Source organism: Sander lucioperca, chromosome 11, assembly GCF_008315115.2.
Source record: "Sander lucioperca isolate FBNREF2018 chromosome 11, SLUC_FBN_1.2, whole genome shotgun sequence".
NCBI lineage: Eukaryota > Metazoa > Chordata > Actinopteri > Perciformes > Percidae > Sander > Sander lucioperca.
Window position 1 is genome coordinate 35,747,631 of NC_050183.1, and position 143,519 is coordinate 35,891,149.

Here is a 143,519-nt window from a genome sequence, read left to right on the forward strand (position 1 = left end):
ACACGTTGCTCAGCTTTGTTCCAGTAAGTTATGCACCGTAATAACATTTAAAAAAATCAGCTGAAGACTCAGTGATGTAGTACGTACCGCTCGGTGGATAAGAAGATAAAAATACATATGCACCGTAATAAGGTTTAAAAAAAATCAGCGGAAGTGACGTAGTAATTACCGCTCCTCGTCTGTGAAAGAATGTTGCACGTTGTACGTGAGAATTTACACAATAAAAATAACAATAAATAAAAAATAGTGTTTTATGCTAAGCACTTTGATTTGCCTTATATACATTATATTAAAAAGCTACAGTTGAGTGTTTATAAATACAGCCTAATGGCTTGTTTGACTAATTTGCATTTGTTTTGACTTTTACTGTTGTGAAAAACAAAAAATAAACTATTTACAAAGAGAAGCATTTTTTATTTTATTTTCCATGCATCATTATTTAAAAACTCAATTTTCTAATTTTGCGGTTGATGAATAGCAAAGACTAAAGGGAAAAAAACATGGGCATATTTATGTGTGGGACTTAGTTTGATTTAAAATCACACTGCATTATTAGTTGTTTTAAATAAATGACTTTTTTGAAATATCAATTTATGGTAGACCTAACATATTAATTATTATATTCAGAAGATGATCCTCATATCAATCACCGTGGTTACAGCTTGTAGCCATCCTAACCTTTACTGACACTATCTTTTCAAAATTAAGAAGGGAATTAGGAAGCATTTTTCAGGAAATTAAAAGAATAAGCAGATTGTTGCAGAGGTTTTTGTTCACAGAGTAAGATGTATATAGCTTTGTATGGGTATGTGTACATATCCAACATGTGTTTTGGCATTTTTAGCACACTTCTGCCTCAGCCTACTGCACACAGACACAAGTACTTTTGCATTTCTGCTGAAATAGAGACCTGTGTGCTGTGGTGCCATGCCAACAATCTCATTTAATCATTTCACAAACTGAGGAAAGTGTCATGACATGGGTCAGAGGATATCAGAGGTCATAAATGATGAACCAATCAATCGGCTCTGCTCCTATAGGCACCTTGGTGTTCATATGGACAACACCTGGCTGGAAGGCCTGTGTTGAAAGTGTGTTATCATTTAGAGCAGACACTCACAGTGAATCAGAGGGTTTATGTTATACAAGGCTGCATTATAGAGCATGTTCATATGTCAGAAAGCATGGCAATATCTTAAAACATCTCATTTAAAGCTTGCTTGTCAGGTGACTGTCATGATGGTTGTGGAGAGGAATAGAAACCAGTCTCTCCAGGCAAGCACAGAGAATATGGTCTGATCTATCTTTATTCTCCATGCCAAGTATGAGCTCTCCAATGTAAACTAAATATTTCTAAACTATAGGCCTAATTCGGACCTACCTCAATTACAACTTTAAATAATGTTGCTTGAGGCTGCGGGGTTGTACAATAGCTTCATGATATAATGCATAGGCATGTGTGTAGGTTGCTTTTGTCACTGTTTGTGAAAGATGAGCAATAGATTGTGGCTGTGTGATGTGCTTCAGTCTGGCTACATATCACTTTGCTTATGTTAATGTATAATTTATTAATCCCGCAAGGGGGAATTACAATGTTGTTTTTTATTGTAAGTATATGTCAGCTGTATGATAAAACAATATGTCAAGTGTTATGTGTGGAGTATTTGAACTCAAGGCAAATATCCCTCTGGGGACAATAAAGGAGGTTATCGTCCACAAAGTGGTCTCCATGATATGTAAAAATTAAAACGTTGTTGTAGGACTATAGCAAACACATCGTTGGAAAGGTCTCAACCTCAACAGTAACATATGTCAGTCTGAAGAGGAAATATTGATCTCTGAACCTTGAACCCAGTACATGTTTGAAGGCTTGTCATTTAGCAACAGAAGGGGCTACACACATAGGACCAACTGTTGTAGAAAGCTCTGGAGCTCAGCTGTCATGTAGATATGGTCTCCAAAGTTTACCCACTGTAAGCACTGTCAAATATGGTAATAAGCTATTTTCACCTACTTAACGATTCAATTTTTAAAATCTGATGACACCAGTGTGTTCCCCATCCCAAAAAACGCCAGGGAGTATCCTAAATTCTACACTGCCAACTTCTACTTATGAGAAATATACCAATATATTTTAAAACTACAACTCCCACTAGAGACATTCCCCAGAACCTGTTACAAAGGCAGTACACTTGTAGTTCTTCCGGGGTGGGTGGGAGGACATGTTCGGCACCTGTGTTTCTGCTGTCTGCCGTAAATGGGCTTCATTCCATTTCAGATTGCTGCCGCCCGCCAGCCGACCGAGCAATCAGTACATGAGACAAATACATGAAACAGTATTTTATTATTATTGTTATCTTTATTGTTTAAATCCTTAAATACAACATTAGACAAAAATATCAATATTACGAATATTATGTATTTTTATCTTCTTATCCACCGAGCGGTACGTACTACATCACTGAGTCTTCAGCTGATTTTTTTAAACATTATTACGGTGCATAACTTACTGGAACAAAGCTGAGCAACATGTGTTGCTGGTGACAAAACCACTGATTATATATATGTACATTGAAGCGATACTGTCGTTAAAGACTCACTGATCGCTGTCCGATTCTCTGATATGAATGCCCGCAATGCGCGATATGGGCTTCGAATGCGTCCCACTTGGATCATATCGTAATGTTCTGTTTTACAGCATACAGTAATATTTCACCGGTAATAAGACCGAAATAATATTATTAAAATAAAGAAATGAATACCATGATAAAATCTAAATAAATGTTGATAGATGTAGCGTTATAGTTTTAAAAATATCAATAAACAACAAAGCAATCCAGCTTCTGTGGCTATAAGACCGAAATAATAACATTAAAAGAAATACATATAAACCATGATAAGATCTCGTGAATAAATAAGATTAAAACAGCTGTTATAATGCTAAAAATACCAATAATAAAACTGCCACAGATTTTGAGTTGAGTTTTTTCTTTTGTCTATATCCAACGGTGAAGGATTAAAATTAATGTCTATCTGACGGACCCCCGCGTCGAAAAACAACGCAAAAGGTACACTTCTTTCGTTGGAACGTGACGCCAGGAGTCCTTGACCATGCGCCAGACATTTGATGAGTAGGGAGTGAGACTGTGTTGTCCATTGGGTATAGATTTGAAAATTGAGCTGTATTCTTTGAACGTTATCGGGAATGCCTTCTCTCTAAGAAAGGATTCATAGTTATTGGCTATTACAATGTTGGCTCAACCATTATGTGAAGGAAATGTCCAAACTGACTTTTAACTCTTGTGTCGTCTTTAACCCTTGAGAGAGATTATCTATTGATTGATGGAATAGCTGGCAGTATAACGCCTTTGCATCTTGATCAAAGTCACACTTGGCCATTGGTTGCATCCTTTGGTTTTATTCAGAATAGATGCAAGTAACAGCTGCATGTTTTTCACTTCACATTTTAATAGCAATGTTCTTGTTGTTTATTTTCAGGCTGGACACCGAGAAGGGTGCAACTCCCAATACACTTTTGTTTGCAGAGTAGAGTTGAAGCTCAAACGGAACACGTTAGAGGCCGTTTGCCCTGAAGGCAGATCACAAACTAAAACCTAACACTATCTGTAAGTGTAAGAAGCTGGTCTAACAACTTCCCTAAGTGTTGCTCCTCCAAGAGGCCTCAGGCAAAACTGTAACTACAGTCTGCACACACTGTGGACATACAGCACATTGTCCAAATGCTAACACGCTGCTGGCAAAACGTTAGCCACACATTCAAAACAGAATGGATTTCAGTCTGGTGCATATCAAACACTGCTTCTTATTGCAATTTTAGCTAAAAGCCTAAGCAGGTTCCTTGTTTTAGACTTCTTAGTGAACACATACTCAGTCTAGCTTAGAAAGCCTTTTTTGTAGTGCCCATGTAACTCAATCCACCATTTGTTTACTGTTATCTGTAAGTTTAAGAAGCTGGTCTAACAATGTCCCTAAATGTTGCTCCTCCAAGAGGCCTCAGGCAAAACTGTAACTACAGTCTGCACACACTGTGGACATACAGCAAGTTGTCCAAATGCTAACACGCTGCTGGCAAAACGGTTAGCCACACATTCAAAACAGAATGGATTTCAGTCTGGTACATATCAAACACTGTTTCTTATTGCAATTTTAGCTGAAAGCCTAAGCAGGTTCCTTGTTTTAGACTTCTCAGTGAACACATACTCAGTCTAGCTCTGAAAGCCTTTTTTGTTTTAGTAAAAAATGAAAACCCAGAATATGTAAGAATGTTTTTTCGAACAAAACAGCAAAAAGGTAAAAGATCTACGATGCCAATGTGTCCAGGTACGATGTCTGAGATTACATACACAGCTATAAAATAAATGTGAAAACACTGTAAAACTGCACACTTACTGTTTTCAGAAAGTATATATATATATATATATATATATATATATATATATATATATATATATATATATATATGTATATGTAAAATCAACTAAACAGAACTAGCAAACTAAATTATTCCTCTGTCTCGCAGGCCTCTGCCTCAACATTTCTTTTTCCTGAAGTTACAATTTTTAAATGTAAGGGCAGCTTTGTTAATATTTTTTCAAAGGGAGCCTACAGGGCCTCCTCAATTTCATAAACATCTCCCTCCTCAACCAGGAGCTGCAGGAAGCCCGGCTTTCCAAAGTCAGTGGCTCGCAGAGCACTGACTACAGCCGTGGTGACGGTGTCCTGGACGGAGGAAATGAACATTTCTTTTCAAGTTTATGTAATCAAAATGTTTGAAATAAAACATCCATCTTCTGGAGGAGTCCATCAAAGTCAATAAACAATTGTGTGGCCTAAAAATCATAACTGCACTGGTGATTGAAAATATTTTTCTGTTTTTGTTATTTTCTTCTTGAGTTCAATGCCTCAGAATATTAATATTCTTACGTGTACTGAACTCATCTGCTGCAATCTTAAAGAGATTAAGCATTCAATCATCCTCCCTTTACTGAAATAACTATATAAGTCAATCTAAAAGTGATCAGACAAAAAATACTTTTCTTGTTAATAAATGGATACCTACAAACTTGTCTAAATGTCTAAGGCTAGAAATAAAAAATAACAGATTGCCGGTATGACTTTTTTAATTCTTCATACATATGTACTCATTACATATTTTGTGTGTATTTTGCATATTTAAATTAACAATTAAAATATTAATTAAAAAAGAAACTACCTCAAGAACTGTATAGGCCGTAGATTGGAGGCTTAAGCCATGTGGGGTTTTGTTTTCTTTTACATAGGTCAGCCTGGCCTGCTGGCCCAAGTCCATCAGGAACATTGCTGCCTCCCTCCAAAGGTTCACCGAAACCCGATGTTTGTCCTATAAATAAATAAGAAAAATATATTATTTGTATCCCTGTAATATAATATCCCGTAATATTCCCTTTAAATACAAAATTACCACAGCATTTCTAGGTTATATGTTATGTATAAGACATTATAATAATAACAAAAAACATCCTATGTCCAGTCAGTTGAGTAGTCTGTGTAAGTTTTGTATTTCGATTTGATATTATTTCTGTGATTCTCAAGGACCAGGCTGTGACAGGGTATCCCACCCTTAACAGACTGAGTTTAAGAAACACTGTCACAGATATCGGTCATTCCAAACTATGACACATTACACTACAGGACCACCTTTCAAGTATTGGTATTCATTTTCGTCTATTTAGCAAGAGGCAGCCATATAAAGTCTTCATCTCTCTCGCTCTCTCTCTCTCTCTTTCTCTCTCTCTCTCTCTCTCTCTCTCTCTCTCTCTCTGTTTTTCTCTTTCTGGAGCTGTCCATGGTTCTGAAACTGAAGCTTATCTGCCCAAACAGTATCAGTATTAGTTTATAGCTACCTGCTCCAATGTGATGGACTTTAAGGGCATAGTTTCCTTCCCCACCTGGACCCGTTTTATCGCGGAGACCTGAAAAACACGGACAATGTATTAGTGTTAAATAGGCTACACATTTCATAAGCTACTTACAACACAATTTACTCACAACACCACAGTGAACATATTTAACAGCTGGAATAGGAAGAGAGTTATCTGTAATAGGGGGGGGGGGGTTCTTCCTGCTGACTTGACACAAATTTTTGTTTTATCTGTATGTTAAATTCCCCTTAACTTCGTTAAAATTGCATCACTTGTGAGAGCGTCTTTAGACCTTATTGTGCCTGGACAGGTGGCTGTTCTGAAAGATGAACGGAACAGCTTATTGGCTGAGAATGACGCCATAACGGACCGAGCCAATCAGCTGGACACATTCGACGACTCAAGCACCCCGTCAGGAAGGAAACACAACCAGTTGCAGCAACAGTTCGACGCACTGCAGGAGGAGAACTTCAGGTGTGTCACGTTCTGCTTAAATGTACCGCAGCAACCTCCATTATGGTTGTAAAAGTCTGAACGATTGTGTGCATTTGCATCTTTTAGGCTGGAGGCTGCTAAGGATGACTACCGGATCCACTGTGAAGAGTTGGAGAAGCAGCTGATCGAGGTTCAGCACCGTACCGACGAGCTCACCAGCCTGGCAGAAGAGTCTCGAGCCCTCAAAGATGAACTGGATGTTCTGAGGTTTGTGTCTGTGTGGGCAAGTGCGCGGAAACAGGTTGATCAGGTCTGACGAAGTATTTTCTTTAAACAATGTCAGGAACTGCTACCAGTTCTACTGTAATCAACTGTTACCAGTGCCAGTTAGTACTGAACCACTTAGTTCAGCAGAGGCAAATGAAGCTGCTGGAGGAGAATAACATGACTTACATGCACGACACTGTCAGCTTGGAGGAAGAACTGCGCAAGGCCAACGCTGCCCATGCACAGCTTGAGACATACAAGAGACAGGTACAATCTATGCAAAGCATGGTTGGATAGTAAAGGGTTCATAGGTTATTAATCCATATGGTACAGATGTATGCATTTAAGTGCAACATCTTCTTTTATTTGTTTGTATGTGTTTTCTCATCCTGTCAGGTCCAGGAGCTACACAGGAAGTTGTCTGAGGAGTCGCGGCGAGCAGACAACCTGGCCTACGAGATGACCAAATTAGAGGAACAGCACGAAACCTTGATGAAGGAGAAAGAGGTGAGGCAGCTTTTGAAATGTTTCAGGAAGAATCTTCACTAGGATTATTATTTGTCTCTATCGCCGTGGTAACATCCTTTCCTAGCATTTGGACTGTTGTTTTAACATATCTTCCCCTCCATTAGAGGACCATCATCGAGAGAGATTCTCTGAAGGAGATCAATGAGGAGCTGCGATGCACTCAGGCTCAACAGCACCAGCTCTCCCAAGCAGGTATGTCAAATCTGACAGTAGTGTTTATCTGATGTTTTGATTGGCTGGGACAAAAATCTGCATATAAATTGCTCTCCACTGGTCTTAGAGAGTAGGTGATCTTACATAAGTTCAATCAAAAAGCAGCAGAAACAAAATCAACAAAACTCTAAAAAATAAATGATTGAATTGTAACTTCTTTTTATCTGCACTTTGCCACTTGTCACATTGATATTCTAAAGCACACATGCTTTTTTTTCTTCACGTAGGCATTCTTCCTTCTGCCAGCCCTAGCCATGATAACCTGGCAGCTGAGTTAATACCCATTGAGTTCAGGTAATAGACACTGCTTCTGACAGTGTAGAATTAGTTCACTTTCTGCTCCAGTGTGGTGTGTGAACACTGACTTTGTATGTGCGTGATTGGTCAGAGATAGGTTCATCAGGCTGCAGCATGAGAACAAGATGCTGAGAGTGCAGCAGGAGGAGTGTGAGAGGGAGAAGATCGCCACACTGCAGGCCCAGCTGGAGGAAGCACATAAGACACGCAGTGAACTGGACACCGAGAACAGCTAATCTCTTTTCGTAAATCAGCAACAGGTTGATGTGATATTTTTCTCCATAGTCATTGGCTGCTTTGCTGTTTTTAGCTCGGTTATGCTCTGTGTGCTAAAGTGTATTCTGTCTAAATGTGTCCTTTTGTTAAAATTCCTTTCTCGTCACGGTGATCAATCTGCAGATTGAGTCGAGAGCGGATCAGCGAGCTACAGCAGCAGGTGGAGGACCTTCAGAAGGCTCTGCAGAGCCAGGCGGCCAAACCTGATGATCAGAATCACAATCAGAATCAGAAAAGCTTTATTGCCAAGTAAGTTTTTTACAAATAAAAGGAATTTGTTTTGGTGCTGTAGGTGCACGTCACACAATCTCTAAATACAAGATGGCTAAGAGAATCAAGCACCAGAATATAACAATATAAGTATAAACATATATACACAGTATAAAAATAAAGAGGTGGAGGTGGAGTGTGGAGAGAGTCAGGGTGGGTTCCGGGCCTTGTTAATAAGGCTAGTGGCAGATGGGAAAAAACTGTTCTTGTGGCGTGAGGTTTTGGTCCTGATGGACATCAGCCTCCTGCCAGAGGGGAGTGACTCAAAGAGTTTGTGGCCGGGGTGGGAGGGATCAGCCACAATCTTTCCAGCACGCTTCAGCATCCTATTGGCATAAAGGTCCTGGAGCGGCGGCAGATTGCAGCCAATCACCTTCTCTGCAGATCGAATGACACGCTGCAGTCTAGGGCTGCAACTAACGGTTATTTTAATAATCGATTAATCTGTTGATTATTTTTCGATTAATCGGATAAAAAAAAAAAAAAAAAAAAACATTAATTTACATCAACTCAATACATACTTACATACATACTTGTTGTTTTAGTTAATAGTTGAGCAGACACACACACACACACACACACACACACACACACACACACACACACACGTTCACTTGAAGCTTATTCATTAAATTATTACCATCATTGTAGTAAGTGCAAGTTAAGTTCATTTATACACCACATTTAAGCACAGCTTAAGATGACCAAGTGCTATAAAAGAACTTTAAAATGAAATTAAAAAGTACAACACACACAAATATATTTGTCAACAATAACTGATATGGGACAAAACACAGAATATATACATGACAACAGACTGAAAAATGAATGGGCCAAAAAGGCGAGTGAATAAAAACGTGTCTTTAGTCTTGCAAACTATACCACCCCTGCTTTACTACTGTTATTAATGAGCTAACGCTAACTTGTCATGCTAGTCAGCTGGATAACGAGTAAACACCAGCACCAGAAGAGCTACTGGAGGGACGTTGCGTTCCTCACTTCAAAACGGAACAAAAGTAGGATTCTGTAGTGACTTTACGCTGCTGTTGAATTCCCTTCCTCCTCATCAAGGACTCAAACAATTTTACGTTTTAGGTGCTGAATCATCACCGCGGTGCGCCCGTGCCATGCCATGTCGCTTTTGCTTATCTTGCAATTAACACTTTCGATTTATTTAGTGTAAAATGCTCCCACACCTTGGATGACTTAGGTCGTCCTGATTTCTCTGCCTCCGCCATGTGTTTCAGAACAACGTTACAGGTCTCTCCGATCTCTCTCCGTATTTCCCCTACCCCCTCTCTGCTCTTTTTTCTTTTCTTTCGCTCTGCGCTGCGCTGCTCCGCTCTGCGCTCAACTCAATTTATTTTTTATTTCTCCACGACTGAGTGCCGTAATAGTTGCGCGACACAACAAATCTATAATGAAATTCGCTGCCAACTTTTTTAATAATCAAATTTTATTTATTTTTAATTTTATCGATTCGTTGTTGCAGCCCTACTGCATTCTGCCTTGTCCTTGGCAGTGCTAGCAGCGTACCAGATGGTGATGGAGGATGTGAGGATGGACTCAATGATGACTGTGTAGAAGTGCACCATCATTGTCTTTGGCAGGTTGAATTTCTTCAGCTGCCGCAGGAAGTATGTCCTCTGTTGTGCTTTCTTGACGAGGGAGCTGGTGTTCAGCCCCCATTTGAGGTCCTGGGAGATGATAGTTCCCAAGAAGCGGAAAGACTCCACAGTGTCAACTGTGGAGTCACAGAGGGTGATGGGGGCAGGTGGGGCTGAGTTCTTCCTGAAATCCACAACCATCTCCACTGTTTAGGGTGTTGAGCTCTAGATTGTTTTGATTGCACCAGGTCACCAGGTGGTCAGCCTCCGACCTGTAGGCGGACTCGTCACCATCAGAGATGAGTCCGATGAGGGAGGTGTCATCCACGAACTTCAGAAGTTTGACAGACCCAGCTTCACATGCTGCTTCCTGTCAGACAGGAAGTCAGTGATCCACCTGCAGGTGGAGTCAGGCACATCTAGCTGGGAGAGCTTCTCCTGAAGCAGAGCCGGGATGATGGTATTAAAGGCAGAGCTGAAATCCACAAACAGGATCCTGGCGTAGGTTCCTGTGGAGTCCAGGTGCTGGAGGATGTAGTGGAGGGCCAGGTTGACTGCATCGTCTACAGACCTATTGGCTCTGTAGGCAAACGGCAGGTGGTCCAGGAGGGGGTCGGTGATGTCTTTGAGGTGTGAAAGCACAAGGCGCTCAAAGGACTTCATAACCACAGAGGTCAGGGCGACGGGTCTGTAGTCGTTAAGTCCTGTGGTCCTTGGCTTCTTGGGCACGGGGATGATGGTTGAGGACTTGAAGCAGGCTGGCACGTGACATGTCTTCAGTGAGGTGTTGAAAATGTCTGTGAACACTGGAGACAGCTGGTCAGCGCAGTGCCTCAAGCTGGATGGGGAGACAGCATCCGGTCCAGCAGCTTTCCGGGGGTTCTGTCTCCTGAAGAGTTTGTTAACGTCCCTCTCATGGATGGAAAGAGACGTCACTGAGGTGAGTGGGGGGGTAGAGGTGGGCATTTGTGGGGGGGCCCAGGCCCCTGCTGAGGTGGGGGAGGTGGAGGTGATGAGGCACTATAGCTGGGGCTGTTGGGAGGTGCCATGGGGGATGGTTTCAGTACTGTCCTTTTGTTGGGAGGTGTCATGGGGGATGGTTACGGTTACAGGCCTGTCCCTTTGTCTTTCAAAGCGGCCATAGAAATCGTTGAGGTCATTGGCTAGGCGTCGGCCGTTCCTGGAGTGGGGGGCTTTAGGTTTGTAATTGGTGATTAGCTTGAGCCCTTTCCAGACAGACGCAGAGTCGTTGGCTGAGAACTGGTGATGGAGCTTCTCAGAGTACCATCGTTTAGCTTCTTTCACCGCCTTGCTAAACTTGTACTTCGCCTCTTTAATTCTGTCTTTTCCCCCACTCCTGAAGGCCTCTTCCTTATCTAACCTTAACCTTCTGAGTTTGGCTGTGAACCAGGGTTTGTCATTGTTGTAACTCACCCTGGTGCATGATGGAACACAGCAGTCCTCACAGAAGCTGATGTATGACGTCACAGCCTCTGTGTACTCATCCAGACTGTTGGTAGCAGACCTGAACACGTCTGGAGATCCTCCACAGCCTCACTGGTCCACTTCTTTGATGTCCTCACTACAGGTTTGCAGAGCTTTAGTTTCTGCCTGTAGGCGGGGATCAGGTGGACCATGACGTGGTCAGAGTGTCTCAGTGCAGCACGGGGGACGGCGTGATAAGCATCCCTGACTGTGGTAACAGTAACAGTGATCCAGAATGTTCTCCTCTCTGGTCAGGCATTTAATATGCTGTCTGTATTTAGGGAGTTCGTGAGTGAGGTTGCCTTTGTTAAAGTCACCGAGGACAATAACTAGGGAGTCCGGGTTGGTCTGTTCCACACATATCTGGTTGGCAAGCATGCGCTGTGCGACCTGCACATTGGCCTGCGGCGGGATGTAAACACCGACCAGAATGAATGAAGCAAACTCACGGGGTGAAAAAAAAACCTTACAGTTTATGATGAAAGATTCCGGGTCAGGAGAACAGAACTGCTGGGTCACTGTCACGTTGTTGCACCAACCACTGTTGATGTACAAACAGATTCCTCCACCCTTTGTTTTGACGGAGAATTCTGTGTCTCTGTCCGCTCTGTAGAGTTGGAAGCCTGCCAGCTGCAGCGCAGAGTCCGGTATTAATCCACAAAGCCACGTCTCCGTGAAGCACAAAACAGTAGATGAAGAAAAGTCCCTGTTTTTCCCCAACAGCAGTTGTAATTCCTCCAGTTTGTTGGGCAGTGAACGCACGTTAGAGAGAAATATTCCCGGTAACGGTGTGCATAATCCTCGCTGGCGAAGAGGCACAAGCGCACCTGTCCGTTTCCTTCTCCTCCGGTGTTTCACTGCGTGAGCAAAGGTCTGCGCACCTTTGATCAGAATGTCCAAAATTTCCAGTGTAGGGAGAAGAAAAGTAAGAAATAAGTTGGTGTTGTTCCCCTGATGTTCAGGAGCTCTTCTCTGGTGAAAGAGCTCCGTGTTCCATCGCAAAAAAACCCGAGTTAAACGACGAGTTAAAACACAAAACAAAACACAATGCGCACCAACGCACCGAGTCAACCGGCGACATCTTATATAACTTGAATGCCTTCACGAACCAGTGGAACCACCATGGTCTAAGGAAAGAGAGGCACCAGTCCCCCTTGCAAATCTTTCTTAGGGGTTGCCTAGCACAGCAGAGACAGCCAACCACAGCAATCAGGGATCTGTTTGCATCTGAGCCCTCAGAAGACAGACAGGACTGCAGGAGCAATGGATGGTGGCCGTGCTGCTCCAACAAGAGAGGCTGAAGCTGCAGGGACTGGGGATGCGGCTGCTGCAGGAGAGCCCCCTGATATCAACAGGCCTGAACGAGTGCAAGTGCCTCAGACACGCTTTAACCTGGACACTGTGATGACTCAACAAGTTGAAGAGAAGTTTGACCCTCTTGGAGCCCGCAGAGTGAACCTCAGGATTATAATCCTCGGAGATGTCATAATTTACCTGGAGTCCCTAAATATACACTGAGGGTCATTTGTGCATGCAACTGACTGTTTGTGGCAGTGAAGTGACTGAACAAGCAAATTGTTATTTATTTATTTTCATTTTTTCTCTTTCTTAAATTTAGTTTGGTGTATTTTTTTGTTTGTTTTCTGCAACCAGTCTTAGTGTCAATGTGATTTTTGGCCCCCTTTTTTATTGCCTAACCTATTTTCAACCCTAACAAATTTGTCACCGCCTGTTCCAGTTCCTGTTTATAAATGTATGTTTCGATGTTTGTTAAATGTTTTTGAATAAATATTTTCATATTTTGAGTCACTTTTTTATTTCCATTTCTTTTTAGTATCTACTTAGGAAATGAAATTGCTAAAACAAAATACTACACATTAAGTCAGCATTGAGATGTGTGTTATTCAGACATATTTACAACTGCTAGTAATTTCACCACTCTGTTAACCTTTGAACTGACTCATATATGACACAGGAGTCAAGATTGATGGGGTATTTGTAAGTATTTTATTCTGCAATGGGACACAACCATTCAGTTCAGGAAGGTAAATTGATGGCTTGCTTCCACCACATCATGAAAATCATACTTCACTGTAGGTTACTTTGTTGGATTCAAAAACTTAAAATTGCAGACTTTAGTTTGTGCTCATGTTGTAATCTTACAATAAAATAACATTTTAATTGAAATAAAATAGATTAAAATGACTGTGTACTTTTAGAATAATGCCACAACAACAATGTCTAACAGTTAAACAAAAACTAGAATGGATTCTTTAGAATTTAGAAAAAATCAGATAATCCCATGCTTTACATGACCGTAGTTTATTAGAGGGATTCATTTATATATTTTCCTCTGCTGCCACCCTCAGGAATGTTAGAGCAACAGTAGGCAAACTGCTTTAGCTCAGTCAACAAGAACAAATGCTTTTTAAAAGGTCCCATGACATGCTGTATTTTGGAATGCTTTTATATAGGCCTTAGTTGTCCCCTAATACTGTATCTGAAGTCTCTTTCCTGAAATTCAGTTGGTGCAGAATTACAGCCACTAGAGCCAGTCCCACAATGAGCTTTCCTTAGGATGTGCCATTTCTTGTGTGTGTAGCTTTAAATGCTATTGAGGAGGAGAGAGGGGGGGCAAGGTGGAGGGTGGGGGTGTGGCCTTGACCAACTGCCACTTTGCTTGTTTGCAAGCCATGATGTCTCTCTCTTTCTCATGGGCGGGCCAAATTCTCTGGGCGGGCAAAGCAGAGAAAGGGGAGGTAACCTTGCTACTTATGAACTCATACGGAGCAGATTCCAGATCGGCCCATCTGAGCTTTCATTTTCTCAAAGGCAGAGCAGGATACCCAGAGCTTGGTTTACACCTATCACCATTTCTAGCCACTGGGGGACCATAGGCAGGCTGGGAACTCACATTAATGTTAAAAAACCTCATAAATTGAAATGTTCATGCCAGGGGACCTTTAAATGATATAACTATACTCCACATATTTTATTATACAGTAAAGTAAGTTAAATAATAAATAAATAGTAAAATAACACCCAAGTGCATACTGGGGATTTTCTTTTGGCTTCTCAAACAAACAGCAAAGGAGATCAGTGCCTCAGGAATGTTAGAGAAACAGTAGGCAAAGTGGTTTAGCCCAGTCAACAAAAACAAATGAATGCTTTATAAATACTATAACTATGCTCTAGTTCACATATTTGAACATATAATGATATGTAGAAATAATAATAGATAAAAACTAAAATAACACCCAATGTGAACACTATTTTCTACTCAAACAGCAAAGGAGAGATCCGTGCTTGAATAGTGTTGCCTGACCTTCTTTACTGCCCCTAGCTTCTGCCATGGCCTATCGGGTAGTTTGGAAGGCATAGAGGCTCAGTCACATTGGCACGTTCTTCGCCGTGCATTTCAACACCAGCTCTCCTATCTGGCTATTTAGCCCAGGCCACCACACAGATTGCTTGGCTCGTTTTGAAAATGTTCTGGAGCTGAGGCAATACCAAATGGTAAGCGGTTGAAGAAGTAGCGCCCAAATGGGGTGAAAAAAGTGGTGTAATGGGCACAGTCTTTTGACAATGGGATCTGCCAAAACCCCATGTTGGCATCCAGTTTTGTGAATATCTTTGCACCAGACAGCATAGCCTAGGGTCTGTCCACAGTTGGGAGGATAAACTTTTCCCTGCACACCATTTCGTTGAGGGGAGAGAGGTCTACACAGATCCGGATTTCCCCCTTAGATTTCTTTGGTGCGACCACCATGCCAGAGCACCACTCTGTCAGCTGCTTGATCCGGCTGATGACTCCTAGCTGCTCCATGCGCTGGAGTTCCTGCTTTACTTTTCCCTGTCTGTACACCTGCTCTGGTATGACAGTAACGTCAGCCCCTGTATCAATCTTAAACCTCACATTAGTATGCCTTACTTGTAGGCAGGGCCGTGCAGAGACCTTTGAAGGGGCAGGTGCTCAAAGTTAAAAAGGGGCATATGGTACCCAATTTTTAAACACCACGACGTTAGGGCTGTGTATAGGCGATGATACAGATGTTACTGTTTAATATATTATGATGTATCACAAAACTGTCAGCAAGGAGATAAAGGAGAAGCATGTATAGCATCATAGTATAAAGAACACAACACAATGTGCATAAAAAAGAGTTAATGTTTTATTTTTTTAAACAATCATAAAAGCAAGATCTACAATCTGTGGGATTCCTATGTTATGGAGGCGAGAGCGTCAAAGCTTGCTGACACTGCTAAGAAGTGGCTCACTGTGACTGACCTGATGTCATGTTCAGCTTACTGGTTACAGCAAAGGCAGAGGGAGATGCTTCCAGGGACATGGCTGCTGCACACAAAGAGCTGCAACTAAACAGAACAAGGCACCAGATTCAGAAAATAAACTGAAGAGGGGACATTAGTAGGGGGAGGGATAGGGATGAATAGTGATGGCTGTGGTAAGAGTTAGAGAAAAAGATCTATATAGATGAGCACAATATACTTTAACAGTTTTGAGTGTAAAAAATGAAGCACGCTGGACTTTGTGGTTTGCTATACTCACAGAGCTGCTGAGGTGAAGATACTGTCCTTAGTGGCCTGGCTAAAGCCCAACCATAGGAGCAAACTGCTGCCTGGAATCACATGCTACATGGAACTATAGACATGAAAAAGAACATCAGGAGGAAATTAGATTAATAAAGTGTTACATGTTAGACACAAAATTTGATGACACAGCTAGGAAGGACTCAATGTGACTAACCTGATGTAGTGCAGGGCTGATTCAATATATTAATATAGGCTATCCCAATATAGTATACACTGAAATGTATTGACTTTTTGTAATGATAATATGCTTTAACATTAAACATCCTACCTCACTATAAACATAACCGACTACAGGTACATTTGAAACTTGACACTGGCATACAAAAGCATACAGTTGATAAACATTAATGTAACAGTAGGCTAACATTAATCCAGAAATATCGTGATAAACTACTGAAAGGTAACATTTTACTTCACTGTAGCCTAGAACTTAAATACATTTTGCTGATAATAATTCACATGCTGAGAAGGATCCTATAGCCTAATTCTCCAAACACTGACTAATTATTATAAAAAAAAACTTTTAACACATGCTGTCGCCTGTCCCCATGACACGCACGCACGCACGCACGCACGCACACACACACACACACACACACACACACACACACACACACACACACACACACACACACACACACACACACACACACACACACACACACACACACACACACACACACACACACACACACACACTTCTGGCTATTATAAGGCTATCACACGATGACTCTAGTGTGTGCCCTAATATGTAAAACGAGTAATTGTGGCTGCAGCAGCAAGTGCAGTTACCGCAAAATGTCACTACTTCAAAGTTAGCTGCCGCTGCCTGCCACAAAGTTAGCTTGCTTGCTGACTCTTTTCATCATGGAGGAGACTCGTTAACCGCGGCTAGAGGCTACTATAACAAACCAAATGTGCATGCATGCATGCATTCTCATTTACTTCAAAAGCCCACTTACCGGCACTTCAACTTCCAACTTTCTCTCGTTCTTGCTGGCCGCCGACGGACTGTGTCCCGTTCACTTAATACATCCATGCTGTGGCTGTGTCCAAGTGGCGCGCCTGGCAGGAAGAGGACACGCGTCACGCGATAACCCTGGTCTTCATGTGATATGAAGGTTTAGGTCGTTTTATCTAGCTAATTATTATTGTTAAATATTCTTCTTAAACAGACCACTTGTGGGCCATCGTCACAGAGAAAATATGAAAAAAATATGGACAAAAAAACGGCACTTTGGCCTTGAGGGGGCAAAAGGGCAGGTGCTCAAGCACCCGTAGCCCCCCCCCCCCTCTGCACTTGCATGCTTGTAGGTCTACTGTCCATGCATTTTCTCCTGCATCAACGGTTCCCAGGAATATGTCGTCATCTTCCGTGACAGCACTCACACTTTTGGTAGACTTGCACACTTTGCCATAATGCCCTCTCTTACCACAGTTGAGGCAGTCTGCATTCTTTGCTGGGCACTGGAATTTAGCATGCGACTTACCACATTTAGGGCATGACTTATGGTCTGCTCCTGATAGTGCTTCGTGCTTGTCTTTGTACTGTTTGGCTGGCTGTCTTTTATTTTTCCAGGCTTGCTGTTTTCCTAGTGTGCACAGCATCCACTGTAGTTTTAATAGCATGTGTAGCATCTCTTCTCAGATCTGTTTGTTGCCATTTAATAGGGGTGTACGACTCAGAAAATGTCACGATTCGATTCCGATTTTTAGGCTCACGATTTGATTCAATATCGATTTTCAATTCAAAAACGATTATCGATTCAAAAAACGATTCACAGTATGTACATGTAGTTACTTTTCCCATGTGATTGCAGTAGACATACAATTTAAAAGAAAAGAAACACAACAAATTAAATGTAGTTTGATATTACTTTATATGTCTTCATACAAAAATAAAAACTTTTGCAAAAACTGCAAAAGTGCCAAGCTTTGGCCAGTTTTCAAATACATTTAATTCAAGTATAAAACTGCGCTGATAAAAGTTAAAACATTTAGAGACCGACAACCCCGTTAACATTCCCTGATGGGTATCTTTATGAAAGATTTAGATTTTTAAGCGGAGGGAATTACATATAGGCTATTTGTCGGCTTCTTCAGCCGTGTGTTGCCAATACGCACATCGGTTAGAATTATGTTTTGATATTTTTTTATCTTCTCTCACGATCGCTTACCACTGCCAGGGTTTCAACTGAAATAAAAGGCTAAAGCAACGACAGTTCATGGAAAGCAAAAGTGTAATTATGGTCAGATCTTGTGCCTGACTGATGGGGAAGTGACCAGTGTAGTCTAATGTAGGCTATTATAGTGGGTGTACTGTAGCCTACTGTATATTGGCCAGAATCTGCCTTTGGGGGAGGAAGGGGGCATATCATAGTGGCCTGGGGGGCCTGGGTGTCCTCCCCCAGGAAAGTTTTAAGCATCAACGACTTAATTTCCTGCAACAACGACGGTGGCAACACCCAAATGTTTTGAGTGTTGCCACCGTCTCTATGTGAGGAAAGCTGTGAAAGGTGAAGTTTTCGGAGGAATCATAGCCAAATCAGTCTAATACATTGATGCCATCAATACAAAGTTTAGGAGCGCAATACTAATGATTTAGTTTGAAGTTCCTGTGACGTGACTTTGCCAGTCTATGGTTCAGGCTCAAACACACGGAGCTCTGAAGCAGATCTGTGCGTCGCTTAGTGTCCACTCTCACTGTGAAATGCACATGTGGACATGCTGCGGCAGATGTGTTGCATTTGTGCTCCGTGTATTTCTGCAGTAGTTTCGGTTTTCCACCTCCGATGCATAGCAGTGTACAGCCACTTCTAAACTATTTCTCATTCAGAGACCAGAGACCCAAACGGGGTTCTGTGTCTGTCAGACGGTCTGAGATCTACCATATCAGCAGAGCAATCATGTAATGCACAGCAGACTATGGTGCAGATAAAGATTATTTTCTGAAATATAGTGACTTTATTCTTGTAATAGCCTATTACAACTTTATTTTTCTCAAAATATCACGACTCCTCCAAATCACAGAGAACACAGATATACTGTATTTTGAATGTGCACAAAGTTTTGAACATTAGCGGAAATTTTGCTCAAACACATCTGAAATATCACAGTCCAGGGGTTTATTAATACATTAAAATGAATAAATGTATCATTGAGGTGAATAATTGTCATATGCACATTTAAGGAGGTTACCTCCCCAAAAGACGCAAAACAGGAGGGAAGAGTAAATGATGCCTAGGCTATATGTGTGCAGACTCAGATATAATTAGAAAAGTTGATCCAAAGGAGGGGGTCACGTGATGACGCCGAGCAAGATGGCTGCTTAGGCTAGAGGCTGTGGCACCACTAGTTTACATTTTGTGTGACTATATAGACATTCGCAATTTATCACATTGCTTTTTCCTCACAAGTTGCTCATTATAAGCCTCTCCCACTACCGAGATGCCAAATCCCTGGAAAAACGAAAATGCGTCTCAATAACAGCAAAGCGTCAGGGCTACCGCTAGCTCAAAAGCTGCCCAGGCCTCTCCTGTATCGCCGGCACGTGAAGACGTGGATGAGTCCATATCCACTGTTAAAATGCACGAGCTTCTGCAGAAACTATCAGACGAACAAGCCAAACACTTCGCAGACATCCGCAAGGACATCTCAGAAATGAGAAGAGCTGTCGAGGCGATCTCCATCTCCCCCTCTGATAGACATTTAGATGAACATTTCAGGTTTGTAACACTGGAGGCTGGAGATGTGTTTTCCTTTTTATTTTTTTTGCCCAATTTTTGCACTTTGTCTTGCATCACTACCTGTAATCTACCTCATAGCATAGGTCTACCACTCTATCCTCATGACTGTTATTGTCTTTATTGTTGTTTTTATAGGTGCATTCTTTATTACAATTTGTAGACCATGGGTGCATTATTAACAAGTAGGCATTTTTCATTTTTGCCTGGGTTGCAGGTCATGTATGTCTGCCAGTGGTGTGGAAGTATTTCTACATAGTTGTCAAGGCCGATAGTGATGAACCTGTTGGTTATGTTGAAATATGACAGCAAGAGGACTGGGAATTCCGTCCTGCGGTGTCATGTGGATAGAGTTTGTAAGTCACCTGGGCTACTGTAGCCGAGCATCACTGCCTTTGCTAGTACCTCAAGAAAAATCCCTCAGCAGGCCAAACAAAAACTGACTGAAAAATGTGTTGTGTACTGATGTAAAGACATAAGGCCATTCCGTTCCATTGAAGGAGGGGGTTTCATTGAGTTGGCCCAGCAGCTTATTAATGTCGGTGCTACATATGGTTCAGTGGCAGCGCAGGACGTACTGCCTGACCCCACCACTGTGTCAAAATGGTGCCGTGAGCTGGCAACAGAGAAACGCACAAAGCTGGTTGAGCAGCTAAATGACATTCTGATTGAGGTGAATTCAATCGGGATGACAACTGATGTCTGGACGGAGGACTAACACAAATTAAGCTATGTGACCATCACTTGCCATTTCGTGACACGAACATTTAAAATGATAAGCACTGTATTGACAACAGTCACATTCCCACTGGAAGAGGCTAAGATAGGGAAGAATATTAGGAGAGAAATCATCATACTTCGAACAGAGTATGGCCTGGATATGAATCTGCTGAATAAAGTGGTGTGGGTGACAGACCAAGGCTCAAACATCATCATTGCCCTCAGACTATATCAAAGACTTGACTGCCAAGATCACCTTTATAATACGGTGATGCGACACGCATCAGCCCGGTGGGCAGTGGGCTCCGACTGTTGCCGAGACTCTGCAAGCTACCAAGGCACTGGTCAAATATGTCAAAAAGACGGGCATGGCAGCTTTGCTGTCAAAAAACGTCATCCAAATGGCAGACATGAGGTTTAGCACAGTATATCTGACCTTAAATTCTGTCCGCTCGATTTATCAAGAACTACGCGAAAAACTGACTGGCGGATCGATGCCATATCTCCAGATGTCCTTGACTGTCTTGTCGAGTTCCTGCAACCATTTTATGATGCCTAGCGTGAACTTGAAGGGGACCAGCCCCTAACAAGCCATCATCCGTGAGCGGCATCTCAGTTGGATTTTGCATAAAGTGGAGATCCAAGAACTCCAACAAATTGCAACTTTCCTTTGGCCTAAATATAGCCAGCTCCGAATGTTGTCCTCTTCAGAGAGAGACAATCTTCACCTGGAGGTTCAGAGACAGCTCAGTGACCTCCGCACCGAGGAGGCCGCCACTGAAGGACCTGCGCCCTAGAAAGCTGCAGTTGACTTTGAGGTGTGGGAAAATGTACCTGTGGCAGATGCCATGGACGAAGTCGAGATGTACTTGACTCAAAATCATGCAATGCAGGACGACAGAGATGTTTTGGGCTGGTGGCGAGATCAGCAACTCAACTACCTGAAGCTTAGTGTCCTTGCCCATGGCATCCTTGCCATTCCAGATAGAGAGATGGCAGGACCATCGAGCAGAGGAGAAGCCTTGAAGCCATCCACCATTGATTAAATCCTTTTTCTGCATAAGAATATTGATTAGCCTAAACGTTGATGGATGGATTATGTAAATAGATCCCATGTTGCAGTAGCTACATGTAGTTTAGTAGCCTATACAGTTTTCAAGGAAAATGTTAATAGTGATTTTCATTTCAATAAGCTGCTTTTGTGTTAACGTTAATTTTTACTTTGCTGGGGACACTCATGTTGATTTGAATTTCATTAAGACAACTGATCATGATTACGGTATAAAGGACTCTTAACGAACGCAGCTTGATTGTAATTTTAAAGAAAGGTTGTTCATGAAATCAAGGACAAAAGGAAATGTCTTACAAACAGTGTCATTATTACAAGATTTTTTTAAAATATAAAAACAACTTTTATTACACAAAATTATATTACTGGCAGAGAGAATAAACCATAGGCCTTCATGAGACAATCAAACAACAGTGAAAGGTTAATGAAAAATAATTACAGCTTTCTCTCCTATAGCGTTCTGTTACAATAGACCATAAAAATAATGGAAATAGCAGTAGTGACGTTTGGCAATTTGGCCATACCATCTTGTCTTTTTGAAACCGGACGTGACAATTGTTGGATAAGAGGGTGAGAGAGAGTTGATTGCGATATATGATTTCAACGCTAGATGGGAGATATTCTTACACAATGTAGCTTTAATACAGGGGGCAGCCATGTTGGATTTTGAACTTGGGCTACTGAGAGGTTGTCCGAGTTCCGAGCTCGGAAATCCGAGGTCAGTGGGCGTGTCTCCACTTTGACCTCGGAAAATCTGAGTTCCGAGTACACATGGAACGCACTATAAGACGGTGTCGCCTATGGTTGCAATGTTGCTGCAATAAGCTAAACAGAGGGAAAATTGCAGATGTTCAACCCTTCTGAAGCGTTTCGGTAGAATTTTACGGGTGGGTAAATGCGGACCTCCAGGTACTGGCACAGTTCATCTACATGTATAGCTAGTTAAACAAAAAAATGGCAAACGTTCCCTTAAGTTAGAAGCTAATGCTAGCGCTAGCTAGTTAGGCTCAGTTGGCAAGCTGCTACCAAAGAATTTCTAATATGGGAAGAAGTTCCACTCCCTCGTTACTTCCGGCTTCTGAACTGGTTGCAGTTCCACCAGAGTTCCATATAGGGGGTGCTCACAGGCCAGTGCAGAATGAATGGGACTCTATGGAGCTATACCCCTCAAAATCCACTTTTCTCAGGATATAATTTTTTGTCTAGTAATTTGAATGTTGCATTCGAAAGGGGAGGCAAAGAAAATACACACTGCTGGGTGTTAGATTTTTTCAAAGTCGCTTTTTTGTTCTAAAAAGCCTTTTAAAATGTCAATGACGTCATACACATATACAGCCAGAGATACTGCTTTACGGCCAGCTCTGAGTCGCTTCCTTTTTTCTCTCGAGGCATCAACAACACAGCTAACAGGTTAGGCTCTCCCTGTTAATACACGTGCTAGAAAGAGGTTTGCTAATTTTAAAGACCACGCCGAAATATTCACTCTGACTTTCTGGTTCCGCTTCAGATGCCGTCAAGCGGGATCTGCGATTGTAATCAGTCCTTCACTGACCAATCAGCATTCATTAGCAGAATGCTAGCGTGTTATGGGCAACAACGACTCAACCTGTAACAAATCGAAAGGGCATAAGTACTCGTTCATTCAACTTTTGACCTATAATCCATGTTGAACTTGCAAAAACTACAATCAAATCTGAGATTTCTCAACGACAATCAGGCGAAACATAGAAATTTAGCCGTCTAGCTCCATAGGGTCCCATTCATTTTCCACTGGACCGTGATCACCCCCAGTGGAACTCTGGTGGAATTGCAACCAAAGTAGGTACAATGGGGCTGAATAGGGAGTGGAACGGCTTTCCGTAGACGGGCTTTGGTGCTACTGAACACTGAACAAGACATTTTTAGGCGACCAAAATGTTCCAAGAAGTAAAAATACATAGAGAGAAAACAGCACCCAAAAACAAGTTTGCCATGGATACACCTTGCTAAGCCTCTATTATGATTGACAGGTGGCGTTTAGCCACACCCTACACATGACCTTCTTTATCGTCTTTTCTTAAAAATAAATGGGACTAAAATTTACTAAATTAACATCATACTGTATTGAAAAAGACTTCTCTATGCAAGCCGGCTTCTTTTTGCAACCAGTGCTGCCCCCCCCCCCCCTGCTGGAACTTAAATAGAATGCAGGTTTAGGGCAACTCTGCATTAGCTTCACTTTTCAGACTTGGAAGCTCCATCCATTATTTTTACATTCTACAGTATGTTTGTTACATGTTGTGTAGATGAAAAATGATTCAGTGAGATATGGTATAATTCAGCGAGCCTTGGTGTAAACATTGAAGGAGTGTGGTACACGTGTAACTCCAGTAACTCCTTCTGTACTTAACTCTACTCCATCAGGAACGGAGAAAGAGAACTTCTGTAGTAAACCGACCAAAAACAGGAACAGCTCCATTTTGGCGAGGCCTTCTCCGAGACACACGCGTTTCCCTAAAGAGTCCACAAACACACATTTGGTGTAACAGCTGAGAGTAGAACATATATTCTGGTTCAGATTATGCATAAAATTCAGGTTAATGTGGTTTACCTGCAGAGAAAGGCAGGAAAGCATCTCTTTTCACAAACTTTCCCTCAACATCTAGGAAGTGTCCAGGGTTGAAGGTGTCTGGCGTCTCCCATTCAGTCTTGTCAAACAGCACAGAGGTCAAGTTGGGCAACAAGGACGTACCCTAAAAAAACAAAGAGATCCATAGGTTAACACCAATAATTCATAACTCATATTACATAGATAATCCTGTTAAGACTGAAAATGACTGTGTACTAAATGCACCTTGGGTATGATGTAACCACCCAGTGTTGTGTCCTTGGCAGCCATTCTAAGTCCATTGAGAGGAACAATGTTTCCCATCCTCTGGATCTCGTGGATGACAGCGTCGGTGTAGGGCAGGTTAGGTCTGTCTGCCATTCTGGGCAGTCGGGTCTGTCCGATCACTCTGTCTATCTCTGCCTGGACTTTGTCTAGAAAAACAAGAAATTTAAAGGAATAAAGCTTGTAGCAACAGGCTGAGAAAAAAATTAATGTGAATGAATCTTAAGCCAAAATTATAGTTTGTGTTCACTGTTTGTGTTCACTGGCGTGTTAAATTCTGCTGAAGTTGAACTTGAAGGAAATAAAGTGGCCAGACACATTGGCGCAGCCTCTCTGCTACAAATGGTAGTGTAGCATGTACTGCCCATGTGTGGAACACGTCCTCCAAGCGCATAGTACAAACAGAGCTACTACACATCCGTGGTTGCCACAGCTGTCCTTGTACACGTCTGTTCCTTCATATAATTGAGTGCGAAATACTTACATGCTAAACTAAGATGATGATAAGCATGTTGGCATTGTCATTGTGAAATGTTAGCATACTGACATAAACCTGTTAGTTGTGTGTTACTGTAACCCATATAGAATATGCTGTCACTAAAGGGTTAACTAGTCGGGTGTCAAATTACATGATGCCAGTAGAGGGAGAAAACAGTAGAGAGAAAAAACAGTAAGATATCTAGTCAATTCTAATCAGGAGTTATACTTTTGTACTAGTAACCCGAGGACTGCATTGTGGGAGACGCTTTTCTGTTGTTCTTCACCGTGTTTTCCTGCTGAAACCTCCGGTGAGTTTCTGTTGTCTCAACGTGCTCATTAGCTTACCATATTGCTAGCTAACATGAGGTGATGCTATCAGTAAACACTATTAGGTTTTAAGATCTCAGGCTATTATAAAAAAAAAACAATCGGAGTGACATGAGAGTATTGTAAGATGTTTATATTGCACTTAGCTCATAATGTGTGAATTTCGTGTTTTGCTGAACTCAGCATTCAGCTAAGTACTGTGTTCTAAATGTGATTCACTGAGGTAAAATGACTAATGGGGAAATAATGCATTTATTTCATGTTGTTTAATAGTTAAATAGCATACAGTTCATTGTATGTTATGATTTAAAAATGCATTAATCCTGTAAGGAACATCATTTATTTAGGAAAAGAAATGCTATTGTTTAATTTTGTACCATGTTTTGACTTTGCCAATGCAAACTATGGTCTCTAGTCAAACAGACTTGTATGGAGCATAGTCGTAGTGTGATTTGAACAGTTCACTTATAACCATAGCTAATAGGTGTAAATGTGTAACTGGTTTATTGAGAAAATAAAAGTAAATAAGGTACCATATATGGAAAAAGAGATAGAAAGAATTATAACTGTTTTTATCTATTGTGTACTGCTACGTACAGATTGGTTTTTTATCCTGGATTTAGTTTGGTTCCAAACCATACCAACTTCAATGGCGAGCCTGTCCCAGTGAGTGATATTCCACAGAAGGAACGTTTGGACGCAGTGTGGCCAGCTGTGTCGGATTCTCTTCTGCGGTGTGACTGAACTAATTCGTATCCAGATCTCGGATATTGGATTCCATGGATTCCAGATAAGGAAACTTGAATGTGTTTTTGGTTTACTACCCGGGTAGAGTGATTTTCTATTTTTCCAAGGACAATTTATTTTGCTTTCCTCATTTTTGCTAAATGAAAGAGCTCTATTTTATTTTTGGGTATTTTCTAATGTAAGGTACAATAATTCTGTGAATAGCGTGTTACACTGTGATTGTGTAATAAACCTGCCAGCTGTTCTGTTTAAAAAGAGTAAAGTCTCCTTGTGAGTCTTGTCAATTACTGCTCAGAGCCTAGGTAATAGATATATAGCTATCATTCTAATTCCAGTTAGAGGTGCTACATTAGCAAGCTAAAACATGTGGAAACAATACTGCATAGCCTTAGAACTGATCCACATTCCACTATAACACAAGTTGGATACTGTCCAAATGCTTTGGCCTAAATAACAGAAATATAGTTAGCCTTAATTTGGATATTTGACTTGGTAAGGAAATGCGTGTTACACACGTAACGCATAACATTAGCTTATTGTCAGGATTCTGTATTCTTCCCATTTCCGCTGATTCCTCATGTCTGTATCCACTCTTGTTTTCAAAGGCTCAGTTTTTCCGGTCCAAGAACCTAGTTATGGGGTCTTTACCATGTTGGTAGTGCATACTACCACACACAGCTTTTAAGCTTTTAGCTTTTCTCTGTTGTTTGCTTGCTGAACCTTCACGCGATACAAAGTCATTAGAGAGCAAAGAGTTATTTTCCCCTCTAGTGGGGGCGGGACTTGAAATGCGCTCTGTCTCTATGGCAAAACATGTCACCTACTCTGAATATCAGGGTTTTTGATGAGGAAAACCAAAGCCCACAGCAAAGTAGTGAAGGTTGTCTCTGATCCAGCCACGAATAAATCCAGAGTGCACATGGCCAGATTGGTCTCAGTGAACCCCAGACCAGTCTCTTTGTGCTATTCAGAAATGCAGAGAAAATACAGTATTAAGTGTCTGGTAGATTGACAGGAAGTGCTACACAGTGTTGTGCAGTGCAACTGTTAACGTACATTCTCCATTTCAATGAGGAAAGCATCAATGTAGTCCCTGGGATCGCTGTGGTCCAGGTCCTTCTTATGACTCTTTATCTCCTGACTGATCCAATCTAGGATGGCGTAGTTGTAGCTGAATATTTTGTTGTGAGGACCTGGCAAGTGCTTCATCACTCCAGGGAATGACTCATACAGCTGCTCAGAAGAAAACAGTATGTCACATGTCATCACCCTTTACATTTTGTGATGAACTTTGAACACAGACATGGGCCTCGCCAACAATCCCACCAGAATGCTGTGCCTGTGAACATGATTGAACTAAATGGATATTACTGACTTACCGTAGCCCATACAGAGCCCTCCAGCCTAACAGATTCAGACATATACTTCAGCATGGTCTGGAAGTTGTGGTCGTTGTAGTCATACCGTTTCCCAAACACCAGCTGGCAAATGATGTTGGACACAGCATTGTTGAAGAAGCCTGCTGGATTGAAAGGTTCACCTGGAGGAGAGGACGCCACTGTTTAGACAATGCTTTACTGCTGAAGAGATGCTCATTGTGAGCTTATTTTGCAAACCTTTCTCCTTCTCTATCTCCTTCTGCAGATGTCGGATCTCCTCACAGATACTCTGCTCCATGGTACCTTTGCCCAGGCCAAAGCTACGTAAGGTAGACAAGGCAAAGCGTCGCTGTCTCTTCCATGTTTCACCATTGCTTGAGAACAGACCACCTAGACACAAGCATGCAGAAGAACTACAGTTAAGGACTCAAAGGAATTAATTCCTGCATAGCATGACACAAGAGAAAGGGAGATATTTGTACACCTGAGTCTCCTGAATATAACCTGTCAACCATTGCACTGTATGGTCGATCCACAAAATTCTCAGCTTGTGTCACTATGGCTTCCTTCACCATCTTGTACCCAGACACAAACACCATCTTCTCACCGCCAAGGCGGACACTGAACACATTCCCATAGATGTCAGCTAGCTGTGGACAACACATTTGGAAACAAACACTAATGAATCACAACACACCACTGTCTGCATCATGTACATTTTTAAATTGTTCAAAAACAAAATCTACAAATGCACAATGAGGAACAATGGGCAACCAGGTGTACCAAAATCAGAATTTACATTTATATTAACAATTTAACCACCAGACGTCAGTATCTGCCATGAATTCCTATATAAAAATAAGTAGTTTAAACACAACTGCACATTTCCTGAAGAGTGTAAACAATGTAAAGTACATTTACTATGTGAACTATTAAAAATAATTGAAATAGCTTAATTTTTTTTTTTAGTACATTGGCAAAGTATTGTTATTGTTATATTAAATTATTTAACATTTACATAATACATATAATAGATTGAATTTATTAGAATGTGTCAAAACTAAATCACACAAAATATGATTTTATTATACCTTACCTTAGTAAAATAAATTTGTGGATGTTTCCTGTCTACACTGAAGACATTTCCCACAAGGGGAAGAGCCAGAGGTCCTGGAGGATAATTTGGAGGATTCCTGAATTTGAGGAAGTCTGCCATTAGGATAGAAATAAAAATAAACAGGAAAAGCCCTTTCAGGTCAAAACCCAGCAAAAAATGATAAAGCCACATTGTTAAAGGGAGTTAAATCTGCAGCAAGAGTAAGGTCTGATCTTTTCAAGACCTTACACTGCACTACACACTACTAACATTACAGACAACTTAAAAACAAAAGATTCACAAAGATTCTGCACATTGATTGCGACATTACTTACATAACCAGATAAAGACACGCCTACCTTTACCTTGGCGAACAAGATCTGTGTACTTATGATTAAGCAACAACAATCTCAGCTTAGTAATATGATAACACACACAAAGTGCAAAACCTGTCTTTCAGTAACCTTGGACTTTGGAAATTGATCGTGTCAAGAGAGTCAAGCCAACAAAGTGCTGTAGGAATAAAAGGCAACTAACAGATCTATTGTGCAGTGGCATGCAATAAAGTCACCCTACCAGCCAGGACGAATCCAGACAACATAGAACCAGATTGTCATAGTTCATTAGTACTGTTGTACTGTCAGGCTAGGCAGCCAAGCATACGCCAAGTTAGTTTTTACTTCTCATACATATTGATTGGCTTAGTCAACATTGTAAACACCATTCTTTTATTCTCTATCAGGAAGGTGTCTATGAAATCTCAAGGTTTGCTGAGGTCCAGAACCAACATGGCCCCTCAGTCTCTGCCCTGATAGATGCCTCCAAACATTTGGAGTTGCTAAAGAAGCCATTGGGAGGCCCCGGCAGGGATATGTTGCAGGCATCCTTTTGTCTGGCACAGTGGAAATGTTGGATTTTAGATAGATAGATAGATACTTTATTCATCCCAAGGGAAATTTTAGGCATCCAGTAGCTTAGACAACCATAACACAACAAACACATATACACATATATCTCACATACATAAAAATCACTCACAGAAAATTAAAGAGTTATAAAAATCACTCACAGAAATTTAAAGAGTTAAAGGTGCTAAGGTAGACTGTGTGCAATGGTGGTAGTGCAAAAGAGAACAGTGTAGGGATTGATCAGTGCAATAGCTTATCATTAAATATTAACTATGACTATGAAAAGACATGAATGTAAACCTGATAGAATAAAAATTGCGTGACAGAAAAAAAAAAAAAATCGTTAAGAACAATATATAACAGAGTCCAGATTGTGTAGGAGGGCTAATATAGCCTATAAGACAGTCAGGTGTACAGCAGACAGAGATACAATGGTGGTAGGGGCTGAGAGAGACAGGCTCATGCTCATTGTCCATGATCGCCAGCATCCTACTCATGGTCCGTTTCTCTGCAATTGTTCAGTCACCCAGCGTCTCTCTTCTTAATGCTGCCTCCCCAGCACACCACAGCATAAAACAGGACACTGGCAATGACTGACTGGTAAAACATCTAGAGGAGCTTACTGCAGACATTGAATGACCTCAGCCTCCTCAGGAAGTAAAGCCTACTCTGCCCTTTCCGATACAGCGCATCCGTGTTGGTTGACCAGTCCAGTTTGTTGTCCATGTGTACCCCCAGATACTTATATGTGCCGACCACCTCCACATTGACCCTTTCAATGGAGACTAGTGGCATACGTGGCTTAAATCTCCTGAAATCCACCACCAACTCCTTGGTCTTTGTTGCATTCAGCTGCAGATGGTTGAGCCTGCACCATTGCACAAAGTCATCCACCGGGTTCCTGTACTCGTCCTCCTGTCCATCCCTGATACACCCAACAATTGCAGTGTCATCCGAAAACTTCTGCATGTGGCATGACTCAGAGTTGTAGCTGAAGTCAGAAGTGTACAGGGTCAACAGGAACGGTGAAAGCACAGTCCCCTGCAGGGGCGGATTGGCCATCTGGCAAATCTGGCAAATGCCAGAGGGGCCGGACCAATTTTTTTAATGTGGGCCGGTCAGATTTATTTTTTTTAAATATACAAATGAATTGTCTTTACAGACCGACAGCGCATAGGCCATTTTTTATCGCTTGCACGATTTCACTATGGTTTTAATCATAATAATAATATTAATAAAAATTATTATTATTATTATTATTATTAAGCATTTGGCCAGTCGGCAACGGCCGGCCTGGTCTCGAGATGGGCCGACCGACCCAATCAGAAGTTACTCAAATTGCGACGTTCAGTCAAAATCAAGCACTTCACCTTCAAACGGGATCTCCGTTTGCAGGTTTCAGGCTGTACTGGACTCTCCCAGTGATCATGATGTTCTGGGGGACCGGCTGCGCAGTGAGAAGCCGCTGCTGACGGGCGCAGAGCTTCGCCGGAGCTCTGACTGCTGTCGGTCCGCGCGGCCGTCTGATGGCATCAGTATTAAATTGACAGTTTCATTACCGGTTAAAAACGTCGCGTTAAATAGTAGTCTAATTCAGTGTTTTGGTACAGTTGGTTTTAACACCTGATGCGAAGAGGAGTAGCCTACACATGACAACCCTGAAGAAGCAGCGTCGTTCTGCGCTGTCTTTCTGCTGCGCCCCATTCACGTAGTGCCACATTTTACACTTTGTAGGTTTAACTCTGCAATTAATCCGCGGTTCACATGTATGCATGAACTGTGGTGGTCCGTTAAGGTCCTGACACACCAACCAGACGGGCCGACCGTCGGCAGAAAAGCCAGTCAGACTGATCAGTCGGGTCCCCGAGGTCCAAAAAATGCCTCAGAACACACTGAGGCGACGCCGACTTGAGCGTACGCTCTGCGCGTGCATGAAACGTAATGCGTCTCCATGTATTGTTTCCATTAACAGTCTGATTATTTACCAGAAAATGAAAACCGGCAGCTGATTGGACGAACGCGTCACATGGTTCTTTTTTCTCCGGAAATTCACAGCCAGACTGTCATGGCAGCTTGTTCAGAATACGATCTCATATTGTACTAAAATAGAAAACATTTTAAGCGAGAAATAGGCTGTGCAGTTTCTGAATCTGTCTTCATTTCAGATTGACAAAGGTTAGTTTAAAAGATTTTCGTCAGATTTTGAGCGGCTCATCCGCTCCCCATTTCCGGGCGAGTCCCGACTGCCCTGTCTCCGACTGAACATGTCGGGTCGGCCCAAATGTCGGGTCGGCTCCTCGGACGGCCAACGGCACGGGACACACTGAACAGAGTCGAGTCACCGACCTCGCCAGACGGCCCGACGCCCGATTATTGGGCCGGTGTGTCAGCTCCCTTACACTGTAGTCTCAAAATCCATGCACCATCACTGATCATTTTTGATCAATAGAATGTAGAAAACACACTTCATAACGTTTTGTATCCATAACATGATTGTGTTATTCTACAATTTAGCAGTAAAAGCAGTAGCCTCTGAAAGTCAATCCTACATTTTTCAACTTGGGAGCACAACATGCTCTTTGGGGGAAAAAAGTTACAATAAAGCCCATAAAACAACTGGACTTTGTTTGTCCGGCCCATGTCCGAAAGCCCCCTTACTGGACTATTGAATATTATAATATTCCATTATATTTTGTATTTTAAATTGTTACCTGCCACCAGAATTTTGTGATTTCCTTGCCATAAATATAGACATTTTTACCATAAATTGGTGCCCAAAATGTATCAGAATGCAGGAATTGAAGTCTTTTACCCTCAAAATTTCCGGGGGGAGAACCCCCAGACCCCCCTGCTTTATGTGTTAAAACAGATGAAAAGATGGAGAACCAGATGGACAATATGTACAGTGTCAAAAGAGAGAAACACGGACAATCGAACAGACAGACAGTGACAACAAAGAACAACATACTGTAGAGAATGACAGTAACAGCATACAAACGGCATAAACAGATTTGTCATAAAGCCGTGGGTGGGGCTGCATGGTAATGTGGGCTGGTGTGACTACGGTGCCAGGGCTGAATTTTTGTCCCAGTCCGCCCCTGGTCCCCTGTGGCGCTCTCGTGCTGCAGTTTGCAGTCTCTGAGAAACAGTCCTTCAGCCTAACGAACCGTGGTCTCTCCGTCAGGTAGTCTGTTATCCAGGATACCAGGTAAGCGTCAACCCCCATCTGCACAAGCTTGATGTCAAGCCCTATAGCAGAATAAGTTGGATGGGCTGGGGAGGACATCATAGATCAACTAAATAAGGAATTTGATCCAGAGTGGCTCAGCCTTCCAGAGCTCTGACAATGAGATCTTCAGGTCTACGCCCCCTGCTGTTGAATCCTGGCAGACGTCCTCCACCTTAGCTTTTACATCCTTCTGAACAAGCTGGCATCATTCTATCCCTTGAGCCCTCTCATAGCGAGGTCTTGTCGTGCTATGCCCTCCCCGTGCACATGCCACTTCTCCCACCAGCTTTCTTTGCCGAAGCCCTTCACTTCCTCCCAGTCCTCACTTTGATGCCCGCCAAGGAGACTTTGATATTGTGAATTGAGGATTTCTAGATTTAACTGCTAAGAATTGTAGTGAATTGAATTTCTATTGTTACAGTGGGTCATCAAGAAAACATAGTTCTTAATCTCGTGAGCATGACACACTTTACGGCCCCAATAACATGTTGTTACCATAACAACTAACAAATGCTATTTTCTCACAAACTAATCAAATGGCCGCCGCAAACGTTTAATGTCTGTTCTACTCTCATTTTATTGACCAGAACACTGTACTGCATCATATGACATTTTTAAATTGTTCAAAAACAACAAATGGACAGCCATTTGTGCCAAGTGTGCTTAAAGTCAAAATTTCCATTCATATTTACAATTTCACCACCAGATATCAGTATCTGCCAGTTGTTTCACATTTCATAAAGTGTGTGAACAATTTAAACTTACATTTTTGAAGTTGGTTAAGAAAAAATATTGTAATGGCTTTTAATTATTCATTTATCTATTTATTTGTTTTTAGAATTCAATTTACAAATGAAAAGGGAACTCCCTGCTGAGTTCAATGACACCTCACACAAGACTGTACGTCATACAGTTCATTAGCTGTGAAAGGGGGCGTGGCCAAAGCATAGGGGGCGGGCCAAACCATCGGCAATGAAAAAGGAACTCTGCTGAGTTCAATGATACCTCACACAAGGGTCTACCTTAAACGGTTCAAATGTTATGAAAGGTGGCGTGGCTTAAGCATAGGGGGCGGCTCAGTATTATATGTAGACCACAAATTATAAGTTTCATGTAAATCGGATGATGTTTGTCATATAAGGCGGATTTCCTGTTGCCAGTGGGGGGCGCTATGACCAAAAGTCAATATTGGCCTGTAGATGTCCTCAGGCCTGGACCCTTGTCAAACGTGAGAAATTTCGGGCAGATACGACAACTACACTCAAGTTACAACAACTTCTTTGTTCATCGCTATGTTGTAACTTTAGTGTAGGCCTACATTGTCATATCTGCCCGAAATTTTCGAAAAATGCGCCTTATATGACAAACATCATCCGATTTACATGAAACTTATGTGTGGTCTACATGTGATACTGAGCCACCCCCTATACTTTAACCACGTCCACTTACTCAAGCCACGCCCCTTTCATAACATTTGAACCGTTTAAGGTACAGTCTTGTGTGAGGTGTCATTGAACTCAGCAGAGAGTTCCTTCTTCATTGGTGATGGTTTGGCCCGCCCCCTATGCTTAAGCCACGCCACCTTTCATAACATTTGAACCGTTTAAGGTAGACCCTTGTGTGAGGTATCATTGAACTCAGCAGAGTTCCTTCTTCATTGCCAATCGTTTGGCCCGCCCCCTATGCTGTAGCCACGCCCCCTTTCATAACTGGTGACCCGTTTAAGGTAGAGTCTTATGTGAGGTAGCAGTGAACTCAGCAGAGACTTCCTTTTTTATTGGTAAAGGGTTGCCCCGACCCCTATACTTTGGCCACGCCCCCTGTCACAGCTAATGAACTGTATGACGTAGAGTCTTGTGTGAGGTATCATTGAACTCAGCAGAGAGTTACCTTTTCATTGGTGATGATTTGCAGTGTCTGAGTGCCGCGCAAATGCACGGTCGCAAGGAGCGGCGACCGGCAGTAACCCTGACGTATGCAGAGGCGCGAGGGCCTGTCCATCGCTGCTTGCAGCTTTAATTCTGTTTGTTTTTCTGTTGTTGACTGATGTTTTGAAGAACAGGGTGCCGCCAAACTTTCCACGAGGACCATGGTCTCTTCCATTAATTGGTGACCTTCATATTGATTCCACCAGATTCCACCTGCAGATCAGAGAGGTATGTATCAGTATAAGTATAACGTACACTTATCGCGCTTCAGCACTCCTCTGCCAGTAAAACCCAAGGGGGTGACAGGCAGTGACTACGTGATTACTTAGTAACGCGTTACTCTAATCTGACCACTTTTTTCAGTAACGAGTAATCTAACGCGTTACTATTTCCAGACCAGTAATCAGATTAAAGTTACTTATCCAAGTCACTGTGCGTTACTATTTTTGTCATTTTCCTTAGTAAAAATATATATTTTTGCTTTCTTCTTGCGTCTCGGGGAGTGAAGTCACGTATGCGACAAGTCACGTTTTCAGCATGAGGACAGGTCACGTTTTCTAGCTGGAAATACAGTCACTATTTTGAGTTTGTGTCAGCTAAAGACGGCAATATTAAGGTTCGTTGTACACTCTGTGCTGGTGGCAACAAAGTGCTATCTAGCTACAAAAACACTACGTCAAATTTGAAGAAACATTTGGAGTCGCAGCACTGCAGTCAAACTTACAGAGCAAGTCCCACCAGGTGGTGCGAAGCAGAGAGCAGGAGGTCCCCCACCACCCAAACAACAAAAGCTGGACTTTGGTGCAAAACCAGTAAGTGGGGGAGAGTTGAAGAAGTTGATCGGACAGTATGTTGTAGCGGAAATGCTGCCCTTAACACGGTTGACTCGCTCTCTTTCGTGCCATAATAAACAAGATCCCTACTACTGGCAATGCCGAGCTGCCTCACAGTAAACCGGTTGTCATTTTTATGTTGAGGCTGTGGGGGTGTTGTTGGCAGTTGTTGAATGTAACTAATAAAGTAACTTTTAATCTAACTTCGTTACTTTTAAAATCAAGTAATCTGTAAAGTAACTAAGTTACTTTTTCAAAGTAACTGTGGCAACACTGGTGATAGGGTGCAATATTGGTCAGTCAGGACAGATGACAAACAACTTCTCTCGTTTAAGGTGTTTTATTAAAGCTGGAATAATAATTAAAACTCCTATACAAGGACTCTTTCTGGTTTGAAAATCCACAGTCATCCGGCCGCTGTTACTCTTGGTCTTTTTCCAAAAAGAATGCAGTTTCAACATTCACAGTCAATATATGAAAAATGTGCAAGCTATCATGATTAGTTAATATGGAATACTAAGGCGGGGAGGCAACCATGGTTTAGACCTTAGTGCCTCCTGGTTGGTCCACAGACTGGACCCAGTCTTCTTCACACACGATCCGTCCAATGGTAGGAAACTACACCCTGCAAAGAAATGTTCTGTCTCCCCTTCCCCCTGATATTGTTTGTCTAGCAGAGGGTGTCAGTTTACTTCAAGAGGAATTCAAGACATTTCTACCCAGTCTGACTACCCCCTCCCCTTCTAACAGCAGTGGTCTGTGTGGAAGCTTGCATCACTATATGTGTGTGTGTATCACTATGTGTATGCCAGGAACAGCCATTCTTACTGTTCTATACAGTATTGGTAAATATTCCTTGATCCTGACTAGATTTGCTTCATTCATCTATTGAGAGGCTAATAAAATGTAAACATTCACTGGCCATTTGCCTGGTGGACAAAAAAGTTAATTTTGCACTGACTCCATTGACTCCATAGTAGTAAATGTCATTCTTATATGAGGCTCCTTTTTCAACTACAAGGTCAATATTGTTTTTCACTAACGACAAAAAACGAATTATCCGTTCATTTCTATGGAACTAAGTTTTAGGAGCTTTCCATCTTTACTCTCCTCCCTGTTACGTTACATTCGGAGATCAACACTTTTTGACTGGTTAGATGGCAGCGACCGGAAACACCAACAGCTGAAGTAAGTCGTTCAAAACCTTTTTTAGTAAACTCTGTGTAGACAAACAATGTTCTCAATGCTCAAGTTCATGTGTAGAGCCCCTGGTGATACTTCAAGCAAAGTTTCATGTTGTGTCGAGCCTTCTTAGTGTTTTTAAATATAGCGATTTTGATGCTATCAGTGCCCCTAGTACTCCCATTCAAAAGGCCATTTGACTGAAAAACGAAAATACGGTAAATCTTAAAAGTGGCGCTTCTGTCCTATTTATGCTTTTAAACAAAAGTTTGACTCGGGTACACCCTAGGTTGCATTTTGGTGAGAGTTACGCTTTAAGGAATTTCTACAGACTAAAAGGAAGGGATGTAGATCATTTGGTTAAATGATTATGCAGTTTGTTTATTATGAGCCACCGTACTCTGTGGTCCTAGCCAATCAGAATGCCCGGTGGCCTAGTTCACTTTATCTCTGGTCTGTATCGGCAAATATGAATGTTTGGATTAAATGCAGTCATTTACATGCGGTATGATCATTGACTCATACCAACCCATACAAACTTTCTACATGTAGAATTATAGTTTGCTCTTCTTATGTAAAATATGCGGCTCTGGTAAATGTTTGCAATTGGTCAAAACAAGCTTGTCATAAACAGGCTGATCTACAAGAAGGAGGAACAACAGTGATAATTACAAAACAAATACTAAATTACTAGTAAAACCAAAGCATAAGATCACCATCCTCCTTTAAGGAAAAGAGAAGTAAAACCTACCAACTACACATGCTTCATCCAGCACAGTCAGCTTCCAGTCGGCACAACAATGGAGAACAACACTGGGTCTATTGACACTGTACTTAGCCAGAAACTCTGAGTTGTCACAAACTACCTCTTCAATGCAATTGCATTAATAGTTAATTATAAATTAATAATAAAGCTTAGACATTTAGCGTCATGGTGGCTGGGCAGATAAAGCTCCCTGTGATGAAGGCTTGTTTTTCAAAATTACTCCAATGGAATATGTTTGCCAAAAAAAATCCCAAAAATAACAAATATTAAGAAACACTACAAAATGTTCCATATTTTGCAAACTGCTTAATTGTGTTAGATTTTTAAAGCTCACTGCCATTACCTTTTAACTGTGTTTGCCTTTCAAACTAAACCCTGAATATCTATGTGAATGGACAACTCTGTAACAAAACCAAAATCATTTATTGATTTAAGAACAGAATAAAACATTCTCATTGCACGTCTTGATTGAACATGTAACTGACTGGTCAATCACTACATTCTGCAGTCTGCTATTTTAGCAAATCTCGCAAAATGTGCTCGCTCTACATTATCCCTTTAGAACCCCAGGGTCATGCAGGACACCGACACAAAGCTGAGGAGTCCTGAATCAGCCTGAAGGTTAATACAGATTTTAAAATTACTTAACTCTTGCTTTTTATTTTGTTAAAAATCTACAAAAATGACCAAGGCATGCCTTAAGATGAAGATACATGGTTATGTACTATATATGCAACAGAATACATTTTTGATTTACTAGTAACAAAATCAAAGAGGCTAACATGAAAAACACTCTTAACTAACGTGGAGCTTTTACATGACATCATGTTCTAATGGATACATGAGTATATATTATGATGTCCTGTTGCTCCATACTAATAAATGATCTACTCAGAAAAACGTTATGCAACACTTAATGGATCAACAGTTTATGAATGTAAAGGCCATGAACGTCCACACAGGTGTTTTCAGTTTGGCTGCTTGGACGTCTTCCCAGGACTGTGTGGGTGTGTATAGACTGATTGACTGACACTGAAGGACATTCCGCTTAACGTGAAAAAAAGCTTAACTGGTTTAATGTACCTAAACCACGATCAATGATCACCAAATTGGGCCACCAAATTGGGCCATATCTTGTAATGAACACTTAAGCCTGTCAAAAGAGCTAAACCGAAATCCAACGATTATAGAAGTTATCTCACATTAGAATTGTCTTCTTCATTGGCGCCTATGGCGAGGAAAAAGCTTGTACCTAAACAATGATCAATGATTACCAAATTTCTCTCTCATATTGCTCCTCATAACCACTGAAAACTGTCAAAAAATCGAACCAGAAATGTTTTGATGATTGATCGTTGTTTAGGTACATTAAACCTCGTTAAGCTTTTTCACGTTAGGACTTATAAACCCCATGAGAACCGTGGGGAGTCAACCCACAGCTGCTGAAAATGTGAAGCAGAAACGCTTAATGTCAGATAACGTCCATAATAATTGGAGTTTGGGTTCGATTTTTTGTCAGTTTTCAGTGGTTATGAGGAGCAATATTAGAGAGAAATTTGGTAATCATTGTTTACGTCCATGAAACCACATTTTTAATCATTAGTAAGCTACACAGCGTCTTTCAAAACATGATCTGCGCAAAAGAGAAAAAAAAAATGAATGAGTCATTGTACCCAGCACTTCTGGAAATGTACTTCCGAATGCGTCTCTGTCCTCAGCACATTTCAAACCAAACTGATGGCCATTATTCCACTTTGTTTAAACTGCGAAGTGGCGGAGTGACTAGTGACGAGTCCATAGCAACCAGTTTGTGTGTTGAATGTTACCCAGAATGCCTTGCTGACTAGTGTCAATATTTTATTGTTTTATTTCATATGAATACTAGTTCACTAGATGAGTAACTTAGTATTTGAAGTAATGCAGTAATGCAGGAAGTGTGCATTTAGTTTCCATGCTTATTGTGTTTCCACAACAATGTCAGTGAGTAAATCTACTGAAATGGCCACCAGACCATAACAGAGGAGTGTGATGCGTCAGATGAGAATGCAGAGGTTTAGACACATTAGTCATGGCTGTAAAAAAAAAAAAAAACGTGAATCTGTATATCTTTGTCAAGTGCAAAGTACTACAGAAGGCATTGCTAAATAACTGGGGAGGGTCATCCCTTTTTTCTAAATTGTTTTGGAGGGTCATAGAATTTTTTTTTTACTTTCAGTTAAGGGGTCCTTGGCTTAAAACACGTTGAATACCCCTGACCTAATTCATTCTTATTAAAGCTCCAGCCCACCTTCAAACTGAGCAGAGGTCTAATCAGCCAGAATAACTGAAATCACCTGTGTGGGTGTTTGGAGGCTTTAATGACCATGTCATCAAGTTATCTGAGATCCAGTAGATAAAAGCTTATCAGGCCAGTGATAGATCAATATTGTATCAGAACAAGTATATTGTAGAACAGTAGATGTTTTTTGGTTTGTTTAACCTCTGACCTGGATGACTGCGAATCTCTTCTTTATTTTTTATATTAATTGTTTTTGGTGGGGAGTGTTCATATTTTATGCAAACTACTTTTCAGTTGCGAGTCAGATATGTCATCTTGGATATTGTTGTCTAAGAGGTATTTGATGCTTTGTGCAAGAATGTGGGAGCAAATCAGCGAGGCATAGCTAGCACCCTGAACTCCTCAGGGGAATGGGTGAAGCCCAGTACACCTTCCAAGCTGGGCATTTCTCCAGGAACAGGAGAGAAGGTGAAGTGTTGGAAGAGAGATGTAAAGAAAAGAAACAGCTCCATTCTGGCCAGGTGCTCCCCTAAACACATACGTTTACCTGTGGGGAAACGATTGACAGCAGCTTTAGGTAACCAGTCTACATCTATACTCTCATGAACTACTGTATGTGGGTGGCAGCAATTCCTGTTAGCTAAATTGTATCACTGAAAGAGGAGTATCGAGCAAACCTGTTGAAAACGGTAAGAAGGCGTCTCTTCTGCGGAACTGGCCCTCTGAATCCAAGAAATGCTCTGGATTGAAGATATCTGGGGTCGCCCACTCATTCTTATCAAACAGCACAGATGAAAGGATTGTACTTATAGCTGTGCCCTGGAAAAATAGGCATAGGGGTTGATATCAGCTGTGTATAAATCATTTACAAATTACAACTTGTCAAAGCTGGGTGAGTCTGGTAAATAGTCCCTACTTTGGGTATTAAGTATCCTCCAAGGGTAGCATCTTTACTGGCCATTTTGGGGAACCCCAGGGGAACAATATTTCCCATCCTTTGAATCTCATGGATGACAGCATCAGTGTAAGGCAGGTTGGGTCTGTCGGCCATGGTGGGCTGACGAGACTGTCCGATTACTCTGTCTATCTCTGCCTGGACTTTTTCTGAGTTAGGAAGCAGATTCATTGGACATTATACACTTGAAATAGCACAAACCCATCTATAATCTTCATGAGAATACTCATGTGCCCATTGTGATTAATAAATTACTAACCCTGTATTTCTGGGTAGTGCATCATGTATACGAGGGCCCAGCGTAAAGTGGTGGAAGAAGTTTCTGTACCAGCCTCCATCAGGTCGAGGATGCATACCAGCAGGGTTTCCATGTTGAAGCCAGCATGGGGATCCTCTTTTTTCTATCAATGACATCATACATTGTGCTGTGGATTGTGGATTTCGTCCTCCATCACTTACATTGGAATAGCATTAGAAAAATATCTGTCCATTGCTTGTATAAACAGGAGGAATGATTACAGCAAGCAAAAACCAAGTTTTTTTTATTTATTTTTTTACTATTTTTACTGTACGGGGTGAATTTGTTTTAACCATTTAATATATATTCAGACTTAAAGTTCTGCATAATAAAGGGCATTCTATTTTGAGTGACAGGTTAGCTGCCGCAACAGGAGGCTAGTGTAGACTGTAGGCTTCATTCAACCGGTGACGTCACAGAGACTACGTCCATATTTTATGCAGTCAATGCCAAAAACGTGTTCTTATGGGAACCTGCCGATTGTTCCAAGACAAACGTGAACAATTGTAAAGCTATCCTTTGCCAGGATTCCAGTGAGCTTTACTAAAAATGTGGAAATATCTTACCTTCTTCATTTCTGACAGGTATGCATCAATATAATCACGAGGGTCATCAGGGTTCCACTCCTCCTTGTGCTTCTCTACTTCCTTTTTCAGGAAAATCATGATCTCCTTGTAGTTGGCATGTACAGTCTGGTGAGGTCCTGGCAGGTACTTCAGCAAGCCCGGGAAGGCATCATACAGCTGTCAATAGGACAAACTCAGATCAGCTACAGACCAACAGCACAGTTTGTTGTATGATCCAACCTATGATCACAACATGGTAGTTGAGTAAGATCAGGAATTACCTGAGTCTGAGCAGAGCCAGCGAGCACAATGGCCTCATTGTCCAACTCCAGAAAATTCTGAAAGCTTTGATCACTGTATTCAAAGCGATGTCCGAAGAGCACAGACGAGATGACGTTACCCACTGCATTTGTTATGAGGTAGTGGGGGTTGAATGGTCTTCCTTGGAATACAGTATGTTAAATTTAATTCACATTAGGATGTAAAGTGAGTCAAGTGAAATAACAGATGAATCTCTACTTGCCTTGTTCCTCTTTAAAGGCTTCACAGAGGAAGTTGCTTTCTTCTTGAATGTATTTTTCCAGTGACCTCTGGCCCTCTCCAAAGTAACGCAGGTGAGTGTTGGCAAACTTCCTCTGCTTCTTCCACAGGTAACCATTGCTCAAACCTATGCCTGTGGGAATGTAATATAAAAGTATTAACAAAGCAAACACGCAGTGTTAGAAGTTGATAATTTCTGAGCACATACATTGAAAATAAGGAGTTATTGTCACGTCTAATTTGGTAGTGTGCGGCATTTAGTGCATCCTTGCAGGGACGGACGAGGTCCAAGTAGACGTGGAAATATCAACACTATTCAGCATTGACAATACTTTGTCCCATGTGAGTTGGCTGACTAAGCTATGTTTTTTGGTTAAATCCTTTAACACAGCATAAAGATATTTAGTTTTGGGAGAGAGCTTGATACAGCAAAATACATTTTCTGTACCATGCTCTCAACATAGAAAAAGAATGAGTAAAACAGACATTGAACTGTTTGTCGTGGTCAGTTGATGAGTAAAAAAGAAAATGGCGATTGTTGTAAGTTGTTAGTTGACAACACACGTCAGTGGGGCCGTGAAGTGTGTTGCAGACTACTTCGCCAGGAGAAGAGTGAGTGTCAACTTCCGAGACAAATTAGCTAGCTAGCTTGTCCGTCTCCGGAGAGTCGAGGAGGCGGAGGGACCCCAGCGCTGCCGCTTGCTGTTTAGCTAGCTATAGCCAACTAGTGGACAGCTGGCTATCCATGCTTTAGTCATGCTTTAATAATACACTAGTTAAAGTAATTTACTCTGGCTCTCCATGCTTCATACTACTTTTGGTTGTCTGCAAAACCCCATCCTCAGTGAGTCCACAATTTTCAGTTACTACGGAAGTTACCGTTAACCCACTACAACGGTCACAGCTTTTTTGCAATGTACATACATGTGAAAATGGCCGCCGTTCTGACCCTCTAGCTATCATGATTTGAATGGGAATGTCCGTTCTACTCACTTTCTATTTCTATGGCTGCTATTTCTCACTCATTTGTTCACGTATACTCACCAAGCCCCTTGAAGACAACATGGAAGAGAGGAACAATAGGTCGATCAGCAAAGCTGTCTAGCTGGTTAACAAGAGCCTCTTTGACCATCTTGTATCCTGAAACAAACACCATCCTTTCACTGCCTCTCCTCAAGCTGAACACTGGACCGTACTCCTGAGAAAGCTGCATTTCAAAACAAATCACTTTTATAAGAGAGAATGTTTCACAAAGACTTTTGTATTCCTTATATATATTGAATTGAAATCAAGGTGTTTTTTTCGGTGAAATGCTTAAAAAGAGTAGACAATTTCAACAACACTTCATGGAAAATAACTACTGTAAAGTTAAACAGCCCCCTGCAACCACTGCAAAAGGTTGGACTTGCGTGCTTATATAATACTGTTAGTTTCATCTTGTGCCCACTGTGTTGATGCAGTTTGTCTGTGTTAAGGGGAGACACCAAAGGCAAAACCATTTTTAAATTTTTAGTTTTTGGGCTATTTAGCTTCTGGAGCATGTCTTCTCTTAGACTAAAAAAAAACATAGAAATACACATTTAGGTGTTTATTTTACTACACTTTTTCTATTTGCACCTTTTTTTTCCCTAAATTCACCAAAAGTTAGCATTAGATAATGCCTCATTTGCATATTTAAACACAACATTTCAGAAAACTTGTAATACAAAAATGTATGTCTTAATGTAAGTAATTAACTGGGGAAGGTTCATGTTGATATCTGTTAGTTATTTGTTTTTACCCTATTCACCTGTAATGCCTTGCAAAATGTTTGATATTTTATAATCCATATCTTCAAAGGCTGTTTTCTCAAAATGGGGTTTTCTCATACTCTGAGCCAGAAATCTCCACTTCAGTAGCACTTACATACACCAAACATTCCAGTTTTACTCCTATCTATATTCTGAAGGTTTTCACAGAGGGGTTTGTTCAGATATCATTCATAGCCTGATTTATGTAACATTTTATATCTAAAAAACGTGGCGAAAAAGGAGTTTTTATGGCTGTTGACACTATATTCTGATGTATGCAGTGATAAAAGGAGATATCCAAAATCCCCTCTGTAAAACCCTTTGATTCTAATATGTCAACAAAATAAAAGAAGAATTTTGAATCTGACTTTTTACAATGTTTTCTCCTCTGGAAATGTATGCAAATAAGCACATATTTAACAAGATAATGCACCATTTCCATATTTAACATAACATTTCAGAAAACTTGTTATACAAAGGATAGTTGGCTTAATGTAAGTAATCAACTGTCGAAGTTTCATGGTGATATCTATTAATTAATAAATGTATCCTATTCACGTGGGTTGCCTCCCCTTAAATAGGTTTTTATGATTTTTGACAAACTAAATAAATTAGAACTTATTTTCCATGTATTGACCTGCAGTTTGTCACTAATTAGATTCCATGTTCTGAGCTTTGTAAATTATTTTATGTTGCTAATGTGCTTTGAAAACTCACATACTATATTTAAGTTCTGTTTGTCAAAAACCTTTATAGCCTTTTATGGCTATAACTGTTGTTGTTGTGGTGTTTGTAATTGTCACTGTTATTTGAGATTTAAAGTTATTTTCCATGGTGCATTATTTTGTTTACCCTCTAGCCTTTAAGTGAAAAAAAAAAACCCGTTGTTTTAGGTAAAATGAATGAATATGCACTTATATCAATATGGCAGTAGATGAGAAAACACTTAAGAGTTGCATCATATGGTGTTCTTATTATTCATTGTACCCATCATGTTGAAAATGTTACTAAAATTGCCTATACCCTACTTAAATCTAAGTAATCTAAAATAAAGCGGTACGGGTCAGCTCACCTTTTCCATTGTTTTGAAATCAACTCCTGTGAAGACATTTCCAAGAAAAGGCACAGCCCAGGGTCCAGGTGGAAAGCTGTGTGGCCTCCAGTTTCTGACCACTTCTGTCAGGAGTAACACTACAAAGCTCAACAACAGCCAACCAGTAAAGTCCATATATTCAAAAAGTGCATGGAAAATCATGATTAGTATATTTCAAAAGGCCCTCTGTAAAATCAATGTGCTCCTGCAAACAGGATGATGGTGTGTCTCATGTTATCTGAGTGAGGAGTGGAGGAGGTTGGGGAAAAAGGCTCCAACCAGGAAATGTTATCTAACACTGGTGGCCTCTTGGGGGGCCTCTGAACTGAAAAACAAGGCTGGAGCTTGAACTCTTCCATTTGGTTGTTGTCTGTTGACTGTGTGCTATGGAAACAAGAGGTATTCCTAATCATTTTAATAAACATAATTTGTCAGTAATCAGTCAGTGAATCAACGGTAAACAACAAATGTAACGTGTTGAGTAGATAGCTTTATGATCTCAAAATACAAGTTACATTTGACCCAGTAATAAAGGGTGCAGCAGTAAAATAATTCAGTTCAGTAATAAAGATATAAGTGGAATTTCTCCTCCACCTTATGATTTTACTTCTATACTTGCAAGGACCCTGACCGAGATAATGCTTTTCCTATCCCCTAACCCTCACCTTACTGTAACTATCAAAATATAACCAACTAATTAACTATACCTATTTAATATAATAAAGTAGTTACAAAAAGTTGAATTAGCCCCACCGTTACTTGCTCCAACATTAAAATAATACGTACAAATTAATGCATCTATAATCCAATGATTTCAATCCTGAAATTGGCCAATCTGCATGAGTACGTTGAGTATCTGATGCAGGACGTGCTTTTATTTTGTAGGTCACAGGCACGCAAACAGGAAGTATTATCCTATCTTTCGTTAAAAAACATTTCAGCCGCGATAGCTAAATTAACGCCGTAGAATAAACAAACTAGCATAAATAAGCTAACAAATGGAGGCAATATACAGCGTACTCGGCTTGGAGTGGATGGGCAGCAGGAGTATTTTGATATTGCTGTTTGTTTTTCTGTTGTTGACTGATGTTTTGAAGAACAGGGTGCCGCCAAACTTTCCACCAGGACCGTGGTCTCTTCCTTTGATTGGTGACCTTCATCATATTGATTCCACCAGATTCCACCTGCAGATCAGAGAGGTATGTATCATAGACAGTATATAAGAATGGACCATTGGTATGTATCAGTATAACGTACACTTATCGCACTTCAGCACTCCTCTGCCAGTAAAATCAGTTTGTGTGCTCTTTCTCCGGGGCATTATCCATTCATTGGTCTACACTTTAAATGATGTCTTTTGGACCAATAGTTTTCGAGAAAAGTGGGGAAAAGTAACGCCTTCGCCTTTGACGCGGAAATGCACAACGGTGTTTGTGCCGTACAGAGCGCATTCATAATAGTTTCATCTTTTAAAGAATAAAAAGTTAAAAAGTCAAAATATTCAACTGATTTAATTAACATTAACTTTATTCACCCTTTATTAAATAAAACTGCTGCAACATCAGCGCGCAGGGTGACATGCAAACAAGGTTCATAATTAGCAATAAAATAAGGAAGTGGCTGGTAGATTTGCTTCATTCACCAATCTATTGAGAGGCTAATAAAATGTGAACATTCACTGGCCATTTGGCTGGTGGACAAAAAAAAGTTAATTTTGCACCCTGCATGCAAACGTCTGACAGACTTGTTGCTCCTGCTGCAGTGCAAGATATAGATATATATACATATATATATATATATATGTATATATATATCTATATCTATATCTGGTTCAGGTTACGTTATTACATGGTACCTTTAGGTACAATTTTTTACACAACTATAAAAAAAAACCCCGAATAAATATCGTCTGGTAGTGTCCCAGTTTTTTTGTCCTGTCTAGGGTAAAGGACACACAATATTTACACTGGTGGCAGCACATCAGACCTGTGTCCTTATAAATGTAAGACAGTGTTAGGGAAAGGAACCTTTGCCTATATAGGGGCAGTTCAGTGGAACAAGTTAGACCAGCAAATTAAAGTCATTTCCAGCATGAGCTCTTTCAAAAAGAGAATCAAGGCCTGGTTACTAGAGAGGGTAGCGGAGTATTGCAGGGGGCCAGTTACCGTTTTTATTTTTATTTATTTAAGAAAAATGCTTTTATGTTTTGTCATTGATTATCACACACTCTGTAAGTGTCTTGTCTTGTCCTGATGTTATGTGTTGAGGATCACAATGGAAATAAGTCCTGGACTTTATTGTGTTTTTATCCTCGATTGTATTTGATGTCTTTTCATGTATAAGGCATTCTTGATACAATTAAATAAATTTAAAAAAACAAATACACAAAATCTGATACAATTTCAGGGCTCCACCAATCAGAACATCAGACATATCATACATATAAATAGGTGAAATAAAATCATTCAAATAAATGTTCTCTCAAATCAAGATAAAAGCAGGTTTAAACCCAAACTAAATAAAGATCCTGTCATAATTGTGCAAATGAGCTCAGTGATTGCAGCAGGAACAAAGCTATTTGTTTTCAGCACCTTGGGACTAAAAACCTTAGAAGCTTAAATTCAAGGGACTCGTCATTTAAACTGTAACTGTCTGGTATACAGGAACGCTGGGTAAAGTTCTGGCTCCCCAATCAGCCGACTGGACCGTTTAACTATTTAGTTTAAGGAATTTCTCTCCTTTAAGGATGCATGAATGACACCAAGGAACAGGACTGACTCAATAAAAGCACAATAAAACATAGTGATTATGGTTCCAATTTTGTATTTCCAAATAGAGCTTTTCAAGTAATCTGGTTGAAATTCTAATATGTTTCATACCCCTATAAAGCAGGGTTAAAAAATATTGCAATGTCCGTTTTTTCCGATAACATGCAGCCCTAACAGCCAGGTGCATGTTTCTGCAGTAGCCCTCTAAAGTTAGACTGATTTATTTGTTGTTGACATCCTCAGTCTGCTTTCTGTATTCAGTTTGCAGAGAAATATGGAAACATTTTTAGCCTTCGACTCTTTGGTGGAAGGATTGTGGTCATCAATGGCTACAAGCTTGTGAGAGAGGCCCTGGTCCAAAGAGGAGAGGACTACATGGATCGCCCTGCCATACCATTGTTTCATGCATTAGTTGGAAATAAAGGTAATGTGTATTGCATTTTGTTCAAAAAGTTTTTTTGGCATCAGACCATTTCCACCACCATTTCAGGCATATTAGCATTTAGCTAGTTGTTTGCTAAACCTATTTCCAATTACTTTCAGTCCAATGCTGTTTTGTGTTTCCAATAGGTCTGGTGGTATCAAATGGATATCCATGGAAGGAGCAGAGGAAATTTGCTCTTCGTACACTCAGAAACTTTGGTGTGGGCAAGAAGTCGCTGGAGCCATCTATCCAGCAGGAGTGCCATTTTCTCACTGAGGCATATGCCCTTCAGCAAGGCACTGAATACATTTTACTTTTCATCAAACTACTAATCAGCTAATGCTTCTTATACCATGGTCTGGGTGAATACTCAATTCTGATTGGCTGCAAGGTGTCCATAAAAAGTGATATAAGACACAGTACTAAGTTCACTTGAAACTGACATAAATGAGCTAAATTAAATACAATTATTTTTTTACACTGATATGTCTTTAAAAAATGTTATTTGACAAGTGACCATGGCATAGGCACGTAATGTCCTTCAAGGTGTCCATTATAAGGTGATTAATGGCCTCCACGTTCATTAATTCATGATAATAGACACCTCTTCTGGCATTAACCCTTACTTTATCTACGTATATCGACGACGTTTCATTTCTGGGATTGTTCAGGTGCCGCTGGAAATTCCGCCGGATGTCCCTCATTTAGGTCGGATGTTCATCACCTTCCACTGTCTTTGTGTTGGCGTTCTAAACTCCGGTGGATTTCTGAGGACTATGGTTAGCTGCTCCTCAGATCTCTGCAGGGTAAATCCAGACAGCTAGCTAGACTATCTGTCCAATCTGAGGCTATTATGCAGTGGCATGGTTGCTTCGTCTGGTGCTTAGCGCCGCCCAAGACAATTGTGATTGGTTTAAAGAAATGCCAGAGCACTTTTTTCTCCCATCCCGGAATGCTGTGTGGACTACCCAGACCCTCCTCCGCAGCGCTGTGGAGGAAGGTCTGGCAATGCGATATAACCCTTACTTAACTAGTTAAAGGGCAATATGCTTTTTTTTCATCATGACACACATTTTTTAGTATTCTTGAATAAAATGCAACTCAAAGTGCTTTACAGTATGGCATTGAAAATACAGAAAAATAAATAAGGGTATAAAAATATAATAAAACATCCAATAAAAAAGCAGAGCGATAAAAGTAGTAAAAATGGTAAGAATAAATAAATGCTTACTACAATAACTAAAAGTAGAAGTAGCCTAGTACTATGAGAATGTTGAAATACAAAAAAGTCCTCTGTTTATTGAACTAAAATTTACTTTAAAAAATACTTTAATTTATTTATTTTTATTAACCTTTATTTTACCAGGAAATAATCCCATTGAGATTCAGAATCTCTTTTTCAAGGGAGTCCTAGCCAAGACAGCAGTATAATAGTTCTATATTTAAAATATACAGTAAAAAAAACAGACAACATAAAACAGAAAAAGACAGTTATTACAAAAATATATTGATGTGCAATTTAATCGCACAAAAAAAAAACCCGTCCCTGGTGTGTAAAGGCCTATAGATCATGTGCATGTGACTCTTTATTTCCCTGCTTCATTATCGAAAGGACTTTGTCATTTTCTGTTCTGTGTGTCTTATCTACATGTTCTCTTTATTTAACAGGCAAGCCTTTTAATGCCCAGTCACTGATAAACAGTGCTGTGTCCAACATCATCTGCTGCCTGGTGTTTGGGGATCGCTTTGAGTACACTGACAAGCAGCACCACATGATTCTTCAGAACTTCAATGAGTTACTGTACTTGGAGGGAGGTTTATGGGCACAGGTGAGCCTCCTTTGTAAACAAGATGCAGCACGCAGTAATCTTTTCATTTTTTAAATCAGGATTTATCCAGCCAGACCCCATAAGTCAATAGTGTATGGCATTAAATAAAACAAACCTAAAAAGCCACTTAATGAGAAACTTTGACACAAATGTGTGACCATTAGTGGAAGAAGTACTCAGATCCTTTTCTGGTGTAAAATTATTAGGGGTGTGACAAGATATCACGAGATTAAATGTGACGGGATTTCTTGTCGGGGTTAAAGGTGTCTCGCGATGTCATAGTGCGTTCTATTTGTACTCGGAACTCGGATTTTCTCTTAATACATCCATGGGTCAAAGTTACATCCATGGGAAGATCGAGCTCCTTGACTGCGGAAGATCCGGGTATTTTCGTGCTCCATGACTGCTTTATGCGCTTTTGAGCAACTCTCATCGGAATGAACGGGGCTTCGCGCCCAACGCTGTATCCACTTCTCTTAATACATCTGTCGGTACCATGGATGTATTAAGAGAACTGGATACAGTGTTCGGCGGGAAGCCCCGTACGTTCTAATGAGAGTGCTCAAAAGCGCATAAAGCAAACATGGAGCTCGGCTCTTCCGCATTGTTGGCACATAACGCTGGTTGGCTCACGATGGGCATGCGCACTAGCAACAATTTGTTTGCGTTGTCGTAGCAACCGGTAGCAACATGCGCGTTCATGAGCTTCTCTGTCGTGTCTCTTACAAGTGGCGAACTTATGAACTCCCCGTTTTCATTGTCTAAAATATCCACTAACGTTAAACACTGTTTTCGTTGTTCCTGCAGTTTCGTGAACAAAGCTCATCCATGGCTTCAGCTCTCATCCACGTTACAAGCTTTACAGCATACAGCCCTCGGATGTATCATAAGAGAGAACCAAGGCGATGTAATCACTATGTCCGTAGTAACGTTATGCAGGCATATAGCTAGCTATGTACAGATCTTAATACAGCCATGCTAGCTACCCCTGATGTTAGCAACTAGCTAGCTAGCCGATAGCCCGCCAGTTTGGGAAACGCTAATGACGTTACATCCACGTAGCTAACAGGCTTTACAGCAGCTACATACATACATCCCTGGGATGTATCATGACTTCATAAGATAATACCATGGACGTATTCATAGAACACATGGTGAATTACAACCATTAGCTATATCCATTATTACAGCTAGCTACATGAGCTCGGGAGAACAGTCATGTGAGCGGGCGGGCGCAGTCCCGCGGCTCTGCTCGCGTCCACTATGCGCGTTCATCATGCCAAATTTAATAATTCTGGATTCACTTCTAGTGAATGTTAAAAATGTTAAAAACGTAATGTTTTAAACAAGGACCCTTTCAGTGTTCGGGCTGGTAAGTTGATATACCCAGAAATTATCCGCTGAAATATAGACGTTTCTTTTGCCATGCAAAGTCTATGTGAAAAGTCTTTCTGGGCCATGGGGTGCAGTACCACCGTTATCCGCTAAGCCCATGGTGGCTTTAGTTATTTTAGTCTGAATCTAGCTGTCACTAGCGGTTAGCCGAATTAGCTGTTAGCTAAACTAACGTTAGCTTCCCGGTGGAGGCTAGCCATAGGCTAGCGTGGAACAGATCGTGCAGGTCGTATCCTCGGTAAAACAGTATTATCTTGCCCATGTGCAGAACGGATCCTGCAGGCAGAACGGATCGTGTACCGACAACATCCATGGGTCAAAGGCATGTTCTGCTTCTATCTGTGGACATGTTACGCTGTTTGTATACACAAAAAAATGGCATGTGTTTAAACTTGTGTAAAATACAAGTATGATGAGTCAAATGTACTAAACAATAATATATTGTTATATATTACATTGTTAGATTGTGACTGCATTAATAAGTTAGTAGTATTTTACTGTTGTAGCTGGTGGAGATAGAACTACAACATTAAAGTGACAAACACATTAATTCATCACTAATTATAATATGTAAAATTCTGAAAGATTTACTTAACGAAAAGGTCTGTTTCTGTAAGGACCCTTCCGATAATGTTGTCAGACACTTAAGGCCGTTTTATGCTTCTGCGTCGACGGCGTACCCCCGCAGACCCCTCTATGTCTACGCCGGACCCTACGCCGTAGCCTGACGTGCACCTCTTAAAAAATTTAACTACACGTTACTAACTCGAAAAATGTAACTGTGGTCAGAAAAGCACAGGGGAGACACTTTGTTTCTCTCACTTAGACTCTAAAGTCGGTACTCTCTCCAAAGCTAAACGCCGTCACTCTCTCACTTCTCCCTCGCTCTATCCCCCACTCCCCACACACACACACACACACACATGCTGGCTCGACGCAAACACCAGGGCACAAGTATGAACATCAGACCACTTACGTAGGCTACGGCGAAAGCTCTGCATGGAGCCTCCGCAGAACCATAAAACAGGCTTTAGAATCTGAAACAATCTGACCCTCTCGGTGGCAAAAACAGCAGAAATTGACAATGCACATTAGCCCAATAGGATTACAGCGCAGCCCTCTCACTAAATATTGGACCAATTTCAAAGATTGTTTTTCGCATTAGTCACTTACACACAAAAGCATGAAAATAGGGTCCAGGTTGAAAAAAACCTTGGCCTATAGGCTATTTTGTTTTACTGCCAACAGTAATATAAACCTCTCTTTGAGTGCCTAATGTTGAGAAAAGAGCTTTGACAAGACAGATAAATAGGGGGTGGCCTCTAGTTCACCCAGTAAGAGCGTGAGTCCTGCAGCGGTGCGGGTTCGAATCCGACCCTCTGCCCTTTGTTGCGTGTCATCCGCCGTCTCTTTCCCCCTTTCCGGTCTATCCACTGTCAATAATGCCCCAAAAAATAATCTTTAAAAAAAAAAGACATAGATAAATAAATAAAATAGTAATGATAAAAAAAACTAGAACTGCAAGCAGTTATGACAGGGTCCAAGCCTCCCCGGCGCGAATCGGCCTTGGATCAGAACCTGAAGAGCTACAGCGGCGTGGCAAACGTCAGGGAATATTGCAATGCTTGAGCTGCAAGGTCTGTAGTAAATCGCAATTGCAAATTTCCATTTACATTCATTGAGTTAAAGGCCAAAACGTGTGTACCTCGATTATAGCGCCCCACCATGGGGCACTCTTCACCAAATTTGGTACAGATCCTCAGAGTGGCATGTTTTGTCTTGATAGCATTTACTGTGGCTGAAAAATTGCAATTGCAAGTCTTTCCCATTCACATGCATTGTTACTGGCAACACGTGTCTACGTTGATTATAGCGCCCCCTAATGGCCGATCTTGGTCAAATTTGGTACAGATGCTCAGAGTGGGATGACAATCAATCATCTAAAGTGTTGCACTGATAGCCTTTAATTTGGCAGAGATATGCTAAAGTTCGTGTTTTCTAGTTAGCTACAAAAATGTGTTTTTGCTCGTAAATTGCGCATAGTTTAACCCAGCAAAATTATTTTTGATAACTTTTGTTAAATTCCATCTATAGATGCTATGTGCCAAGTTTCATGCAGATCAGATGCTTGGCCTAGGAGGAGTTTGAAAAAGTTGGTTTTGCACATTGCGCGATATTGCGGAAAAACTTCTTAACGGAAATGGATGTGGCCTATATCAGGAGATTCAGCTGAATTCAAGGAGTGTGTGGATATATGTCTTTTGTATGTGCGATGTATGGTTTGGGAGTTATAGGGCCTAAAAAAAGCATTGCACATATCCCAGCATCAGAACTAATGAGAGACACATAGCCTATATTCCTTTATTTACGGTGCTATCTTGCGCTACATCGTTATAAAGACAGAAAAACTGTTCTTCGGCCAGGACAACAACTCAGAGTTTTCTGAATGAAAGCTGTCAATCAATGTAAACTAAGGAGGTCCGTGGGTGGGATCGCCTTGAAAGTGACCAATCAGAGGAGGGCCAGTGCCTCAGTCAGTTTCATGCGGGCGTGCAGAAATCAACTTCGCGAGCAGAGTTTACCTGCGAGAGAGCGTATGCCCTCCACCGCTCGCCCAGCAGACACTTGCGGGCGTGTGGTGGCTGCTTTCTGCGCATTTTATATGCGCAGATGCCATTCTTTCCCTCTCCCTATGTCAAGTTTTACGCTCACAGCTGCCAGTTCACTCTCGATTGTTGAATTAGTGTGCAAACAGTGATATCTGCATGTGTGAAATGATATAATTTGCTTGTGGAGCATGTCTTATTGCGCTCGCAAGATATGACATAAATCTGACGCAATACTCATCTGATGTATCCTTCAATTTGGAAGCTCTGACTTCTTCAAGCTGTAGACAACAAAAATTTTGACCACGTAGGTAAGCTTTAAAGGACTCCCATAGTATATCACTACTGATGTGTATCATTTATTTTAAAAAAAGGATGGAATTTGTGTGGCAAGAAAGTCTTTATATTTCGGTTCTGACAGTAGGTGAGAGTTGAATCTCCTGTTTGGTGGGTGGTTTACCATGTGGAAAGTTAATGTGTAAAGAGACAAACGCATGATCTGAAATGACTATGCTGTAGTATTCAAAAGAGAGTGCGTGCATAGAAGTCTATTATCGAGCAAAAAGAAGTTACGGTGAACATGCAAAAAGAACGACAAGGCTTTGCTGGAGGGGATTTAGATCATAGTAGTCCTAGTTGGTCTGCATGAAACTTCAGAGCACAGGCTGACTTAGACAAGGTTGATGGTTTAGTGGATGATCTGTCAAGACAAAAAAATTAAAATCACCTCCAATATGATGATCAGCGAGGTTAGGAACATCGGAGAAAATTTCAGATATGAATTTCTCGTTGTCCCAAGTGATGTCCCTGTGCACAATATTACAGCCCCTCTAGCCCTCTCCGAAAACCATGAATAAAAAAAGTGACCCATCCATGGTTTCTTAATGCGGGAGATGTTTGAGGTACGGAGATGCGTCTCTTGTAAAAAACAAATTTCCCCTTTTAAGTTCCTGTAGGTGTGAAATTACCTTGTTGGCCTTGGCAGCATTGCTCATCCTCTTGACATTCCAGGAGATGAAGAGCACATGTGGAGGGAAGGGGGGAGGGGAAAAAAAGGGACAGACATACATAAACACACACACATGCACATACACACTTACCCTGACAAAAAGAAAACCACGATCCTCGTGGGGATATAAACCTTGTGCATCTTTCTGGATACAATCTTCCTAATTCCACTCATAACAGTGGCCCAAACTCTACAGCACTCTAGACTAAAATCACAGTATATCCAACAACAGTGAACAAAAAGGGAGCCCTAACAGAAGTGTTTGGGCCTTACAGCTAATCAAAACTTCTGGGCCAATAACATCCTAAAGCTGTAACAGTTAGTAGTGACCATGACAGGGGAGGCCCTCCGCAGCAGCAATTTGCATACAAAGAAACATATACATTATACACATCTGCATATATCTATGTGAAGCAAAATTAGAATACATTGAAAGAAAAAGAACAATTTAGAATATGTGAAAGGCAGCTGTACGGTAAAGTTAGGCAAGTGGCATAGGCTAAAAGATTATCCTGAGTATATTGCCTCATTCACAGATGATCTGGTACCTGTCTTCATGCTCTAGGTTTATAACATGTTACCCTGGCTGATGAAGTGGCTGCCTGGACCTCACCAGAAGATATTCACACTGACACAAAATATAATTGACTTCATACAAATCAAGATCCAAGAACACAGAGAAAGCTTTGACCCCTCATCACAAAGAGACTACATCGACTGCTTCCTCACAGAGATGGGAGAGGTGATTGTTTTTATGCATCTGTATTTGTGTTTGTTCTCTGCAGTGTCTTATGAAATATGTCAACTGATACTAGAAATTGTCTCTTGGGTTATTGATAGATGAAGGACGAAGATTCTGGTTTTGACTTAAATAATTTGAGGATCTGCACTCTGGACCTGTTTGGTGCTGGAACTGAAACCACTGCCACTACTTTACACTGGGGGCTGCTATACATGATCTACTACCCTCACATACAAGGTGTGTATGAGTAATATCTGTCCCACTCCATTCCTGCATGGTTTGTACGTGGCTTGACTTGACTACTGTCAAAGGTCTTTCACAGGTCTGGCCTGCATTGGGAGAGTAAGTGTGGGGGATGTGTTGCACATCATTTTCCCCTCAGTCGTCTATGTGGTGCACAGACTCACATAGTTTCCTGTTTTCGTTTTTTGTGTGCAGAGAGAGTCCAGGCTGAGATAGATACTGTTGTTGGCTCATCCAGACAGCCCTCTCTGACGGACAAAGAAAAGATGCCATATACTGATGCAGTCATCCATGAAATCCAGAGAATGGCCAACATCGTTCCCCTAAATGTGGCCCGCATGACAACCAAGGACACTGTGCTCGACAAGTACACAATCCCAAAGGTACAAGTGATAAATAATGTTTTTTTATTCTATTTTTTGTTTTCTAAGTTGGATTTTCTGGCAGCATAACGTTTGAATGTGTTGTTTCTTGGCAACCAACTCAAAACACATTTCCCACAAACACTCAAACCATTCCGTTTCAACTATGTAAAGATAACTTTAATAAAAAAGTAAATCTGCAAGTAGATTTTTAAAATGTATTGATATTAGGGCTATCAATCGATTGAAAAATGTAATCTAATTAATTACATACTCTGTGATTAATTAATCGAAATTAATCGCATACATAATTAACGGTGCCTGAACCGATACTTTTTAAGAAAGTAAAAAAAGAAAAAAAAAGGGTTCTAAACAACAGTTGGCGACATTAAATAACGGCTTGTTGATTGCTAAGGCCATATGGTCAAAATGAAATGATTTAATAATAATGTATAACAATAACATTAACTTATTTCACTAGTAAATTGCTGTTGAATGACAAAAACAACCACCAGATGTGAAAGGGACATTTACAATAACTTCAAATGCACCACGAGGGTGTAGTTTACCAGTTTCATTGAACGCACCGTCTGTGTTGTTTCTTTGACGGCAGCTGCAGATTGTTACATACCGGTGTTGAATCCTCTACAGTAAAACACAGTCAGACTTTACACCGTTTAGCGTTAGCTGTCAGCATTTTAACCGTGTTTAATCCATAGACTGTATATAAGAATGGACCAACAGATCCCGTTGCTCTGGGCGGAGACCAGTGAAGGCCAATAGAAGCACTTTTCTGGTGATGGCTAGCGTTACTGCGCAGCCTCCAACTGAGAGAGACAACGTAAATGTGCCGTGAGCAACGTGTCTGAAAGTTGTAAGTCTTCTGGTAGCTGTGCCAAGAGAAATCTCAATCAGTTCAGTTCAGCGGTGTTTGTGTTGCCTGTGTCGTCTTCAGAGCATCAGAGAGAAGCGCAGACATTTCAGTGGCACCAGATTTTGGTAGCCAGGGTTGGCAGGAAGAAGATTTTTACAAGTAAATGTTCCAATTAATGATCCAGGCAGCACATTCTCATCTCCCTCCTTCATTTTACAGTCGATGGTGGCTAGAACGGCTCCGGGTCAAACATCAATATGGAATGGATTAATCTGCGTTATTTTTTCTAACGCGTTATTTTTTATTTTGACAGCCTTAATTGATATGAAATGAAAAATTGATAACCATTAACTTAATATTGATAAATTCCATGATATACTAATAAATAATCAGAATTCATGTAGAAAATACTTATCATTATAATAACCTTTTATATAAGGGGGTCCCGTGTTGCACTGTGGCGCTGATGGTGACAACATACCAGGCATTTTCCACTTAATTATTTAATTTGACTTACAAATTCCATTTAGTACCTCCTCTGGGAGCATTTGTTCTTAACCGGCCAGTTGGCATGCAATTGTAGATGACTAAATTTCTATTTGCTTTGGAGCACAAGAAATGCTCCTGGTCCATGTTCAGAATCAGAATCAGAAAAGCTTTATTGCCAAGTACGTTTTTTACACATACAAGGAATTTGTTTTGGTGCTGTAGGTGCATGTCACACATTCTCTAAAATAAGTTAAACAAACAGGTTAAACAGAACAAACAATATAAGTACAAATATATGTATATATATATATATATATATATATATATATATATATATATATATATACACACACAGAATGTATTAAAAATAAGAGAGTAAGAATTAAGATAAAAAGAGCAGAACAGCAGATTAAGTACAGTGGCATGTAGAGCCAGAGGTGGGGTGTGGAGAGAGTCAGGGTGGCTTGTTAATAAGGCTAGTGGCGGAGGGGAAAAAACTGTCCTTGTGGCGTGAGGTTTTGGTCCTGATGGACCTCAGCCTCCTGCCAGAGGGGAGTGGCTCATAGAGTTTGTTGCCGTGGTGGGAGGGATCAGCCACAATCTTTCCAGCACACTTCAGAGTCCTGGTGGCATAAAGGTCCTGGAGCGGCGGCAGATTGCAGCCAATCACCTTCTTAGCTGACCGAATGACAAGCTGCAGTCTGCCCTTGTCCTTGGCGTGGTGATGGAGGATGTGAGGATGGACTCAATGATGGCTGTGTAGAAGTGCACCATCATTGTCTTTGGCAGGTTGAATTTCTTCAGCTGCCACAGGAAGTACATCCTCTGTTGTGCTTTCTTGACTAGGGAGCTGATGTTCAGCTCCCACTTGAGGTCCTGGGAGATGATAGTTCCCAGGAAGCGGAAAGACTCCACAGTGTTAATTGTGGAGTCACAGAGGGTGATGGGGGCAGGTGGGGCTGAATTCTTCCTGAAGTCCACAACCATCTCCACTGTCTTTAGAGCGTTGAGCTCTAGGTTGTTTTGCTTGCACCACTTCACCAGGTGGTCAGCCTCCGACCTGTAGGCGGACTCGTCACCATCAGAGATGAGTCCGATGAGGGAGGTGTCGTCCACGAACTTCAGAAGTTTGACAGACTGGTGACTGGAGGTGCAGCTGTTAGTGTACAGGGAGAAGAGCAGAGGAGAAAGAACGCAGCCCTGGGGGGATCCGGTGCTGATGGTCTGTGAGTCGGAGATGTCTTTCCCCAGCTTCAGATGCTGCTTCCTGTCAGAAAGGAAGTCAGTGATCCACCTGCAGGTGGAGTCAGGCACACCAAGCTGGGAGAGTTTCTCCTGAAGCAGAGCCGGGATGATGGTATTGAAGGCAGAGCTGAAATCCACAAACAGGATCCTGGCGTAGGTTCCTGCGGAGCCCAGGTGCTGGAGGATGTAGTGGAGGGCCAGGTGACGGGTCTGAAGTCGTTAAGTCCTGTGGTCCTTGGCTTCTTGGGGACAGGGATTATGGTTGAGGTCTTGAAGCAGGCTGGTACGTGACATGTCTTCTCCATGTTGAATTCATTTGTGAGAATAGAAATATATTACTGACATTGGAAACAACAATTGAGCAAATAATCCATCCAATTTTGATTGATATGTATTTTTCCAATAATCATAATTACCAACTGCTGTTTGAACTTTGTACATTTCACGTATTCATTTTTGTTTATTAAAACAAAAAGAAGAAGAAATACAAAAAAACAGATATCGGTTTGATTAACTGTTTTCATTAATGGCATTTCCTCAGGGCACCCTTGTCTTACCCACACTGATCTCGGTTCTACGTGATGAGTTGATGTGGGAAACTCCACACTCATTCAACCCTCAACATTTTCTGGACCAGGACGGCAAATTTAGAAAGACCGAAGCCTTCCTTCCTTTTTCAGCAGGTAAGTCAGTAGTTATGACCCTCTAAAGTTCAGTGATATGTTGTTTGAACCATAAAGGGCTTCAAAAAAGAGAAAAATAGCATTTTTTGCCAGTAATCATTTGCCTGTTTAACCATTTACTATAGATGGGAGGGGATCAGGTTTTTGTGTTCTTAGGTTGTTTCATAGCTACAGAAATATTATATGGTCAAAGTGAATAAAAATTGTGGGAATACATCTGAATACATCTGCTGTATTGTGTATTCTCAGGTAAGCGTGTGTGTCTTGGGGAGCAGCTGGCTAGGATGGAGTTATTCCTCTTTTTTACCTCCCTCCTTCAGAGGTTTTCTTTCTCGGCACCCGCTGGAGAGCCGCCCACTCTGGAGTTTAAGTTAGGAAGCACTCTCTGTCCCAAACCTTACCGCCTTTGTGCCGTACCACGATAAACCACCAACTGTCCCAAACTGTACCATCACAAACACAATGAATCACTGTTTTCACTATGATTTTAACTATCTGCTGTTATTTTATATAATTTAGATGTAGTTTTCTTTTTCTCAATCAATAGGCCTTTTAGGCTTTTTTTTAAGTTTAAAATAAAATCACTGTGATCTTAATTCCTATGGTCCTTACCACTGCATATTGGATTTGTCACATTAGCATAAACGTGACGTGTGTTTAATTAAATGATACTGAGATTTAGTTTCTCATTCATGTGTGTTCATGTTCACACTGTGATTACAGTCTGAGGTTTGCCAGGTGAGAAACACTCATGTTAGAGAATACCATGCAGCAAATGCTATTTATCAACTTGAGCATTAATATGGTATTCTTATTTATATATTTTGCTATTAATTGTGCTCATCATTATTGGAATTGTTGGGTCTTTGTAAATTATAGAGTGTGGTCTAGACCTACTCTATCTGTAAAGTGTCTTAAGATAACTGTTGTTATGACTTGATACTATAAATAAAATTGAATTGAATTGAATCATGTTGACAAGGCTAATTTTTGTAAACCAAATTGCCATACACCAGCCAAATGCTGGTAGAAAATGCAAGTGGCTGGTAAATTTACCTCACTTACCAGCGAAAAAACAATGGTTATCTATTAAGTAGCTGTTACAATTTAATTCATTAGCCATTTGGCTGGTGGACAAAAAAGATAATTTTGCACCCTGCCCATTGGATATTAAAGATCGACTCTTCTCTACTCTTGGAAAATAAAGCTATATTACAGGTCACCTCACGTTCACCTCACAGACTCTGACCACATCTGTCAGGAGTAACACTACAAAGCTCAACCACAGCCAACCAATAAAGTCCATATGCTTCAAAAATCATAATTAATATATTTCAAAAGGCCCAAAAGGCTCTTGGGGGCCTCTGAACTGAAAAACAAGGCTGGAGTTTGAACTCTTCCAGTTGGTTGTTGTCTGTACACACGTGCACTGTGTGCTATGGAAACGAGGTATTCCTAATCATTTTAATACACATAATTTGTCAGTAATTAGTCAGTGAATCAGAGGTAAACCAAAAAAGTTATATTAGAGTTATATTGACTTAACGTAGAAGGATTGTCATCAATGTGTATGTAACGTGTTGAGTAGATAGCTGGTTCATGATCTCAAAATACAAGTTACATTTGACCCAGTATCAAAGGGTGCAGCAGTAAAATAATTCAGTTTTTTATCAGTAATAAAGATAGAAGTGGCATTTCACCTCAACCTTATGATTTTACTTCCATACTTGTAAGGAGAACCCTAATCGACATGATGCTTTTCCTACCACCTAACCCTCACCTTAACTATCAAAATATAATCAACAAATTTGCCGGTCCAAGTCCCTGTGCGGACCAAGTACAGAGTGTTGACTGGTAGCTAACATGGTGCCCTTGAGCAAGTTACAAATGGCTAAAGCTAACCTGGGCTCGTTAAACAACTAAACACAGCTGCTTAAGGTTAACCTAGTTGGTAACATTAATGGTATTGTCTCCCCCTGCATGTTGAATTTAATGTGGGAATGAGACTAACTTGCTTGGATGAGTGAATGTCTTAATTACTTTTAGAGGGGTATGTGCTGTGCTAATGCTTTACTGACTCATCCAAATACTGCACTGTTTCGCGTCTGAAGATGGCTGCTGCTTCAGTGACCACCTCAAAGCATCAAGTCCGCCCCCTCGCGTTACACTATATGTCATTTTAAATTGCGATATTGATTTATTGTGATTTATGGGAGGTGTCTGTGTTTTGAAATGCCAGTAAAAACTAATTTGCCACAGCCTCTACCTGTGTCTATTGTCTGATTTACAGATGATCTGGTACCTGTCTTCATGCTCTAGGTTTATAATATGTTACCCTGGCAGATGAAGTGGCTGCCTGGACCTCACCAGAAGATATTCACACTGACACAAACTGTAATTGACTTCATACAAATCAAGATCCATGAACACAGAGAAACCGTTGACCCTTCATCACAAAGAGACTACATTGACTGCTTCCTCAGAAATGGGAGAGGTGATTGTTTTTATGCATCTGTATTGTGTTTGTTCTCTGCAGTTTCTTATGAAATATGTCAACTGATACTAGAAATTGTCTCTTGGGTTATTGATAGATGAAGGACGAAGATTCTGGTTTTGACTTAAATAATTTGAGGATCTGCACTCTGGACCTGTTTGGTGCTGGAACTGAAACCACTGCCACTACTTTACACTGGGGGCTGCTATACATGATCTACTACCCTCACATACAAGGTGTGTATGAGTAATATCTGTCCCACTCCATTCCTGCATGGTTTGTACGTGGCTTGTCTCGACTTCTATCAAAGGTCTTTCACAGGTTTGGCCTGCATTGGGAGAGTAAGTGTGGGGGATGTGTTGCATTTTTCCCTCAGTCGTCTACGTGGTGCACAGACTCACATGGTTTCCTGTTTTCACTGTGTGCAGAGAGAGTCCAGGCTGAGATAGATACTGTTGTTGGCTCATCCAGACAGCCCTTTCTGACAGACAAAGAAAAGATGCCATATACTGATAGCCTAGAAAACTAGACGCGCCCTAGTGGCAGCAAATTTATTTTGCAGAAAGGGGGGTCTAGGCACTCTCCGTTGGATTGCGAGCTGGAAAAACCAAACTCTGGTCAGGCCAATCACATCATGTATAGAGTCGGTAGTCGGGCTTATGGCTGCTGCTGCTGCTGGGAACAGCGGTCTTCTGGAAGACTTGGAGTTAAGCTTTTCTTTGAGAAAAGAACAAAGAACGGCACTGAAATCATTCTTAAAAAAGGAAGATGTGTTCAGAGTTTTGCCGACGGCCTACGGCAAAAGTTTAATCCATCAACTAGTTTCACTACCTTCTTCGTTGCTCTGCCTGGTTGTAGCGCTATCCTATTGCGTGCAGAGGGAATTTGAAAGACAACCGTTTATCCCGCCCCTCGGATTGAGCTCCGTCAATGGTGAGTTCCCAGACCCAACATCTTGATGTGGGTCTGGCTTGTCAGGCTAATATACTGATGCAGTCATCCATGAAATCCAGAGAATGGCCAACATCGTTCCCTTAAATGTGGCCCGCATGACAAGCAAAGACACTGTGCTCAACAACTACAAACTCCCAAAGGTACAAGTGATAAATAATTGTTTTATGTGAGGATCTTACCTATTGTTCGTTTTCTAAATTGGATTTTCTGGCAGCATAACTTTTGAATGTGGTGCTCCTCGGCAACCTACTCAAAACACATCCGTTTCCCCCAAACACTCCAACCATTCCCTTTCAACTATGTAAAGATAACTTTAATAAAACGTAGATCTGCAAGTTGATTTTTAAAATGTATTGATGAACTAGGGAATCAATAACCAATAACTTAGTTACCAAAACAGTTGTTTGAATATTCATGTTAACGCTTAATAATCTGAATTCATGTAGAAAATATGTGCAAAACCCCTGTTGCATTTTGGCGCTGATGGTTACAAAATACCAGGTATTTTCCACTTAATTATTTAATTTGACTTATTACAAAGTCCATTTAGTACCTCCTCTGGGAGGGTTTGTTCTTAAGCGGCCAGTTGGCATGCAATTGTAGATGTCTAAATTCCCATTAGCATTGGAGCACTTTAAGAAATGCTCCTGGTCCATGTTGGCTTTATTGATGAGATTAAAAGTTAATTCCTGACATTGAAAACAACAATTGAGAAAAAAAAGTCCATCCAATTTTGATTGATGTTTTTCCAAATATTATGATCAACTGCTTTTTTTTCAATGTTGAGGATTAAAACAAGAAGAAGAAGAAATACCAAAAACCGAAGAGATATCGGTTTGATTAACTGTTTTCATTAATGGCATTTCCTCAGGGCACCCTTGTCTTGCCCACACTGATCTCGGTTCTACGTGATGTGGGAAACTCCACACTCATTCAACCCTCAACATTTTCTGGACCAGGACGGCAAATTTAGAAAGAGAGCAGCCAGTAGTTATGACCCTCTAAAGCTCAGTTATATGTTGTTTGAACCTTAAAGGGCTTCACAGAAGAGAATGAAAATAGATACATAGGTGGCCGGGTTGGTTCAGTGGATAGAGCAGGCGCACATATACTTCGAGGCTTATGCCTCGACGCAGAGGTCCAGGGTTCAAGTCTGACCTGTGATGATTTCCTGCATGTCTCTCCCCTTTTTCACCTAGCTGTCCTATCAATTAAAGGCAGAAAAGCCCAAAAGATACATAGCATTTTTGCCAGCAATCTTTTGCCTGTTTACCAAAGATAGGAGGGGATCATGTTTTTGTGTTCTTTAGTTGTTGTAGATTCTGAGCTGCAGAATTATTATACGGTCATAGTAAATAAAAAGTGTGTAAATGCAACTCATCTGCTGTATTGTGTATTCTCTGATAAGCGTGTGTCTTGGGGAGCAGCTGGCTAGGATGGAGTTATTCCTCTTTTTTACCTCCCTCCTTCAGAGGTTTTCTTTCTCGGCACCCGCTGGAGAGCCGCCCACTCTGGAGTTTAAGTTAGGAAGCACTCTCTGTCCCAAACCTTACCGCCTCTGTGCCGTACCACGATAAACCACCAACTGTCCCAAACTGTACCATCACAAACACAATGAATCAATGTGTTCCAATATACAGTATATATTTCAATACATCAAAAACTCTGAACGATACTCTGTATCTTTGTTATTTTACATGATTTTGGCGTAGTTTTCTTTTCCTCAATCAATAGGTTGCTTTGTTAAACTTTTAATGTTATTGATGCAATCTACTCTAAAAAAACTAAAAAATCACTGTTATCTTAATTCAGACCACTGTGTGTTTATGTTCACAATGTGGTTACAGTCTGAGATTTGGCAGGTGAGAAAAACACTCATATTAGAGAATACCATGCCGTCAGTCTCAGTGCTGTTTATCAACTTGAGCATGTGTGATACCCGCTGAAATAGAAATATAGAAATCTAGTCTGCTGTATACTGAATGTTTCAGTCTGGCTCTGGTGTATAACGTTTGTGTGACAGAAAATGTCTTAACCCTTGTGTTGTCTTTGACGTTTTTGTCACTTATTTTGCTGTTTTTTTTAAACGTTTTTGTCTCTTTTCAAAGTTTTTGTAGCATTGTTCGACGTTTTCGGCGCTCCCTCCCCCCACTACCACCACTGTACACTAACAACTTATTACCACTATTTTTGGAATTTCTGGTCACTAACCTTATATAGCCTATGAAATTATATCTAACTTTTGAGTTCAGAAAGTATGAATTATTATATATTTATTATAAGATCAGAGGATGTTGATGGATAATCACAGACTGTCAAAGTTTAGTCAGAATAATGCTATAAAATTGAATAAAACACCCAAAGGTCAGTGATAGTAGTAGTGAACTGATACTTAATTTGACTTGTGAATAGCGTTTCATGGAACCATCCATTTGGGTGAAAGAAATCCAGATTTCTGCTACAGAAACTTTAAAAACGGGTCAAATTTGACCCAAAGACAACATGAGGGTTAAATTGAAAATTTCACCTTTTATATGTATATTCTGAAAATGAGCAAACCTGAAGCTTGAGGTCTCTTTTATCTTTACATCAGCATGCACCTCATCTCACATTCTGGGTTTTCCCTGTGAAGCTTTTGAAGTTAGAGACGGAAAATAAAGTGCAAAAGGAAGACATAAAATCTACTATAGCTTGAGAAAGTCTCAGTCTCTGCTTATTTTTCACACAGTCGACACGCTGAGGGACTATGAACATGAGCAACCAGCTAAATGAGAAAGATCGGGGTTGTTTTTCTTTTTATTGTGAAGGGACCTTTTTCAGACTAAAAGAGTAAGTTTGTTTTACCAACCTAACTACTTAAAAGGCAGATGTATATGTACTGTCAGTTCAGTCTATCGTGGTTTCTGTTGCACTGCAAAGCCCTTAGTGACATCAGGCCAGTTGCTTTAACATCCTTGGTCATGAAGTCATTTGAAAAGTTAATCAAAAAAGAACTCTTAGCAAATAGTGTCTCCTAGACCCTTTTCAATTTGCCTATAGGGCTAAAAGGGGTGTGCAGGAGGCGCCAATGACCTTAAGTCACCTTCTAGATAAACACCTAGGTTTGTGGGAATCAGGCTGCTTTTTGTTGACTTTTCATCTGCTTTCAACACTATATGACCACACATACTAGTTGAGAAACTGATTTTCACTTAGACTGAAGTATTGTTGGCTGGGTTCTGGATGTTCTTACTAACAGAACTCAGAGAGTAAGGATAAATGGGAAATTGTCTACTGAGCTTATATCTTCCACCGGTACGCCTCATTGTTGTGTTCTTTCCCCTCTTGTGTATGTATTATACACAAATGACTGTTGCAGCCATTATGATAATGTATTTATTGCTAAGCCACGCCCTAAAACACCCCCTGCTTTATTGCAGATTTTAAAATCAGCGAGACCATAATTAAAAAAAGGAACATCATTCTGTGTTGCAGAAGACTTAAAACTAGCGATTGAGACCATAAACTCATTATGAAAATGTTTACTGAGGTAATAAATCAAGTGAGAAGTGGGTCATTTTCTCATAGACTTCTACAGAAACCGACCTCCTTTTGCAACCGCACGTGTCACCCCCTGCTGGAATTCAAATAGAATGCAGGTTTAAGGCACTTCCGCATTTGCAGCACTTCGCCGAACCGGATGCGTTGTCCATTAATATTAACAGTCTATGGTCATGGCCCAGATTTTTCCTGGTGCGAAAATGCTTACTTACAACTTAACGTTTCTAAAACAAAAGATCTGTGTAGATTTTAGGTGAACCCCCACAGCTCTTCAAAGCACTGATTTCCAGGGTCAGACAGTGGAAATGGTTACGACTTACAAATATTTGGGCACTACGATTGACAACCGTCTGAAATTCGATTCAAATACTGATATTCTACACACAAAAAAAGCCAGCAGCACCTATTTTGCTTAGAAAAGCTTGTCAAATTCCAAATTGACAAGACCATGATGACATTGTTCTATGGAGCTTTTATAGAGTCTGTCATCTCATTTTCAAACATCTGCTGGTATGGTAACCTGGTATAAAAGATAAAAACTCCCTTGCTAAAATTGTTAAAGAGGCACGCAAGATGGTGGGGGTACAGTTCAGCATTTTAAATCCCAAAACCTAGACTAATACCTAAACTAATCCCTAGACCTATTTAATAAGGAGGTGCTCAAAAAGGCATCAGCCATCCTCTCTGACTGTGCCCACCCACTAAATTCTGAGTATATCTATAGTTGCCATTGCCTGTGGTGAACAGTGATGATTATGATGATGATGATGATGATGATGATGATGATGGTAGGGTGACAGTCACAGTGCACACTGTACTTGTTGTTGTCGATAGGGTGATGGTATGTTTTGCTTGACATATAATTTATGTACTGTATGCCATACTGTAATTTGCTGTGTATTTTGTGTGCGTTTTTATACATACATACATCTATGTTTTTATGCTTTATGCCTGCTGCGACACAAATCGCCCCTCTGGGACAAATAGTAAATTGATTGATTGATTGACTGATTGATTGACACAGCAGTGAATTATTACAATTAATTAATATTAGGCCTGTCAATCGATTAAAAAATGTAATCTAATTAATTACATACTCTGTGATTAATTAATCAAAATGAATCGCATACATAATTAACGGTGCCTGAACCGATACTTTTTAAGAAAGTAAAAAAAGAAAAGAAAAAAAGGGTACTAAACAACAGTTGGTGACATTAAAGAACGGCTTGTTTATTGCTAAGGCCATATGGTCAAAATTGAAGTGATTTAATAATAATGTATAAAAATAACAAGAACTTTTTTCACTAGTAAATTGCTGTTGAACGACAAAAACAACCACCAGATGGGAAAAGGACATTTACAATAACTTCAAATGCACCACGAGGCTGTAGTTTACCAGTTTCATTGAACGCACCGTCTGTGTTGTTTCTTTGACGGCAGCTGCAGATTGTTACATACCGGTGTTGAATCCTCTACAGTAAAACACAGTCAAACTTTACACTGTTTAGCGTTAGCTGTCAGCATTTTAACCGTTTTTAATCCAGCTACTAGCTAGCAGTAGGCTAACGTTAGCTGCTGTCGAGTATAGTGTTAACTAGCGTCACGTGCAGCGGTGTTTGTGTTGCCGTCTGTTTCAGAGCATCAGAGAAAAGCGCAGACATATCAGTGGCACCAGATTTCGGTAGCCAGGGTTGGCAGGAAGAAGAGTTTTACAAGTAAATGTTCCAGTTAATGATCCAGGCAGCACATTCTCATCTCCCTCCTTCATTTTACAGTCCAATGGTGGCTAGAACGGCTCCGGGTCAAACGTCAATATGGAATGGATTAATCTGCATTATTTTTTCGAACGCGTTATTTTTTCTCAGATTAATTAATCAAAATGAACGTGTTATTTTTACAGCCCTAATTAATACTTTAATGTTTATGATGTATAATGAATCGACTGCGTATGTCTGCCATTCATCCACCCATTATAATAATAATAATAATACCTTTATTTATAAAGCGCTTTTTTACAAGATGCTTAACATGCAATTGAAAAATACATGAGTAAACCGTTAAAAAATGTGAATACAGCACTACAGTTTATTTTACAACAGTGAAATCAATAAAAAGCCAGCCTTAAAGTTTTTAAAAGTTACTTAAAAGTGTTAGATGCCCTGGCATTCTACAACTGAGGGGCCCGAGGATCTCAGGTTGCATTCAGGCTCGTAGGAGGTCAGACATACACATTGGAGCTAACCACGTACAAGTCATTAAAGTGATCATTACAATTTTAAAAATCCATTCTAAGACGGACTGGGAGCCAATGAAGGGATTTTAAAACCGGTGTGACGTAATCACATTAACAGTTAATGTTAAAAAAAAAAAAAAAAAAGTCCCAGGACTAATGGAAACAAAAATAATAATGAGGTCGCTGTGAAGCTACGTTCAGCATCTTTTTCAAAGTAAAACGTTGGGGTCACTCAGAAAGTTACATGTTGGTGCTGACAGCAGCATGTTTAATGAGAGCAGGTTCTCAGCAAACTGACATTTATAGTCAACTGAACCACTGTGGTGATGAAGTAGGGCACCAAAGTACTGAAGCCAATGTTCAAAGGTTCTGTGTTACCACCAAACTAGGTCACTGGCCTCTTTAAGATGTTTAATTTGCGCAACAGAAATTACTTAAGTCAGATGCATCTCACAAACAAGTCATTTGAGGGAGATGTAACAGTGGCTAAAAACTTGTTGGATTGTCTCTTGATAAGAAAACCTTAAAGGCATTACAAAGGCACGGAAACGGCATGAATTCTGGTGAGCTTTATCTGAACATATCTACTTACGTAACTGATGATTCGGATGATGAGTCATGTAGAAAACGTGTAATAATAATTGAACATTATGTACTTTCAAGATGTCTTCTAAAATCAAATGACCAGCAGGATAACACCGTGTCACAAATGTCTTTTCTCTTATCTGATCTGTCATGGTGCATGTGTCGCAGAGCTGAAGTTCCACAAAACATTGTCTCTTCCTATTTTTAGCCAGAACGTCTCCTGTACACAGATTGCTGAGGTAAGTTTTGAAAGTCACTTCATATGCGGAAATTCCCATAAAGTGATTCTTTAAAAAGAAATTGGTGATGAATTTGGTGATTTATGATTAAAAAAATAACTTTTTGTTGCAGCTTCTGAGTAATGCTGAGTGGGTTCTAAGAGTTTAAGAAAAATGAGCTGAAATGAATCTCCCCTCAACCCTTTGGAGATTCATTATTATACTTCTCAGTTTTTCCATCAAGCGTGAGTATAACAGTACCTATATATCCATTCATCCATCTATCCACATTATTACTATTAGCTTGTTCCTGATTCAGTGAGAAAAACAGGATCTTACCCTTGCTTACCTCTGATCACAGCGGTGAAGTAAAAAGTGTTTTAATTTATTTTTTTTGTATAGAGGTTAAATGATCATGGAAAGACACATTTTTTCTATCAAACTTTTCTTGGCATGTGTTATTGCAAAGAAAGCAATGGGGATTGACAATAAAATAGGAAGAGAGGGGATAGTTTGCATCACAGAATCACATCCCTGCATCTTGGGATTTAAACATGTTTACCGTATGGCAGGTATTCAAATGTATCATCTAGTTTGAAACCTTATAAAACCCAAACATAATTCCTCACTTTGGATAGTACTGCTATGTAAACCTTTGGGTCTGTTTTTTTTCTGGACAGATTTCCCTCTTCTCCCTGCTGGCTGCCAGCGCTTCATTCCCCTTGGCAACCTGACAGTAGAACCAGCTCTACCCTTCCTCATTGGCTCAAACCTGACTGTGTACTGCCACACCAAAGAATGTAAACGGGGGTAAGAATGGTTGAAATATGATTAAAAAAATATATAGTACCTACATTTATGTATAAAATGTATTCAGATATGTAATAGCCCACATGTTCAGATGCAGTTATGTTACTGTATTCCAGTTTCAGAATATCCCTGGAGCTGAATGGTGAGACTGTGAATTCTTTGAAGAAAGTAAATTGCACCACGATGATGTTCAGGCTGTTCAATGTCCGGATGCCACGATCTATACTGATCTGCGAGCTGAAGGGTGTTGATCAGAAGCCTCAAACTGTTAATGGACTGGACCTACATGGCGGGCGTATGTACAGTTGGCACTTATGTCTACAGTCATAATAGGCTTGTGAATTGAAATTGATGAATGTTATCTGAAGAGAATTAATCTGCAAACTATGTATATTGCCAGGTAGTTGTTAGTGTTGGATGCTATCGTGATTCTGCATGGAGGCCATGGTGGACTTCATTTCTTCTTCATTTTGTTTCTCAAAATGTTAAGTTTAAATGACCTTTCTGTCTTACATTTTGAGGAAGCTATAGAAACACTGACAGGATTCGGTTAGAATCTCATTTGCAGATTAGCTCCCATTAGTCTCTGTTGGAAAAAGTAATATTACACTTTTAGTCAATGAACAGTATTGGAGACATAGTTTTTGTGTTTCTCAGTGGGAATACTAAAATTACGGTGATTTGCTTCATTGTTTGTCTCTTTTGTGCAGTCCCTCCAGATAAACCTGAACATATTATGTGTGAAATGTCAAGGAGCTCAGATTTCATAGACTGCACATGGGAGAGAGGACAGAAAACACACATCCTTACTACCTACAACATTTCAGTCAACAGGTATGGTGTTATATTTAGGTCAAATTAAGCTATTATTATTGTTTTCTTGCAGGTCAGTATGTGCTTTTGACAAGAGCAAACCTTATTTTTAACACATTTTGTTATCAGAGAAAATGGGACCCAGATACTTTTAGATCAGATCCAGGATGCTGAAGAAATCACCATACCCCGAGCAATGATTGATGAAAACACTAAATACCAGTTGATTATCACTGCTTACAACCACTTTGGAGCATCACAATCTGATACATTCACCTTCTGTGTAAAGGATATAGGTAAGCTGCCATTTCTGTTGAATACACTTATTCATTTCACTTGAATACACTTATCTTTATGAAGGAGAGTGCATCTACGCAGTAGGAAGTATTTTCTGGAGAAATGAGTCAACCTGTGAACTGTCGTTTTGTTCTATCGTCAAAGTTTGACTAATTTGACTTGGCTACTGTTTCTCTGTTTTTGTATTATGTCTTTGAAGTGAACAGTTGGCCCGCTGCCTCGGCCCACCTCTGTTGCTGTTTCAGTTAATTTTTTAGAGTTTTGACATCTGTTGCAACAGACTTTTTGAGAATTTTTGAGTCATTGATGAATTAGTAACTGTTTTATTTTTTGTTTTGGAGTTATTTGGGCGTGCTGGGAGCTCATCATGCTGGATAATCACTGCCCTTTGTGTGCATGCTTTTTTATGTTCTTTTGTATTGCAGTGATACCAGAGACACCATGCATCATGCAGATAGAGTTTGGGAATAACTCCATGACAGCCATATTGCAATGGAAAACCTCTGAATCCTCGGAGCATCTCAGATCCGATGTCAGGCTCCGCACAGATAATGCCGCCTGGGTAAATTGATTTTATGACACCCATGATAGCTTTGTGGTTATTTGCAGAATCAGGCAATGTGCGGGTGACGCAATGTCTTGATGTTTTCTAGGAAGTGGGAGAGGAAACAGAACTCAGTGAGGGTCTGATACAAGTGGATGGACTGAGGCCTCTGACTGAATATGAGTTCCAGATGAGAACATGTGACACGTCCAGGTCAAACTCCAGCAAAAGGTCCTTCTGCAGCAAATGGAGCCCATCTGTGGCGGGGAGAAGTCCTGGGAAAGGCAAGCTCACAGTTTTTACTTATCATGTAACAGAGGCAGTCTAAATGTGATAATGTGATAGTTTGTCGTCACTCATACAAAACCCACATCTTGTGGTTAAACTTATCTTTAGGTCCATCTCAGCAGCTGCATGTGTGGAGGATGTTAGGCAGCCTGGGTACCAATGGGCTGCGGATGGTGACTGTTTTGTGGCAGGTAATGTGTCATAGCTATTCATTATCTCTGGCTTTTAAAAATTGATATTGCCCATTTTGTAATCCAAAGTTTTACAAAATACCTGAAATATGATACATTCATCGAGAAACATGTACACTACTTAATGATTAAAGGTCCTACATCATGCTCATTTTTAGCTTTCAAACTTATATTTTGGGTTTCTACTAGAACATGTTTACATGCTTTAATGTTCAAAAAACACATTATTTTTTTCATACTGTCAGTCTGAATATACCTGTATTCACCTTTTGTCTAAAACGCTTCGCTTAAGCACCTGTCTCTTTAAGCCCCCTTCCCAAAAAGCCCAGTCTGCTCTGATTGGTCAGCATTCCCGGGTCTTTTGCATCTGCGTTTTCGGCGTCTCTACATCATTATTTTAGCCGAGCAATAACTGTAACGATACTGTAGCGGCACTTTCTATCTATATATATTATAGTTGTGACATCACAACCTTGCGGAAGTACAGATGGCTCATTTAAAAGCAAAGTTTCTGAATACACGCTGTGTGCATAATCGAAGAACTAATTTGCGTTCTTATCGAGTTACTGAATGAAAAGATTGCCACCACTTAAATATCTGTATGGTGAAAATAACTCTCTCTTGGCACTAACCTGCGGAACTCTAGCCTAGCCAAGATATAGTAACCCCCCCACATGAAACCACAAGTTGTTGTTTTTATACTTTGGCTTTTGTACGAATTAAACATAGGAGTTATGTGTTAATTAGTGAGCATTAAATGTGCTGGTAGGTGGATTTTGTTACCATTGGACTGAGCCAGGCTATCTGTTTTGCCTTGTTTCCAGTCTTTATGGAGAGCTAAGCTGCCCATCTGTTAGCTGTGGGTTCGTATTTAATAGGCAGATATGACAGTGGTATCAATCTTCTCATCTAACGTAGAGAATAACCATATTTCCCAAACTGTCAATGTATTCCTTAAAAATGTACTTAATGGATGATGTATGGACTTCTTCCCCAGCCTCCATCACCAGATGATTACACTGGTGCGGTGCAACAGTACAAGATCTTTCTGGGTAATGACCAGAAACAGGAAGTGACCGGTTGTGCAGCTTTGAGTCCATGTTCAGTTCAGGTACCAGCAGAGGTCCAGGCACTAAGCATCAGTGCTGTCACCTTGTATGGAATGTCTCCACCGGCTAATGTGCCACTCAGACTCTCAGGTACACAAATATTAGACACAGAAGATAAAACCGAGCAAAACAAGTTTAAGTTGTCAAGAAAAAAGACCAATAAAGTGTAATCATTTCTTGGTATCTAACTGTTTAGGTGATGTCAGATCTGTTTTGAGACTGTTGGCTCCTGCAGCAAATGGTAGTGCTGTGTTTGTCTCCTGGTCATGGCCGGGGAAAAAACACCGCTCAACATCTGGAGGAGAACCACTGCACTATGTGTTAGAATGGACAAGTGTACCTGCGGCAGAGCTGCAGTGGCAAAAAGTGGCTAAAGATCAAGACAACACTTTAATCACAGGTACACAACACACCGAAAATATATGAAATAACACAAAACAATTGCATCACATAAAGAAAAAGCTTTTATCCATAACATGGCACAAGACATACACTTAGAAAGGACATCAACTGAGATAAAGCAGTGGCCTCTTGTGGGCAGTTGGTGAATTACACTACTGTGTGCTTTTCTAATTTTACTGTATAAAATGTACTGTATACTGTAACTGTTGAGAATTTAAAATGAATAATCTTACTACAGCTGCAGCCAACATTCATAAGCAAAGTTGAATGTTTTGTGAAACCTAGTAGAGCTTATGGTGATAGTATTGTTTCAGGCCTGACTGCAGGTGTGAGGTACAATGTCTCTCTGTATGCTGTGACCACCAGAGGTGTCAGTGCTCCATCATCCCGTCTGGTCTACTCCAAAGAACAGAGTAAGATTCATAAATGCCACATAAACACAAAAACAGTTTATTCCTATATTTTTAATTTTAAGTTTATATAATGTGATAGATTTTGCACATGAGCGATTCAGAAATCACATGTTATATAGCCTTTATATACTCAATCTACACTCATTATCTGGTCTCTGTCTCATTTGTATGTGTTTTAGAGCCAGTGTGTGGTCCAAATGTGTCAGTACTGGTCCATGAGGCCAGACGGATCCAGATCCAGTGGGATGAGCTGCCTGTAGACAAGCAGAAAGGCTTCATCACAAACTACACAATCTATCTCCAGATGCTGGACTTCAGCAACACACAACTCAGCAGTGAGCAGTTGCACCGTGTCCCTTTGTGTGGGATTGTCTTCTTTATGTGAACATAGCCAGTGGTGTAGTCTAATGTATTTTAGCGGGTATACTACACTACATAAATATATGGACCAGAATGGATATATCAAAGTGAGGGGTCTGGGTGTCCTCGCCCAGGGAAATTTGGAGCATCACAAACTTAATTTCCTGCATTCTGATTCTCTGATCTCTTTTTTGCACCAATTTACGGTGGAAATACCTTTATTTAGCCTTTGTGAAGGAAAACACAGATGACAATTCAAAATATATTAAAAAATATAATGGAAAGTATGTTGTTACGTGTCATTGGGCATTTTTAAGTGGGTATATGGAAATCCCGGAGCTTTCTTAGTGGGTATACTGCGTATACCTGCCTATCACGTAGACTACGCCACTGAATATAGCTGAACGGACTGATTAATAAAACGATTACTGGATCGGCAGAAAATTTATCAGGAGCTATTTTGATAATCGATAAATTGCTTAAGATATGTTTTTCTTACAATTAGTGGTTCGAAATTTCGTACAAATTTCGCTTTTCTTTGTCTTATGTGATTGAAAACAAAATATTTTAGTTCTAAATTGTAAGTTTGACAAAGCAAGTGAATTTAAGACTTCCCCTTGGTATTTGGGACATTGTGAAAAACATTTTAAATAACTAATCAAGAAAGAATTCGGCAATGAAAGTAATTGTTAGTTGCAGCCCTCCCTGTGAACATATGAACATATGTAGGCTGTTCTAGCCAGTCCATAATACAAAAGATGTTCTGCATTTTCATCTACTTTTTCAATGCTGTGAGCACCACAAACAATAGTCCATTCACCTCCATACCGAGGGTGTGTGTGTGTGTGTGTGTGTGTGTGTGTGTGTGTGAATGTGCTTTACCTAGCATGCCTATGTGTATGCACACGTGTGGGGAAATTACATATGCAGTAGTATGCATATATTGTGTTTCACAAGCCACTGTTACATAAAGGAAAGTGTGCAGCCAGCATTCCATTGATACTCTCCTCCCACAAAGCTTCAGTGCATCAGCAGGGTATTTCACCTCTCACTTCCAGTAATGTGGTGAAAGTGGAACAGCAACCTCATGCTTGCTTGTTTTATGCTTTTGTTATTAGTTTGCTATTTATAGCCAATATCCACATAAGAAAGAGAGTCAATGGAGCATAACAAATGTTAAAACATTGATTAAGACAATAAATCGCCATACATTGACAGTTTTGTCTCAGAAAGCCCGGCTTTTAGTTATATCCTATAAACCTCTTGTTGTTCCAAACTAATTGTTCGTTTGAATATGTATTTGGAAACTTTCTCGACATATAACTGAGGAATGCAGATGTTTACTAGTGAGCAAATTGATGTTTCAAACACTGGTTGTCATCATTTTCTCAGTGCCTTCAGTGAATCATAGAGTTTTCTAGAACTGACTTTGACCACGAACAGGAAGCCATGTGGCTGCATGCACACATGCAACCGTTTAGCTGTTACTAACCATCCTGCTTCATAAACTATTTCTGGAACCTTAGTGTAAAAACACCTGAGAGCTTTCTTTTTCTCTTTCTTATGTGACATGTTGTGTGTCTACTGGATACAATCGCTCTTTCGTTCAGTCATTTCTTCTAAAGTTTTACTCAAAATTACTGAAATATTATCTTATTCCTATCATTTTTTGCAGTTACTTATATCTCAAAACATAAATTATCACAATATAATGAATTATCAAAATTGGGTGCTAGTCTGGAGATAGCAGGTATGGCTGCACCACACTGATAAAAATAGATTTTAGCCTTTATCTACATACTCTGGCATTCTAGGGTTTAAATTGAAGTTCTTTAAAAAGTTAAACTCAGGTCAAGAGTGAGACATTAGCATGAGCTGAATGTACAGGTAGCTATTGAATTAAGGCAGTTGATCTTGCCTAACTGCATTTTGACGGTTGTGGTGAAAAACGTCAAATAACATATTAAAAATAAAATGACATAGAGACTGGGGAATGTTTTTGACATTACATCGACTGTACCAGTGATCAAATTTGCTTATAATAGATTTTATTGCGTGTGTTTTCGAGAGTCAAAGTGTGCATGCACGAGTTTCTGATTCTGTTCCGGGCCCGGTGGGTCAGTAGGAGAGAAAAAGTTGTATCAAACTAAAAACAAAGGTTGGTGGTTCGATCCCTGGCCCCGCTCTACATGTCTGTGTGTCCTGATGCTGTGTGATTGTGCGTGAATGTTAATCTGATGAGCAGGTGGCCCTTTGTATGGCAGCCTCGGCCACCACTGTATGAAAGTGTGTGTGTGAATTGGATGAATGTTGCCTGTAATGTGTGAGAAAAGCGCTATATAAATGCAGTCCGTTTACCATTCCTTTTCCAGAGATGGTGTCTGCCTCCGGCCCCAGACAGATGTGGCTGGACTGTCCTGAAGGAGCTCTGGCTCTGCAGCTGACTGCATCCACCTCAGCAGGAGAAGGGCAGCGGGGGAACCGGATCTGCTCTCAGCCGGAAACCCCTGCAGGTCAGTCTCCTGCTGCCATCCCATGTCCCTAAACATCAACCTATGAAGCCTGTTCTGTGAAAGCATTTGCCTGTAACTTTAATTCCCCTCCATTTTATGTCAGGCAAGAAATCATTAGGTGGCAAGATTAAAGAGAACTTTGTTTTCTTAACTTTTTGACATCTACTCTACTAAACTGTTGTGTCTTTCTCTTCTTGTATCCTGTAGTAGGCCTGGTGATTTGGACTGTTTTCATCCTTACCCTCTTTATAGCGATCATAGCCAACCTGATGTGCTGGAGTTGTGTGAGGGAAAGGTATTTTTAAGCATTATTTATGTCTGTATAACATTGTTTGATGGAAAACAACAGTTAGACAGACATCATCTAGTAATAGTGAAAGTATTATGTGGATAAACATCACTTTTTTTCTCAATCTCCTGCAACTGATTTTGAATGTGCATAGGTTTTGTTTTACTAGTAACTAGGATGGATGCCACTGTGGCTAATTTCATGAATAAGAAGCCACGCAATTAACATGAACAGAAACCCTGTTGAGAAGGTTATACTCTGAATATGTGGTCAAAGCACCCCAATCTGATGGTGGTTTAGGATGTGGAGATACTGAGTGTGTGCTTTATGAAATATGGCAGAGATATTCAACAGGGGGTCCGTGACCCATAGGGGGTCCTCAGTGTTGCTGCCAAATTATTTGTTTACAAAATAATTTTCAAAACTTTCTTTTTTCAAAAATTAATATATGTCTGAAATACACATTCAAATTAATCTAACATTTTAATAGCAAAGATAAATTGGCCTATTTGTGAAAAAAAAAATGATTTACACATTGAAGATAAGCTTACTATGCCTAATATGGTAGCCATACAGTTAAGCTTAAGGATCCACTGCCATTCATTTTCATCCACGCAGCCCAGTTGAATGCAACTTAATGTTGTACAGTATATGGAGTAGGGGGTCCCTACTCTGTCTCTCTTTTAGCTTAGGGGTCCTTGGCCTGAAAAACATTGAAGACCCCTGAAATATGGAATTGCCATCATTAGATATGAACAGTAGTGGAATAAAAATGTTTTCTAAATTCTGTACATTTTGCTTCATTACTGCATCAGAATCAGTATCAGTATCAATAATGGAAAAACTGCTCTGCCTTTTAAAACCTAATCTTCTTTTTTTCCCAGGATAAAACAGAAATGTATATCATGGGGACCTGCCTGGCTTAATGAAACCTTACCAAAACCAGGAAACAGTAATGCCATCAGACTACTGGAGGTAATCAATTTGAGCTGATGAAGCCAGATGTGTTGAGATTCATGTTTCCCTCTTTTAATGTGAAATGTAAAAAAACAGCAACAGCTAGCAACTGCACTAACACCAACAATACAAGCATAGTTATATGCTATCAAAGATATTTCCTAAAAGACAGAAATCAATCAATCACTACCATTGTAATACAATTTCTAAACATGCTAAAAAAGTTCTAGAGGTTCACCAGTCAGGACTGCAGCAGGAAGTAATGTCAGTTGTCACTTTCTGCTTTCACTCTGGCAACGTGCAACTTTGTGAGCTGCTGCAAGTGAACAACAGAAGTTTGATAAAAACATACTTGCAATATATTCATCACTTATGGCTTTCTTTTGTTTGTTTTTTCGGTCAGCAGCAGTACGAAAGCGAACTGTCCTTCTCGTCCACCCACAGCGACCCTCCGCTGTCGCCCATCAGTTTGATCTCTCAGGAGGAGAGGGATGACGTGTACCCCACCATCCACGTCGAAACATCCCAGGTTGGATCAAGACCCACAGAACCAACAGCAGAGATACCTTTGCTAATGTCAGATCCTGGAACAATACTTGTTGACAGCCAGCCGGAACATGTCAACTACAAACCCCAGATTGCTACATTGGCTCCACAGGGAGGAGAGGTGAAGGAGACAGAAGAAGAGCAAAGGGACTTACCATCATTCTGGGAGGAAGACAGATGTGTGAGATTTGGAGTATTACTGGGAGGGTTTCTGTCCGGTGTGGAAGTGGGTTTTACTGATCCACCTCTGGGGCTGACTCTGAGCTCTGATAGCGGTCTTTTGTGGCCTAAAACTCCCAAAACAACAATTGCCTTGAATGGAGGCTTCTCTCTGGAGAGGAGGGCGACTGAGAACGATGTAGAAGCAGACTCACTCTCTCTGGATTTACAGCAGGGTGAAATAATGACTCCTGACACAGCTGACACTTGTTCATCTCAATATACAGTTCAGACAACACTGAAAAGTGGTTATTTCCCCCAAGCAGCTGCTGTGAGCAGCACTGCACTCTGTGATGCACAGAGGTAGCAGGGACGAAGGGAATGGCACAAACAGGACAATGTGCACTCCTAAACAGATTTTTAAGAAAGCATTATATCCAATCACCACTTCACTGACCTCAGTGAATATGTGTAATCAGTGAAAATCATGCTTCACATGATCTGTGATTATGAACAGCTCTGTTCAAAACTAAGTTAAGAAATGTTTATGTTGAATTTGACTGAAGTGTTTAATAGTCACTATAATTATGTTGGCACCTCGTTCTATATATACATACTTTATAAAGTCATCAAGTTAATTTGTTAATAAAGAATGTGAGTTTCTTACTTTATAATAAGCCGCCAAGTCTGCAGTTGTAACTAGAAAATGCATTTCCTGCAGAAAATGCATGTGAATGCTAAAAAACTATATTGATAAAGCTAAACTGGATTGCTAGCTTAACTGCGTAAGAAGAAGGTGAAGTAGTGAGAATAGTTGGACAGTGGAAATGGGTTTTAATAAGTATGAATTTGAACATTTGAATAACACCACTAATGTAAAAAAAGATGCAGAATATTTAAAGGTTTTTGAAAAGCTAACGCTAAACTAATTATTGGTTTTAAAAGTTCAATAATGCCAAAAGATTTAGAACATTGCACTTGTTTTGAATTTCTTTTCTAACTTAAAGTATTAAAATGTCTATAAAAGTCATAGTATATTATGTCTTAAAAAAGTCACAAAAAGTCATAGAATAGTATGTCAAAAAAGTCAGTATAGCATGTCAAAAATATCATAGAATAGTATGTCAAAAAAAGTGATAAAAAAAGTCATAGTTAATATGTCGAAAAAAGTCATAGTATAGTATGTTGAAAAAAGTCATAAAAAAGGCATGGTATAGTATATCGAACAAAGGGATAAAAAGTCATAGTATACTATGTCAAAAAAAGTGATAAAACGTCATAGTATAGCATGTTGAAAAAAGTGATAAAAAGTCATAGTATAGTATGTCGAAAAAAGTCATGTAAAGTATGTCGAAAAAAGTCGACATATTATACGACAATAGTATACGACTTTTTTAATGGCTTTTTTCAACATAATATGCTATTACTGTTTTCAACAAACTTATTTGATGGAAAGGTGTTTTAGTGGTCAGCACAACTATGTTGAAAAAAGTGATAAAAAGTCACAGTATAGTATTTCTTTAAAGGTCATGAAAAAAAGTCATAGTATAGCACGTCAAAGAAAGTCTGGAAGAACAGCCAAACTCCACACAAAAAGTCCCTGCTCAGACTGAGGATCAAACCAGGGAACAGGGTCTGCAGAGCCTACTTGCTGGGGCTGGTTGGAGCTGTGCTGACCACTAAGCCACCATTCCACAAAATAAGTTTGTTGAAAATGGTAATAGTATGTCGAAAAAGCCATTGAAAAAGTCAAAGTAATGCATGTCGAAAAAAGTGATGAGCAAGTCATAGTACAGAATGTCAAAGAAAGTCTGGAAGAACATCCAAACTCCACACAAAAAGTCTAAGTCACGCAATACACACACCGTTATAAGCACGGAAAAGGCATGAATAAAACACTAAACTTAAACAGTAATAAGACAAAAACTGTAAAAGATATCAAAACGCTAATTCATTTTCTAATAGCAGAAGGTATTGTGAATAGTTTCAAGTTTGAAAGACATATGTTGGTGAAAGTATGTGGAATGAGTAGCATTTCAAAGAGGAAGAAGCCTGAAGAGGATTTGAAGATTGCTTCATTAACCTCAATGTAAATATTAGTTAGTCATTGCTAAAGATTTTGTTTCTCTTTTATTTATGCAGCTATCAATGTTAATTTAAGATATTAATACATGTCCTTCAGTCTTTTTCAGATGGTAAGTGGTCTTCCTGGTTAATTCAATTAAAAGCAGAGACTAAGCTGGTATGCTGGAGGAGGATATACACCAGTTAAGTGGGCATTTCACAACCTGGCAACCAAAATGCACTTCTTTCAGCTGGATTATTACTGATTTATAATTTATAATTTAGTTATTAGCCATTAATAAAACCTTAATTACAACTTCTTGAACCACCTAATGTAAATACCCAACTTGGAGTCGTCATCCTGCACATGTCAGTATCAAGTCAAAATAGTGTTAAGTTATTTTAATATAAGGGCATGTTCTCTGTATGTTTATAATGTTAGCCATCATATTTTGTGAGCTGCTGAAGTACAGCTGAGTGTGACATTACTCCAAAACACACAGACAAAAGTCAGTTGGGGGTTTCCCTGTTACAGATAATGGCTCAGTGTGTGGAATCGTAATCTGCTCCTGAACCTAAAGTTCTACTCACATATTCACCACCTGCAGTTACAACAACAGTTTTTTAAGACTTCCTGAGAGTTGTCTCACTTCCTCATTCAAAATGTTAGAAGGGACTCTCCTCCACTGAAAGAAGTTCGAAGTTTTAATAAATCTTCAGGGGCCTCGTTGTCTTTAAAAAAAAACATCTGTCATCCCTCTTGCTGATGTTTTTGTGTACCGCTGCAGTTATTTTATAAATCTTGAGCACGGTATTGTGCGTGTACATCTAAAGGTGAAATGTGGTGCAGCTAGAGGGGAAAGTCCCCCACTGCATCACACGGGGATATGATTGAGGGAGTGAGAGACTTTGTGCTGTGTGGAAAATGTGATGATGAAGATGCATTTGATGGGTTGTTCTGCTGTTGCAGATCCTCCTTTCACAGTGGCATACACTCCAAGATGTACTGTAATCTAAACATCAGCCTGCGGAATTTCCCCATCGTGTCAGAGTAACAAATCCAAGTCCTCTCATCTTCCATGTGGGATTTAGGATTGTATGGGATCAAACCTGCATCTATCTTCTTCATTTTGGTAACAGGCACATATTTAAACAAGCTACACTTTATCTAGTGACAGCCCCTCTTAGATTTGTGCCTGCTTGCTCTCATTCTATGCATAACTGTTTTCAAGGTGCCAGCTGATGCAGCTTGATTTGGAGCAACTGGGCTTCACAGGATATAAAAGCCCCAGCCTCCTGGACTTCTTGCTCTCTGCACTCTGCTCCCTGCCAACACCAGAAGCCTTGTTGCTGTTCTTTGTTTTGTTACACAATTTTGCTTAACAACACCTTACACATTTTACACACATCCACACGAACACTACTAGTGTTACTGATTTTCACACACCTCATACCTGTATTTAGTTTAAACTTTTATTCTTTTTTTTGGTAATAAATAATATATATTGGCATTTCTGTGTCTCTTCCCAGTTTTTGTCATGGCCTAGAGCCAGGTTTATAACAATTTGGGTGCTCATCCTGTATATGATGCTTAACAGTAGAACAAACAAACACAGCAGAATATTGTATAATGAAGCTATGAACATTTCTTGGCAAAGAGTGAACTACCTATGAATAGGGTCCAAAATTACCATCATCCACTAAACAAATACTGGTAAAATATGAAAGTGGCTGCTAGATTTGCCTCACCCACCAGCCCAAAAAACAATGGTAATCTATTGAGTGGGTGGTACAATTTGAACACTCACTAGCCATTTGATGAGTATTGGAGGACATTTGTAGGCTTTTATTTTTTCCAGACAGAAAATATTACAGGGACTTGTAATAGTGTGCATTATGTTAGCTGTAAAGGCTAATACCCAGTGGCGGAGGAAGTATTCAGATCCTTCACTTAAGTAAAAGTACCAATACCACACTGTGGAAATACTGCACTACAAGCACTACGATCTGCATTTAAACCTTGTATGAAGTAAGTTTTAACAGTAAAAGTACATTCTGCAGAGAAAAAAAAGTCTTCCAGACAGTGTTTTACTATTGTATAATAGGATATAATGTTTTTGGATCCATGTACTGCTGCATTATTGTGTATGTTGCATTTTACTGCTGTGGATGTTGAAGTTTGTGCTAATTTTAACTACTATCCATCTGTTGTCATCCGCTTATCCTGGGTTGAGTCGCAAGGGCATGAGCTCCAGCAGGGGACCCCAAACTTTCCTTTTCCCGAGCCACTACTGCTCAGAAACAAACACCATCCTCCAGTTTTTTTTTTTCAATATTAAAATCAATAAATATTACCCAATTTGGAGATGCATGGTTTTCACTGGACAGGAGGGGTATACACAATGTTTTAATCTGTGAAGAAAACAAAGCTGTCAGAGAAATGTAGTGGAGTAAAAAGTACAATATTTGCCTCTGACATGCAGTTGAGCAGAAGTATAGGTTGCATTACATGTAAGTAGGCCTACAGTACTCGAATAAAACTACTTAGTTACATTCCACCACTGCTATAATCATCAGTAGCTTGGTAGTGCACAGTGTCTGACTCTGTGTGAAGCGCGTGTCCTTGCGTGTGTGTGTGTGTGTGTGTGTGTGTGTGTTGCACCTCTGGCTTCACAAATGAACTGAGGTGTGTCACTTCACCCACTGCAGACAGAGGCTGCAGTCAGCCAGCACGGAGTCTCCACCGTCAGCCTACCACAGTCTGGATCTTCTGCTCTAACTAACGATGTTAGGAAGGACTTAATGATGACGGATCAAAAGTCGTTAGAAGGGTTAAGGATTAATATGATGCTGGGATGTGATGTCTTGGTGAGTATGACTTTGTTATCCGTGTTTTTATTACCGTCATTATTGACTGTACGCAGCATATGTGTAGCTATATATATTGACACATGGCTGTGCTTAAAAAGTAGTATACATGATTTCATATCAATATGCTATAAATGGGACAACATTATCGCCAGCTACCAGAAAGGAAAAAGCATAAAGCACCGACTGGTTTCCCAGATAAAAACTTTTGAACATTAAGATACTTTTTAAAAAGATGTAGGCTATCCAAAAAACTTTGACCTCATGCATTTGTGCACTTTTCCTTGTTTTAAGGTAAGCTAGCAGTGCCTGCGGCAATATAAGAGACATATTGCAGGAGGCAGTTACTGATGACTCATGGCGACAATGTCCCAAACATGGACCATCTTCACTGTTGTTATTGGGCTGGCCGTGCAGCTGTGCATAGGTAAGCTCAGACTACCGTGTGGACACATTTCGGTTTCATGTGAGGTATATTTTAATATTTTTGTCATGTTATTTGGAGATAAAGGTTAGTGGATGTAGGCTACATGAAAAGCCTTTCTAAGAAAAAGTTATTTTGACAGTGTGTGTGTGTGTGTGTGTGTGTGTGTGTGTGTGTGTTTAGTGTGACAGTTGTAGTTATGTAAAATCTTAGAGTGATGTTTGTGAAATTGTGCATCTGCATAAGGATGAAGTGTTTTGTTCAACAAATCCATGATCAGTGGCTTTCTTACATTGACATAACTAGATGATATGAACATATCAATCATCATTTCTGCTTATAGGTGAGAAATATCCTGAGAAATCCTGTGCCATCTGGTCTAGCCATGGACCTGTGGTGCAGCGAGGCACCAGCTTTACGGTGTACTGCACCTTTAACTGCAAGTGCAAGGGATCTATGTACAGTGACCATCCGCCAACACTACAGAGCCACAACGTATTTAATTCTACAACTATATATTTTAATGTAACAAACATAACCAAAAACAGAACATACAGCTGTCGGTGTAAATGTCCTTCTCCTCTGGACCCCTGTGGACTGGACATCTCTGCTGGATGTGAGTATGAAACCAAGGAGCAGGAAAAGCATCAATCTCTGAAATATTTATCACTGAAAAGTTTCCTTATGCACACATTTAGTGAAGTTCAGACTATTTGTCCTAAATAGAAAGTGATGCAGGATGTTTTACAGTGCATGGCGTGTGGTGTTTCAAGATGAGATGTTCATATCTTAAGGCGTGACTATAACTATTCAAGATACAAGAGATGATAAAAAAAAGGCACAGCTGGTTCTGCTTTCTCTTTATACTTAGAGTGCACACTGTTTGCATGTTGCGGGCTGGGTGCAGCTAAGTGTCAAAGCTAACACAATGTGATAAATTCTGACCACAGAGCTGTTGCTAATTGAGTTAACTTGTTTTTTGACACATGCAACATGCCATTTCCCTAACATGAAAAGTGCACACAATATTGTCAACACAAACTCGTTCTGAAATGACACATCCAATACTAAAAATGATTTAATCTGAATAGCACATTTTATGGATTACTATAAACCCACATTTGTGTTTTTGAGGATACAACCATCTAAGTTTTCAATAATATTACTTCCTAATTTGATATTCCTGTGTTGGAATGACAACTCAAGTACCAGAAATATATAACTGCAGTTTAAAAAGAAAAAAAGTAAAAGCCTTGTTTAGGCTGATTGTTAGGTTTATGTTCTCTTTTTATTCAATTATTCATTTTCTTTGTCCTTTAGATCTACTAGAGAGGCCTGAAAATATTTCATGCATCTACAAAGTCAAAGATAATGAAAGCGGAGTTGTGTCCTGCACTTGGAACAGAGGACGAGATACTTTTCTTAGGAACAGTTCAAAGCTGTGGTAAGTTTAAAAACCAAAAATGGATCGAGAAGTCATCAAAACAATATCACATTGCTTATACCTACTATCAAATGAAACGTGGCTTTGTGTGTTTCAGTGTGAGAACTGTATCTAAAAGCCACGCAGATACAGAGTTCAATGTCTCCAGTAGAGGAACTGATTTTCCATCAGCTAGTTTCACTGTGACCAGCTCTGTCCAGCTGATCTCTGTGTGGGTCCTAGCCCAAAATCCACTGGGCTCTCAAGTGTCCATCCCCATCAACTACACGCTCAGTGACATTGGTAAGACAGCAGCATGTAACGCTGATGAGATTTACTCCTTAGGTATTGAAATTTGGTATTGAATGACAAGGCATTGTTCAATACTCGATACTAAGAAGGCAATTCGGTCGGTGCCTAAAAAGTATTGAAATCGGTACAATGATATTGTGGCTTGAAATCAGCTTTTTAAGGAAAATGTGTCCTTTTACGCTCTAATCCTGATGTTCATGATGGTTGATAATCTCCCTCCACCCTCCTTTTCACAAAGCGATGACTAGTAATGACGCAGTGGAATCCTATCTTTTCAATTGCTGATTTTATAGCAAAGAAAACATCAACAAATCATCTTGTGTACCCTTGGTGCCTGTTTTGTTTTTAATGTATCTGACCACTCTGTGTTGATCTGAGCAGCGATGCCATCGACTCCTGCTCTTGGCCAACCGGAGTGCTCTTCCAGAGAGTGCATCGTCAAAGTGGAGCTGCCTGTGAAGGCTCAACACCTAGAGATCCAATACAGAACAGAAGCTCAGACATGGACATCGTCTCCTGACTCAGTAAGAAGTCTTAACGGCTCAGATTAGTGCATCTTTTGAACATTTAGGGACTTTCAATGAGTTGTTGCAAGTTACGCTGCAGAAGGTTACTTTAGCCCTGTGAAAACAGTCACCACATGAACAGACCTCATAGGTCTTCTGCTGATTCAAAGCCAAAGGCAGATATGAGTGTCAGGTTGATGTTGCACAAGTCTCAAAAACGAGCTGAAATTGGACCATCATTGGTATGCAATGTTATTATAAATGGCACTTTGTTGGAGTGTGGATGATTGAGTTTTAATCAATTAAAATAAGATGAAAAAAAACACTTATTTCAATTTACAGGGTGTGCAGATGAGTTCGGTACAGGTTCGGTCCATCTCCTCTCTGGAGCCCTACATGTTGTACCATTTCAGAGCCAGATCCAAATTCAGCAGTGGCCTGTGGAGTCAGTGGAGCGCAAACATTTCAAGCTGGACTCAAGAGGAAGGTAAGCAAACCGTCTATATTACAGTAACCTGCAGCTCCTGAAGATTATTTTTGCACTTCCTGAGTGAAAGCACTACACTGACTGTCTACAGGCAAACAGTTTTGGTCTGAATGGATTTACAATATCTCTGTGGCACTTTATCTATGAAATCTATCAGATAATGCAGTACTGTTTCCTTTCTTTTGGTTTTTTTTGAGGCAGTTATCAGCTCACTGACTGTCTGCAGGATACCTGTAAGCCACTGAAACAGTGCTTATTGGGTTGTGTGTTAGAGTGCTCATAATGTGCTTTTTAGCTTTTTCCCTTTACTTTATTGTGTTATATATCTTTTTGTGCATGTAATAGGTTTACAAAGTGAAAAAGCCCAAAGTCCACCACAAAAGGAATTACCATCCCCCACAGAAAACACTGTTCACAAACTGCTCCAAACAGCTCTATTGTAGTCCAGCCTTTACTTCTGTGACAAACACGCGTCATTTTGCGTCACCTTGTAACACATGTTATAAAGCTCGCCTAGCTGCTAGTGTGGCACGCCCTCAAACCATGCTAGTTAGAGCGGAGACCCGAAGAGTTCAGATAGTTGTAGCGCCATGTCCAGGAGACAGTGCAGAAATAAAAGGTTACATATGAAAGACTAATTCTACGTGCACACTTTCACATCCCCACCCTCTACGACACACACACACACACACACTTTAAATAACTTACCACTCTGAAATGTCTTGCTCCAGTCTAGGTTGCGAAGCTTGTCGGGTTGTTCTGGGTTTGTTTTTGGATCACACTAGCACGCTTGTCAGGGCCCACCCTACTCTGCTTCTGACTGGCTAGTAGTCCTTACCTAGGTACTGCACATGTGCGACTCCCAACAAAGATGGAACAGAAGTGTGATGCCTCACTTGGTAGCTAAAACAGAGAGCTCAACACACAGGGTGAAAAGAGGAGCTGCAGCAATGTGCAGCACAACAAAAATGTGTTTTTTTTTAATTAAACCATATAAACCTATTCTGGTACAACCCCTAAATACAATTATGAACCTGAAAATGAGCATAATATGAGGTCTTTAAGACCAAAACCATTTGGCTTACACTGAGATTAGATAGATAGATAGATAGATAGATAGATAGATAGATATTAGGAAATTCTTGTTTCAGCAGCAGCAGCAGCTATAGAATATACAATATAAGAATTGACTAGAATACACTTGGAATATACTAAACTACTACTTCTGAAATATAAAGTATAAACAGAGAATAACATAATATACATTAGAGTAAGTAATGAGGTAGAGTGGGGGTATTATAATAACATGTTATTAGTAAACTGTTGAGTCTTATTGCATATCAGTTAAACATTGAGTGAAGAAAAGCTAAGTGGTAAACAAGACAGTGATGGTTCATCATGGGAAATATCGCTGCATATTTGTAATACTGATGGTGTGAAGATATAAAGGCCTCTTCATTCCAGATATATGAGCTATGAATGTGCAGCAGTGAAAGATCATGAGCTTTTCACAAACAGTCAGCAGCAGCAGAGGTCAGAGTAGAAATAACAGAAGAGACATTTTTGGCAAAGGGTATTTACATTTTCTTTTTTCAAGCATGAATTGAACACATTCTTTACACGTGTGTGTCTAGCTTCCTTATTTTCCTGGATAAGCACATAGTGTCTAAACCACACATGATTCCTGATCTTCCAGGCAGCCGCTGTTTTCACCCAGGGCAGTTTGAAAATCACCTTACCGAGATTTGAAACATAATTGAGGAAGCTAATCTACTACAAGAAACAATTGTTTTGTTGTGAAGGTAATAATATCCTTTAAAGGAGATATATCATGCTCACTTTCAGGTTCATACTTGTATTTTGGGTTTCTACTAGAACTGTTTACATACTTTAATGCTCAAAAAACACTTTATTTTTCTCATCCTGATATATACTCATATATTGTAGCCGGGGAATGACTGAAACGGCACAGAAGCAGCACTTTTTACAGATTTATATATATATATATATATATAGTATAGTTGATCACAACCGTACAGAAGTCCTGACGGCTTGTTTAAAGGCACTATTGTAATAAAAAAAGACATGGAAATCTCTTTCTTTAAAAGAACAGCAATTGTGAGAAGGTACTGATTTGAAATCTTAACCATTGTCTTTTGTTGAAATCGGATTTACTTTTTCATTGTTTAGGGTCCCACGGATTTGATGTGTAAAAAGGTTAACATTACAAAATCCATTAATTGTTTACTTTAAATATATTTTTCCTTTTTTCCTGACCTTATTAAACCCAAATGGGAACAAAGTTCAAAAAGTTATTGAAGTGAAAACTCCCTTTCTTTTAACTCCCTGTTTGGCCTCCTAAAAACACACTGTTGTAAAGCTCCAATAACAAAAATCCTAATAGATTAATTTGAGGGATAGTGCTGAGTAAAAGCACAGTCAACATCAATCACAGATATAAAGCATATGAACATCCATTATATCTAAGCAGGTTTTACAGTTGGGCTCTCTGACTGCACAAACAATCAATATCTGGTATTTCTGGGTCATATCCAAAAGACAAACAATAATTATACATGGGCATTACAATATTGTGAAGTAAACATTTGTAGTGTCCTACCAGACTCTCAAACATTTAATTTGTACAGAGAGTCTGGCCACTCTTCATTGACAAGTGTTAACTTTCTTGAAGGCAGGTACTCTGTTGAAGTTTAAAACTATTGGATCTGCCCAGAGCCACTCTGGATCTGCCATAACCAATCGCTAACGCTTGGTCGTGACGTCGGTTTAGCATCACTAGCGTTCGCCTTAGCCACTCCTTCACCACCAACGGAGCGAGCTGGAAAATCTAACTTTTCCCGAACCCCGTGGGGAGGAGGGCCACAACATCATGGCCACCAACACAATTCAGCAAAGATTGTTCTTGCTCGGGCTTCAACTTCTGGATATTCTGCAACGTTACCACAATGGACCAAATAGCTTCGCTCGCATCTTTCTCCGCCACCATTACGGAACTACAACTCAAACTAAGCACACGGCCTCAGCGTCATCGTTCTCAGCCACTCTCTCTGTTCGCTGATTGGACCGGTAAGAAATTGACCGGAGAAAACCCGCGAATATACCGCAAACCCAGACGGCGTACTGAAGGAAAACAAAAATTGAGCGGAAGTAAGTAGTAGGGCGGAGCCAGGCTATTGCAACTGGGTAGCTAACACTAAAGTGTCACTTTTACAACAGCCCCTGAACTCACCGACGGGGAAGTGTTCTTCACACGCAAGTGTTTAACCAAGTGACTTAAAAGTAACTTTGACGATAAAGACAATGACATTTTCAATGTCATGGATGTTTTTCAAGCAGATTGGATGTGTGTCCCTTTCAAAGGATTTCAAAGTCTATCAATTAGGAATAACTTTAAGAAATGTCAATTCTATAAACATGTTTTTCACGTTCATTGAAAAAAAAAAACTCTGACTCAGTTCTAGTCTGTAAAGTCAAATATCAACCTTCTTAATATCTCAGTATTATTGTCCAGTGACAGATTATGTTATTGTTTCAGCGCCTGCCAAAGAGTTGGATGTGTGGTACGCTGAGCTCACCTCTGACTCTAAATCGCGAGTTTACTGGAAGGTACGTTTTTAAAAAGCTTTTCAATTGTTTATTCTGAATTATTGTGAAGGACAATTACACAGAACGCTGCTCTGCTGTACAGTTTCATGTCTCTCCCCTCTCTCACTCTGTGTCTGTGTGGTGTTGTCGCCATAGTAACACTTTCAGATCTTCCTGCTTCACTACTACTTTCTGCACAAACTAAAGTTCAACCCTTGACCACTTCTGAGGTGTGACACCCTCACACACACACACTTGCACATCCCAACCCGCTACCACACACACACACACATACACACTCATTTAATGTCACATAAAGACGTGAGAGATAAGTGAAACCTGATGCCAGACACCAAAGTTTCAGTTTACAAGAAAAGAGGAGTTGAGCAGAAATGATGTGTCTTACATGCTGTCTCAATGTGTTGATCGTGAGCATTCTTTAAGACGGCCAAATCCAAGGCTCATGTAAATGCTGATGTTTCTTTTTCTTGAACAAAAGCAAATATATGGTGACAAACTCAATAATTCACTTTTAAAACATTTCTCTGACTGCAGGAGCTGAACATTTCCACCGCTAGAGGGAAAATCATAGAGTATAACGTCAGCGTTTACAGCCAAAACTCTGGATTGGTCTTCGTCAACAAAGAGTCAATTAGTGCCGATGCCAGGGATTATTCAGTCCCGTTCTGTACCGACTGCGAAGTCACAGTATGGGCTCGCAACTCCAAAGGGCTGTCCCCTCCTGCCAGAATTAAAACCCATCACACAAAAGGTAAAAAGATAAGTAAACTTTGTATGAGTGAATGCTTGTCTAATTATGTCTGTAGCTTTGTAAAGCCAGAATGTGCCTCTTTTTGTGGGTGAGCAGTCATGTTAAGAGGTTACAGGAGAATATCACACACATTTGTAATACCAAGGGTGAAATTTGGTGTCTCTTGCAGCGAAGAGCACGCAGTTCGTGCCCCCTCAGGATGTTGTGAGACAAGTAACTGCAGACAACCACAGTGTCACCATCTCCTGGAGAAAGCATGACACTGCACCGCTACATTCAGCATATGTGCTGGAGTGGTACCCAGAGGGCCACAAGCTGGAGGAGCTCAGATGGATCAGACTGGGCCGGAAAGACAACCATGCTGTTATTACAGGTGGGACGTGTAGAGTTGCAGTAAATATTTGCCTTTTCCTGTTTTTGCCTTACTGTTTTTTTTCTAGTTTCTTTAATGTTGCTATACCACCATCTTTCTTTATACAGATATTAAGCCATGTGAGTGCTACGAGGGAGCAGTATATGTTTTAAACAATGAGAGCTCAGTGAGTAGGACCAGATTTACTGTCTCCACTTTGGAATCAGGTAAGATCTAAGAAGAGCTTACCAGTGTTAATTCGATAATTTATTAAACTCAAACATAACTGGCAGAAAATTCAGTTAGTAGCAGGAGTATTAAAGTGTTTCAAATATTCCTTTATCATCCCTCCTGTTGAGTAATCTTTTTGGGCTCTGCTTGTTGCCTGCAGCCCCAGAAGTGGGTCCGTCAGTCCAAGAGACGATTGAGGGAAACAAAGTAAAAGTGACCTGGACAGAGATCCCCACGGGTCAGCGTGGGGGTTGTGTAACCAATTACACCATCTATTTAGAGAACGATAGCGGAGAGCTGAGGCCTTGTAAGAAGCATTTATCTTTACTGATACGTCTCATACAACATGTACTCTTTGGATGCAGACAGTCACGTGAGTAACTTTCCTCTGCTGTATGTATATGAATTTGTATTGCAGACGCTATACCAGCATCAAAGAGGATGCACACCATCAAAGACCTGTCTCCTGCTTCCTACAGCCTGTGGATGACTGCTTCAACGGCTAAAGGAGAAGGCCCAGAATGTCAAAAGGTCAAGTTCTTCATCCAGCGTAAGCAGCTTTCCAAGTTTCTTTAAAGCCATAGTTTGACATTTTGGAAGCCGTGCTCATTTGCTTTCATCCCAAGAGTTACACGAGAAGGTCAATACCACTCTTATGTCTGAACAGCAAATATGAAATGAGGCTGGTTGCCTGGTCCGCTCCTGGCCAAAAAATAGGCACATAAAGACACAAGTTGTTAAACTTTGGTTTTCTACAGATTAAACAAACAACATATAATGTGTTAGTACGTGAGCTATAGATTTTGCTAGTAGGGAGATTTTGTTGGCCGGAACCAGGCTAGCAGATTCCCCCTGTTTCCAGTCTTTATGCAAAGCTAAGCTAACTGGCTGCTGGCTGTAGCCAAAATGGAATTGTCTTTTTATCTAACTCTCAATAACAAATAAGTGCATTTCAAACTCTTTATTTAACATTGGATGAAACTAGTTCTGCTGATTACATGTGTTTCAGTCCAGCTATTGGCGCTGAGATCTTTTTTTTCCCTTTAAGACTCAGAAAAACGCAGAATTTCTTACAATAAAAATGATTGAGTAACTGTATTTAATAATATAAAGACCAGCATTGTCCAAAGACATACTGTAGCTTAATGGATAGATTCACATTTTTTCCAAGTCTGTCTTAAAATAATTAAAAAAAGAAATACTCAGTCTGTGTGAAATTGTATTCAATTCAGTTTATATTAAGTTAAAATGAGGCTCCACCAGTCTGCATTAATCAAATCAAGTAGATGTCCACCAAAGTTAGTCTTTTTAGTACAAATGATCTCATTGTTTCCTTGCTGAGCTGCAGAGAAGGGACAGATACACACATTTCATAAGAAAGAAACAAACTTTGGAAGATTTGGAAGCCTTATCAAGTGGCTAACTCAGACTGCTGAAACCTTATATTGACTAAACTTTTGCATTTTTTGATGCACAAAACGAGGACTGGGTGTTTTGTTCCCCATCACTCACATTGAAAACACATTAAGAATGATCTTTTAGGGACCTGACTTTGGTTTGAACCCATCCTTTAAAGAATGTTATACACTGATAGTTTTGATGTGGAGTGGATCGAACAACCTGTCAAGTCAAGTGATTTTTAATAAAATAGTAACATTTAACAGAAAAGACTTGCTTATTTTCTTCAAAGGAGTCAAAGTTTTTCTCAGCCAGAAATATAATTTGACAACTCATGGTCCACTTACTACCTTTTTCAGTATCCTTCAATCACATCTAATTGTTTTTCCAAGCAAATGGACTTTTTGTCAAACAACTTAAGAAAATGTCTTTCGATAGATAATCGCCTACTTTTTTTTCCTTTTTACTACCTAGCTAAATATATATGCTGCAGTCTTACATCTTCCTGTTTCACTGTCACTGTTGCAGAGGAGACCCAACTATCCCCCCTACTAGTGTGTGCAGTCGCCGCCCCGATCGTGTTGTTTCTGGTGTGTGTGTACCAATGTTCAGCATTAAAGCAGAGGTATGTGAGCAACAGTAGCTCTATATGGATGTATACGTGAAAGCAACTAACAAGCTCACGCCTTTCTTTTTTTGTTCATCTACAGTTCTGCAGAAACCACACAACAACAATGGTGCAGCAATAAAAATGTATTATGGCGCCATTAAACTTTCCATGCCGTATTGTTTTTTCACATTCCCCCTCAGGCTCTGGGTGTATTTCCAGTGTGTCATGCTTGATGATGTGCCAGATCCTGCAAACAGCAAGTGGGCACAACAGTGTACCCAGGAGAAGGTAATTATGTAAAAGTAGATAAAATACAAACTGCTGTAAATTGCAACTCACTGTTCATAGTTTAAGCCTCTATCTCCCTTCAAAACAGGGCAAGATGAACCTCCAGCTACCGCCGAGTAACTCCAGTGTAACCGAGGAGGAAGAAGAGCCCATCCTGGTGGATGTGGAGGAGCTGCCCAAGCAGAGCAGTGACATCTGCACACTTACACTCTCTCCTCAAACCAGTCGGAGCCCCGAGTCAGAGCTGGCCACACTGGCCTACCCTCTGACCACCTACATCAAGAGCTTCTCCCACGACTCAGACAGCTCCGACCACACGCAGACATCACTGGACACCAACACAACTGTCGGCTACATCTCATCACACGGGCCGGAAAATATGGACGAGGAATACCAGGAGGAGGAGGAGGAAGAGTTTGTAGAAATGCTGGGTTTCTTCCCCAGTCACAACATCTTCACAGAGCCGCTGGAGTTTGGAGGGAAGTTGACTCTGAATACGGTCAAAATTGACTGCAGTGACATCTTTCAGAACAGTTAGTGTTAACCTGAAACCAGAACTATTTGGTGAGGTGAGGTTTGAGTGAAAACGATTTTTTGAGGAAGAGGACGGCTAGGTGGGGTTTCACCACCTAAACGAAAGACAACGAACACAATGACTGGACGCGGTGCCTGGATTCCTCTTCTTTTTTTTTTGCATCACGCACCTTGCTGCATGAACTACCTCCTTGCTCATTGAAATCTGAACTGTAACAAAAAAGCTCTCTTGCTGAAGTCTTCTAGAGCTGTTGTGCTGGAATAACGTTTGACTGAAAAAGTACTTCTGTTTTCATTTAATGCATTACCATTGTTTTCTCTTCAGAGCAGCATTGGACATACTAACACCATGACCTATGTCCTTCAGATATTGTAATTTCTCTCTGCCTGACTTAAAGTATTTAAATAAGACATCTATACACTGACAGCACTGATAAGGCCCTTTTTCACAGCAGACATTTTGACTTGTCATAGTAGGAAAAACACAGGTGTTACTAATAACATTAAAGCTATAGTGTGTAGTTTCTAAGATGATAGTCTTAATTAGCTTTGTAGCAACTCATTTGGCAATGGCTTGAACGTAACGGACGATCATTAATGTAAAAAAGTTACGCAGTAAGGCTTTAACAATGGCTCCGTTGTGTTCAAGTGTCCAAGTAAGCCGCGGCAGTGTGACAGTGAGCCAGCATGCACAACACCCTGAAACTGAAGCAGCTAAATAAATAGAATTTAGCAATCATTTATTTTAGTTGCACCTGTACTTTTCCTCATGTGACATGTCCAAATGTCTCCTGTCCTGCATGTAAAAGGACAAATACATACTCTATCACAGTTTAAATACATCTACGCTACCTCAATCTTAGCTCATCTAAAACAGGAGATAAGGGAATGTCTCTCAGATTTGTTATGGGCATGTAATATTGCTGCATGATGACAGATGATTCGTTATTATTTTGCTGAAGATTGATTGGATCCGAATCATTATCAATCAATTAAAACACTGTATCTACATTTTGTAATATTTGGAAACAGGATGAAGAGTTTACAGGTATGCTAGCAGCTCTGTGAGGCTGTAGGGCACAACCTGATTTGAGCTAAATGCTAACGTCAGCATGCTTACATGCTCACAATGACAATGCTAACATGCTGATGTTTAGCAGGTTTAGTCATCCTGGTTTATCTTGGCTTATCATCTTGGTTTAGCATGTTAGCATGCTAGTGTTTGCTAATTAGCTCTCAACACAAAGTACAGTGAGGCTGAATGTCATTAGTTTTGTAGCTATTTGGTCATAAAACCAAAGTATTGGACAAATTTAAATTTGGATGATCACCAAAGTTACTACAAGTCATCCTACTCGTGAACTTATATGTGTGTACCAAATTTCATGGCAATTAATCCAATAGTTTACAAGACATTTCACTAAAAGCCAAAAATAATAACCTGCTGGGTGGTGCTAGAAGGGAAACTCAGGGAATCAACACAGTGAGATGCATACACTTGGGACCATGAATGTCTGTAAAAATGTCACGGCAGTTAGTGAAAGTTGTTGTTGTTGTTGTTGTTGTTGTTGTTGTTGTTGAGATATTTCAGTTTGTTCAAAGCGCTGAACCCGACCGACGATGCCATAATAGACCTAGAGCCAGGCTGCTAGCATGGTGAAAAGCTGATGTTTAAAGTGTAAAAGTGTGTGTAAATGTGTTTGTATGTTTAGTGATTTTCTTTACAGTTTCATCAACAGCCTGGAAACTGTCTCTTTCTGTTATTCTATCAGTTTAAAGTCACACTATGTAACTTTTCCCGCGGCTGTAGTTCCAATGAGTCAACCTGTAGGGGGACCGAAGAGGGAAAAGTTACATAGTGTTGCTTTAACTTGTATAGACACTTTTGATTCATTTACTTGCACCACCTTAATGGGAGAGTCTGATTTTGTAATTTTAATGTCAATGCAAATAAACAAGTGATTTCCTCCTCAGCACTCACAGGCCACCTTATTAGATACATAAAGATAGCTCTCCAAAATTGGACAATAGGAGATTGGAAAACTGTTGCCTGGTCTTAGGAGTCTCGATTTCTGCTGCACCATTCAGATGGTAATGTCAGAATTTGGCATAAACGACATGAAAGCATTGCCTTGTTCAACGAGATAAGGCTGGTGATGGTGTAATGGTGTGGGGGATATTTTCTTGGCACACTTTGGGCCCCTTAGTACCAATTGAGCATTGTTTAAACACCACAGAGTATTGTTGCTGACTGTGTCCATCCCTTTATGACCACAGGCTGCAAATTCAGAGGTGCATGCTGGGTGGTTTCTGTCAGTCAAAGCGACACCACTGACAGACTGAGTGAACATCCAATTGAAATGCAACTGAGGGAACAGTGAGGCCACAGTGATGCACTAGTTCTTTCAGATGACAATAAGACAGGCATTTAGCAGCAGCAAAAATATGCAGTAAGTAGTGCAGTAAATACATTTCTAAGATCCCTACGTTGACAAGCAACCAATTGAATGAGTGCAAAATAGAGCCCAACCGATAAAGGATTTTTAAGGCCGATATCAATACAAATATTTGGTGATTTAAAAATCCGATATTCCGATATATATCGGCCAATATATATTTAAAAACAAAAATCCAGAAACGTGTAACAAAACATAAACAGATTTCCCTAACATTAGTTATTTGTAGTTATTTATGAGTCCTCACTAAAATAATATGATAATGCAGTTTAAAAATAAACTTGTTTGTTTTATTGTCACAACAGAACAGAGGAACATCAAAATATATTAAAGTTCTGATAAATAAAAAGTGTTGCCAACAGGGACGTTGTAGAGCGCCCTCTGATGGACAAACTATGCAACGCCAACACTCATAACATGGTTGAAGGGTGTTTCTTCCGTTTTTATTTTATTTTTTAAAGGTGCACTATGAGTTCCTGCATGACGTTACTTCTGTTGACGTTCCAAGTAAGTTCAAAACAAAACAGAGCAAGCTCGCCCCTCCCCCCATGTTTCCTTAACTGTCATGACTAACTGACTAACTGTCACTAACCCCCTCCCCCAACCATCTTGTCGGTGATTGGCTGGAACGTGTTTGTTGTATTTTGGTGCCTATCCTGTGCCTCTAGTGTTTGTTTGATGTTTACGACCCCTGTGTTGTCTCCCGAGACCGGGCTTTTTCACAGTGTATTCAGGGGGCAGGCAGCTAGCGGATCAAGGACAGATGCCTACGATTTGAGACAAAAATGAAATTGTGCTGAAACCATGCAGGAACGCATAGTGCACCTTTACCTATTCATTTATCGCCATTATAAATGCCGATACTGATAGTTTGGAAAGTGCCTAATATCGGCCCGCCGATATATCGGCCGGGCTCTAGTGCAAAAGACACAAAACAATACCATTAGAGCAGAGTATGATACAGCACAAAATAGCCCCAACCCCCACCAACACTGCAGTCCAGGGGTAGTTCACAATGAGCGTGTTGCTGAACCCGACAGGACGTGCCACAGGATTCACTCATTCTACAGTTTAAACCATCTTATTTTTTCTGTCCAGCAAAACACTAATTACTCAAAAGTAATTAAATACGTATTTTAAATACATTTAATGAATGAGTTTACAGTACTTAAATGGCCTCCACAGTCACCAAATCTCAATCCAATAGAGCACCTTTGGGATGTGGTGGACGGGAGATCGGCATCATGGATGTGCAGCCGCCACATCTGTAACAACTGTGTGATGCAATCATATCTATATGGACCAAAAACGTTTGAGAAATGCTTCCAGCACCATGCTGCGGAATCTATGCCACATAGAATTAAGGCATTTCTGAAGGCAAAAGGGGGTCCAACCTGGTACTAGCCAGGTGTACCCAGTTAATTGTATGCATGCATTTCATTATGTTTTTGTTTTTTTTATCTAATGTCTCGTCTTTCCCTTGTATGGCCCAGTGGTCTGAATCAGGGTAAATTGATTGATAGAGTGATGCATCAGTATTTATCAGTGTTGGCAGCACACAAGGCTCTGGATACCAGAACTTGACGTTGATCTTTCACACATTTTGCAAAGTTCATCAAAACCCTAAGGTGGGAAGTGACCATTAGACATACTGCAAGTTTTCCCAGGAAAGGCTTTGGTGTGGACGGTTACCTTAAACTGCACAACGGTAACTTGTACCAGAGATTATATATGTACAGTTGTGTTCAGAATAATAGCAGTGTGTTTAAAAAAAAGTGAATAATGCTCAAAATCCTTAGAATAGCTTTTAATTACATAATAGCAGTGCATTGGGAACACTGCACATTCAATTCCAAATCAGGAATATTAGGCTGTTCAAAAAAACAGCAGTATTTGCATTTTTCTTTACAAACTCAAACATTTACTGTATAAATATAAAAATGGGGTTTGAAAAAAAGGGTTTGCTTTACTTTGAATCACTGCACTAAAATTTAGTTGCATAACCATTATTTCTGAGAACTGCTTCACATCTGTGTTGCATGGAGTTGACCAACTTCTGGCACCTGTGAACAGGTATTCCAGCCCAGGACGATTGAACTACATTCCACAATTCCTCTGCATTACTGGGTTTTGCCTCAGAAACAGCATTTTTGATGTCACCCCACACGTTTTCTATGGGATTGAGGTCTGGGGATTGGGCTGGCGCTGGCCACTCCATAACATCAATCTTGTTCATCTAGAACCAAGACTTTGCTCGCTTACTGGTGTGTTTTGGGTCATTGTCTTGTTGAAAGACCCATTTCAAAGGCATTTCCTCTTCAGCATAAGGCAACATGACCTCTTCAAGTATTTTGATGTATTGAAACTGATCCATGATCCCTGGTATGCAATAAATAGGCCCAACACCACAGTATGAGAAACATCCCCATAACATGATTTTTGCACCACCATGCTTTACTGTCTTCACAGTGTACTGTGGCTTGAATTCAGTGCATGGGGGTCGTCGGACAAACAGTCTGCGGCCCCTAGACCCAAAAAGAACAATTTTGCTCTCATCAGTTCACAGAATCTTGCCCCATTCTCCTTTGGCCAGTCAATGTCCTGGCAAATTTCAACCTATTCAGTAGGTCTTTTTTTCAGCAATGGGACTTTGCGGGGGCTTCTAGCTGATAGCTTTACTTCACATAGCCTTCTTCTGATCGTAACAGTACTCACAGGTAACTTTAAGTCTTCAATTTTCCTTTGCCATTTTGGCTATTCTTCAATCCATTCGAATGGTAGTTGACCGTTTCTTCCCACGTCGTTCAGGCTTTGGATGCCATTTCAAGGCATTTGAAATCATTTTGGCTAAGCAGCCTATAATTTTCTGCACTTCTTTATACGTTTTCCCCTCTCCAATCAACTTTCTAATCAAAGTCCGCTGTTCCTCAGAGCAGTGTCTGGAACGACCCATTTTGCTGAGTATTTCAGTGTGAAATGCACTATAACCAGCATTGACACCTGTTTCTTCACAGAATTAATCACCTCACTAATTGAACACAACACTGCTATTATTTTGAACATGCTTTCAATTACAGATTCAATTACAAAGAATGAGCAGCATGCATGTCATGACTGTTGGTTTTCTATGACTCTACAACACTTAACAGTAAATTATTTGCCATGTAGAAATATCACTTCTACCAAAAAATTTGATTTATGAGGTTAGTGATGTTGGACTATTATTTTCAACACAACTGTATGTAAATGTGGTTCCACGTAGAAGCAAATAAAGCAGGTACTGTACAGTTTAATTAACATTAATTTCACCTATGTGCAGGCAAGATTAAAAAAAAAGTGACAATGCAAAAGATTTATCGACCATCTTTATTTACCGACAGAGGTCTCTAATAGCAGGGCTAGAATTCACACATTTGTAGAGCACTTTAGCTGTTCCACACAACGACTGTATTTCTTTCAGAGCAATTATGCAGTGGTACCACTGTGGAAGCTACAGCGCAAGTCAACAGTGGGTGGAAAATATCAGCACAGAACAGACTGCAAAAACCAACTGTGGAAGGCTGCTCGAGTGGAGTGTGTTAACAGTCGGGAGACGGTCTGACGGCTTCCAGAAGACTACAGCCACATCTCAACTGTGTAAAGACACTTCCTCTCTGTATCACTCTTGAAAGTAAAAACAAAGGCATTAATTGACTTGCACATGGCTGGTAATCAAAGATGAAATGGGCTGGGATGAGATATTAGATGGTGAATAGCACCCCAAATACAGAACAAATGGAATAACTTCCTGCTTTAAATTAATCCACTTGACAAATCTCAGGATAAATGCAAATTTAGGAGAGTAATCACCAATGTTCTTCTGAAGGAAGAACATTTTAGTACAAAACAACCTTAATACAGATTTAGGCGCCGTTCCATCAATGTATTCAAATGTAGGCAGCAATGCTTGATCCAAGATCAAAGCGTGTCCTATTTGCACCATGTGAAATACAGTCTCTGAAAGAATTTATGAAAATAGTTAAGATTTACAGGCCAAAGATCATAGAAGAATAGACCTCCTGTATAAAATATAAAACAATATCCCAGTGCTAAAGAAAAAAAAATATCCATAAATCTTAATAAGCAATGCTGTAACCTCATCAGAAATACCTGGCGTGGCAGAGCTTATGAGCTTGGGTTGGAGCTCAACAGTGGCTATCTTAAAGTGAACAAGCAATGGCTCACACAAAGCTAAAGACACCCTTCTTATGCTTACATTTTGAAATGCATATCTTCAAGCAGCAATTACAAAAATGTATCCATGGACAATGCATAACCTCTGAAAAAAATACTGTATGAAAACATCCCTGCTACTTTGTTTCCAAGTACAAAACCTCTACCAATAAGTTGCTCCAGAGTAGCAAGAAGTCCTTTTCTTTTTTTGTTTTTTTTTGTGTTAATTTCTGTTTTTTTTTTTTCCATCTTCGTTTTGTTTTTATTGGGTAAAACTCAGTCCTCACTTTGAGTGTCATAGTTAATGACAGTCTTCTCCATCATTTGACTTTGCTGAAGGATCCAGGAACATGCAAGCCTCGTAGTGGAGGTGCTCAGGGGGCTCCTGTAGGCCTGAGAGACAGCAGCCTGGGCTTAAGCCAGGGCTGGGAAGGCCTCTGGGTCATCCACATTGGGCACAGACGCAGATGACTGAGGAAAAGTCAACATTGAGTAGGAGTTAGAAAATTCAACATTTGAAGATGTGCCTTTGGCTTCAAAAAACTCAATTCAAATTTCATTGGCAAGACAGACATTCTTACAGGTACACTTTACCCCTTGGAAGTGTGATACAGTATTTCACTGAGACAAAAAACAATGCAGATAAAGCGCAGATGTGTTAATGACATGACACCATAAGATTATCTACCTTGTCAGTCCTTCCTCCGCGGACTGGCCTAGTGACTTCGCCAGGGACAGCGCTGGGTGCACTGCCGCTGCCGCGGCCACGACCGCCCCGGCCACCACGTGGTCCCCCGCGTCCACGACCTGGACGGCCCAGGTCTCCGAAATTGATCTCCAGTTGGGACGTAATGTCATTGGCTGGCTTCCGGAAGTGATGCTCATCCTCGATCTGAATTAGAAAAAAACGAGTAAACAGGCCAAGTATGATTTTTGAGGTTTGGTTTATTTTGAGCACATTGTGCAACAACAAAGCTTTTACCTTTGACTCCTCAATCTCAGGGTCAATCAATTCTTCCTTCTTATCCTGTGTTGGAGAAATGCAAAACAAACATTAACACAACATAATGAGCAAAATCATGTTTGTACAGAGACTCAGTAATGTTATTATACATAAAAAAAAAACAATGTCCTATTAAGACCTACATTTCCTACCAGCAAAAATCTATAACTCCATCTTCCAACCATACTGACTCCATGTGCATTCTGGGCTCACTTTGTAAATGTCATTGATTTATGCCTGGCCTGAATAAGTGCAGTAAGCATTTGCCCATTTTATAGTTTCAATCTGAATTGTTCTATCTTGAATCAAAGACAAGTGTTTACCATACACACAGAAACGAGCAAAACAATGCGAGTCAGTGACTACTTATGTTACTTTCGCTTTACAATTAATTTTTGGTTTGATGCTTAATACATTCTCTGCATGACATCTCTCTTAAGTATACTGTAACAAACAAAAGTCAAATGAATTTACACTGACGTCTGGCAGCTACAACTTCCACCTAGTCCTGTGGTTGGAGTGGAGCATGTGACGTGCAGCTATTAAGGATCTTTAGCGCTTTTATTTAGCAGCTAATTTCAGTGATGTTTGAGTTGAGCCTGACCACCCCGCAGTCATTCACAGGAAAGTGAAGCAACACTTGTTTGCCTGATCTGCGTAGACAGACAGCCTTGCAATTTACTCACTGACAACTCAACAGTGATGAGTTTTCCTTAATAGGGGCAGGGTGTAGTATTTGTACATTTAACATATTACATTGCTTTGAAGAAGAAAAAAAAAAAAGGTCTTTTGAGATGACCCCAAGAACTTCCAAAATATTATTAAGGTCTACAAAGTCAAGTCGATCATAGTCTACCAACTCATCACCAAAAATGAACGTGAAATATGGCTGTATTCAGAATGAGCAGAGCAATGGTTTTGACTCACTTCTGCCTTGGACTTGTGCAGCACAAATCCTTTGTTCCAATCAGCTCCCTCATTGGCCTTACGGATGTTGAACTCCACCTTGGCCCGCTCCTTGTCCTGCATGGCCTTCCATTCATCCAGAGTCATCTCCTTGGGACCTTCTTCCTTTACTTCCTCAACCTCATTCTCCCTTCAACACACACACACAGACACACAGTGTCACAGTGTTAATGTTTAAAATACATTTGGGGTTGGTGGCTGGTGTTCTTGCATTGAACAGCAGCAACTATGCAGTCCAAACTAATTACAAGTTATGAATGCTTTATTAATTACTGCAAAACCAACATTTCTTCACACTGTATTCGTATTTGTTAGGACATATTAGCACAAAAACTTACTTGTTCTCAGAGTCAGCAGGTGGATGCTCCTCTCCTTCAGGGTTCTCTTCAGTGACGTTCGATTGGTCAAGCTCGCTATAAAAGAAAAAAAAAGAAAAAAATAATCAACTTGGTATTGAGAACCAGGGAATTAAGAAATACTCGTCCATTGTGCTTATCCAACCTCTAGGGATGTAAAGATTCAATGATCCAAATTGGTATACGGTTGTCGATACACGGACCCCTGGATCGATCTAAATGGAGCAAGGTTCGGCCGACGGCCTGATTCTAAAGTTACGAATCGGTTGACTGAAACTTTGCTGTCAATTCAACAAAGCTGCTCGGTGTGTGTGCAAGGGAGACAAAAGCCTCACCATTTGTGTGATTACGGACTGGTCATTCATGTTCGGGGTGGAAGGGATCAGCCAATCAGTGCCTTTGTTTGGGTTTGCAGAAAAAACGTGCCGACTGTAGGTTTAGTTTTTTTCGAGTAAACGGTGAGAGGAATACATCATAGATATTGAAAATTTTACTAGCTAGGGTCTGTGAGTCATCCATCCATGCGTGTGTTTATTAACATGCGAGTAGACTGGTATAAATATATATAGATATGTATTTGTGTGTGTTAAGATGTTCAGTTACATTAGCATAAAAGTCCATTAGCCGCATGCAAACGCTCGCAACAGTATTAAATTGTGCTTCGATACGTACTTGACTGTGTAACGTGGACCAATGTTTGTGTTACTGTCTCTGAGATTACAGCAGCAAGGAGGCCGTTTCATTTAATATAGAGCTGATGCGTTTGTCATTTGGTTATAAGTGGCTAGCTTATTAAGTTGAAGTTATACTATTATCATGTCCTAGCTTTATTACCTGGTTCCTTTTACAAAATATATATATGATATATATATGTACTTAAAAGTAGGCATTGCTTCTTTTATAGAACTGGCTTATTTATATGTTGGGAACTGAATGTGATAACATTCAAAGGATATTCACTGTATATCACATTGAATCATATTTCATCGAGTCGCACTGAATTGTTCCATAATAAAAGGTATCGTCCCTGAACCGTATCGTAGCCCATGTATCTAAATGAGTATCAGATGGTTTTATAAAAAGGGAGAGATGCCCACCCCTACCAACTTCACATCATATAACGTGACAAAGCTCACAAGGTTTTCACCCGGAAACGGTTAGCAACACGTGCTGAAGTTAGCACAAGCTAATTGGCGTGCGAGTCTGTCACTGTGGCGAGCGCAAATGAAACGGAGCTGAAGACCTTTTTGAAAATTTTTGAAATGTTCCTTATTTTTCTAATGAAAATAATTTAATAACGTTGCCAGTGAGCTAAATGTTACCCGTCTTTTAATTTCCACTCAGGGATTTGCAGAGTTAAGTCATTTGGTTACACTTTACTTGAAGAGATCTACATAAGAGTGACATGACACTGTCATGAACATGTCATAAACATTCATGACATAACGCTTCTGTCATTAAATGTCATTCGGTTTTTGTCATGACAAGTTAGAGTTAGGGTTCATGTGTCATGACTGTGTCACGTGTTCATGACAGTGTCATTTCACTCTTATGTAGATACCTTCAAGTAAAGGGTTACCAGTCATTCTTAATTTTGGCAAAGGGTAACTAATAAACTGGTGTATTTGTACTTATTTTTTATTCAAATAATTTGACACAATTCTGAACCAGGATACGATATGATTTGGAATTGATGAGCAGAATTACAACTGACAAAAAAAATCTGAATACCCAAGTATACCAAGACCCACTTATCCTATGCATCTCCAAATGAGACAATTACAAAACACCATCAAGTGTTCTCTAAAAATACCTCATACAAGGAAAAACCATATTGCATGCAGAATTTTGAGTTCAGGTGTTCTGTACCTCCCATCATGCAGAGTTTCTGTTATGCTGCATGTATAAGAACTTACGTTATGTCATCCTTAACAGTGCCCCAGTTGTGAGATCCACTTCCACCACGCTTCTCCTCACCCTTCATACTACTGAAAGAACATTAGCTTTAGCCAGGATCATGACACATGCACTGCATCAAAACACACATCTTTAACAGACCTGGTGTAAATAAAGAATATTTTATTTATTTAAGGGCTTTATAAGAAGTAAAAAAGTACTTACGATCGGTCACTGCCACTGTGTCTATCAAATTCACGCTTTCCTCTGGAGTCGAAGCCATCGTTGCGACCAACACCACGGCCTCTGCCACCGCCACGGCCGCCTCTGGCACCACCACGTCCTCTCATCGGCCTATCACCAATGGATCTAATGAAAGGGACAAATAACATGGTCAAATCCCCATTAAAGCACAGGTGTCTCTCCCTATCAGAAGCTTAGATCTAAAGCAGGTCAACTAGAGGCTATTCTCTCTTATAGTAACAAAGTGGACAGCAAGATTATCAAAGACATTGACAGCAGTTAACAGAAAATCAGTACATACGTGCATTTAACAGATAATTAAGATGAGTCCACAGAAAGAAAATATGGCTTTCAACTTATGGCCTAGGTGGACTTAAGTAAAAAAAAAAAAAAAACTTAAGTAAAATGTCCAAATGTAGATCACTACATTTGGACATTTTACTTAAGTTTTTTTTTTGTTTTATCAATTTTACACAAGTAAACTGATAAGGAGCCACATGCGCCTATAGCAATTTGAGCAAAACTAACATACTAAGCCTTATCACTGTAAGCAACGCCTTTAACAGTTGCTGACCCCACCCCCTAGTGAATGTTGCTTTTGCCTCATGTGGAGCTAGAAAACAAAAAAGGTATAAATGTAGTGGATTCACTCTCCTCTTTTTAAAAATGGTTGCTGTTCAATTAAAATGTCTGCTGATTAGAATATGAACTCACTTCTCAACTGAGAATTCACCTCCCTCGGGCTTCTCGCCAGCATCACCAGCAGGCCTGTCGAAGCGGCGTGGGGGCCGCCTGTCCACAGGCCGTCTGTCTGTGGTGGGGCGCCCCTCTCCCTGGCCGCCCTGGGGTCTGAAGCCTTCGCCCTCAGGCTTGCGGCCCATTCTCCTCATGCCGGCACCTAGGATTGACCACAACAGGAGGATTAGAGGACCAATAGCACTGATAGATCAGGACCCACTGTGGCGCCCCAGACAAGAGAAAGAAGAGAAGCGATTGTTCTGTTTAAATGGAGCAAATAATCGCAATTAATGTGCAGAATAAAAGAAGCAGCTAGTAGGATCCATTTATTAAATACTGTGCAACTTCCTTTTATCTGCAACGTAATCCAATTATTAAAAGGGTAACAGTTCAAACTATAGAGTACACAAAAAAACAGAACCCACAGGTGAGTAATCTTATAATTATAAAAAGGATCAAGAGAATAACCCCCATTATTTCCTAGTCTGATTGAAAAGGGTGCTTATCAGTTAAATCACTCGGTTAATGTAGTTGGAATTACCACCTACATAGTATTTAACCCTGCATGGCACATGGTTGACTGCTGCTGGCCCAGTGTGAGACAACAAGTCCCACCCATTGCTTAAATCACCAGCTACCAAAATAGACACCCTCCACTACACAGCAGCAGCTGGGTGCATCATCGTCGGCGCACCTGTCTCATCTTCTCTCAAGCAAACGGATATGAGCCCGCTTGGCAGACTTACATGATAATAATGGCCAGCTAACTGCCTGTGCGTAGGTGACTGGATGCTTCTAACTTAATAAATTAGTGTGAACACGTTGCAGCACAAAAATGTACACTTTGAACAAATGTTTACAGGCTACACCTTAAATTCAAAATTATGACAATCTACATAGATCATACTATCTGGCATAGCAGAAATAGTAAATTAAATTATTTGAGGCAGGTCGATCACATGCAATGAGCATGTATGTGCGCCAATGGGAAGTGGCAGTTTGGAGGCTGTGCTTTAACAGTCCCACACTACAACCACGAGGTTCATCACCATGATAGCAGTGCTGCTCCTAATGTCTGACAAATCCACCTGCAAATCCACCGCGAGAAAGTTGATGCATTTACTTCACTTTACTTTGACAAGTTGTATTTCAATGTGGAAGATAGTACTTAACCACTCGGGGTCTATTTAAACACATTTTGAAAAGCCAGTAGAAAATATGTAGTTCGACCAAATCAGGGTAAAATTAGCGATAAATGTGCTTACTGAAGGTCACGACTTTATAGGAGTAACATTTTAACACCTCAAGGCCACTTTCTCTGGTTAGCCAGGCTTTCGGGTTCTGCCTGTTCAACAAGGCCGATTGGGGGTGGGGGACAAGCCAAAACAAGTTGGCCTGCAAACCGTTCATCACCGAATCGGTTAAGCCCCACACATCCCGTTGCTTTACACGTTTTTATAAATGCTACCGTTCCAGCAACTGACAGCCAACACGGGCACAAAAGCAGCCATGCGGACCTCATGTCACGGGGGCTTGGGAACCACTGCTAGCTAGTAAGCAAGCAACTTAGCCTGTTAGCCTAAAATCTTTTACTTGCAGTTTGGCTAAAGATGACAAAACACAGAAATAAATCTTACCATCTTTCTTAAGTGGGACGGGGGCCTGGGTCTCCTCCTTCTTATCAGTAAGTGGGACCTTTCTGTCTTTTTGGGACTCCTTTTTCGGCTGCTTGGCAGCCTGGGCTGCAGTCTTGGCGGCACCAGGAGCAGGAGCCTCCTTCTTCTTTACTTCAGCTTGCTTAAGCAGCTCAAATGGATCTGACTCATCGTCAAATAACTGGTCGAACCGATTGGTTATGGCACAGCCAAAACCTTCTTGCATTTGTCCGGGCATGATGGCGCCCCTTCAGCAGGATTTCCTCCGATTCTACGAGGCTTGGTGCGAACACTTCGCTAGATGAAGCCACAAGATGGCTGGGAAAAGGACGTTCTTCTCTTCCGGTGCGATAGACATCCGGGACCTCGGGGTTGGCGCGGATGGGGCGTGTAGTTTTTTGGGAAATGAGATGCAATCGACTTAGTTACGGAAGAGACCAATAAGGAACTACACTACCCACAATGCTAGTCTCTCTAGTGTTGCTTTTCCTGTGTAAAGACAAGCATGGGTGCCCTCACACACACTCTTGTTTTGATTCCTCAGGAAAAAAAACTCCTCAGGCCTCAGTTTTAAACTAGAGAGGGCTCCACTGCTCCATTAGGCCTGTTGTATACGCACATAAATACCTTTACGAAACAATAGGGAGACAGCAGGTGTATCTGTTTGTAGCTAGTAGCCTATGTTTCAGTTAAATTGGAAGATGTGTTGTGAGGAAAGGTCAACATATGATTTAGTTCTACTTACAAAATATTCAATAAAGCTCATCAAAGAGTGACAAACTCTACACTGACTGGCTGTCCTGTCATTTAAATCTGGCTCACACAAGTATTCACACCATGATCCCCGGGCCCTCTTTGAACACAGCATGTAGCCTACTGCTAGTGTAAACAATATTTCACACTTTTACTTAGATATTTAGCACCACTCCTAGGGTAATTTAACCTGATCCATAGCAAATGTGGTTCAATGAAACATTTAGAAAGCAATAGTTTGGTTAGAGGACATCTCTAATTTGTCAGCCACAGTAATTCTCCAGAGAAAGAAGAGTTAACAATGAAGTAGCACATTACAAGTTGCAGTTTGTGGACACACACACGTTTCATACATCTGTCTATTTGTTTATTAGCAATAAATCTCCAAATTGGGGCGTCCATGGCCTAGGCTAGGCCGCAATGTTCCCGGTTGGATTCTGTTCAGGGACCTTTGTTGCATATTATCCCTATCTCTCCTCAGTCATCTACTATCTCTGCCAAATAAAGGCAAAATTTGCCAGAGAAAAACTTCAAATGAAGTTGTCTGTGACAGTAGACACAGTGGGTTGTATTTTGGGGGTGGTCTGAATGTGGGATGTACACAACAAATGAATAGCCTATGTAAACATTGTCTTGCACTCAGGTGCTAGTGGGAAAATTCAGCACGTGGGACTGTTTTAGTCAGCTGCCGTTCTGAAACAGCATTGCATTTGCATTTAGTATGTTGGTTGGTGGAGGATGATTGTGCTCTGTACTGTCTTTTAGTAGGCTAGAGCGGATGTTATCAACCTTTCTTTATCATACACAGGAAAAGCATTTGGTCACCACATAGACATCCTGATCAGTTTCCACTGCTAATATAATGTTACAACCTATTTCATACGGTTGCAACACATTAGCAGAAGACATTTCTAAATATGTTTAACAAAACTTAGAGTGGTTTTCAAATGAATAGGCTGAAACTGACTGGGTGAAAAATTGACAGCAAAAGAAGTTTGAGGGTAACTGAAAAGGTTCGAGAGTTACAGTTACAGTTATTTTATCAAAACTTTGAAAATGTGTATTTATTTATAGAAATAAATGTCTGCTTGTGTTTTTATGCCTCATGATGGCTCTGATCAATAATTATTTTACATTCCAGACTACACTCAATTTAAACATTTTTATAGTTGTCAGTGCTTTAATGTTTACAAAAAACAGCCCCCAGTAATATCAAAAGTCCCTCAGGAATACTGTGCTTCAGTTGTGAAGAAGACCTGTAGTAATTTAAATGTTATAATTACTTTTCAAGGATTACACATTTAATTTGAATATTATTTGTATCAGAGTATCATTGGTCCATTCACCATTCAAATAGGATGATGTTATAGTGTTGTGGTATCTCTAAGTTTACATGCCTCTATCCAGCAAGGCTAGTTTTTGACTCAGTGGTTAAAACTTGGTCTAACATGCATGAAGCCCAAAAAAAAGGCATTAACCCCAAGCTCTCATTGTTTATTGGTGGTATTTTGGGAGTTGTGAGTGCTGGAGTTTGACCTTATAAGGAGAGTCAAACCCTGCCAGCTGCTGGGCTTGCCTTAGGGACAGCTGACCTGTGTGATTGCAGGGAGACAAATGGACATTTGCACTAAAGGTCTGTTTAAGTGTATAATGTAAATACAAAGATGATTCTTTAAGTTTACTTATTTACATTTTAATTAGGTGTTTCAACTTAGTAGAGACAACCAAACACACACTGGGCAAAAAGGTAACCCTTAAGAAGTACATTAAGTGTTGTTTTAAATGGTTTTGCAGAATTCCTTACGCTCAGCATTAATCAGTTTTCCTAAATTCTCTCCAGAATGGTTTCAATCTAAAGTCCACAAAGTTTTTATTAGGCAATAAGCAGAAGTATTTCACTGCCTCGAAGGATTTTAAAGGTCTACTAATTTGTTCCCAGCTTCATACTGAACCAATCTCCTTACTTTATCACATTATCATACAGCACTCATACACCATGTAATATTTCATGACATTAATTTTGGAATCACCTGCCACAAAAGATTCATTGGTACAGTCAGATGGCTGAGTGGACTATACTCTATTTTTTGAATTGTTTGAGTACAGCTTTTAGGTTATAGAAAGTAGAAACAAATAAATGTTTAACAGGTGTGTTCATTTGGCGTCTGAATGTTTTTTGTTTTTTTTTATCTCTGTTAAAATAACCATTGCAAGACAAATGTCAGGTGATTCCAAACTTTCACTCTCACTGGAATTAAGTTTTACCCTGAAATTGTAATATGAATGAATTGAGGGGTTTTAATTATATAGGCTGTTTAATCATAGGAGTGCCAGGAGTTTTTGTGCAATGTTTATTTTGTTTAATAACATTAACCCTTGTGTTGTCTTTCCGTCAATCATTCAACTTTGTATTTTTCTGGGTCGAAATTTCAACATTTTGTTGTTCTTTTTCTACACTTTTCTCGACGTTTTTGTCGATTTTATTCCCAAAAAAAAGTCACATTCTTTCCAAATTTTTTGTCACATTTTTGGCGTTTTTTTAATTATGATATGATTACTTTTTTCCAATGTATTTTTTTTTTCACTTTTTGTCCATTTTTTGTCACTTTTTTTTTTAACAAGTTTTTGTCAACTTTTGGCCATGTTTTTGATGTTTTTTGTCACTTTTCCCGATTTTTTTGGTCACTTTTTTTCAGTGTTTAAAAAAAAATATGTTTTTGTCGATTTTTTTGCTGTGTTTTTGTAGCTTTTTCAACATTCCTCACTTTTTTCAGTTCTTTTGTCATAGTTCTGATATAGAAAGTTTTTGTAAACAGGTCAAATTTGACCCGAGGACAACAGGAGGGTTAAAATGGGTTTATTCCACCACCTACAGTTTGACCGTTGCTGTCATAACGGTCACTTACAGTAGCCTATAAGCCCCGTTCACACATCCTGTTCAAGGCGGGACTAGTTTAAGGAGAGAGGTGGTAACAAAAACGATCACTTATTTTCTGCTTGTCTCTATCTCGCGTTACTGAACTGAGTGGTGCTGAAGTGGTACGAGCCAGTCGGACTGACAGTCCCGATCCGACCCCCTCCTGAACACTTTGGGAGCTCAGCCGATTATTATCGATGCGCATCTGAAGATGACATCTCCAGTCGCCAAAGCCATGATAGAGTCCTACGCGCTCATGGTCATGGTCATGGGCACGTTTTTCGTCTATTTCTGTGGGATGGTGTGGGCTTTTTGCAACCCAAAACTGAGCGAAGCAGAGGAGGCGTGTGGGACTGATAAACAAGCAGCGGAACACGGGTACGACTGCTGGGTTTGTGCCCCAAATCCTCCAAAGCGGAATTCCAGTTGCGTCTGTACGCATGTGCCGGCACCGCCGTACACCGCAGAGGGGCTCACACAGACCACTTATGTCAACTTTTGGGATGACACAGATAGTCTGCTGTCAGACTGCACTGCATTTTGCCGCGAGGATGATGGAACTAACAACCAAATTGGACATAGTCCCTCCTGGACCGCACAGGCTGAAAAGTTGGTGACATAGCCTATCCATGTCTGCATATTTGTGTCCTCAATAGTATACTTTACGCAGTGAATAGACAGTAAATCAGTAAGATAAAGTGGAAGAGAAAAGGCAATGATCAGTTTTATTGTAAACTCTTTCCCAAACCATCACAGCATACATTCTGGTACTTTGTCCTATGATGTTTTATGTCATGCTTATAGTCACTGTAACTTCTTTATTGTGCTGTGAATTCAGGCTTGCATGTTACTGTGTCAGGCAGAGGACACAGTTATTTTGGTGAGGTCTGACTACTAGCATGCATCCCAGGTCACCTGCCAGACAGGAATAAAATACTCTCCATCCCAGAATTGTGTGATATGCATCAAGATGATCCAGGTCCTGCAAGACTACTGCAAACTTTTTGTTTTTCCTTCAGTTTCTTTCTTACTTCACTTTCTAGTTGCCGTAATTTCTCATAAAAAGCATCGGATGTTTCCAAATCAATATCCATCTGTAAAGCAGAACAGAAGACACAAAATTCGCAACATGAACAATGTTATAAGTATTTACAACTGAAGTTGCAGATAGTAGTGGATAGTAGTGCTTTCAGTACCTTACGTGGCTGGGTGTAGTTGTTGCCTAGCCCAGATGTTAAGCTGTGATACTTGGCTTGAGGGTCCAGTGATTCAGGCTTTTGCTTAAATAGCCAGAACTGCAAAAAAGAGCAGTACTCATGAATGAATTTGTTCTGAACTGGGTATGGACACGAGAACATTAATTTTACCTACCAGGGCTTCAGCTCCATTATAAGGGGTCAGGGTGAAAGTATTGGTGAACATTCTTATCTGAGATCACCGGAGAAAGATGCATTAAGATACGGGGAATTATTTCAGCGGTGTGTGACCATATTTGGCCATTTCAGAGTTGCACTCACGAGCCAAAAGACAGGCATAAGCAGGGTCCAGAGGAAGGCTGGGAAGGAGGGCAGGATACTGTAGGTCAGATTGGTCATCACAAAACCAGGACAAATGACAGATGAGTACAAACCCTACAGAGCACAATAAAAGCAGGATCACAGCTATCAACGTCATGGGAGGTAAAAAAGGTTTTGAAAAAAAAGTTATTCTTGCAGGTATGTGATACACCGCATGTGAGGTGTATGTGTGTGTGTGTGTGTGTGTGTGTGTGTGTGTGTGTGTGTGTGTGTGTGTGTGTGAGAGAGAGAGAGAGCCGACCTGTTTGTTGTAGTGTGTGTTGAGCGCCACGCTGAGCAGGTCGGAGGCATATTTGGAGGAGCTGTAGGGTTGGGTGCCTCTCTGGTGCTGCATGTCTTCAAGTTTAAAAGCTGAGCGGTGAGCGTTACTGGAGGAGGTCCAGATCAGCTGGGACGTCCGGCCTGCATGGCACAGTAATGGTTCCAGCTCCCTGATCTGGGCCACAACACAGCATTAAAAAAAACAACCATCTTAGTCATTAAGTCACAAAGGCTGAGTTTCAGCCTTAAATAATGTGTTTTCATAAAACAAAGAGATGTTACACACTTCTTTCTACTGCAGTTTGCCTTGAAACAGGGCAGAGAGAGCCATATTGCTGATTTGAATTTAGAAAATTAAACTTAATTTTAGAAACTTTGTTGATTTGTGTGAGAAACAGATGAGATTATTGTATCTTGCTCATTTTATTTGACATACAAATGCACTTTTATTTACTATATATCTTAGACTAACTTAAGATATACTATAGTTTGCGAGCAGCAACGACAATGGCATCTCTTTCCACGTAGATCATACCACTAAAGTCCTTTCAGAGACCTTAAACTAATCAGCAACATAAAATTCCTTCCAAATGTTATTGAATGCTTCAAAAAAAGATATCTTTAGCAAAAGTAAATGTGTTTTCCTCTCTAAACTATGCATGAATACAGCAGCAAAGACGGATTTATGTTTAAAGTCTAAACAGGAACTTTGAGAAGGTTTCTCTGTAATGGTAACCTAATACACATCAGAATTGATCTGCGAATGCACAGTAAGCACAATACTGTCTGCAGTGACCTTATGCCTTGAACAGTATGCACTGTTAATTTTTAATGAGCATCGTTGCTAAGTGACAGACAGATCCAGTATCACCTATATTTATTCCATCAAGGGTAAACAGCTGGCAAGAACTACTGTCCCTGCAGAAAACTGAAGGAAACATTTTGTATTAGATTCTATGTGTGGATCAAACCATACTACGAGATAATTCAGTAGCCTAAATAGCAGTTACTCACTAGTAGGAAGTGACCAGAGGTTGGTCTCGAAAACTTGTTGCAGGCCATCAGGGGTGACACAGTCCTTCTGTGTCAGAATCCCCTCGCCAGTGGCAAACATAGTGATGATATGACTGCAAAAGATAGAAACCTGAGCTCTAGAAAGGCAGCATAGTAGATAGAAGAGATGTTTGAAATAAGCAATTTTAAAAACGATGCTGTCTATAGGCTGGACATAGGTCAACATATAAAAAGCCACCAATGCAGCTCAATGATTTGGAGTAGCTTCACACACGTGTAGTGTAGATAAAAGATGCTGCATGTGAGCATGTAAAGTACCTGGAGAAGAGGCCTTTGAAAAAGCCTTTCACGTCAAACTGTGGGTTTGGCATGATGCCTGCATTCAGGTAGAGGTAGTCCAGCCGGTTATACCTACAGGGGACAATCAAAGTCAACTTCAACTTCCAACTTTATTATCCCGAAGGAAATTTGATCTGCAGCAGGCATCAAATCACGTCAAGGACCATGACAAAAATAAAATATTGACAGCACAACAAAAGCAACAAACACAGAAAACTTCCCCATGAAAACAAGGTAGACCTGCCACACTGAACCAGAAGCTAAAAGATGAGCTAAAAACATTGGAACGGCAAAGTCACACATCTTCACTTCTGGACACACATACAACACACAGTGTCTAGAACATAAACTATTGATGACTATTTGTTTTGAATGTGCATTTGAGTGCCAGGCTGTTGTGAGTCTATCCTCCCACCTGAGTTTGACCTCCTGAGCAGCAGCGAGGACAGAGGAGATGCTGCTGGTGTCCATCTGCAGCAGGGCCACCTGGGCTGTGGGGTGAGAGCTGAGGAGGGCGCAGCGAGCAGCCTGAGCCCGCTGCATGTTCCTGCAGGCCAGACACAGCTGGAGACCCTCGGTGTCCTGCGAGAGGAGACGCTCACACAGCGCCAGGCCAATGCCACTGCAGGGAGATACAATGTGATGTAAGGGCCGCCTTATAGACGTAATATCAGTTTCTACCGAAAATCTGGAAACGGTTATCCAGGCCTTCATAACTAGTCGATTAGATTACTGTAATGCCTTGCTCTGTGACATCAGTAAAAATCCCTCTCCTGCCTCCAGCTCATCCAAAACTCTGCTGCCACCCTTCATACCTGTTGCTTTAATTGATTTCAAGATATTATTGATCACTTACAAAGCCCTTATTGCCCTATGTCCCTTCCCGCACCCTGGGATCTTTGTTTGTACTTTGTAACTGTTTTAAAAGGTGCTATATAAATACAGTTTATTATAATTATGTAATATCTATTATTACAGCATATACAATGTTTACATTGATTACATTATTGACCAAAAATAATTCCACATACATGTGTATGACAAAATGATACTGCCATTTGGGCCAGGACTCTCTTGACAAAGAGATTTCAAAAAATCTAAACAATAAATACAGCCATTACCTATTTGCTCCTGTCACCAAAACCACCTTATTCATCTTTTCTGGTCCAAACTGGAAACAAACTGCAAACAGAAAACACTACATTTATTGCCAAATGTTCGTTCAAAAGTTCTGTGTCCAGTTCCTGATGTGGAGTCATATTCTTCACTCCGCCTCCATGTTGTGATTGGACACTGCAGCAGTGCTCAGCCAATAAGATCTTGTTACCAGTCGGCTGAGCTTCATGGACCGCCCCACACAGTGTCAAATAATCAGTAGCCTACTTATGAATGAAGCAAGAGCTCTCAAAGAGATAGAATTCCCTGTTTACATTTTATTTGTATTTCATCTATCAATGTACAACATTTGTTTACAACGTATATAAAAACATTCTTACTGAAACATTTAAGTACAAATATGTAATAAAACCAATCATGAAATCTGTCAGGGTGCCATTACATTTTTACAGTTATACATCTGCCCCCCAAATTCATTTATAACAGAGAGAGGAGAAAGATTTCTTTATCCGATGGGAATCACCACATGCTTCACAAATACCCAAATGTGTCTGCAAAATGAATATCATATTAAACTTACACGGATGGATTTTTTGCCTAGATTGCAAAACACAGAAAAGGATGACTTCCAAATGAAAAGTTGAAAATATCGTGCATAAGGGCAGACATGAGTGTCTTTTATGAACGAGTTAAATGGAACAAAGGCCTCTGATAAGAGGGCCGAGACTGTGAATCCAGCTAAAGTGGCAGAAAAACAGTGGTATGCAGTATGAAGTTCAAGCTATTAGAGAGTTATACACAGAAGTAGAAAATAGGGAAAAAATCCAGCATACATCAACAAAAGAAAGAACAAACTAATAATTAAAGCCTGTAGATGAGTCATTAGCTGTGTTAGCTTTCACAAGCTAATATAAACTAACCTGAAGCATTCATACTGTTCAACATACTGCTGAACCAACATAGGAAAATGCAGCTGGCATTCCTGATAAGCATCTTGAATTATCAGAGAGTAATATTAGTTTGTGATCGATGCAAGACAATAACAGTTTGCAGTGGGAAATAACAAAATCTACTGAAGCAGTTTGTTTGGTGTTAAGATCTAAAATGTGAGTGGCAGAGTTACTGAATCACATCAAATATGATGCTCCAAACACGTCAACTAGGAAAGAATAATAATCCACAAATATATCAACAAAACATAACCAGATGAAACACATATGAACATATAAATATTAATACAAAATATTGCTATTTGAGATTTAGACCTATCTATTGAAAATACCCAGTTCATACACACTTCATGTTCAAATCACAGAAGGAAAACTGCAGGGAGATGAGAAGTTAGTTGATATTTCCTTGGTATTCCAAATGTGTGGAGTATGTCTGAGAAACTGAGATGAAATACTTGAAATATAATGAAAAGTAACAGCTGTGGTTGGCTGCACATTTCCCGCTCTACATTCAAGCAGTCTTCCAAAAGAAAACACAAGAAAGTTCTTCAACAATGCTGCACACGTTTGTTCTCAAACACTGTAAAATGGAAAATTGGACTCATCTTTAAAAAAAAAAAAAAAAAAAAAAGAAAAAAAAGAAATTAAAAAAACATTTCAAAAGTGCCGAATGTCACTTGCTACATTTAATTTTGGCTTCATCAACACACGTCACAACCCACCTTAATCACGTTTCTGCGTGTGTTATAAAACAGAATAGATTTTTCTAAGAATACCTGTATGTCTATAAACATCTTAGCCAACGTGATTGTGCCAATTAAACTCAAACTGACACACACCAACTGGTATTCCATCTTTGTAGAGTGTAAGTCCATGAAACAGTGTTTCCCAGATCGTAGCTTGGAGCACACAGGTGGCTCTCACCCTGTTTCTCTACTGAAACAAGAAGGCTTGAACTTGGATTGTGTCTGAATCATGGTCTACCCTTGTCTTGCACCATTTCTTCCAGAGATGAACTATCTGGGAATCACTGTCTTTAACATTGCCCCGGCTTAAGGCTGTATTTCCAGGAGGGCTCGGTGTATTTCCTGGAAGGAGGGTCGTTCCTTCGTGTTCCTCCTCCAGCAGCTCAGCATGATCTTGTAGAGCGAGTCTGGACACAGCACAGGCTGAGGCAGGTAGATCTGCACAACAGGGGACAAGACATTAAAGCCAGGGATTCACTCCTTTTGATATGCTTTATTTGTATAGCACATTTCAGCAACAAGGCAATTCAAGGTGCTTTACATAAAACATTAAAGAGCAGTTAAAAACAATTAAAACATCTGCTGAAGAGAACATAAAAACAGCTAAAATAGAATAAGACAGGTATGTTATGGTATGGTTGTAACATCACTCACCTGTCTTTTCTGGTCCCTGAAAAACTCCCCTGTGTTCTCTATCACCTGCTCATCAGTGAGCTGAGAGTAGGGTTGCTCTTTGCAGAAGTTTAGTATCTCCCACAGGGTCACCCCAAAAGCCCACACATCGCTAGCTGTGGTGAACTTACCCTGCACAACAAAAGATGGTGGTATGTAGGGAAGAGGATTAGGGCCACATGTGGGAAATGTATTTCAGTTCTGAGTTTAATGGTCCCTAGCCTGCCTATGGTCCCCCAGTGGCTAGAAATGGCAATAGGTGTAAACCGAGCCTTGGGTATCCTGCTCCGCCTTTGAGAAAATGAAAGCTCAGATGGGCCGATCTGGAATCTTACCTTTATGTCGTCATAAGGGGAAAGGTTACGTCCCTTTTCTCTGCTTTGCCCGCCGCCCACAGCTGCCCAGAGAATTTGGCCCGCCCATGAGGAAATAGAGCTACAACCGTGGCCGCAAGCTAGTCAAGGCCACACCCCCACCCTCCACCTTGCCCCCCTCTCTCCTCCTCAATAGCATTTAAAGCTACAGACAGAAATGTCACAGCCTAAGGAAAGCTCATTGTGGGACTGGCTCGTACTGTAATTCTGCACCAAGGCTGAATTTCGGGAAAGAGACTTCAGATACAGTATATAAATACACTACATAAAAGCATCCAAAAAGCAGCATGTCATAGGACCTTTAAAGTCTGAGAATAAACTTAGAATAAACTAATCCCCTTCCTAGATATGTCTATCAACTTGGCAAGAAAACATGACATAAAGGATTTTTTTTTCTCTGTGTCAAAAGTCAAATCGTAGTGAAGTAGTGGTCCTTACCAGCAGGATGCTCTCCCATGACATCCAGCGTATCGGCAGTACCGCTCTGCCCTGGATGCGGTAGTAGTCACCACTGTACAGGTTTCTGCTCATGCCAAAGTCAGCTATCTTTATCGTGTAGTTTTTGCCCACCAGGCAATTCCGTGTGGCCAAGTCTCGATGAACAAAGTTTAGAGAGGAGAGGTACTTCATCCCCGACGCTATCTGAGCGGCCATGTAGCACAGATTATTGAAGCTGGAGAGGAGAGTAAAGAAACAGCGTCATGTGTTGGGAATAAAATAAACACACACAGTTAGACATACAGCCGTCTCTCGTCTTTGTTCGCACTCACCTGACTGTAGGTGCATTGCTGAGCAGAGCGAGTTGTCCCTCGGGTTCGTGGCGGGACAGAAACTGGTTGAGATCTCCGTTCTCCATGTACTCTGTGATCATACAGAGAGGGTCGCTGTAGATGCACACAGCTAGCAGGCGAATGATGTTGGGGTCCTTCAAACGTGACATGATCTTTATCTCTTTCAGAAAGTCATTCCTACCAAAACACAACAAGTAAGTGATTGACTTTACACAGAGAGACATCAGAATTATATAAACTTTTAATTTCAAGATCTATTTTCATTTTCAGGTACAGGCTAAAAATTTGGTATTTGGTGGCGACCACTGGGCCGTCTAAAGTCGATACCTTGCATTTTTGTTTGCGTCTGAACGGAGCATCTTCACAGCCACTAAAACTGGCAGGTCCTCGGGGATGTCAAATAAAAACTCTTTATTCATAAATTCCTGCATTCCGTCTGCTTCACACAGGTGCACCTGAGAGGGGGCGGAAAGGAGATATATAAATATAATCATATATCAAATATAACTGCCGAATACAACGCTCTTTTCTGATTATTTCATGGCGGTTACGTACAAGTTAACACACACATAATAACACCTGCGCAGGAAGGTGCCACATTGCCAGATTTTGTTGTCAGTTTCTCTGTGTATGTGTCAGTTAAACTTGGGTTTACTATTGTTACGCTGTTATTGGCTTGGGGTTTCACACCCACGTGGGTCCCAAAGGCTCTTTGCTAACGCCCATAAACATCCCAACTCACAAAAATAAGAAGAGAGAAAATGCAGGGAGAGGGCATGGTCTCTGCAGATACAGACACCACCACACACTTCTGGTTGGTCATAAGTAATTGAAGCTATATATGAATGTAATTGAAGCTATGTATGATTGAGAGGGATTCCTTTTGTCTAAGTCTATACATTGTTTTTTAAGCTCATCTAAAGCTGTGAGAAAAGCTGTAGAAGAATGGTATAGAGCATACACCTCTCCAAACTGGCCCTCTCCCAGCTTCTCTTTGAATGTGAGCAGTTTTCGCGGGAACTCCTCCACTGCAACATCCTTCCCTGACAACAGGTCCATAGTTAATGCGGGGATGGCGTATGTGTTGCCTCCAGTTACGCCTTGCAGGTTTACAATGTCTGCCTCTGCGTAGTGAGGGGCGCCATCTTGGACTGCAGTAGTTGTGGTGGATTTAGAAGCTGCTGTGCTGGTGGAAGCTGAAACACAATACGGGAAACTGCAACTAAGAATCTCAATAAGGCAATAAGATAAAGGGAGGGACTGACCATGTTGAATATCAATTGAAATGGATGTGCATATGTAAGCAGACATGTGTGTCCACCTACCAGGCTCCTCGGAGCTCTGAGCAAACTCCGGCAGCTTACATATGATGCGTGATGGTTCCTGGTAGTCTGGACCAAGGGGGAAGATGCGCTCATAGGTGGAATTAGACTCCTGCTCACTGGTTGTGCTCGACTGGTTGTGGGTGTAAGCGAACGTCTCACTCTGTATTGACAAACTAGCAGTTAGTTCATCGTCCAGCATCCGGCGAGAGGCCTAGAATGAAGGACGTGGGGGGTGAAGGAACAGATCTGACCACCTCCCGAAAGAAGACTCAATGGAAATGCACAAAATGACTCAACATGCACAGGCGCACACATTTGATCCACAGTAATACATCAGTGATGAGCTCACCTTCTCCAACATCTTCTGCCACACCTGCCTCCACAAGATGATGACAATGATGACCACGAGGATGAAGATGATGGCCACTAAACAACCAATCAGTATCCGGGTGTTGCTGTCATCTACTTTGTGGGTGGGGTCATCCTCTGGGCGAGGAAACAGGGAGAGAACATTTTACGGTCTGCATGCATGATGGGGAACCATACTGTACTTCTCAATTACGTCAGGACAGTCATTACATATAGGTAAGCAAATAACTAGACTCAGCGATAGATTTACAAAAAACATGTAATGGATTTCTTTGAAATGTGTTGCAAAAGCAGAATAGACCTTAAGTAAAAAATATAATAAACTACAGCAGGTAGTGTGACTTGTCAAACAGGTGTAACTAATAAAATTAAAATGCTATGCTGCTATTTTGCATGCTGAAACCTCCACCTATCAGGAGCATGAGAATGTTAGATTACGGTTCTGAAAGGAAAATAATCTCTCTCTTTATCTTTTTCATTTGCTCTCTCTTGCACTCTTTCTATTTTGTTGGTTTGGAGAAGTTGTTCCTGACTGATTTGTTGGTTTGGGGATCTAAATGTGCAAAACAGGAATCAACTGGGCAACTTTGCTACATCCATCATCGCAAATCCTGACCATCCTCTCTTTAAGGAATTTTGCTTTTGACACATGAACCTTTGATTGTAGTCTGTCCTGTATGTATAGTACCAGCACTTGTAATGTCTTCAATTGTCTTATTGTCTTTTTTACACTGTCTTGCTACAAAAAGAATCTCTTGCAGGACAATAAAGATCTGAAGTGAACTGTTTTTCCTTATTTGTTGTGTTGTTGTTGTGTGTTGACAACAAAAGATGCCATATTGTTATTTGTCATGCATGTCACAAAATGTCATGAAAAAATTACATTAATTAGTAAAACAATTAGTGTGTGTGTGTGTGTGTGTGTGTGTGTGTGTGTGTGTGTGTGTGTGACAATCACTGACTTGGTTGTGTGTCAGGTGTCAGTCCTGATTTGGGAGGAGCCAGTGTTGTGTTGTACATGGCTGTATCTGAAAGGCCAAAGACACAGAGCTGATCAGAAATGAAATTGAATACGTCTTCAATCAGAAGGCGATCAGAAGGCCTCAAAACAGACTTCAATATAGTAATAATAACAAAGAAATATACTGTTATTATGCACAGTCTCTCCAAATATTTGTAGAAGTAAATAAAGTGTAAAAGTAGATACACAAATGAAAAACCACTAGAGATCCTACTGCAATTACAGATTATACACACGGTTCATCAGTCTATACCTGACTGGAAGGTGATCTCACTGAACAACATCCAGGCATCAGCAAAGTAGAACTGGCACTTGATGGCGCTGGCCATGTGATTGGCCAGATTGACGGTGACGAAGCGGGCGCTGGGATTCTCCACGTCCTCCACGGGGCTAAAGGAGAGCGGCGTTGCTTCCCAGTCTGCCTCAGAGCGGAAGTAACACACCACCTGGCGGAAGACCTTGACGTGTCGTGAGTACATGTTGTTGCAGTGGACCTAGACGCAGATAAAGACACGTGGGAAGAGTTTTAGTGCTGATGAGAGACGTAAAAAAAATATATACAGTATATATATATATATATTAACTTGTATCATCAGCAGCCTCACCTTCATGGTGGTGAAGTTGCGTATGCGGTCAAACTCAAACATGATTTCAACATTGGAAAAGCTCTCATTAGTCCAACCCACGTAGTCATACCCGGGCCACACATTGTGAGTGTCGTGACTTTGTGTAAAATCATCCAGGCCACACACTCCATCAGTCAGCTGGCCCAAGCCCTCTGTCATACTGAGAAACAAAGAAGTGTAAAAGAGAGGCAGAAAACACAGAGAAACATCCTTTATGTTCAAAGAAAGCACTCCTGTTAAAAGGTTTTTATGGTGCAACCGTTTAACACTAGGTGGCAGCATTGTAAAACCAATTCCTCACTTGATATGATATCGTAAAAAGAAAAGAAGAAAAAAAGCCATTTTCTTTTCCCTCTGCACAGTTGCCTCCACAGAGAGAAGGAAGCCGACCTTTGTCATGGAGGACATTATTCACCGTGCCATAATCTAAACATTCCTGTCAACAAAAGACTGATTGGTTTATTCCGGTTGCTAAACTTTAGAAGCATGGTTGACTCAGTCATTCCTATGAGGTATTGCCTAACTAAGTAAACCACCATGACCCACTCTCCACCGCCTGTCTCTTTGCTTTCACCATGGTGACGGGGCAACAACAAAGTGAGGGGAAAAAGTACTGAAGAAGGATGAGAGCGATGACGAAGCAGTGTAGTGGTGTTTGAAGAAGGGAGAAGGCGGGAATAATGGAACACTCACAGAAACACACACACACACACACACACACACCACACACACCTGTGGCTGACAGCTCCATCATAGACAGAGTCGTTGAGATAAGCAGAGTAAGCAGGCAAGCTCATCTGTTCTCCTGCTGCAGCGTTGTACGACACCAGACCATCTGTAAAGCAAGGACAGTTATTTATTTATTAAATTACATAACCCCATTACATTTTCGGTGAGTCTTTATGATTGTGAACTCATGCTGTGTAGAGAAGCATTGCCCAAAGTTTGTTTCAGAATTGTAGTTGAGATTGTTATGCTTACTACAAAGCATGGGTAGCATTTTCCAGTATGTAAAATATACAGATGCAGAATATGCAGAATATGTGATGTTTTCAAACAGTATGAAGAAATGTTTTATTAGAGGGCCTGGTGATTTAATGAACTTTTTGTTTTTATACTTTTTTCCTCTTCTTCTACTTTGATTGGATCTCAAATTTCACCAGGTTTCCATACTCAAAAACATTGTAATGTTACTGCTTTATGTATTTTTTTAGACACCAGATAAAAATATCCACACATTTGTTAAGCTATTTGCCTGACAAACTTTCTTCCAGCTATAGGAGGCAGTACTTAGACAACCTATTGCTTTCGTTCTTTTCCATTTATTCTTTCACTTTGACCTCACATTTCACAAGGTCCCATGATCTAAATCTCAAGTTTAAATTTGACACACTTGTCGAGATTCAAGCCACTTTAAGCCCCCTATGGGTTCTTGGGCTTTTTGGGCACACGCGCTTATCTAAAATGCTCATGTATATGCCATGCATCAAATAAACCTCTGTACATTTAAAGTGGTTAGTCAGTGATATGATTATTGTAGTGCAAATTAGTGCTTCTTGTACGAAAAGGTGACAGAGAATCAGCTGATCGTTTCTATCTTTACGGGCTCAAAGGTAAGAACTGGAGCCTCAGCTCAGGTGTCATCTTTGCACTTTTGGCAGGGGCTCATCAGCCCTTACATATCCTCGCTTCAGTCTTTGTCCTGTCCACATCAGCCACCTCTTACCCAGCCATTCACAGCCGTAGAGCTCCACTCTCATGCAGACATTCATGGAGTGGTCTGTGACGGGCATGAAGCGGACAAAGCGAGCGATGATGGGCGGCTCGAGGTCCTTGAGTACAATGGCGTAGGCGTTCCTGTTTCCTTCAATCACCTGCAGGTTAAACAAACATACCTTGACTTCATAAAGAAGCTCACTAGGGATGCGAATGACCCATGGCCTCCTTTTATCATTTATAGATAATGAAAAATTACTGAATCAGTCCATATACTATCTCTATTACGACTATAAACACAGTCATACCAGGTATTAACAATGACAGGCCATAAAAGCATGACCTAAAGGCAGATGATGAGTATCAGTACACAGGGCATCTTTATTACAAGTTTGTTATAAAGGTCCTAATAGATTATAGAGTGACATCCAAGCCAGGATACACCCCAGCCAGTGTAAAGCACTGGCTGATTGGTCCACTTACCTGCTTGCCCTGCCTGTTTCTCCATGAGATCCAGCGGCTGCCATCGCGGCTGTACTTAATCTTGTACATCTGGGCAAACTCATTACCGATGCCTCCTGCGTGACGCCCCTGAGTGCCCACAAGGGTGATGAAGTGGAGCGAGCGCAGGTCAATCTGGAGGAACTCCTTCAGGCTGTCTGGCTCCACTGTTATCTCTGGACACCAGGCGCCATCGCCCTCCTCAAAGTTCAACCTGGGAGAGACACGGAGAGAAAATGCAGGGTGGGGGAAATGATGTTCATATTTGAATTACAGCAGGAAATGGAAAAGAGCAAGAGGGAGAAGAAAAATTAGAACAGGATGGAGAGGAAAAGGTGAGAGGAAAGTTAAAATGAGTGCGGTGGCGGATTTCAGTTCTTATAGCCTGTTATAAAAACATCTCGGTGAAAGCCTGCGTCGTAAATTCATCTTAAAGTGTTAATTTTGGGCAAGGGGCTGGCAGGGGTGAGGGTGAGCTGGGCGAGACTGAAAACACAGCGGGGATGGATGGGGAAAGTGTATTACATCATTATCCTGATACTTACTGACGGCCACCCAAGTTTTTCTGCACACACACACACACACACACACACACACACACACACACCTCCCTAATCATGTGGCTTTAAGTAGAACTGATACCTCAGTTTGTGGCTTACTGCAAATAAACAGGCACCTTGCAGGATAAGCCACCCACACACACACACACATAAAACATAGTAGCAAGTGTGCGTGTGTGCGTGCGTGCGTGTGTGTGTGTGTGTGTGTGTGTGTGTGTGTGTGTGTGTGTGTGTGTGTGTGCGTGTGTGTGTGCGTGTGTGTGTGCGTGTGTGTGTGCGTGTGTGTGTGTGTGTGTGACCTACCTGCCGTATCTAGCAGCGGTGGATTCAGACCACTGGCTGGAGGCAGAGATGTCCTCGTCCTGTATCTGCCCTCCTGACATGCCCAGAGGATACCGACACACACCTGAGACACAAAATGTCTGATTAAAAGACTAGAAGAAATAAGGTCATGATGATCATCCACTCAGTGCCCTGATGTTTGTTTAGCCACAATCATCCTGTATTTTATATATATAAGAGAGGAAAGTGACTAATAAGTAGCTCTGTTTACCGGTGCTTTTACATTCGGAAAGCAGTAATTATATTCTATAACTTACTGTAAGTCCATGTTTGATTACCGGTATGTAGTTTTGGAAAGGCCAGAAAAAGAACTTTTCCCGCTTCGATCCCCCTATAGGTTGGAAGCAAAACTGCCCATTACATCACATTATGCAAGTTTGCCAGATCGGGTAGCAGATCTGTAGTTCAAATGAACGGACAATGTAATGTAACAATTCCGCTTCCAACCTGTAGGGGGACCGAAGCGGGAAAAGTTCTTTAGTGTTGCTTTAATTTAACAATTTTTACTCTAGCTTTTTGCAGAGAGTTAGCCACTAGCGTTAGCTAGATAAGTAGATTGATACCCATAGATATATATCTATGCTGACACCACTCTCATGTCTGTTAGCTACACTACGAAGCTACAGCCAGCAGGTGAATAGTTGCATCAAGAGTGTAAACAGGGGAAAACAGCTAGCCTGGGTCTGTCTGAAGGTTAAAATAATCTGCTTAGTGACACCTCTAAACCTTACTAATATACAGTACATGATATATCTTGTTTTCTGAAGTGTAAAAACGTTAAGTTGTGGCTTTACTGGGGGTTATGTGCTCGACTACTTCAGTGAGTCTCATCGTCGCCATGAGGTTGCCTGGCAACTAGTGGAGACTCCATTCTATGCTAAGCTCGGCTAACTGGCTGATGGCTAGTTCTGATATGCAATGGACAGACATGAGAGTGGTATCTATTATCTCATCCAATTATCACTAAGAAAGCAAATAAGCATATTTCCCAAATAGTGAAACTATTCCTTCAAGTAAATCCTCCTCTTCTTTTTTTTTTACATTTACTTGAGTAAAGTACTTTTACTTCTACTTGCAAAAAATCTGTAACAATGTCTCTATTTAAGCAGAATAGTCATTCAACCTCTGGTATTTAAGGCTACCAGGATTATCACACTCTGAAACATGCCACTTCTCTCAGAACAACAACAGCGCTTGTTGGAGTTGTAAATTCAAAACCGTACACTAACACACGTCATTTCTAAGACATAACTACTTAATTCCCAGCTTCTTTCAAGAAACCTGCAAGTGCTGGATGAAGGGTTGGGGTTGTGGGTTGTGATGTGAGGGTGCTACACACACACACACACACACACACACACACACACTCCTTGCACTCAAGTTGTGGTTGTTTTATTGAAATAATAATCTAGATCCATTCAGTGTCTCCGCCAGTCCAAACAGTGCTGGTATCAAGCACTGTGTGTGTGTGTGTGTGTGTGTGTGTGTGTGTGTGTGTGTGTGTGTGTGTGTGTGTGTGTGTGGTAATGCTGGCAGGATTCAGCCCATCACGCCCCCGCTGTGCGGTCAACAGAAGCAATGTGCCATGCTCTGTTTCCTGCATGCCCGTCCACCCCCTCATGTCTCCTCTGCCCTCCTCTCACTCCTCCTGTGTGGTCTCTCCCCTCACTCTTTTCTTTTGTTCCCTTCAGTGGCGAGAGGTGATAAAAGTTAACAGCGTGATTTAGAAAAACTTCATCTCATTAGAACTCAGCTGGCTAGTGGCTAACTGAGCATGACACAGTCAACATGGTATCTATTAACTTTTACAAGACTCTGAATGAATCTACTGATTTCTGGCTGTTTCCAAGAGCAAAAATGAAAGGGCACTTTTCCATCGCGTGTTATCTACAGGGTTGAGGTGATCTTATGTTTAGGAATAACATTGATAACTCCACCTAACAGGATATGACCACTAGTTAGCCTCATTTATGGATGAAAGAGCCTTTGGAAAAACTTGATTTCTGCGTTTGTGATTGTGATGTGAGCGTTGGGTTGCGGCTTTCAGTGGAGCTGTGGGAAGAAGTTAAAGGGAGACTGACCCAGTAAACCTGGCCTTAAAAAACCTTTGAGCAGATGCCAGCAACAGCAGAGCTCGAAGTTCAAGGCCTTCTCTGTCCCTCTCCAGCTCTTTATTTTTTCCTTTTTATCTCCCTGTGATTCTCTCTTCCTCTTACTTGATCTCAAATCACGATGTGAAACCCGTGATGGACTGATGACCTGATACGCTGCTCAAATATCTGCGTAGATGCAACCACACGCACGCAGGCAGGCTTCGTCTTGGCAGTGACACAGTGACAGCTTAAAGGAGGCACAAACAAAAACTCTTCCAGATGTCTAAATTCGCCTCCTCTGTCCTCCTTTCATCTTGTCCTCTCTAACCTTTGTTCCATGCTGCCCTCTTCGCTGCAGCCCTCATCACTTATCCCCAAATGTTTACACCCCTCCACTGCACTCCTATTTCTCTCCCCGCACCAGATTGCCTTGGTTATGAGCAGACCACATCACCAAAAATCATCTTACTCTTCTCATATTCTCAGCATGTTAGCAATATCCTTGGCTGCATAATTACGTAACCATTTTAATGATAGGTGCGGTGCTCAAAGTGCACGTACGATAGCTGTAGTAAAACACAAATCGCCAGAACACGCTTCAAGACAAACAGCAGAGATCTCCAATAAATGATTTTTAAATCAAATCAGGGCAGGATAAGATGACAAGGAACGTCAATGTTTGAAAATGGAAAAGCTGGAATGATAATCACTGGCATCAAGTAGCTGAAATGTTGTATGTATCTTTGGTGCAGTGTTGCAGCCTGGTCCAGAGGTTATGGGTTTGAGGTTATTGGCGTTGTGAGAGCCAGAACAGCAGCACATGAGCCTCATTCACACAGAGGTAAAGAGTGTAAACAGACATCGAGACGAAGAAAGAGATGACCAGAGTGCAGCATCTTTTACTCCTACTGTCTCACACTGGGATGACACATATTGTGAAAAAGACTAGAAGTACTCTTAGTGATAATGCTGGGATGTTTGTGTGAATGTTGTGTGGTATGAGGTGGTGACATAAATAATTGTATTGTGGAATTCTGCTATGAAGTCTTGCCAGTAAAATAGACTGATATATACACACACACACAGAAAATGCAACATCACTAGTTGGGGAAAACATTGAATAATTGCCTGGGACATAATTGATGAAAATAGGAGTCATTATCAGAGTCTTTAACCACATCCTCGAGAGAGTCAGAGAGACGGGTTTCAGTATATATCGTGCCGGATGTGTGACCGCTCTTCAAAATGTTGGTTTTTTCTGTGTTTATTTATCCACCCAACCCACTCAGAGGTGAGCCCTGGGGTGAGCTATGGGGGCAGGCGAGTGTGTTCGTTTGGATGCACGCACACATACACTGATTTCCCCCCCACACTCACACACACATCACCCATCAGGCTCAACATTTGGCCACAGTATCTAAAAATATCACCCCAGAAAAAGGTGGAAAAATACCAGCCTTGTGTGATGGAGGAATAGAGAGAGAGAGAGAGAGAGAGAGAGAGAGAGAGAGAGAGAGAGAGAGTTTAAGGAGTAATGGACCAAACCCTCTCTCTCACCTCTTGATTTTAACCGCACCCTGACTACTGAAAGGCAGGTTTGTTCTGTAGTGTTTGCTGTCCAACCGCTGGCTCCACACACACACACACACACACTCACACACACACACACACTCACACACACACACACACACACACACACACACACACACACACACACACACACACACACACACACACACACACACACACACGCCAAGCGTACGCACATGCGCACACACACTCATCGTCTCGCAAGTTGATGTTCACATCTGCTGGATGATACCTGTCCATTGAGGGCAGTTTTGGTTGTGTTGCTTATAAATGTACTGTCTGCTTTATTACATGTATTACATCTACACCGTGGCCACAATTTACATTTAAGAAATTATAGGATTACAACTCAAGATCCTGTTGTCCCAAGAGTCAGTTGTTTGAAAGCTGCACTATTTAATACTTTTATATTAACAATGGATCAAACTCACAGAGACTTATCAAACAACTCTGCTGTTTTAATCAGCTCCTTGGAGCTTTTAAGCGCCTTTTAGTCCATTGTTTCAGTTTTACAGTAGCAAAAAACTAGTCAAAACTAAAGTCAGCGACTAACTTGTGAACATAGTGAAGCATTTAGCAGCTAAAGAGTCATACATTTCCCTCAGGAGTTGGGGGAGAGCAAAGCAAAGCTAGAGAAGAGAGAGCAAGAGAGTGAAAATTGAATGCTATTTTTTATGTCTGCTGGATGTATAAATAGGCAACTGTTAGCTGACATGATCGTCTCAACAACTTCACAAGGTGATATGAATCAACTGCTTTAAAGACATGCCGTTACATTCAGTCAGTTGCTCTTAACAGTGGAATGGGATCACAAACATGAAACAACAAACATGTCTCATAGTGAGGTACAGTGTGTTTTACCTTTGTGATAAAACCGTATAATGTTTACCTGTGACATGCTAAACATAGCATGAGTATTAAAAAGATATAGCCTCAGAGGAAGATTATTTCTTCTATCAAAAGAGACAAAGTCTTAAAGTGATGTGATTCAAAGAGAAAGTTCTAATCCATTAATTCACTTGTTCGTTCATTCAAGGTTTACTCTACACATCCTCACAAGAAGAAGCCCACACAATAATAGTACTGCTTGATATTTGGCTGCTGTGCCCGCACCTCCTCCCCCTCCACAGTGAAATAAAGTTCGCCCACTCACGAGTAAAATGGGAAAGACAGGGATGGTATAACTCAATTGCTTGGGAATTTTAAACAGGGGAAAGTTGGCATCACTCAACATCTCAGCTCTACTATATTCAGCCATGAATATTTTCCAGACCTTGGAAAAATGACTCTCTTCTCAATGCAGCAGAACTAAAGCATTAGACAGAATTATAGGTGGATATATCCTGCTTCCATATATTAGAGCAGGTTGAGATTTAAGCTTTTAGTGACACTGGAGGTGATTTTTTTTTTTCTTTTAAATAATCGTTGGTGGTTTTTAAGTGAAGAAATCCCTTGGGTCCGATTACAGATACTAAAGTTTGTCTTGAATGGTGAACTTGTTGAACTTTGATCATGATCAGATGCAGAAGCAGTCCTTTTCATGACTTATGAGTGGTCAAATACTGGGAACACACAGACACACACACACACACACACACACACACACACACACACACACACAGCGCTGGGGAGAAAGACAGAGCCTATTTCAATGGACTTTCCTTCTGTCAGAATGTCTGGTATGCATTAGCCACAGACTCCAGTGGGATAGCTGGATCCACAGTATGCGTGTGCATGCGAGTATACAGTATGCATGCGAGCAGGCACACACACACACACACACACACTGTAAGAAGAGAGACAAGCACAGAAAGTCACTACCACAAGGGTCAAACACTGAAATCCCAAATTAAGTGAAGTTGAGAAGATGCCTCATAAAATAGCAACAATCAAAAGTTTTGACTGCACTTACAAACACTGCAGCTGAATGTTTCAAATATCCTGTTACATTCACATCTGGTTAAATAGGCCAAACATGTAGCTATTAATAAATATATATATATATATATATATATATATATATATATATGTGTGTGTGTGTGTAAGGAGACTTGCACATGAAAGTAACCACAGCATGCACACACTATTTTACTTGAAACTCCTTCTATAAAAGCGCTGTGTGATCTCTATCTTGCTCACCCTCTCTATTTCTTTCCTCACTTTTTTTGTTAAAACTCCTCATAAAACTCTTCGCTCTGTCTTTTATTCTATTAGCTTTGGCACAAAGAACGAATAAATGACAAACAGGGAAAGCCAGGTTTTGAGTGTGTGTTTAAGCCCAAAACTGATCTGTGTGTGTATTTGTGCATGTCTGTACAGCTCAAATGATTCAAGGTATGGGCAAGCGCTCTAGAAAACAACTGCTGTTAAACGTAACTTTTTGTTTGTTTTGGTTTAAAAAATGTAATGTTTGATTCAGCACTGTTGACTGAGAAAAACCCCAGGCCTGTCATCATGACCTCATGTCTGTTTTTATTCTCATACACTCTCAAAAAGAAATTGGATTTACACTTGTATAACAGTGTGGTATATATAGTCAAAAGTTTTATTTTGAAAATGGAAGTGGGATGGAGTAAGGCGGGAGGATGTGGAAGTGACGGGGCGGATTTTTTCCACTGTTTTTGTCTTTCTTTTTAAACACTGCTTGGCAGAGTGAGGTCAGGGTGACCTGTAAACTCTGTGTTGAACCTTTCTGACAAAACCATCATTAATTACTGTTTAGATCTGAACACATGACATTCATTATCCCTTCAACGATAAAGAAAACTCAGTGTGATGACAGAAGCTTTGAGATTGAAGTCATAAACAGCAGCCAGATTGAGGTTTGTACTGGCAAATATCTGCTGTATTTCTACAATGTCAACAATAACCAAAAACCTCTCTTTGGTTCCTATTTGACTCTGTCTCTGTCCAGAAAATGTTGCTACTCTATTTCCTTGTTAAAAAATTACTGGTCCTTTTTTTATTGACATCACAAAAAAACCACCCGTACGAGAAAGGCGTGCATGCTGGGATCAAAGAGGCCAAAGCAGAGAGAGGGGACCACATGGCTCCCACAAAGCAGCACTTATCCAAAATCAAAATCAGACTGGACTGGACTGGAGCACCAAACACTACCCAAAACTCACAAAACTCATTTCATGGTATTCACAAACTCTCCATTATGATCTTGTTGCATTCAGAGACTTGAGACACCTAAATCATAGCACAGATAAATGGGAGATGCAGTTTGCCCTCTCGTGGCAGCACAGACCTGGGTTGACCTGTGATGTGACGGCACCTAACAGGTAGAGGAGGATGAGCAGGAGGAAGTGAACGTCCCACAGGCGCTTCATCCCAAACACACGCACAGAGACAGGCTTCCAATCTGAAAGACAAGATGGACACAGCAGGTTACGCAAATGTGCGGTATACAGCTTAATATACAGTTTGACCACAAGGCTAAAACTGTGAAAAATAGCTCAGTCTGTAAGCAGATTTTATTTTATAATCACTACTCTGTGTTCATGGGAACCAAACATTTGTTTGCATATACAAGGGAAAAATGGGAGTTTAATTTGAAGCCTGTTTTTATTCCACTCATTAAAAGACAAAATAATTGCTGCGAAACTGAGATTTTCCATTTACATAGTGCTTTATCACTCTATGAGAGAAGGCTCATTAAATTCTAACAGTGGCAATATTTCAATATCAACCATACAAGACACAATAGTCTCAGTTCATATACAATTAAAATGAAGCTTTTTAATTTAATTTTTTATAATTTTACATATTACGCGCTAATTGTAGGAACAAATGATGAATGAATAAATGATGGAGGAAGGGGAGAAAGAGACAGTGAGTCACAGACATGACTTCAGCTGCACAGATACAGCGCCAACAAGCCGCCTCCATCTGACCACTTTAGTCCAACAGCAGAGCAAAACAACCAGTTTCAACGAGTTTCTGTCCACATTTCCCTTGTGATGTGACTTCACAAATGTAGAGTTTAAAAAAAAAAAAAAAAAAAACGGACTAACATGGCAATGCTTACACCCTTCTGTAACTTCACACACAACTTTGCTTATTACATGTTGACAAAGGGGGGCGGCCTCTAGCTCACCCAGTAAGAGTGTTCGCCCCATGTAGGCTGAGTCCTTTGCAACGGCGCGGGTTCAAATCCGACCTGCTGCCCTTTGCTGCGTGTCATCCCCCATCTCTCTCCCCCTTTCCTGTCTATCCACTGTCACTATAGAATAAAGGGAAAAGCCCCAAAAAAATAAAAAATAAAATGTTGACAACGGGACGAGGATGTGCAGTTTACACCCACATTAGCAAAAGCTTCCACTTAGTTTGCTTCAGCTTAGTGTAGTTATTGACTGAGATAAACCAACTGGGGCACTTTTACTGCTGCTCAAAGTCTCTGTTATATAACTCAGTTTTATTGTTCACACCATGTTATTTGCATCTTATGTAACAAAACTGCAGCAAATGAGACACTTTGGTGTTAGTAGAGAGAAAAATCAAGTGTTCATGTTTTGTGTACTTTTAGACTTATTTTTTTTTTTAATTTATTTTTCCACTGCTTTTGTGTTATTTCACCACTATCTAATGATTTTGTATCTTTATTGTAGTGCAGGCGACTGGCTTTCTGCTACAACTCCAATGTAAATATTTAACTACTAAAAGGCATCAATATAGCAGGGTTATCTTAACCCAATTATACATGACACAAAACAAAACTACCAGAGGACTGTGGGAATTTTCACAGAGAGACATCAGAGTGTGTGTGTGTGTGTGTGTGTGTGTGTGTGTGTGTGTGTGTGTGTGTGTGTGTGTGTGTGTGTGTGTGTGTGTGTGTGTATCAGACGTTTCCTGGTCTTCATCACCGGCCAAAATCAACCTTTTCCTGACGTTTCCCCATTGAAATAACAGAAGGATCAGCAGCATGCCGCTCAGGGCTGCAGTGCTCCGCTCCGGTCAATGGGACATGAATGGACTACAGTACAGGCTTTCATACATACTGTTCAATCTGCTGTCAGTGACTGTAGAGTATTATTCCCAAAATATCATCTCTATGCTTATCTCTTGTTGCTTATGTTCAACAGGTCTCCACCAGCAGAGACTTTGTCTGCTAACACTCCAGTTCACCTCTGTCCAAATTAACCTCTGGCATATATGAGCAGCAGGTTCACATACATATCATTATGGGAAACAAATCCAGGCCTGTTGATTTTGAGCTCATGCCAAAATGTACTCTTATTTTTAACCAGCAGGCTTGATTTTGTAAAGATACCAGATATTGAAGAATGATTTCCTCAGCTTTCCACATTTCCTGGCTACAATGACTGGACATGTGTATTTGGAAATATCAAAAGATTGTTTTTTCCATAGACAGGCACTGTGGATTCAAATTGATTCTCCAAAGTCTCTTGAATCAAAAGCTAAATGCTCAAGCCGACCTTTAAAGTAATTCTGTAGTAAAACTGCCTCAAACTAATCTCGTGCGACCAACGTTGATGGTCCAACCGTTGAATTTTGTGGCACTAATTAAGGTCTGACTTGCCTCTTTCATTGTGCCTTAACACATAATCGTATTGCTTTTCTTACTTCCATTTCCTGCAGCTTCAGATTACAGCCACTTCCCACTGAGACGCCTTTATTAAGCTTAACTCCTTTTGGCTTTTCATAGCTAATGAAACATAAACACCTGATGGCTTGTGTGCATTTGGAAGTCAAAAAGTGTGTTTACCATGTGCTGGAGAACATTTATGTAAAGACTGCTTGTGCTGTATCGGGAAGGAGAACTGACCTTTGGTTCTCAAAGGACCATAATGGTGTGTTTGCATGTTTTAGCCCATTTGCTGCAAATCACATACATTTTGCATTACTGCTCACCATTTTCCAAAGCATGCTATAACTGGGGATGTGGGTCAGTCTCTCAGTCTTTTTACATTTTTAGTCCAGATTAAAATATATCCAAAACTGTTGGATTGATTATCATAAATATAGCATAGGTCCCGATAGGATGAATTCTCTTGACTTTGTATCAACAGGTAAAAAATGTCTACTTCTCCAACACATTAGTTCATGAGAAGTTACAATATCTCTAATGATCAAACTCCTGTCAGCCTCAGCTGCACTTTCAGATCAATGACATAATATGCTATCGAGCTTTTGTTAGCATAACTTACATGTTAACATGGTAAAGTTAGCCTTTGTCTCAAAGCACAGCTGAGCTTTACAAATGATAGCAGAAGCTGACAGATGTTAATCCAAGCTTGACAAACTTTAAAACAGTTTAGACCAAATCTGACAACCTACAGTACAGCTGAGCCTAAGAGGCTAAATCTCAAGCCAAATCAATTCTTTTTCAATTTTAGGGTTTTGCCCCAATACATGAACACATCCACTTGGTAGATTCTTCAAAAACAATCCCTAGCTGCTTTGGCTGCTGTACCACACACACAGCTCAAAAAATACCTATATCAATTAATTTGGCGTCTCCCCATGTTGATTTTAATACTGCATCAACATGCACTAAGAACTGTGACTGCCTAGGAAAAATGCTTTTATCAATTTAAAAGCCTATGGTAGGCTTTAACCTTCAAATGCTTCAAAAAGAACGTTTCTCACTGTTCTTTGTTTTATCCTCAGAGTTAAAGCTGTAAATATGAGATCCAAGCCATTTTTGACATTCTATAACTTTCTAGATACTCGTGGTTTAGTGATTGTTTAAATGTGAAAATGGATTTCCTGTGTATCAGTTGTTTTGCTATTGCCTCCTGTGGATCCAGCTGTGCTCTCACCTGTGTGAAGTGAACAGCTGTTATTCCAACAGTGGCCTCTGTTATAGTAATGTCAGATCAGTCAGCAGCGCGGAACAGGCAGAGCTTCTCCTGTCTCCCGCATTCACTTTCTTTGGCGTGTTAAGGGGGCGGGGAGAGGGGGTTAACAGTAACAAATTTCAAATTAAAAATTAGTCTAGTTATTGGTTGCATTTGAAGCAGGAAGTTTGACATCCAATCACAGTAATGATGTTAACACATAAAATTAGACAATGCAGAGGCAATTTGGTGATAAAACAGTCCTCTTTAGCCGAGACCGAGACAAGACCTTCAAAGAAAAAAGTGGTCTTGAGGCCAGTCTTAAGACCAAGACCGATCTCGAGTACTACAACACTGGTGTCTGCTGCAGGAGTTTTTCCTTTTCACTTTCAAAGACATATTTCTAACGTTTAAGGGGAAAACTGTAATAAGTTTCTGAAGATTTAAATTTCAACTTACTGTGTTTACATTTCAAAAGTGTCCATAGCATTGTATTTATTATGCTCTTCCTGTCATTAAACTTGTGTTTTTCCACACAGAAGTTGTATCATTTCATAGTAGGTGCAAATGTATGTTTGACAAGTGGGCATTGCTCTTTAAAATTAATTTCCACAGCTACACCTTACAGTAACACTGATTTTTCAGAACTGAAAACTCAAGAAGTAATGGTAAAAGAGAGCTGGTGGGATTTGAGACAGAGGACCGCAATGAGGACCAGCTGCATAAACCCTTCAGAGGTGAATTTATTCTCATAGCTCCTGAGAGACGGAGCAGGAAAAAGACAGGAGATCTAGGTCACATGCAGACGCCTTCCCCACCTGCATGTAGGAGCAGAGAAAAGAGGGATATACAGTATAGGTTCAACCTCTGGGCCCTTGTTATTAAGCATGCAGGAGCACATACTGTGGGCCAGTGATGCTGAAGTAATGCTTCAGAGTTTATTTTCCCGATGTCCATGTACTGGTACTGGTACTTGATTAAACAATTCATTCAGTAACGACCAGCAGACATTACCAGGCAAAGTTTGGTTTGTATATCACTGGTCTGAGGTAAAGTCTGCTCCCTTCTGTAACCATGGCGCCCAGGTAAACTGGGTCCACCTACTTTTATGATGAGAATTGAGCTTGGTTTGTCACAGGCAGCTAACTAACAAAACGATGCAGGCTGTCGAACATAAACTGGTAGCAGGAGAGTCGAAGCGGGAAATAGGAGGAGGTAAGGAGGAGTGAGATGTGGGAGGTACAGATACCTGTCCACAAACCCTACCACAGTAGTCTATATCGACGACATTTCATTTCCGGGATTGTTCAGGTGCTGACAGAAATTCCGCAGGATGTCTTTCATTTCGGCGGATGTCTGTTACCTTCCGCTTTCTTTATGTTGGCAATTTAAACTCTGGTCAATTTATGGCTGACTGCTCCTCAGATTTCTGCAGGGTAAATCCAGACAGCTAGCTAGACTATCTGTCCAATCTGAGTTTTCTGTTGCACGACTAAAACAACTTTTTAACGTAAACATGTTCCACCAAAACAAGTTCCTTCCCGAGGCTATTTTAAGGAGGCGCCGTTGCTCCATCCGGAGTTTAGCGCCGCCCAAGACGATCGTGATTGGTTTAAAGGGGAACTATGCAGTTTTTTAAGCTTAATTTACCTTAACTGAACAGCTTCGGAGTCATTGGAATGGTTATATGACTTTTTTCGGATGGAATGGTGGTCATCTCGCTTCCCTCTAGCGCCTGTGAGCGGAAAAACCACCCTTGTAACTTTCGGCCGGCAAGCCGCCAGCCTCAGCGTCAAGAAGTATCGCGTGATATCAGGTCTCGCGATGTAACGAATTGCTTCACGGCACTGTACACATACAGGAACCGGCTGTTACGGGCTTACTAGCTGTCTACCTCAGTGGACATGGCTCCATGCGTTCGCCGGCTTCTTTGAAAACAAATGCACATGACCAGAGGGAGAAGATGGGAGGGGGGAGAGTCGCCAACGAGTTTTTACAACAGTGTTGCCAAATATCTATATTCTGAAGCTGTAGGGGGAGCTCTATAGAGAAACCTGCGAGCAAAAAGCGAGAAAACAGCGAAGAAATTGCCCAAACTGCATAGCGCCCCTTAAACCAGAGCACGTGTCGGTACACGATCCGTTCGGCCTGCACGATCCGTTCTGCACATGCGCAAGATAATAGTGTTTTACGTATCCATACGACCTGCACGATCTGTTCCACGCTAGCCTATGGCTAGCCTCCACCGGGAAGCTAACGTTAGTTTAGCTAACAGCTAATTCGGCTAACTGCTAGCTGACAGCTAGATTCAGTCTAAAATAACGTTTACTCAAACGTAATGGGAAAAGCAGGCTACAGCTAAATTAAGACTTCACAGTAATAACAATAAAGACAAGTATTGAGTGATTGTATTTTAAATGAGCACAAGTAAAGTAGAACTGACGTAACAGCTGTTATATATGTTAGGTGTTTGTTATATATGTCAACGTTTATTTTCAAGTTTTATTTTGAGGGTCTTTTAAAGTTATTACATGCTGTCTCAGCTAGCAGTTAGCCGAATTAGCTGTTAGCTAAACTAACGTTAGCTTGCCTGTGGAGGCTAACAGCAGACCGCTACAATCAGCTAGCAGTTAGCCGAATTAGCTGTTAGCTAAACTAACGTTAGCTTGGCTGTCGACCGGAAGCGTGGAACAGATCGTGCAGTGTCGTAAATCCTCGTACAACCGCGCATGCGCGAACATTTTGCGCATGTGCAGAACGGATCGTGCAGGCAGAACGGATCGTGTACCGACAGCACGTTTTTCTCCCATCCCGTAATGCTTTGTGATCTCGACAGACCTTCCTCCGCAGGAAGGAAGGTCTGTCGTTAAGGTCATTAAGGAGTGGGTTTTGTCTCAAAGTGAGGCCCAGAGACCTACAAGGATCTTAGGTTTGTACTCAGACATATTACCTGCCTTTCTGGCCACTGGCCCTGGATATTACAGAGAGAACACATGTGAATATGTTTCTCCTGACAGTTGTATTTGTGCACCACATTTTGCAAAACACATTAAAAAGGCATCCCTGGGGCACCCTGGTAGCTCAACTGGAGGAGGGTGCGCCCAATGTACAAAGGCTCAGTCCTTACCGCAGCAGCCGTGGGCTCGATTCTGACCCATGGCAATTTGCTGCATGTCATTCCCCTCTCTCTCCCCTTTTTTGTCTTCAGCTGTCCTGTCAATGCCTAAAAGGCCCAAAAATTATCTTTAAAAAAAAAGCCATCTCTGGTCTGACGTGTCTAAAGAGGGATTATGGCATCAAATCAGTGTATTGTTGAAGGTTCTTTGTTCGTCAGTACTAATTAGCAAATGTTAGCATGCTAACATGCTAGACTAAAATAGTGAGCATAGTAAACATTATAGCCTACTAACTAAACATCAGCATGTAAGCATTGTTATTGTAAGCTGCCGACATTAGCATTTAGCTAATATATAAGTAAGTACATGAGTACAGCCTCACAGAGCTACTAGTGTGGCTGCAGACTCTTCTTCAGTCGAGTTCTAAAGTTCTTAAAGTTCTTCAGCCCGACGTAAAAAAAAAAAAAAAAATCCAAACAGACTCTGATCTCATATCTGTCATACAGCTAACCTTCATGAAAGTCTATACCACTATACGGCTCATTCCAGGGTCACATTTATCTAAATAAACCAAAGTCAGGTCCACTGACACTTCGAAAAGCTTTCAGAAAAGGAACAAAAAATAAACTTAGGCTGAAAGTGTATAAAGTAATGAAAACATGGTCCTTTAAAGTAGAGAAGCATGTTTAACACATTTCAAAGGTCCAAAGGAGCATTTTCTCATCAAATTAAAGTATTACACGTTTTTCTGTGAGAGCAGATCCAAACGCATATAGAACAAAGTATGAAGATGAGAAGACACAGCAGAATGGGAAAAGACTTCACCAATTTGTTTCTGTAAAGGACAGAGACAAGTTTCACATCAATTTTACTGTGCTGCACCTTCAGACTATATGTTATAAATGTCTAGGCAATAACTCATAAAGGAAAGTTGGCCTCATATATCCCTACATATTTCACTGAGGGACATAAAATAATAGACTTTACTGTCCCTCAGTTAAAAAAGACATTTGTGACCATGATGTGGAATGAGGAGGCCCCTGAGCACAGCTTCTTTAGAGGGCCCCTCACTCTGATTTTATACATATCCATATACTGTCATTAAAAACCATTCACACGTTATAAAATGAGTATCCAAAGGCCAAAGACCCAGATCATATTTTTCTATTTATTTCACATTATATCGCCAACAATTCTTTAATATTCAAGTATTAAATGTACAAACATATCTCCTGTGCCCAGGGAAGGTTGTGGGCACTATCAATAATCTGCCCTTTGTACTTGGTAAACAGAAACACAATATAAGCTAAAATGGGCTGGAAATGTGGGTACATTTAAAAAAATACATGTAATGTTAATCTTTTAGAGACAAAATAAATAAAAAATACATAACCAACAGTTCTATCTCTCAAAACCTTTTCATAACTAACTTAGTATGTTATAGCACAACAGCCGTTTACGGTACTGTTCTCCCAGAGGATCCATATGAAGTAAATGTTGCTGAATGTGGTGACAAATGACTGTATCTACTGTACCAGTGGGAGTTATGGCATGTAATTCCAAGGTAAACACAATATCTAACATGTCAAGTTGCTCACTTAGACTAATATCTGTCTGTAGATGTATTCACAGATATGTTAGGCTAAAGTGCTCCATCACCGCTCCATTCAGATTGGACAGTATTACTCAAACAGGTTATTTTAAACATAGTCTCACATTGCCTGACCTTCCTCCACAGCGCTGCGGAGGAGGGTCTGGCTAGTCCACACAGCATTCCAGGATGGGAGAAAAACGTGCTCTGGTTTATTGGCATATCTTTAAACCAATCACAATCGTCTTGGGCGGTGCTAAGCGCTGGACGGAGCTTGTTTACGTTCAAAAGTTGTTTTAGTCGTGCAACAGAAAACTCAGATTGGACAGATAGTCTAGCTAGCTGTCTGGATTTACCCTGCAGAGATCTGAGGAGCAGTTAACCATAGTCCTCATAGTTTAGAGTTTAGAATGCCAACACAAAGAAAGCGCAAGGTGACGGACATCCGGCCTAAATGATGGACATCCTGCCAAATTTCCGGCAGCACCTGAACAATCCCGGAAGTAAACATCGTTGATATCTGTATCAAAGCTATGAGCTCATACATAACCCCATTATGGACACCAAATGTTGATAAGCAGCAAGCAGAGTTTATTGTGTCAACTTGGAGCAGAACTTTACTGAACTGACTATTGACTTGAATTTCTACTTCTGGGAGAAAAAAAAAAGTCTGTTCCCCTGTAAATAACAGCTCCCTCTTGGCTAGTTCAGGAAGTGGTGAAGGACAGACACACTCCTCAGAAACCCGTGAGCCCACAGAGCTCAACCAGGAAACACACATTCTGTAGATACCTGTACTCTTCTGTTTGAATCAGAAAAACAAATTATATGCATCGCAGATTCACAGATGAGATTCCAAATGTGTTACTCAGGTCATAAATAACTATTCTTGCAACACACACATCCACCTCTTCCTCATCTTACAACCCCAGGAACACTCTCCTGCATTCAGTAAGAGCTCGCTGCCATGTCCTCCGGCGGTTTTTATTTTGGTTTCCCAGGCTTTCTTGTTTGTATAAATAAATCAGATTTATTTTTGGAGGGTCGAGCTCAGCATACAGAGTAACATTGGTGTACTACCAGGCCCTGCACCCTGGGAAAGTCTGTAAAGTCAACACGCACGGTTTACCTGGATCTGTTCCCTGCCTCTGTCTCTACACACACCCAAACACACACACAGAGCAGCGTCAACACTTGGGGCTACACATGAGCCTCCGCAGAAGAGTGAGCAACCAGTGGAGGCTAAGAGGGTCAAGAACAACTGAACGCTACCCAGGATTGCCTGAGAGGGGGCGGCTAGAAGATTACATCTCCTCATTCATAATCACGATGCTCAAACACAGGTCATCATGTCTGTTAAACTGTATGACTTTAAATGGGGAATGTAATTACAATACTTTCACATAATTCGAATAACAATGTGACAAGTTAATGAAACATCTTGTGTTCAACATATTTTATCAAAATGTTGGATTTTGAACTAACCCTAACCGTTGCTTTTTCACAACTCATGTACTTGTACTACATGTACTAATAAGTACTTGACAATTCCCAACTCTTGGTAAAATGTGTTGGATGCTGTAATGGTATAAAAGTGCCACATAATTGCTTACATTTCTTAAAAGGGACCACAGATAAAAGTTAGCTTCTAGCTCTATCTGGTGCCATAAATGTATTGCGTGGGCCTGGTGGTAAACACCCATACCATATAACCACAACATCCCCGGTTCAGTTGTAGATGGGAAAGCTTTGGGCCCAAAAATGACAAAAACAGTGTATTGTCCCTGTTAAATAACCAATAAACAATGGCAAACAAGCGTATATGAGCTGTTAAGACAAGGCAGGTGTTATTTACAAAAA

The 143,519-nt window shown here is 40.6% G+C and overlaps 7 protein-coding genes, 2 long non-coding RNA genes and 1 pseudogene across 25 annotated transcripts in view; 5 read left to right on the top strand and 5 right to left on the bottom strand.

Moving 5' to 3' along the window:
• The first annotated feature begins 6,162 nt into the window (after positions 1-6,162).
• Positions 6,163-7,897, top strand: LOC116063256 (annotated as a pseudogene).
• Positions 7,898-15,508: 7,611 nt separating this feature from the next.
• LOC116063283 lies at positions 15,509-17,573 on the bottom strand. Its single transcript, XR_004108228.2, has 3 exons — positions 16,873-17,573; positions 15,867-15,959; positions 15,509-15,673 (listed from the first exon to the last, which is right to left on the bottom strand). It is a non-coding gene; the product is annotated as an uncharacterized LOC116063283 (long non-coding RNA).
• Positions 17,574-23,309: 5,736 nt separating this feature from the next.
• On the bottom strand, positions 23,310-44,999 carry LOC116063255. The gene is made up of 19 exons (XM_036007704.1): positions 44,689-44,999; positions 42,871-43,033; positions 41,810-41,959; positions 41,568-41,728; positions 41,287-41,463; positions 40,682-40,823; positions 40,384-40,571; positions 40,145-40,286; positions 39,840-40,014; positions 29,920-30,242; positions 28,344-28,549; positions 27,732-27,897; positions 27,485-27,637; positions 27,248-27,408; positions 26,925-27,101; positions 26,693-26,831; positions 24,276-24,463; positions 24,033-24,174; positions 23,310-23,935 (listed from the first exon to the last, which is right to left on the bottom strand). The coding sequence occupies exons 1-19, from the start codon at positions 44,869-44,871 to the stop codon at positions 23,760-23,762; spliced, it is 3,312 nt and encodes a 1,103-aa protein (XP_035863597.1). The 5' UTR covers positions 44,872-44,999; the 3' UTR covers positions 23,310-23,759.
• A 610-nt stretch (positions 45,000-45,609) lies between these two features.
• On the top strand, positions 45,610-63,814 carry LOC116063278 (cytochrome P450 2J6-like). 3 transcript variants are annotated; one of them, XM_031318178.2, is made up of 9 exons: positions 45,611-45,908; positions 47,739-47,901; positions 48,048-48,197; positions 49,570-49,730; positions 55,306-55,482; positions 55,581-55,719; positions 55,921-56,108; positions 59,237-59,378; positions 59,628-59,940. In XM_031318178.2, exons 1-9 carry the CDS (start codon positions 45,708-45,710, stop codon positions 59,801-59,803), a joined length of 1,497 nt encoding a protein of 498 aa, XP_031174038.1. In that variant the 5' UTR covers positions 45,611-45,707; the 3' UTR covers positions 59,804-59,940. The 3 variants fall into 3 exon arrangements, with proteins under 3 accessions (XP_035862763.1, XP_035862764.1, XP_031174038.1); XM_036006870.1 differs by lacking the exons at positions 59,237-59,378; positions 59,628-59,940 and adding an exon at positions 63,698-63,814 and having other exon boundaries at positions 45,610-45,908; XM_036006871.1 differs by lacking the exons at positions 59,237-59,378; positions 59,628-59,940 and adding an exon at positions 62,880-63,052 and having other exon boundaries at positions 45,610-45,908; positions 55,921-56,021.
• A 4,980-nt stretch (positions 63,815-68,794) lies between these two features.
• On the top strand, positions 68,795-80,032 carry il23r (interleukin 23 receptor). 6 transcript variants are annotated; one of them, XM_031318176.2, is made up of 18 exons: positions 68,797-69,162; positions 69,353-69,423; positions 69,536-69,647; positions 70,083-70,212; positions 70,329-70,507; positions 70,923-71,046; positions 71,155-71,321; positions 71,748-71,884; positions 71,976-72,150; positions 72,263-72,345; positions 73,343-73,544; positions 73,651-73,854; positions 74,171-74,269; positions 74,449-74,604; positions 77,002-77,142; positions 77,353-77,437; positions 78,316-78,406; positions 78,792-80,031. In XM_031318176.2, the coding sequence occupies exons 3-18, from the start codon at positions 69,587-69,589 to the stop codon at positions 79,458-79,460; spliced, it is 2,703 nt and encodes a 900-aa protein (XP_031174036.1). In that variant the 5' UTR covers positions 68,797-69,162; positions 69,353-69,423; positions 69,536-69,586; the 3' UTR covers positions 79,461-80,031. The 6 variants fall into 6 exon arrangements, with proteins under 6 accessions (XP_035862759.1, XP_031174036.1, XP_031174033.1 ...); XM_031318173.2 differs by having other exon boundaries at positions 68,798-69,162; positions 77,350-77,437; positions 78,792-80,030; XM_036006865.1 differs by having other exon boundaries at positions 68,798-69,162; positions 78,795-80,030.
• Positions 80,033-83,835: 3,803 nt separating this feature from the next.
• il12rb2 (interleukin 12 receptor, beta 2a) lies at positions 83,836-96,944 on the top strand. 2 transcript variants are annotated; one of them, XM_031318054.2, is made up of 16 exons: positions 83,836-84,025; positions 84,320-84,452; positions 84,793-85,065; positions 85,770-85,893; positions 85,991-86,175; positions 86,566-86,708; positions 87,033-87,177; positions 90,734-90,804; positions 91,339-91,555; positions 91,725-91,928; positions 92,036-92,134; positions 92,299-92,445; positions 92,557-92,688; positions 94,065-94,161; positions 94,347-94,434; positions 94,523-96,944. In XM_031318054.2, the coding sequence occupies exons 2-16, from the start codon at positions 84,383-84,385 to the stop codon at positions 94,970-94,972; spliced, it is 2,445 nt and encodes an 814-aa protein (XP_031173914.1). In that variant the 5' UTR covers positions 83,836-84,025; positions 84,320-84,382; the 3' UTR covers positions 94,973-96,944. The 2 variants fall into 2 exon arrangements, with proteins under 2 accessions (XP_031173914.1, XP_031173915.1); XM_031318055.2 differs by having other exon boundaries at positions 94,068-94,161.
• A 3,636-nt stretch (positions 96,945-100,580) lies between these two features.
• On the top strand, positions 100,581-118,889 carry LOC118496203. Of its 2 annotated transcripts, none has more exons than XR_004898703.1 (3): positions 100,581-100,976; positions 112,504-112,508; positions 118,877-118,889. It is a non-coding gene; the product is annotated as an uncharacterized LOC118496203 (long non-coding RNA). The 2 variants fall into 2 exon arrangements; XR_004898704.1 differs by lacking the exon at positions 118,877-118,889 and adding an exon at positions 116,685-116,696.
• On the bottom strand, positions 101,782-108,814 carry serbp1a (SERPINE1 mRNA binding protein 1a). Of its 6 annotated transcripts, none has more exons than XM_031318058.2 (9): positions 108,476-108,813; positions 106,815-106,998; positions 106,083-106,226; positions 105,878-105,946; positions 103,944-104,018; positions 103,567-103,738; positions 102,619-102,663; positions 102,325-102,528; positions 101,782-102,107 (listed from the first exon to the last, which is right to left on the bottom strand). In XM_031318058.2, exons 1-9 carry the CDS (start codon positions 108,729-108,731, stop codon positions 102,051-102,053), a joined length of 1,206 nt encoding a protein of 401 aa, XP_031173918.1. In that variant the 5' UTR covers positions 108,732-108,813; the 3' UTR covers positions 101,782-102,050. The 6 variants fall into 6 exon arrangements, with proteins under 6 accessions (XP_031173918.1, XP_031173916.1, XP_031173919.1 ...); XM_031318056.2 differs by having other exon boundaries at positions 105,878-105,949; positions 108,476-108,812; XM_031318059.2 differs by having other exon boundaries at positions 103,567-103,735; positions 108,476-108,811.
• On the bottom strand, positions 112,863-116,614 carry hsd17b7 (hydroxysteroid (17-beta) dehydrogenase 7). The gene is given in 10 exon segments (XM_031318063.2): positions 112,863-113,257; positions 113,360-113,458; positions 113,535-113,591; positions 113,681-113,794; positions 113,982-114,176; positions 115,016-115,031; positions 115,033-115,128; positions 115,334-115,426; positions 115,770-115,976; positions 116,476-116,614. Coding segments are annotated over 10 exon segments (1,041 nt in total). The 5' UTR covers positions 116,511-116,614; the 3' UTR covers positions 112,863-113,128.
• Positions 116,767-143,519, bottom strand: part of ddr2a (discoidin domain receptor tyrosine kinase 2a) — a 32,543-nt gene continuing 5,790 nt past the window's right edge. The window contains exons 2-17 of one of the 3 annotated variants that reach the window (XM_031318052.2): positions 133,400-133,513; positions 126,425-126,527; positions 125,544-125,775; positions 125,071-125,218; positions 124,077-124,179; positions 123,324-123,504; positions 122,972-123,212; positions 122,667-122,725; positions 121,678-121,818; positions 121,329-121,539; positions 120,967-121,199; positions 120,331-120,458; positions 119,983-120,180; positions 119,651-119,885; positions 118,821-118,970; positions 116,767-118,604 (exon numbers count right to left, since the gene is read on the bottom strand). In XM_031318052.2, coding sequence (XP_031173912.1) covers positions 118,473-118,604; positions 118,821-118,970; positions 119,651-119,885; positions 119,983-120,180; positions 120,331-120,458; positions 120,967-121,199; positions 121,329-121,539; positions 121,678-121,818; positions 122,667-122,725; positions 122,972-123,212; positions 123,324-123,504; positions 124,077-124,179; positions 125,071-125,218; positions 125,544-125,775; positions 126,425-126,527; positions 133,400-133,481 — 2,577 coding nt within the window. In that variant the 5' untranslated portion in view covers positions 133,482-133,513 and the 3' untranslated portion in view covers positions 116,767-118,472. Of the gene's footprint in view, positions 118,605-118,820; positions 118,971-119,650; positions 119,886-119,982; positions 120,181-120,330; positions 120,459-120,966; positions 121,200-121,328; positions 121,540-121,677; positions 121,819-122,659; positions 122,726-122,971; positions 123,213-123,323; positions 123,505-124,076; positions 124,180-125,070; positions 125,219-125,543; positions 125,776-126,424; positions 126,528-133,399; positions 133,514-143,519 lie in introns of all 3 variants that reach the window. The other 2 variants (XM_031318053.2, XM_031318051.2) reach the window with 2 other exon arrangements.

Coding starts and splice junctions, on each gene's coding strand:
- LOC116063255 (XM_036007704.1), bottom strand. CDS start 44,871: ATGATTTTCCATGCACTTTTTGAATATATGGACTTTACTGGTTGGCTG. Junction 40,824..41,286: donor ACCTGTCAGAAATGAAGAAG/GTAAGATATTTC, acceptor TGTCATTGATAG/AAAAAAGAGGATCCCCATGC. Junction 24,464..26,692: donor CAAAAACCCTGATATTCAGA/GTAGGTGACATG, acceptor TTGTTTTTCTAG/ACAAAGTCCAGGCAGAGATA.
- LOC116063278 (XM_031318178.2), top strand. CDS start 45,708: ATGGAGGCAATATACAGCGTACTCGGCTTGGAGTGGATGGGCAGCAGG. Junction 49,731..55,305: donor AGGGAGGTTTATGGGCACAG/GTGAGCCTCCTT, acceptor TTCATGCTCTAG/GTTTATAACATGTTACCCTG. Junction 56,109..59,236: donor ACAAGTACACAATCCCAAAG/GTACAAGTGATA, acceptor GCATTTCCTCAG/GGCACCCTTGTCTTACCCAC.
- il23r (XM_031318173.2), top strand. CDS start 69,587: ATGAATCTCCCCTCAACCCTTTGGAGATTCATTATTATACTTCTCAGT. Junction 72,346..73,342: donor TGGTGACTGTTTTGTGGCAG/GTAATGTGTCAT, acceptor CTTCTTCCCCAG/CCTCCATCACCAGATGATTA. Junction 78,407..78,791: donor ATGCCATCAGACTACTGGAG/GTAATCAATTTG, acceptor TTTTTCGGTCAG/CAGCAGTACGAAAGCGAACT.
- il12rb2 (XM_031318054.2), top strand. CDS start 84,383: ATGGCGACAATGTCCCAAACATGGACCATCTTCACTGTTGTTATTGGG. Junction 85,066..85,769: donor ACTGGACATCTCTGCTGGAT/GTGAGTATGAAA, acceptor TTTGTCCTTTAG/ATCTACTAGAGAGGCCTGAA. Junction 90,805..91,338: donor AATCGCGAGTTTACTGGAAG/GTACGTTTTTAA, acceptor CTCTGACTGCAG/GAGCTGAACATTTCCACCGC.
- serbp1a (XM_031318056.2), bottom strand. CDS start 108,731: ATGCCCGGACAAATGCAAGAAGGTTTTGGCTGTGCCATAACCAATCGG. Junction 105,950..106,082: donor CACAGTGGCAGTGACCGATC/GTAAGTACTTTT, acceptor ATGTTCTTTCAG/TAGTATGAAGGGTGAGGAGA. Junction 103,739..103,943: donor CCTGCTGACTCTGAGAACAA/GTAAGTTTTTGT, acceptor GTGTGTGTGTTG/AAGGGAGAATGAGGTTGAGG.